The sequence below is a fragment of the Triturus cristatus genome, chromosome 2_1, assembly GCF_964204655.1.
Source record: "Triturus cristatus chromosome 2_1, aTriCri1.1, whole genome shotgun sequence".
In the NCBI taxonomy this organism is placed as follows: Eukaryota; Metazoa; Chordata; class Amphibia; order Caudata; family Salamandridae; genus Triturus; species Triturus cristatus.
Window position 1 is genome coordinate 1094387292 of NC_140581.1, and position 144179 is coordinate 1094531470.

The window sequence follows — 144179 nt, forward strand, 5'->3', positions numbered from 1 at the left end:
TGGATTTGGCACGAGGGCGAGTCATGGTTCAGTGTATTAAATTTTATTAACAAGAGATTTCACAAAAATGAAATGCACTGTCAATAATTAAATTCACAAAAAACCAAACCAATGACTCGCAGCTCGTGAGCTGTAAAGCCACGTCAAGGCACCAACCACTTTACAGGCCATTCACACACCTTTCATACATGATACAAACAAGACCATTCGCAACACCAGGCACAAAAGCAAAACACATTACAAAATTCACAAAAAGGGACAAAGTACACCCTGCTTCAGAAAGACAAATATTACTGCACAGCCATCTAATCCTCAAGCACACACACATACTGGTTGGATTTGGCACGAGGGTGAGTGATGGTTCAGTATATACAATTGTATTAGCAAGTGATTTCACAAAAATGAAAAACACTGTTAATAATTGAAAGGGCGAGAAACTGAACCATTGACTCACAGCTCATGAGCTGTAAAGCCACGACAAGGCACCAACCTCTTTACAGGCCATTCATACACCTTTCATACGTGTGAGACATACAAAACCATTCACACCACCAGCCGCGGGCCCATCACATAACAAAACTCACACCAGCACACAGCACCATTCAAGGGCCCATCACTTTCACATGCCAACATTCCTGACACAGCAACTACACAAGCTGATGGATTGCGTGGAGTGGCACTCAGCTAGCAGTGTGTTTAGTGACCAGCAGCACGTCACTACTCACACACAGCCAGCCGAGCGCCAGTCCACACACACCGCTAGCAGAGCGCCAGTCCACGCACACCGCTAGCCAAACACCAGTCCACGCACACCGCTAGCCAAGCGCCAGTCCAGGCACACCGCCAGCCAATCGCCAATCCACGCACACTGCCAGCCAAGCTCCAGTCCACGCACACCGCCAGCCAAGTACCAGTCCACGCACACCGCCAGCCAAGCACCATTCCACGCACACCACCAGCCAAGCTCCAGTCCACGCACACCACCAGCCAAGCACCAGTCCATGCACACCGCCAGTCCACGCACACTGCCAGCCAAGTACCAGTACACGCACACCACCAGCCAAGCACCAGTCCACGCACACCGCCAAGCAACTGCCAGTCCACACACACCAACAGCCAAGCGCCAGCCTACACACACTGCCATCACATTTAGGATTTTTAAAGACAAAAATAAAAACACAAACAAATCGCAAATAGATACAAATCTACAAACACAAAATCACCAACTAAATACATTGCACTAACGCCAACCTTGAAACATAATCAAATTTTCAAAGGAATACAGGCCAGACAGTTCACTTTACCACTCATGAATGCTCCCAAAAATTATTTTGCGTGTGGTACGCTCTAAAACAAGCCGGGACACACAGCCCAGGATTAGAAGGACAGTCGGGGCAGTACATACGAACCTCCTTCCGCATACCTCTTCGCCAACAGACTCTACATCTCCTACTGGGAAAATCTTTTTAGGGTGTGGGAGGAATGTGATCAGGAAAGTGGCGATCTCTCAATCTAGCAACATCCTACACCACTCCAACTCTAGGAACACTTGCCTGTTCCACTACAACAAGGCTGCCTATTACAGACTCCTGAAACTTAGCAAAAGTCATCTTTGACTCAGGGCAAGAATCCTGGAACACAACAAAAGCATTCAACATTGCCAAGTGGAAAAGATGGATAGCCAACTTCTTGTACCAAATGTAAGCCTTACAAAGAGCAGCGTAAGGTTCCAACCTCTGATCTACTCTGTCAACACCACCCATGTGCCTATTATAGTCTAAAATGCACACAGGTTTGCACGCTTCAGCGACCTGACCCCAAACAGTCACAGGTGCAGTGCTTTGATCATGGATGGTAGTCAGCATGTAGACATCTCTACTGTCTGAAAACTTCACAGCAAGAAGCTCCTCGCAACGCAACGCACTGCACTGTCCCCGCACAAGCTTTTGACAAACCAGTTCTTTTGGGAAACCTTTACGGTTAGAGCAGATTGTGCCACAAGCAACAGTGTCCACTTTGGCCAATTCCCTGAACAACCGCACACCAGTGTAGAAGTTATCTACATATAAATGGTGGCCTTTGTTAAAAATTCCTCTACCAAGTTCCCAAATAATTTTCTCAGTCACTCCAAAAGTGAACGGACAACCAGGGGGGTTAATCTTGGATTCCTTACCGGTGTACACCCTGAAATTAGAGACATATCCAGTCGTACTGTCACACAGCATATACAGCTTAATTCCATAGCGTGCCCTCTTACTAGGAATATATTGCCTAAAAACCAAGCGGCCCTTGAACAACACCAAAGACTCATCCACTGCAATTTCTTTCCCAGGAGCATAGATCTCAGGAAATCGATCAACAAAGTGATCAAGGACAGGCCTAATCTTAAAAAGACGGTCACAATCAGGGTGATCTCGTGGCAACGCTAAACCATTATCAACAAAATGCATCATCCGAAGCAGAAGCAAATACCTGTCACGGCTCATGACTGCCGGAAAAATAGCAGTTTCCATCAAGGGACTAGTAGACCAATATGAAGACATTGATGGCTTCCTTAGTAAGCCCATCAAAAAAGTTAAACCCAAGAACTTCTTCATCTCTTCAAGATTTGTGGGAGTCCACCGGGTAGCTCTAGAGTATGGCTTAAGACTGGCACTGTTGTCCCTCAAAAACTGTTCGGCATACAAGTTAGTCCGCTCAACAATCTCTGCTAAAAACACATCGTCCATAAACATCTGAAAAAAATGTATCGGCAAAATATTTTCAGTATTCACTCTACACCCTGGAACACCAGTAAAGTCTGGCAATACCGGCTGCACCATGCCAGGGGCAACCCAGAGGTCATCACTTTCAAAAGGAAACCTTGCAGCCCCAGCCTGCAGCCCAGATCCCTCTTGCCGCACTACACCAACGGGAAGCCTTGCAGCCGCAGGCTGCAGCCCAGAAGCCTCTTGCCGCACTACACCAACAGGAAGCCTTGCAGCCCCAGGCTGCAGCCCAGATGCCTCTTGCCGCATTATTGGCACATCAGTCTCCTCCTCTAACACAGGCACTTCATCCGCACTAAGAGTATCTTCATCATCCGATGACTCCATATGGAGAGAAAACTCACTGCCAGAATCGTCCCCTGCCATCTCTCCCTCAGATGCAGAGTCAGTCTCTGAACCATGGTCAGAGGAAGACTCAAAAAGCAAACCAACAACCTGCTGAGCAGTAATCCTGCGGCTAGCCATTATACTTACTAAGATAGAAAACTGCACAAACAAGTCAACAACAACCAACAATGTGCAAACCAAGTAAGTAAAGAAATGTGTACCTTTATCACAAAGATCAATGTGCTCAAAAACCATAGAATTCAATTACAAAAGACAGCTACACTCACCAGAACCTACTCTGCAGTGACACAGCAAAAACCAACGATATCCAACTAGAAAGAAGAAAAAAAAAAAAATTACTCACAAGACAACAAAATACACATCGAGCACAAATGCAAACAGTTTTTGACACTCAAAAACCAAACATACTGCTATTATTACACCATTTGCAAAAAAAAATCATGAAGAGAAATCAAACACATTTACATTGTACAAAAAAAAGTCTCTTACCAAACTACACAAACAGCAGAACCACCAGTAACGAAACGGCAAACTGGAAAGAGCAAAAGCCTTCACCTAGAACAAAAAAGTAAAAAAAAAACATTGCAATTGCAATTCACAAAAAATATAACAATAAACATTATAACATGCTATGTTACTACCCAAATGGTCAATCGGGTTGTGTGCCAGGTGGGGCAGAATACAGCAGGAAAAAAAAAAGGCTACTCTGTCCCGGGGCGGGTGGGCCAAATACATATTATAAAAAATTGCACCCTGGAAGCGACCCTTGCCCAAGGGGTCACTTCCTTACTTCTAAAAACACACATCCCTGGTGTCTAGTGGGCTTTCCTGCCACCCCTGGGAGCAGAAATGGACAGAAAGATGACTGATCTGCCCCCAGGGGGGGCAGAAAAGTCTTCCCATTATTTATGCCCCAAAGGAAGCGACCCTTGCCCAAGGGGTCGCTTCCTCATGCAGAAAAATACATCCCTGGTGTCTAGTGGGCTTTTCTGCCCCCCCTGGGAGCATAAACGGAGATAAAGACGACCGATGGGGCAGAAAAGTCTTCCCATTATTTATGCCGCCAAGGAAGCAACCCTTGCCCAAGGGGTCGCTTCCTAAATTCTAAAAACACACATCCCTGGTGTCTAGTGGGCTTGTCTGCCCCCCCTGGGAGCAGAAATGGACAGAAAGACGACCGATCTGCCCCTGGGGGGGGCAGAAAAGTCTTCCAATTATTTATGCCCCAAAGGAAGCGACCCTTGCCCAAGGGGTCGCTTCCTAAATAAAGAAAAAGACATCCCTGGTGTCTAGTGGGGCATCCCTGCTCCATGATCGCGACGCTGTGCGCGATCGTGGAGCAGGAATGCCCAGCATTGATACATCAGGGGAGAGGAAATACTCTTTCCTCTCCCCCGATGCCTCTAGGCCTCCCAATTCCCCCCACCACACCAGAGCCAAACACCTAACTGCTCCGTTGGACGCGCTGGAAGAAATGAATACCAGCGCGTCCAACGCTTCCTGATGACGTCGGCACGCGCTGTGTGCGCTGACGTCATCAGGAAGCGTGGTGGGGTTCGGGGGTGGCAGCGGAAACTCTTCCGCTGCCAACCCCCCAATTGGTGCAAAAATCGAGCCCCCAGGGGGGAGCGCCAGCGCTTCCCCCAGGGGCTGTGCTCATGACGGAGCGGTTCCGTCATGAGCACAGCCCAACCGATGCTCATGACGGAACCGCTCCGTCATGAGCATCGAAGGGGTTAGACCAAACCATTTGTAAATACTAGTTGTAAGTCAAATTCACTAGATTTGGCTAGCAGAACACCAAGAAAAAAACGCTCTGAATATCACCACTTATGAATGTTACTAAGTGCACAGACCAGGATCCTTTCGATGTACATATTTAGTTCCTCGGGGTACTATTCACCGAGGAAGAAATATGTTTTTATACCTAAACCTAGTTAGGTATCCCCTCTAGGGGAGCCGGCTGATTTCATACAAGTTCCAAAATGGTACCTTCCAAGAAAGCAACACGTTCTATGATGTGTGCTAAGAACAGGCATGCCAAGAATATTGCAGCATATACAATATTATACACAAAGTAACACTTAACTCAAAGTGTGCCGTTCAAGTTTACAAAAGATTCGCATTACCTGCCTACATAAATTGCAATTTATATATTTCTCACATTCCCATCACATATTGGCCAATTTCCATTTCCATATCACTATATATCACTTTATCTCTTTGTATCACGTTATCACTTTATCACTTTGTATCACTGTATCACGTTATACTGCCCTATATCACTTTTTAGGTCTCACTTTATATCTCATGTTATATCACTTTATATCTCACTGTTATATCATGTTATATCTCACGTTTATCTGTGCACTATCTCACAAATGACCTTACCTAGCATAGGTCTCCAGATTCTAACTGCCAAGTTCTGAGTGACCAAACGGTCGTTTTTAGAATACTCACGCCAAAAATGTTCTCAGTCAGGAGTGGTAATCAGTTGGAGGAGTCAAATCAGGAAGACCAGAAATATACTGGGCTGCAGAGGCAGAATCTCAGTTTAGGATACCTTCTTACTAGAGTCCTGTGCTGTCCTCCTCAGTAGATTCCTGTCTCCCATCAAGACTACTCCCCTGGATAACCACTTCTCTGATGAGCCTCACAGAGGGCACCAATTGAAGAAATCAAAACCTTCTCAGGGGTTTCACTGATACACCTGGTCCTTTTAAACCAACAAAGAAGAGATTGGCACAGAAGCTGTAATATAAAAGACATCTTTTTTATTAACCGCAGATGAGGGAGATTGCATCACACAGTAATCTCAAGTCACTGTAGGAGGCATTCTAAGGACTACAGAGAACAGGGGCCTTGTATACCCACACAGGGGCTCAAAAGAAGGCGGTACAAGTACACATGAGAAGAGTTACACACATAGATGGTCATACAGAAAATGCACAGTCAACAAGTAGGAGGAGTAATGAGTTGCTGACATCAGTTAGAACAGCCTGACAGTTCTATACTAGGAACAGGTGCATTCTACTAGCTAGGCCCTTCTGAGCATGTACAAGGCTCTGGAAGAGGGAGAAAGCAATGGCTAGCACATAGCTAACTAAAACGGCTGCCAAGTACAAAATGGCTTTTAGCTCATGCTAACAGATCCTTGTAATCTTTAACACCGCAATATGGCACACCTAACGTTTTGGTCTTATGATTGAGATGCCTTAGTAGTGCTTATATTTGTCCACAACACTCTCACTCTTGTTTCCGGTTAACGGGAGTGACGGTGTAAACCTATCTATATAGTTGACTTATAGGTTCATTAAAGCGTGACAATTAAAAAGGTTTCTTTTTAAATTACTGACCCTTTTTGTGCTACCGGTTAATATAGATTGTTTTTCTTGTCTGCGTCCTTATGGCTGAAGTTGATATTGCAGCGCATAGTCGCGCACCTCTCTGGGTAATTTGGGGTGCCAGACGATGGAATGTCTATTATCTTTGTAGTGAGTGCCGATGCATCGTTCCCCTATGAGCTGTTTTACTCTTGGGTTACTTTTCCGGAGGTGAATGCGGACGATAAGATGTTTCACGCATACACTCCTATGGCAGTTCCAGCTAATTACACGCCGTATAGGATGCAGGAAATTCCTATTTCTGCTTGGCAGCATCGTATTTGGTTCAATGGCACCCTCCCCACACCATTACACTGGTTCGGTTAGGTCCCTTGTCCATTCCTGGGGCCACTTGGCCAGTCTTGGCCACGTTCACACCACATCCACGTTATTTGCAAGCCCCGGTGGATGACTTATGTCAACTCCATACCGCCTTGATTGCAGTGCATAGGGCTTTGGTGCAATACGTCTCTCGCAATGTCCAGGTGGGGGCACCTGGGGTTGCGGCACAACCAGTTGGACCGGCTGGGATCACTATTAGTCCTGTCATGGTTGATTTGGTAATGGACAAGCGCCCCCAGAATAAGGATGATATGCCTTATTGGCTTGCTGAGAAATTTGACCAGCTGGAAGTGGTATTTCCAATTTCTACTCCTGTGGAAAAACACAGGAAACTTACCATTAGTACGCAGAAAGACAGTCCCAGAGATAACAGATTGTGAGAACTGGAGTAAAGTATTTGCAGCAGTCTATGTGAAGTGCTTCGGCACACCGTCTATGACTGCACTGCCCTCCGTGATCAAGTGTGTTCAGGATGAGCACGGTCCGGAGGCGGCGGTAGAGTTAGGAATGAGGCTTGTCGTCGTGTTCGACGCAATTGCTGATCTAATCCTTGCTAACATCAAGGGAGTTGCGGTCCACTTTCAGGTGTCGAATGAGCTGCGCCTCGTCGCCAACATCGATAAACCCCGGCAGTTAACAAGGATTACTGCGGAGGCTTATAAGACCATTGGCCGCAATAGTTTGAACGTTAAGCCTTTTGCTAAAACAGCAGCACAACCACAAACTCAGACGGTTTAGTCTATTAAAGATGACCGTCCAGCTTTTCCTAAACAAAATTGGAAAACTAAGAAACAGGGAAAGCAGCAACAGAAACAGGGGTCTCGTCCCGCGTCACCGGTGCAAGTGACTACTGAACGCACTTATGAATTGCGCAATCGCACTAGAATCTCCTGATAGATTTCAGGTTCCTGAACAAAGTTCTCCTTGTTCTTCACAGGAAACATCGGTCTCACAATCCGGTGGAGGAGAACGTGGCAAAGGTCGGGGTGCCCCACATGGACCGGAGCAGCCCAGCCCGGCTGATGGTAAAGGCAAGCAGGACGAATTTGCACGTCAACCACCTCCGTTTCAGAAAAAGAAAGTTGCTGCACCAACAGCGAGTTAAGCCACAGATAGTGAGAACACAGCTTCAGAACCTGACATGGGCACTAACGCTGCTAGATAGCGCAGCAGAGGTTACAATAGTGTGGCAAACACTGCGTCCATAACTGAAGGCGACAGCAACTGACACATTTATTACTGTAGAAACTGCTGACACTAGAGTGGCTCCCCCTGACAGACTATATGACATAGTCCTTTTAATTGAAGGTGACATACAATGTACCATAAAAGGGATTTTTTGGGAAAATCTGACCTCTACATATGACATTTTGCTAGCAGAGGCGGACTGGCCCCCAGCTTTTGTTTTGGCCGCTCCTAGGGGGGAGGAGGTAATCCTCCCATCTTTTGCACACACTGTGCCGAAGGAGCAAACTCAGAACTTTGCTGAATAGTTGGCACAGGTGCTTGCTCCGGCGTTGTACCATACTCAGGTCGGGTGGGAGAAATTATCACCGAGGCATGAGATTCCGTTACGGCCTATGCCACTGCCACAACTCCAATATCCCATGCGCCGTGAAACTAGATCTCATGTCGCAGAAATCCTTAAACAATTGGAATATCAAGGTGTAATTGAAACATGTGTGTCACCCATGAATAATCCCCTTTTCACTGTAACCAAACCTGATGGGTCGTACCATCTCTTTTTGGATTATCGATATTTGAACTCTCATTGTCGGACATGCGCGGTACAGAATACCCATAGTTCTGCCCTCGTCGATAGTCTTGCGAGAAAAAGGTTTAAGACCACACTTGACATCTCCAATGCCTTTTATAGCCATAACCTGTCCTCTATTAGCAGTCAAAGGAGAGCCTTTACTTCTGGCGGCAAACAGAACAAGATTGGCCTTGGGCTACAAAAACAATCCTGGTGTCTTTGCCGCACGTGTAGTCTCTCTGTTGGAGAGCATTGACCCTGATGCGTACTCGTATGTTGATGATATTTATCTCACAGATGACGAATTATGGCCGCATCTGTGTCACGTTGACCGCATCATTGTTATGTTTGCGGACTTCGGTTACAAATTTAACTTTGCAAAATCACACATTGCAGAGTATACAGTGTTGTTTTTGGGTTATGAACTCAACAACGAAGGTCGAGGTTTAGCACCTCACTTCCTGGAGAAATGCGCATATTTGCGCGCTCCAACAGCTCTGAAAAAACTACAGTCTTTGCTGGGTTTTTTAAATTTCGGGCGTACTTACATTCCCGATTATGCCCAGCGTATCAAGCTGCTATATGCCTTGGTAGAACCTACTTTTTCCAAATCGAGCTGGCTGCCAGAACATTCAGCTATCCTGCAATCTTTGCAGGCTGATCTTCTTGCTTCTAAATACTTACTGACGCCTGATAACCACATAAACCTGGTAATAAGAATTGTGCCTGGCGCAGTGGGTTTCACGTACTTAACGTTCAATGAGGGAGACAAAATCCCTATTGCTTAGAAGTCACACTTGTACACTTCGGCTGAAATGCACAGCCAAAAGGTAAATGAACTATCGATTAAAGTTCGAACATTTTCTTCCATGTTTCAACTGCTTATTTCAGAGGTAATCACAAGCAATCTGAAATTTCTTTCCTAAATTCCATGTAATAATCAGTTCAATGAGTGCCATCCGGCTTTACTCTCAAACACATAGAAGTACATGTTTTCCTCACAATTCAGCGTAGAGATGACATTCCCAATGCATTTTGGGCATTGTACTGCTCTTTCTCAGGGGAAGTATAAACGTATGAGAAAACTTGTATAAACCACATGTTTCCAGCAACAACAAGAAACAGCAACCAAATGAACTGAATCATAACCCTATGTGCTCCCCCGTTACTTACAAAATCAAAATGTGCCATATCATAACCTTGTGTGCTCGGCATTATATACAAAATAAACTGTGCGTTCAACATGTGCTCTATTCAATAACTCAATAACTCCATATGTAGTCCTCTTCCAAAGAAGTGCTCTAAACCCATATTAAACATGCCATGAACACTCGATTCCAATGTGAAAACATTGAAATATAAGAAACCTTTCCCAATTTCTCATACCTCCACTGCCAAAATAAACCGTGCATATCAATTTATGCATACATGCTCCATTCAAACCTCACCAAGTGTCACAAATATTTTATGAAAGCGGTCTCATGATATTAACCACATGATAAACTGCCTGAATAACCATGGAAATAGAAAAAAGAATAGTGAACGAAAAGAAAATTGTTCCGATTCTTCAAACACCAACCACCGTGCCATCACAAAACATAAGAATAACCCCCAACTGTACAAAAACAGTAATCAAGAACATTTTAAGAAAATAACATTTCATTTAAAAAAAACTAATTAAAACAGTACAATTGATCAATATTGGTCCTACTAAAGTATCTTATATCCATGTCACCGCCCTTTGACCACGACCACCCACGTTGAGTAATCTCACCAGGAGATTGATTTTCCTCACTCGTGTTCAACATCTGTACCTTGGGGAGCACGAGCAAGGAAAAGTCCCGCCGGGAGGTGGATTTTCCTTGCTCACACTTGCTAACTTGACATTGACGAGCACCAGCGGAGCACAGTTTTTGAGAACTGTGCGTGCTCCGCGGAGTGCAGAAAACTCCACAATTTGTGTGAAGGCAGCAGAGTTCACCGCCTAGGGTTAGACAGTACCCTGTTTATAAGAAACAAGTAATCTGTTCAAAGCGGAAGATAACAAAACAGAATATAGATGTTGAACAAAAGGGAGGACAGAAGGAATATCCCCAACAATCAAAAAAGAGGAGAGTACCAAATGATGGAGAAAGTATAGGTTATCAGTTCGACAGCACTTCAGGGGTTAACTGCTATGCAAATGTTGTTGTCAATGTACTATTCCATTTGTCAGTTGTTCTAACTGAAATTTAACAAAAAATAGGTAAGAGAATATGTTCTGCACTATATGGTTTGATGCAATGTTCACTTAGTGGCAGAAATACAGTACATTGCACTTCAGGAATACACGATTTTAAAAATATATCTACTGGATCAGTAGTATTTTCTCTGAATATTCAACAAGATGCACAAGAATTTGCTATGGTGATGCTAGGAGTATTAGAGGACGAAGAAGTAAAGATTAATGAGGTTTTTCAATTTAGTTGCAAATGTTAAGATTGTGATTTCAACTCAAGCACTGTAATCAATTCAGATTGATTCCTCTACTTGACATTACAGATTGTAAAACTGTAGAGAGAAGGAGGTGAGCGATGTCAGTGGAGGACCACCCTTGGAGTAAGTGTGACTATAGGGGCCCCCCCTTGCCCGCCGCCAGTTCTAACCCAAAATAGGGGTAAACTCGTACTCTTTTGATTTGCTAGAGGGATTTCCTCGACACGTGAGGAACTGGTTGTAAGTTACCCTCTCATCTCAATTGGAGGTGAGAGGGAAGACGCACTGGGACAGGTAGGGTCCTGAGGAAAGCTGGCGTGATCCCACATGAGGGGCATACACCTACGGCCGAAACATGTTGACTACCTGGCAGTAAAGGAGGGGTGCTAGGAGCACATAGTATCTCCCAATCACCACCATCCTTCACACGTTTTAACCCTGGCCGGAAGATCCGGGAATAAAGTTTTAGGCACAGAGACACTTCTGAGCTAGTTTTATATCACACTACACTGCACTTTCACTACCGTCGCTCCCAGTAGACCTGGGCGGTAAAGTTCGTTCCGTTTGTGGAATTTGAGATATTTCGACATTTTTGCGTTCCGCGGAGAGCGCGAAAATGTCAGAATTTTCGCAACCTGCCGCGAAACGGAAGCATTGTTCTTGTTCGCACTTTAAAAATGCATTCTCGCGCGCGTGGTCGCGGCTTACCGGGTCCCTGCGTTCGCCAATGAGTTTTCCTATCCGTTCGCACGTGCCACAAGATGTTCGATTGTTGGTAGCCGGTCGCGCTATCCCGCGAGAGTTTGCGATCGTGAACACGTCATTGCGATCGCGAGCAAGATGGCCGCACCCATTAGCGACAGCATGGGCAAGTTGGAGATATATTTCCCTGTGAGCACGCAAACACACTGTTATATCCTGGCTTTGTATTTATGCATGTGATCTCCCACTCAGCCAGTGGAATGTTCAGTTTATGAGGTATCACAGAATGTTGGGAGACAGCGAGTCAGTTGGGAAGGGCTGAGCAAGAGACAAGCTGCTCCTGGTGGGGTTTACCTTGGGCCTACTATTGGTCTTTGTACTGGTCTTGACTACTGGTTATGTATTGATCTGGATTACCTAGAACTAACTACCAATAAACATCCTAAGATCCTCCAAACGTCTGGACTCAGTCACTACAATTTTTGGCGACGATTTCCTAAAGAACCTGCAATTTCAACCTTGTCAAGCTTCATCAACCACTTCAACTGATTTCAACAGCATCTCAATCTGGCACCTGTCTCAACTCACTCATGACCCCACCAGTGACCCTCCATCGGTCGCCCTCAACACAACGTGCCAGTTCAAGATTGTAAACAGCTCCAGCTCTGTTCTTCTAACGCATGCAGCACCTCAAAAAGCTAATCTGTTTCAACTGCAAGCGTGTTCTTTCTTTGTCTGCTGTGTCTCTACAAGCAAGGTAATCAACTACTGCCTTTACTTGAAGCATCTCGAGCTCCTGCCTCCACTGGACTGTCTTCCAACGCAAGCTGCATCTCAAATGGTCTGTCTGTTTCAACTGCAGTCAAACAACGTCTCTACAAGTAACTGCAAGCGTGTGAAAAGCTCTGTTCTTTTAAAGCATCCAGCACAGAAGTGACTCTGTTCAACTGCTGCCCAACACTTCCTTCAAACAAGCGAACTGTAGTGTTTTTAAGCAAGCCTGCAAGCTTTCCCTACAGCGTTTCAACAGTAAAATGACCTTTATTCATGCTGTCCAACGTCTCAAGTGCCTCGTAAGTGTGCATCCAGACCTAACGTTCGTTTCAGACACTCTCTGAGAGCCTCTTCAGCTACAGTTCCCTCCAAGACGTAGTCGGCCTGATCACCCGGCTATTTGTCTCTGTGTTTTTTCGACTTCAAGGGGACGCTTTGCCTTTCACGTAACAATAGCGTTTGTTGAAGGGCAGTATGTTTGACACTGTCACGGTGTTTACTTTCAACAACCTTGGGGTTTTCGTTGAGGAGCTGACCGCAGTTGTTTGCGAGAGTGCCGGCACTTTGATGAGCATGTGCGCATGTGTGTGTAGGTAAGGACTGTGTTTTTGTTGCGAGTCTCCATTTTTTTTTTTAAATTTATTTATCGCTCTGAGATGGATCTCCTCTACAAATAACGGCAGCGCATTTTTCAAAATTTTAAAATACATGCGTGCGCTCCTCACCTTTCGAAGTCGCGTGCAAGCACTGTGTCTTCTTTTCCTCAGTTCTTTGTGACGCTCGTCCATGTCCTCATCTGCCGTCATATCACGCCTGAATGCTCCAGCGTGCCTTAAGCCACCCGGGATGACGTCTAATAACGTACCGCCATCTTGGAATTGGTGTGAGCCGGCATTCAAGCTGCCCTTTTATGCAACATTATCTATTTTCCTGCAGTAGTTTGCCAATCATCCTGTTCTTCAAGTAAAGTTTTTTTTTTAAAAAAAAGGTGATTCTAACCACGGTTGTTCCGATGTGGTGTCATCGAGTTATTCCTCTATGCATTTGAACATAAACCCGAGTGTCCCTGGCGGCTGCTGCAAACAGTCGAACCACGGAAATTCTAACAGTGAGTCAAACGCTCTGAGTGGCAGATCTTGCTTTTCTTCTAATGCTGTCATTCGTGCCAGACGTTCGCTGTGAGGTTTATGGTGAGGAGTTTCAGCGGGTCTGTGTTTTGTGGACAGTACATGAGGTGTAAGTAAGTGGGACTTGATTTATTATCGCACAATGGGGGTTTTGGATATTCTCAACAGCGAACGGCATCACCATTTTTAGCGCGCCAATTACTATATCAGCATAGAAACTCTCACAAGAACTGTGACTGTGTGAGCAGTACATGGATGGTGCAGTACAATATAGATAATTCCAGTAGTTTAGAAGGGTGGATAATTTTTACCAGTGACCTATCAATTGTGTGACAAGTCAAGTTCTTGATTTGACCTTTAGGGTTTTTTTAAAATATATATATATATATATTTAGTTCTAGTGAGCTGTGTTTCACAAGTGTTTTAATACGGTCACATTGTGCATTCATTTCAACATTTTGCACAGTGCACATTCGTGCACAATCTTTTTGTCTTAACATTAGGGTTTAGTCCTTTTTTGTTAGTGCACATTGTTTTTACCTTTGCTGGAGGTGTATTGCAAATGTTTTGTTCTTCTACTCGTGCACAGAGTGGACCGCTTCATAGGCTGTCTTATATGGGTTAGTCCTATTTCCTCTGGTGCACAACACTGACTTCTATTTGGTCTGTCTTATATGGGTCTCAGTCCCATCTGTACCGTGCACAACGTATTTGCCTCTACAGGAGGTGTTTTAAATGGGTTACATTCCTGTTTAGTGCACAACTAATGACCTCCACTCGAGGTGAGTAGTGTGGGTTACAGTCCCATCACTGCATTGTACGATATTTAACCTCTACATGAGGTATGTCGTTTTTCTCAACAGTGCACAACATTTTTAGTTTTACCTGTTAGTTCACAACAGTGCACAATATATTTTTAGGTGGTGTGTTTATTGGGTTTTATGCTCATCTGTTTAGTGCAGAGTCTGCACCTGTTCACCACCTGTTTATTTTGTTTTGTTACCTTCACAGGGTATCTGGTCTGAATACCATCTGTTGTTTTTCTCAAATTTAATGTGCTTTGTTTACAAATTTTCAATTGGTATTCAACATCAACATTCTTGTTTTTGAAATTGTTATTTAATGGGAAGTGTGAGTGATTCATTTGTTTATCTTCTCACTATTTCCTGTTATGTCCCAGTTTTCCTTGTGATATTTTTTTTTTACTGTTGTCACTTGTGGATTCTGGATTCTTTCGTTCTGTATTTTCTCTGCCTTTCTGTGTTTGTGTTCTTCTTATGTTCGTTGGAGGTTTTCTTCTCCTTCTATGAGGTAAATGTCCTTTTGAGATTGTCTCTTTGTATGCATGCCTGGCCAGCAAGTATATCTTGGGGTAGTCATTGATGTTTTCTCTTATTGTTTCTGTTATTGTGCTAGAAGGGAGGATGGTGTTCTTACTTTTGTCATTTTCATTTATGTTTTGCATCTTCTTGTGGTTCTTCTGTTTTTTACATTGGTGTACAGTATTTCTGACTTACTTTTTGTTTTTCTTCTTTACTTTATCTTTTCACCTGAAGCAATATATTTGTTTTATATGGAAGAAAAGGGGATATGTTATATCCTGGCTTTGTATTTATGCATGTGATCTCCCACTCAGCCAGTGGAATGTTCAGTTTATGAGGTATCACAGAATGTTGGGAGACAGCGAGTCAGTTGGGAAGGGCTGAGCAAGAGACAAGCTGCTCCTGGTGGGGTTTACCTTGGGCCTACTATTGGTCTTTGTACTGGTCTTGACTACTGGTTATGTATTGATCTGGATTACCTAGAACTAACTACCAATAAACATCCTAAGATCCTCCAAACGTCTGGACTCAGTCACTACACACACATCACGAACGGGCGGGAAAAGTAATCTACGCATCTTCGCGAAGGTTTTGCATGCTCGTGGGGATTTTGTGCAATTTTGCGATAATTTGCAAAAGTAAATTTCGCAAATTCCGCCCACCCTTAGTTCCCAGTCACTGTATAATTATTTTTGTGCCTCTTTGTGTTGTATTGTCATCCCCTACCCTATTGCTCAACCCATGCATGGCTACGCTGGGGTGTTTTTGTAAGAAGCCCTATGATGAAGCATGTCACACATCTGTGTGAGTGAGTGCAGTATTAGCACATACAGCACGTGCCATCACGTATTACAATTTCTATTTATTTAACATTATTTGGCCTTTTGGGTGTAATGTCTTTAAAAAAAAATGTTCCTAGGGCAAGAATACTTTTCCTTTCAACAAAGGCGCTTATATAACATTGAAACATCACATGGTTTAATAACAGTTAATAACTGAATTTATATACTCCAATTACAGCAGCCTTAACTTAGAACGAAATGACCCCCTTTATTTCTCTAACAATAATAATTTTTAGATATTACTGTGTGGTATTACTTAGTCTATATATTGGAGAGCGGACTTTATTTCACAACTAAACACAGTACTCTCATTAAACTCTGATACAGGATACACATACTCCAATTTGTCCAGCTTTAAGATAAAAACAAACAATGCCTTCAAAAGTCAAAACAAAATAGTAGCACTTTCAATCTCCAACCAAACTTCTACATCCGAATTCTAGGAATAAAGTCCCATGTGGGACTTTTTTAATTGATTATCACTAGTTTATACATTATTTGGCCTACCAAGGGTGATATTTTCAAAACTATCTCCAAAATTGAAGAGTACTTCAAAATTATTTTTGATATTGTAGCAGATATAATAATATGAGAAATATTTTTCACACATTTTGTCAGATTAGCGTAATAGAGAAAAAAGCCACTAATTGATAACTTGTAGTGAGTGAAATGCATAGTATCACTTATTTGTAATAATCTACTGTGCAGATTTTTGTTTTTACAATCCCTTGAATGTTTTCCCCACTGTTTGAGGATGATACTTCATACAAATCATAGTTTAGGGTGAAGAAGTATGAAAGCTGAGAGAGCAAAAAAAGATACTCTTACAGTATAAGTAATATGTATTATTATGTATGTGTAATTTTGAAGCATAAATACTAACATATTTATCTTCTTTTTCTTTTGCAAAAGACGCTGCAGTCAGATGTCTCAGACAAATTCTGCTGCTGAGGTTTGTTGGTAATATATAGTTAGTAAATCATCCTTCCACCACTCATGCACTCATTCTAACATCCATGCACCAATAATATATTTATTCAATCGTCCATATACCACTTATATATTCATTGAATCATTCATATAGCTCTCATGCACTCATTCAATCATCTATATACCAGTAACAAATGTATTCAATTATCCATACACCACTCACACCCTCATTCAATTATCCATAGACCACTCATGCCCTCATTCAATCATACATGCACCACTCATGTATTCATTCAATCAGGCATGCACCACTCATGCACTTATTCTAACGTCCATTCACCAATCAGCCACTGATTGTAACATACATGCTGCTCTCATGCACTAATTAAATCATGCATGCACCTCTCCAATACTCATTCAATCATCCATATATCACTTATACATTCATTGAATCATTCATACAGCACTCATTCAATAACCATACATCAGCAAACACTCTTATTCAATCAGCTATACACCACTTACACCTGCATTCAATCATACATGCACCACTCATGAACTTATTCAACCATGTATGCTCTACTCGTGCTCTCATTAATTCTTCCATACACCTCATATGAACTCATTCTCACAAGCATGCAACATTCATGCAGTCATTCAATTATCCATGCACCACTCATGCACTCATCCAATCATCCATGCAGCCCTTACACCCTCATTCAATCAATCATGCATCACTCATGCACTCATTCAATCATCTATGCACCACTCAAGCAGTCATTCAGTCCTGCATGCACCACTCCTGCACTCAGTCCTTTATCCATGCATTGGTAACACCCTAACTCAATCATCTAGGCACCAACCATGCCCTCATTCAATCATGCACATACACCTTATGCACTCATTCAATCATCCGTGTACCACTCATGCAGTCATTTAATCACCATGCACAACTCACATCCTTATTCAATCATCCATGCACCACTTATGCATTGATTTTGCCATCCATGTTTCACTCATTCAGCCATTCTAACAAGCATGTACAACTCATGCACTCCTTCAATCATCCACACACCACTCACACCCGCATTCAATCAAACATGCACCACTGATACAGTCATTCGATCACTCATGCACTACTCATACACTCATCCAATCATCCATGCAGCACTCACACTCTCATTCAATTAGGTATGAACCACTCAAACACTCAATCAGTCCTCCATGCGCCACTCCTCCCCCATTTAATCATGTATGCACCACTAATTCAATCATCCATGTTCCAGTAACACCCTCATGCAATTATCCATACACCACTCACACCCTCATTCAATCATGCATACACTACTTGTGTACCCATCCAATCATCAATGCACCACTCATCAACTCATTCAATCATCCATACACCACTCACACCCTCATTAAATCATCCATTCAGCACTCATGCACTCATTCAATCATCCATTCAGCACTCATCTACTCATTTTAACATCCATAAACCACTCATACCCTCATTCAATCATGCATGCAACACTCATGAACTCATTCAATCATTCATGTACCACTAATGCACGTATTCTAATATCTATGCACCAGTCATGCACTCATTCAATCATACTTGCACCACTCATTAAATCATACATGCACCACTCATACAGTCATTCAATCATGCCTACACCACTCATGCACCAGTAACACACGTATAAGATTTTCCATGCACCATGCACACCCTTATTCAATCATGTATACACTACTCATGCACTCATTCAATCATCCATGTACAACTCATGCACTCATTTCATCATCTATACACCACTCACATCCTCATTCAATCATCCATGTACCCATTCAATCATCCATGAAGCCCTCATGCACTCATATTATCATCTATGCACCAATCATTGACTCACTCATGAACCACTCATGTACTTGTTCAATCTTCCATATACCACTCATTCCCTCATTCAACCATGCATGCACAACTCATAAAATCATTCTATCCTCTATACACCCTCATTCAGTCATCAATGCTCTACTATTGCACTCATACAATCATCCATGCACCACTCATGCACTCATTCAAATATCTATATACCACTCACATCCGTATTCAATAATTGATGCACAAGTTCAATCATCCATCACCACTCATTCACTTATTCTAACATCTATGCACTGCTCATGCACTCATTGAATTACCCATGAACCACTCATGCACTCAATCAATCAATCAATCAAAATAGCTTTATTCGATTCTATATCATAAAATCATAAAAGCACAGTAGTAAAAGTACATTAGACACAAAAACAGTTCTCCAAGTTCAAATACACTCAACACGATGATAAAAATACAGTTAATATAAAAACAAGAATGCATAATATACTCCATATATATACATAAGAGGGTACAGAAACACCAGATATTCACAATTTCTTCACATGGTGTTCCGAGACCTTATAACAACTTTTAAAAAGGAAGAGATAGCTACGATAATAAATTCATTTTCTAGCATCTGTAATCTTAAGAAAGCTATTCTACATTGTTTTAACTTCCATCTTCTAAGTATGGGCAATAAAAATATATTCCTCGGTACAGCATAATATTTACAAAATAAAGTGCAATGCATTGTAGCCAATCTAGAAGTGTCATCACAGGGGCATATAGGATGGTGTTTAGTCCAATCATTAATATCAGGAAATGTAACCATCCTAAAAAAAGATCCACAGCGGAAACGGGCCAAAAGCCTACGAGAGAAGCTACTTTGTACCACTATTAGGTAGGGTTGTAGGCCTGTACAAGTGACATCAAATGATTAGCCATGACCGATTTCTTTTTTCTCTCAATAAGCCAGCGTTTGTTCTCTAGATATTTCAGGCAGTGTATCTTAAGGGATTTTCTGGACACGGATTCCAAGCTACTGGGATTATAAAAATATTCAGGGTGGCCTATGTCCTGTGTCATGCTCTTTATGTAACTAATCCACGATAAATTTGCCACCCCGTCCAGCTTCAGACAATCCATAATTACGTCCCTATTGAAACCCGTCTCGACCGATACCCATATCTTGTGCCATAAAAGGAGAGGGGTGATTTTTATAGTGTAAGAAATATATACTAGGCCAAGCGCAGAAAAGAGTTTTCACAGCGTTGTATATGGTCCACACATTCAGTACCCCATATGCCTGCCCCATATGTGCCTATTGAAATACATTTAGATTTGTAGATGGCCAACAGCTCTGGGAGAGGTCTTCCACCTAGTTTTTTTTTGCAAAATACTGACAGCTCCTATAGCTCTCATCATGGTCAGCTTTCTTTTGTTCGTGGCTGCTACCCAAGAGCCCCTCCTATCCACGGTTAGACCTAGGTATGAAAATGTATCCGTGCTTGCAATTTTTTTATCATCAATAAAAATATCACATGTCTTTCTCAATTTTGTCCCACAGCTCGTGGTGAATGTCTTGGCGATGTTAACTTTTAAATCCCGCTCGGACATATAAGCAACAAAGTTTGAGACCGACTTTTGCAAACCCAGCTGTGTCCGTGACATGATAACCGCATCTCTGCGTATAATAGGATGGGAACAGGAGTGCCCTTAATGGTTGGATAGTCATGCTGGAACTCGCTCAAATACTGCCCCAGATTATTTATGTAGAGGGAGAAGAGTAATGGGGCAAGAATACACCCCTGTCTTACCCCTCTTTTTATGGAGAACCTAGTTGAGCATTCTCCCTGTTTCCCAAACCGTACCCTTGCGCCTGTCCCCCTATATAGTTCCTTTATGAATAACAGCAAGGAAGGATCCAACTCTAGGTCTTTGAGAGTGTCCCACAGCATAATATGTTTAACAAAATCAAAAACGGAGGTTAAGTCCACAAAGCTGAGGAAAAGTTTACCCTTCTTCGCTTTTGTATATTTATCGATTATCAGGGACAAATTAAGTCCCTGTTCAATAGTCCCTAGACCTGGTCGAAAACCATATTGAAATGCTGATAACACACCTGTCTCTTGGACCCAGATCTCCAACTTGTTTAAAATGACCCTACCTGCTATTTTCATAAAGGCATCCAATAAAGATATCGGGCGGTAACACTTCGGCTCATTTCTATTCCCTTTCTTGAATATGGGTATCACAATGGCATCTGCCCAAGTAGGGATAAACCCATGACGGGTACAGCTAATTAATACATTCGTTAAAAGAGGAGCCCATAAACCTATATCAGATTTGTAGGCATCCACTGGAATGCCATCCGGTCCAGGTGCTTTCCTTGAGGCGCTATCAGTTATAGCCTTGATGACTTCCTCAAGGGTAATATTAATCTTTAGGGGGAATGGCCAACGATCAATATTTTCATCCACTCTCAGTGGGACTATATCTGTCATATTACCATCTGTGGACACGTCCCTATAAAGCCCTGAGAAAAAGTCTACCCACATATCGCCACTAATGGCCATATCTATAATGTCTGTCTCTCTGTTATTGAAGAAAGGGGCATTAACCGCTCTCCAGAAGCCGGTATTATCTTTGTTTATACAGGCCTCATGTAAGGCTGCCCATGCTTCCTTTTTTAATGTTGCCCTGCGATTTTTTTGTGCCGACTGGTACAAAGATCTTGCCTGCCTTATTTTATCCCTGCACCTCGGTACATTATGTAAGGCCTTTTTTAAATGGGTATAAGCCTTTGTACATTCTTTGTCAAACCAGCCCTGGGGAGTTTGCTGGACATATTGTTTTTTTCTTGTTAGCAGCTTCCTGGCCTCATCTGAGATGTTAAGGAAAGCATTAATTATATCTTTATCCTCCCTGTCCTGTGAAAGGCATGTCACTATATCCTCTCTACTATTATTGATCAGGCCTAGGTGGAATGCCCTTGGGATCCACTTTTGTCCAGTTTAGCGTATATCCGTTCGTGCTGGCAAGATAAATATCGCTGTTGTATTGTGAATTCCTATCATGTTTTTTCACCTGCCCATTTAGTCCAAGGTCTAAACAAATAGGATAATGATCACTCATAAGGAGATCAAGAGCCTTGCAGGAAAGTACATTACGGGAGTGCCTGTTGGATATTAGGACAAAGTCTATGATCGAGTTACATCCCCTTCCATTGTAGGTTGGTTGGAACAAGGTGGGAGACAAACATGATTCATTCGCAAAGCCAAGATCAAATTGGAAAGCGATATCATTCAGCAGGTTTCCCAAAAAAGTGAGAGAAAAATGTGAGGGTATATCTTTATTATCATTACCCAGCCCACAAATACCTTGTTCACTAAATTGGCACAATGAGCAATTAAAATCACCCATCCAAATGGTATACATGTCTCCCTTCAATTTTTCTTCAAGATTTTTTAGGGGTGTGGCTAAGTTTGATAAAACGTTCATTTGCTGCGCTTTAGGAATATTGTTATATAGATTTATTAAAACTGCATCCCTTTGGCCACATAACTTCAAAGACAAGATCTGATAATACACGCTGACCTCTCTAACTTTCATGTGGGAGGCACCGGCCGAGTTGGAAACATAGGTACATAGTCTTCCTTTGTTACAACCTTGTTTGCTAATGCACGCTGAGGTATTAAATGTTTGAAAGCCAATTATATGCATCTCCTCTATTGCCCATGTTTCCTGTAGGCAAACTATGGCATAGTCATTAATATAGGTTAGCCACTGAGGATCTTTTACTTTGTTCGCTAGGCCAGCGATATTCCAAGTTAATATTTTACAAGTTTTTCCACGTTTTCGAGTGCTCACTTCTCTTTCATTTGTCCTTTGGGTGACTGTTATGGTAAAATCGATTTGGCCATTTATGCTTGGGCATTTTGCAGGAGCTATGCCTCTATCCTCCACATTACTTGTATTTTTAGGCGGGAATTGATCCACTACATTCCTACAATTAGTTTTGAGTCCCTTATTAAATACACATCTCCCCCTTTTCACAGTCATATCCATTTTCCCGTGATTCTCTTCCCTCTCTAGCATGGCAAGGGGTCAGTCTAATTCTTCCATTCCTGTTAGGGGTTCAAAACGATTGTAGAGTGGGATACCCGCACCTCCCAGGTGTTCCTTGTAGGGGTCCCCTATGGGTCTTCTGACATCGGGGCCCGCATCAGAATGTTTACCGGTTAACCTATGTGGGCCTGGGAATGGTGGGTAAAAAGCTCCTAATGGGAACACCTTAATTGCATTGTTAATAAAGAAAGCATTTTCTAGCCTATTTAATATTGCGTGCACTAATCTCGGGTCACTAAACGTCAGGACGACACAGTCACCCTGTACCTCTTTTCTTTCTTTGCCCACCCACGCAATCCGTCTTGCCATTTTAAAATGCTTGAATAGCACGTCCGTGAGGCCGGTGTACCTTCCTAACCAATGGAGGGATTTATTGCGGAGTTCTAGCCATGTTTCTGTTTCCGGTGACCTTAATATTGGGACGTTGGCCAGGATAACCACATATGGTGTAGCTTCCGGTGGCAATTCAAGGCAAGTATGTGCTTGGAATTCCTGGAATGGCTTTGAGTCCCTGTCATTATGCCCTAGCCTACTTTTATATATTTTCTCCTCCCCCACCAATTTGTTTAACTCAGTGGTAGCATTTTGGACACCCATGTCAGCGTTATTTCCAGGGATGGGGGATCCAGAGATACTGCCCCTAGTCACTGTGTTAGGGATGACCATATTAATCATGCTTGTCAGCCCAGTTGAGGACATCTTTTCCTGGGCATGTATTAAATTCCCCAGGTTTTTTATAGAGGGCTTGCCCATTGAGATCCCCTCCAGGTGTGCCACTCTCTCAATTAATTTCCCCAGTGCGTTCTCTATATACCTATGCAGTTCATCTATGCTTTTTGATATTTTTTCTAGTGCCAAGGATTGGCTCGTTAGCTGGGCATGCGTAGTAGGTTTTCTTGAGCCCCCTGTATTATTACCTATAAATGGTGTTTGGGTTGCCCTTTTCTTACCTTGGGAGCTCTTTTTACACCTCCCTACACCCTTTTGATTTTTGTGTGACTATACTCTCTAGGCTGCCAGGATTTTTACAACATTTCAGTGGTGGTTGGATGTCCTCTACCAGGTCGCTCAGGTCACTCTGAATTGTGTGGGCCGAGGTATTCTGTATGGAGTCATTTTGGTGGCCCAGGACAAAATCGTTTTCACATTGTACTGAGGGGATATTAGGGTCGGGGCCTCCCTCCTCCCTTACTGAGCCCCTCATTCCCTTTGACAATGTTTCCTCCACCGTACTAATTTGCTCCTCAATAGCCCTCATAGCCCCTGTGAGATATCACAATAATGGTGTCTGACCCACTGTCTTGGCCTCTGCATTTGCAGTAGTTACTGCATGATTCATCTTCCTTTTTGGCATATTTAAATATTTGACGATGGCAGAACAGCGATACAGATACAAAAGAAGCACGTGCTTTCAACAGGCTTACTTCTACAGATAAGGGTCCTAGTCCATTGTCCAGTCAGCACATCGCCCACTAAGACGCTCGTGCTGCGCAGGTTAGAAGGCAGGCCCAGCCCGGCCCCTGTTGGACCCTGACGGCGCCCGTCTTGAATTTAAGTGCCTCCGGGCACGTTGAAATGGCGGCAGCGTCAGTGGCAGCTCAGGGCAGGGCAGTATGGGAGCGGTAGTCTCCCTCCAGGTGCAACACAACACCAACACTAACTGGTAGTGGTTCCCGCGATGCGGGAGCTACGCTTGAATTTAAGCACCTCCAGGCACGTTGAAATGGCAGCAGCGTTAGCGGCAGCTCAGGGCAGGGCAGTATGGGAGCGGTAGTCTCCCTCCAGGCGCAACACAACACCAACACCAACTGGTAGCGGTTCCCGCGAAGTGGGAGCCGCGCTTGAATTTAAGCGCCTCCGGGCGCATTGAAATGGCGGCAGTGGCAGCTCAGGGCAGGGCAGTATGGGAGCGGTAGTCTCCCTCCAGGCGCAACACAACACCAACACCAACTGGTAGCGGTTCCCCACTCATTCAATCTTCCATACACCACTTTTGCACTCATTCAATCATCCATATGCCACTCACACCCTAATACAACCATACATGCACAACTCACATAATCATTCCATCATCCATACACCGCTCACACCCTTATTTAGTCATGCATGCACTGCTCATGCACTCATTCAATCATCCATGCACCACTCATGTACTCATTCAATCATTCATATACCACTCATGCACTCATTCGATCATTCATATATCACTCACACCCTCATTTAATCATGCATGCACTGCTCATATACTCCTTCAATCATCCATATACCACTCACACCCTCATTCAATCATCCATGCACTCATTTAGTCATGCATGCACCACTCATACACTCATTCCAATATCCATGCACCACTGATACACTCATTCTAACATTCATGTACCTCTCATTTAATCATGCATGCACCACGTATGCACTCATTTAGTCATCCATACACCCTACATGTACTTATTCAATCACGCATGCACCACTCATACACTCATTCCAACATCCATGCACCACTGATGCACGCATTCTAACATTCATGTACCTCTCATTTAATCAAGCATGCACCACTTATGCACTCATTTAGTCATCCATACACCACTCATGTACTCGTGCAATCACCCATGCACCACTAATGCACTCATTCAATCAGCATAGACATACTCATGCACTGATTAATTCATTCAGCCTATCTTTTTTAACCGTAAAGACAGGTTTTTGTAAGTTTCTTTCAGATTTTTGAAGTTTTCATTTTTTTGTCTTTTTAATGGTAACAAAAATGACAAGGGGGAGTGCAAAAAACTTTTGTAATTCTTTGCAGCATTACAAAGAGCTGTTTTAAACTATATTCCAGCATTCAACACTACTCCACAGTCCATATAGTATGATGCCATTCGGTAACACTCTGGAGTGAAATCTTCAATTTGATTTAGCACCACTGTAGGGACTCTCTGCCATGGTGTTGTTGCTGCTGCCAATTAAGTTTAGGCTCCTTCATGCCTCTTGTTGTCTTCTTGCTGCTTTTAGATGATTGCCATGGTATGTTTTAAAGTGATATAGCATGGACTTAGTCTTTTATTTGTTCCCCTTGACTGTGTTTCCTCACATATTGTGGAGTCCACAAATTTGGCAATTGTCTTTGATTCACCTGAAGAAATCCTAAATCAGACAATGCTTTCCCAGGCACATGATTTTCGCAACAACCGGCATCATCACAAACACTGGAACTTGAAAAAAAAAGATTTAATTAAATTAAGTACAGAGCCATAAGTGTAAACCTCATCAAACTAAACCCCTAATGTTTATCATACAAAATATTATATATAAACATCTATTATACACTTTGTCAAAAATATGCAGTTATCCTTGTTAGTAATGTATTCACAATTAGCGCCATGGAAGCGCAAAGGGAATATGTATTTCAACATCATATTTTATTACACTGAAATGTTAAACAGAAGTGTACATGGTTTGGTAGTACATTTTAAAATATATTGCTATATGTGTTTTACGCTTTATAAAAAACACGCGAACGTCACAGATACCGATGTCACCGCAACATCGAACATCACAGCGAAGAATAGGATGTGAATTCAAAACTACTTATCAACAAAATTGAAATCAAGAACACAAGGTTAAATATTATTCTTTAAAAAAAACTAACGTCAATCCTATTTTAGAATATAAATACGTATGTGTTTTATACTCCCTAAAAAACAGAACACGCTTGTCGCGGTTACTGAACTTGTCACGGCTCCCACAGTCCCTACGAACAGTAAAAGTCAGATCATAAAGTGCTTTTATTAAAATAAACTCAAAATCACAAGTTTCAATGTTGGGCAACTAAACCCCTAATATCCAGTTAACACTGCAATATATCTAATTATTTCTTTGACACTTTTAAAAAAAGATGCAACATTCACGATTACCGACATACCAGCGATGACTGGCGACACAGCAAAAACCAAAATTACACTTTTAGTAAAGTTTTTATTGAAACTTTACTAAGAAACACAACATAAAAGATTTATCTAGTAAACCCCTAGTTTCCAATGTATGGGGAAAAAGTTTGTATATGTATGTTTTAGAGTTTTAAAAAATGGTATGTTTTGTGGCATTGTCGCAAAACTTGCGACTTTGGCATGCAAAAAAAAAAAACAAGATACAAAGTGGAATATATTAATAACCAAAAACAAATCAGAGGAACTCTCTCATAGAGATGAGAAAAAATTGTATGTCATAACACAGTTATAATCAAACGATAACATTTTTGAATGAAAAATAAAAAATGGAAGAAATACAGTAAAAAAACATACAGTAAAGAACTTTAGAAAATATAATTTTAGAACTTTACAAATTAACTATAAAAAACTAAATATTACAGCAAAGTAAAACTTAGAAAAATAGAATTAAAAAAAAACCTTACAAAGTCTCTGAAAAAAACCAGAGGTTTTAGGGACGTTATAGTTAGGAAACAGATATAAAAATCTTAGAAATTCACTTAAAAAGCCAAAGGTTACAGGGCCTTCTTGTTTCGAAATAGAATTAATTAAACCTTAGATAGTCACTGAAAAAACCCAGAGGTTACAAGAATGTTATAGTTCGGAAATAGAAACAGAAAAACCTTAGAAATTGACTGAGAAAACCAAATGTTACACGGATGTTATACTTATTCTCATATTTCTTTCATACCAAACCAGAGAAATTTAGCAGTTACAGTTACCTCAGTTAACTATAACTCCCACCCCTGCAATTCACTGCTTATGACCTCACATATTACATCACTCATGACATGGTCAGTAACATCACTGATGACATGATTGCTGACATCTCAAATGACATCATTGATGACATCAATGATGCTGTCTCAAATGACATTACTGATGACATCATCCGCAGAACCACTCACATACCCACTCATACCCCTATGCAACCTCTTGTACACCCAATCCCACTCAACCACTCATATGTGCATTGGCAGACCCATACAAACAATTAGCACACCTACAAGCGAATTCATAGACACTAACAGATGAACTCATCCATACAGTTATTTTTGCCGCCAATAACTCACATATGTAACCCATGATCTGTGTACTCACTAACCAATACAGCTACTCAGACATCCAGCCATGTACACATACAGATACTCACAGACCTAAGCATTCACCCACTCACATACTGATTCACTCATTCATGCAACTACTGACATATATACTCACTCACCCATACAGTCACTCACACAGCCTCTCACTCACCAGTTACTCACACACACACACTCAATAACTTATGTGTATACTAATGCATGTACTTATTCCCCTGTACAATCACTGACACAAGCACATACTGGATCATATAATCTCTCACACTCAATTACTAACCTTTAAAACCATTAACATAACCAGTCACTCACCATACAGGCACACATACAGCCACTCAGTCATATAAGCACACACATTCACATACCCATACAACCAATAATGTTCCCTCTCATACACTCATAGACAGAGTCACATTCATTATCACTGACCCATACAGTCACTTGTGCACCATCTTATTCCACATTTAGTCACTAACATACCTGCACAATAACACATAGAGTGACTCTTTTACCCACTCATTCACCATTATAACCACTTCCACAGATACTCGCTCACCCATTCATATATTCATACACCCACTCAATTATTCATACACCTACTAAGACACCACTCACTCATCCATTCAAAAACTCACAAACACATACTCACTCATGTTTACAGTCTCCAAAATACATACTTACTCTTCTATACTCCATATACACCAACCCACTGACTCACCCATAAAAGCACACTTTCAGCCTCTCACCTTGCTATCTATATGTAATACTCAGTAAATTATGGAAACACTTTCAATTACTGGATGAAGTAATCAATTATGTCATTTGAAATGTCACCAGTGATGTCATTTGAGGTATCATCAGAAATGTCACTGACCATGTCATGAGTGATGTAATATGTGAGGTCATAAGCAGTGCATTGCGGGTTGTGAGTTATGGTTAGCTGAGGTAACTATAACTGTTGAATTTCTCTGGTTTTGTACAAGTGTAATGTGAGCATAAATATAACATCCTTGTAACCATGTTTTTTCATTGAAATTCTATACTTCTTTTAAATTATATTTCCTAACTATAACATCCTTGTAACCTCTGTTATTTTAGTGAAGTTATATATATTTCCAGGACCGCCTCAGGAATGGGCCAATGCAAGTGGCCGCTGTCAATGGCAGCCTGTAACTTTACTGGGAGGCGGGATGATTCACTCCTGCTTCACGGCCCGGCTTTATTCCTTTTTCTTGGGGCTTTGGAGGTTGGGGACCCGAGGGAGCTCTAAACACTTGAACTATGGGGCCACCAGCCGCTACACGGCCCCCCCTTTGCGAGGCAAATTTCGGCGCTCATGCGAGCAACATTGGATCCAGCTGCCGGACGGATTGGAACTAGTGCATACTGGGAGCTGTAGTTGTTTACTATACTGCAGCATTCCCAGGCAGCAGGATCAGCTGACCTCCCACCAATGGGAGTGCCCTGGCAATTACAAAGGAGGGAGGAGGTGACACCCACGAAAGATTCAGCATCTGAGGAAGGCGTAATGGCCGAAATGCATCATGCTGTTTGGTTTGGTGATCAAAGGCTTCCAACAAGTACCCCGCTGTGTCCTTGGGTTTCCTTGTGAGAAGGTGATCGTGTGGCATATATATATATATATATATATATATATATATATATATATATATTCTGCTCCAAGGGTTGTCCACCAGGTGAGCAGCACTCGATCAGCAGCTTTGTTTATGATAGGCATGGACGAGGATCCGCTTGTAGAAGCCGCTCCGTAGTGGAATTGCCTGACACGTTTCGAAGCTCCATATGCTTCTCTTCAGAGGCTTTAACGGAGACGGTGTGTGCAAGAGCTGAACCTACTTCGCCATTTTCATATTGCACTCCCATCAATGGGAAGCTCGAATGAGACTGTGCATTGTGGGAAATATGGTCCGGATAGCACACAAATCTTGTCCTGTATGGACCCTGCAAGTGGACTCGTCCTCAATCCTGTTTGCCGCTGCTGGCCCACATTACCGACATGATGGTTACCATGTCAGGTGGCCCCCGTAACATTACGGGGTGGTGCAAGCTCCGCGGCAGGACGGCCGCGTGTTACATTCTGCTCCAAAGGTTGTCGACCAGGTGAGCAGCACTCGATCAGCAGCTTTGTTTATGATAGGCATGGACGAGGATCCGCTTGTAGAAGCCGCTCCGTAGTGGAATTGCCTGACGTGTTTCGAAGCTCCATATGCTTCTCTTCAGAGGCTTTAACGGAGACGGTGTGTGCAAGCGCTGAACCTACTTCGCCATTTTCATATTGCACTCCCACCAATGGGAAGCTCGAATGAGACTGCGCATTGTGGGAAATATGGTCCGGATAGCACACAAATCTTGTCCTGTATGGACCCTGCAAGTGGACTCGTCCTCAATCCTGTTTGTCGCTGCTGGCCCACATTACCGACATGATGGTTACCATGTCAGGTGGCCCCCGTAACATTACGGGGTGGTGCAAGCTCCGCGGCAGGACGGCCCCGTGTTACATTCAGCTCCAAAGGTTGTCCACCAGGTGAGCAGCACTCGATCAGCAGCTTTGTTTATGATAGGCATGGACGAGGATCCGCTTGTAGAATCCGCTCCGTAGTGGAATTGCCTGATGCGTTTCGAAGCTCCATATGCTTCTCTTCAGAGGCTTTAACGGAGACGGTGTGTGCAAGCGCTGAACCTACTTCGCCATTTTCATATTGCACTCCCACCAATGTGAAGCTCGAATGAGACTGTGCATTGTGGGAAATATGGTCCGGATAGCACACAAATCTTGTCCTGTATGGACCCTGCAAGTGGACTCGTCCTCAATCCTGTTTGCCGCTGCTGGCCCACATTACCGACATGAGTGATGTCACTGACCATGTCATGAGTGATGTAATATGTGACGTCATCAGCAGTGCATTGCGGGCGCGCGAGTTATAGTTAGCTGAACTAACTATAACGGGGGAATTTCAATGGATTTGTACGAGTGAAAAGTCCAGCTAACTATAACGCCCCTGAAACCTATGGTTTTTTCAGTGAATTTCAAAGGTTTTTTAAATGATAATTTCTAACTATGCCTACAGAGATAGGACATGTGAAGAAAGAAGAAAAAACGCACAGAAAGAAAAAAAAGAATTGCAGAAAGAAGCAACAGAAGTCCTCAAAGACGAAGAAAAGTGCAGGAAGAAGGATAACGTACAGAAAGAACAAACAGAAGAGCAGAAAGAAGCCTTGTTGCAAAATAATCCTGTACCCTCAACTTTTTCAGACGGATACTGGTGGTAACTGAGTCTGACTAACCAGTCCTAGAGCCAGTGCTATGTTAAAAGACACTCATCATCATCATCATAGTCTTTATTCGAATTTAAAATTCATACAAGACACAAACAAATACAAAATAAAACAGCTATTAACATTCCCTGTACAATACATGAAATCATTCAATAAATACTTAAAAATTAAGTTTAAGAAAGGCATTAAACATGTCAATAAACTGAAGATGAATTGGTATTATAAAAATTCAATACAAAAGGGAGGAATAATGTAACCATTAGGGCAAAGAATAAGTCAGCCGACATCCCATCATCGCATAGCCTCACGAAGATACTCCCGGAGTTTTCTTAGAAGCCTTATTCCTTAGAGACCAAGCCCAACCCAAGTATTTAGCTAAAGCGATTGAAACAATTGGTAAAGTGCTTGGGCCCGATTCACAGAACTAACTTAAGACAAAATCCTAAACTTACTACTTTTGGTATTCACAGAAGTTAGGATTTTGTCTTAAGTTTGTCTTAAGACAAACTTAAGACAGACTTAAGACAGACTTAAGACAGACTTAAGACAAACTTAAGACTGACTTAAGACAGACTTAAGACAAACTTAAGACGGACTTAAGACAGACTTAAGACAGACTTAAGTTAGGATTTTGTCTTAAGTTTGTCTTAAGTCTGTCTTAAGTCTGTCTTAAGTCTGTCTTAAGTTTGTCTTAAGTCTGTCTTAAGTCTGTCTTAAGTCTGTCTTAAGTCTGTCCTAAGTTTGTCTTAAGACAAACTTAAGTCAAAATCCTAACTTCTGTGAATACCAAAAGTAGTAAGTTTAGGATTTTGTCTTAAGTTAGTTCTGTGAATCGGGCCCCTTGTGCATAAAATTCTTAAAGCAACGGCACAACTCCTTTTGCCCAGAGTTTTGCACATAGGAGACAACCACACTCGTCTAGGGATAGCGTATACAGGACAAACAAACAAGAAGTGGGCAGTTGATTCGTCTTGGAAGCCGCAAGCAGGACATAATTCTACGCTTGCTCCAAACCACCCACTTGTAAGGGACCTGAGTGGAAGAGAACCTGCTCTAAGCTGAAAGTAGAGTTTCCTATCAATAGGTTTAGTGATCAAGTCCCAGTACGGTTCTAGGGCAGGTGTAACCTTAGCCTCCAGAAACCGTTTGATCATCCTAGGGCAGTTGGTATCGCTCCAGGCCCGATAGTCAACCTGTTCCCAGTAGATCGTTTTCAGGAATCTCTTGGGGGGAAACAAAGCACCCACTGGGTCACTCCACAGCCCCTCCAAACCCAAATCTATCAAAGACTCGCGGAGGCTCCTCAGCCACCCGATCTTGTGGAACGTGTCAGATTTTATTACGTCCATAAGACCCGTAGCATATGAAGAAAGCTCCGGGGTGGTCCAAAGCCTCCGCCAGTATAAGACCGGGCAAAGTTTGGCTAAGTCCTTGATAGCTTTCCTACCTAGATCATATCGCAATGGTACCAGGGGCGTGCTCTGTGGGAGGCCAGTTATGCTACAGAAAAATTTATTTTCGACTACTGATAAAGAAATTAACGCGTCGAAACCCCATAGCTCCGCCCCATACAACACAGAACTTAGGGCCGTGGCCTTGTAAACTTGGAGCACAGGTTTAATTGGCTTGGTAAAAGATTTTTTGTGCTCGCTGATCAAGGCTCCCGATATCTGTCTAAGTTTCATAGTGGACATCTCGATGTGCCTGCTCCACTTGCTGTCATTTGTCACATGCATACCTAGATAGACGAAGTTGTTAACCTCTTCAAGCGACTGCCCATTCATAAGGAACTTTCCCGCTTTATAGCTTGAGTGTGGATTAAAGACAATAAGTTTGGTCTTGGTCACGTTTACCTCCAGGCCGTTTTCATGGCAAAAGTCTTCAAACACTGACAAAGCCCTGTGCAGACCACTCGGAGTTTTAGATACAATAAGAGTATCGTCCGCAAACATCAATATTGGGGTAATAGCCCCAGCCAGCTTAGAGGCGTCAGTATTAACACTAAGCATGCGGTCTACTACTCCATTAATATACAGCGTAAAGAGCATGGTGGCCATAGTGCAACCTTGGCGCACTCCGCGCTCAACCGGAAACTCGGGGGTAACTTCGCCAGGTCCTCCCCACTGTATTTTAGCAAAATTAGACTCATGGAGCCGCATAACCAAAGTCAAAATTTCTAGAGGAAGCCCCAGCTTTTCGAGGACAAACCACAACTGCGAACGGGGCACAAGATCAAAGGCAGCTCTTAGGTCCACGAAGGCGACGTAGAGACTGCCTTTTCCCAGGGTTACATCCTTCCAGTATAGTTGGATGAAACGAAAAACCTGGTCCACTGTACTGGTAAATTTGCGGAAACCAGCTTGAAAAAGGGACAAAATCCTATTGTCTTCGATCCAGTCCAATATCAAGTTCAAGACCATCCTCCCGATGATCTTCTGGATTGTATCTATTAAGCTGATAGGTCTGTAGTTACCTGGGAGTGTCTTGTCTCCCTTTTTGAAGATCGGGATTATAACGGCACCCCCCCATGATTTAGGCACTGGGGCGCCTTCAGCCACGGCGTTAGCCACCAATGCAATATACTTACTCCAACAGGTTTTATTGTGGAGAAAGAGGTCGGATGGAACCCCATCTAATCCTGGGGCACGCCCTGCGGCTACAGATCCCAGAGCTGTTATAGCATCCTTGGGACTAAAAGGACCCTGCGAGTAAAAGACATGGGATATCACCCCCGGGGGATTATATGAAAGGTTACATGCATATTGAGGTTTAAAATACCTTAGCCACTCCTCTTGCGTGACATGGTTTGACGGTCCATCCGGCAAGCCACCTCTGTTCCACTTGATAACTTTCCAGAACAGTCTAGAATCCCTGGCGTAGCATGCTTCCTTCAAATCTTGCCAGTACAGATCATCCCATTTCTTTTTTGCCCGATCAAGACAATTCTTGTAGAGCTGTCTGGCCTTTTGGATACAAATCTTGTGACCACTAGAAAGGGCTTGAGCCAGATTACCTCTGGCACGTCTGCAATCGCCATCGTACCACCGTAGTCACTTGGGTGGGGGCTTATTACCCTTGCTCGTTGGCTTCAGGAAAAATCCACGTAATCCCTCAAAAAGGACTCATGTAGTCTAGTAATTTGAACTCTACCATCTTTGGTAACCGGCGCACCCTCTATTTCCAATGTAGCTTGGGCAAGCTCAAAATCAATATTAGCAATGACCTTGGCATTGGTCTTGACCTGGGTCCACTTAAGTCTACGCATATCATTAGTAGGGACGCTTTCAGGAGGCGCTAATTGCAATGCCTCAACTACTGTGTGGGTATCCCCCCACCACCAGTGTGTTACACAAATAGGGTTATGGTCGCTCTCGGCTCTAGGTTCGACCACCATGTCCTTGATGTAATGCCATAGCCTCATACAGCAGAGTACATAATCAATTCTACTTTTAGAGCGGCCATTGTCAAAAGTACTAGCACCCTTCTTATCCCCTTGGGTCCTGCCGTTCAAGGCCCTTAGTCCTTTCTCGTAACAAAGGGCATTTACCTTCACTACCACCTCGGACCATCTTTTAATTGGGGCAAGCGCCAAGCCAGGTATTCCCCACAGCCGGTCCTCCTCAGGGTCGAGACCCATTCCGAGTCTGAATCTAAGAGGGGTTCAAATGTGACGTTAAGGTCACCCGCAATAATCACATCCCTCTCATTCGAGATTGCTTCTATAAGGCTGACCAAAATGTCCAAAACCCGCGACCCTCTAAGATATAAATTGTAAATGTCAAGTTCGCCCATAAGTCCCAGGGTTAGCCTAACTAGTTGGATGTCAGGGGACCCCGTGGATAACTCGCTAGCCCATAGGGCGTCCTTTAGGACCCTTGATGGCTGGGACATGAAAATTCAAGTATCCCAGCAGAAACTGGGGCTCACTTGACCAAGTTTCCTGGAAAAGGAAAACGTCATAATTACTGGTGAATTCAACCCATTCAGGAGAGTCCATCTTTGCCTTCTGACCAGCTAGATTCCAGGAAATTAATGTACCTTGCCCTTGGCCTGACGGGGTACCTTGATGAGCAGCAATAAAACTTTCCTCATGTGGCCTCTCGTTCGTCCTATGCGATCCCGGTGTTGAGTCCCTATGTGGGGTGGACATCCCAGATGGAACCAGGGAAACAACATCAGGTCCACCAAAGAGCTCACTTCCAACTACCGTGACATCCTTAAGAATTAGTGATTTCAACTCTTTCTCCCCCGGGCAATACTGGGCGTCTAGGTTACTCAGACCCTTGCAGTGATCAACATAATTAGAGGGTGAGATAATAGGCCCGGGGTTCAATCCACCCGTCACCCAGTCCTGTCTAGTTATACCCTCATAGTTAGGGGACAGATTGTAAAAATTATGTAAATCATGCACCTCGATCCCCGATCGGGACCCAAGGAATGCGTGGTCACAAATAAACCTCGGTATCCGCCTGTCCACAAAATTTACAATAATGGAGTCACCCAAAACATCTTTAGGTCTAGAGCCCACCCAGTTTACCCTTCTAACAAATAGAATCCTCCCATTCATATTGTTGGGGATTAGTCTGTTCTTGTTTAACCAATGACTCACTTTGTTTTTAAGTTCTTCGAAGGATTCAGGTTTGCTACCTAGTAGTTCAGGAACACCAGTTAACACTACTACATAAGGAAGGGATTCAGGTGGAAGATGAATATGGGCCAGGGGGAGTTTGGGGGGATTTTTGTGAGTGTCTAGATTTACAACTTCTCTCTCTCCCATGCCTTCCTTAGTGGGATTACCCCTGGATAGGTTGCTTGTCCCCCCCTCCCGCCTGAAAGTTTGGTTAGTATTCACCTGAGTCTTTAGAGGACCAGAACCTAGACCTATGTTTGTTGTCACAGGAAGTTTAACGATAGGGACCGGTACAGAGGTCAAAGGCTTTTTGGAGGGTAGACAATTGGGTTTAACGATATCTTTTGTAGACAATTTAACAACATTTTTCAGTGAACAAAAATTGTCAAGAATCGTTTGTTCCAAACGTTCAATTTTATCGCTGACTAATTTTACCCTTTTGAAGAGAGGGAGTATTAGTGATCGGACCACCTGCTCAATCTGAGGGATCATATCACCACTGTAAGGCAGAACAGGGACACTTTTGCTGCCTTCATCCATGATCAGGCAGTCATCGGGAGATGGAGCGTCGGGCTTAGCCGCGCTTTTTGTTAGTTTTGACATTTTCGCCTGCCTAACGCCTTGAGCATCCCCCCCACGTTTCCTCTTAGGGTTAACAGGTCTTGATGTTTTGTTGCCAGCCCTTGTCTGGGGGAAGGTAGCTTTGGGGTTTAATGAACCCATGCCTGCCACGGCAGGTGCACCATTAGTAAAGCCATTGTCCTCCTTAGACCTCGTGCTATCTGGTGGCGTATTGGGATTTGTCTCAGTGTCTTCAAACTGGGGCGGATCACCGCAACCGTGCTCCCCTATCCTGTTTGGGGATTTAACCAGGGCCAGTGTGCCAATAGATGAACGTCTGGCATACATTGGTTCTGTTGAAAGGCGCCGCTCGGTAATAGCGATTTCGTGTTCTAATACCGAAACGGCTGTGGTAATGAATTGGTCCAGAGTACCAGACACTGTTGCTGACCCCACTATTCGCTTCCCTTTCCCTGTCATTTTGCCACAATACGCAGGTTTACACAATAATTAGCAGACTAGAATGTTAAACAAACCCAGGAGCAATAGTCAAAAAAAGCCACAACGTCTTACAGAATCACTGTTTGTTAAAGGGGTGGCCCAGCCCAGCCTTGTCCAGCCCCGGATGGCCACAGACGGCCCGCCCTTTGCCCGGGCTTCGCCCCGGTCTGCGCCCCGCTCACGTCCCGCTCTCGCGTAGGTAGGCGTGTCTCAAATAGTAATGGGGGAGGGATCGGGAAGAGGCCCCCAGCTGCAGGCAATGTTCGCTGCGCAAGGTCCACTGGTCCTCGCAGTCCCGATATCAGATTTGGCAGTAAAACAAACCCTCGTCCCTCAGTGACACCCGGTCTGCTCCTCCAAGCCAGGGAAAGTAACTGCAAGTACAAAGAAAAAGTCCAAGCTTACGAGCGGCTCCCGCGAAGCGGGGGCCGTGAGGCGTTATATTCCGTAGGTGGGAGGGAACGGGAAGAGGCCCCCAGCTGCAGGCAATGTTCGCTGTGCAAGGTCCGCTGGTCCTCGCAGTCCCGATATACAGAATACAGTGAAAATGCCTACATACACTATGGAACACTATGCATTAGGGTCCCCCTGTGATCAGCATGACCTCCTCTGTAAGCCCCTAGTATATAATAGGGCAGGGGATTAAAACTACCTCTCAAAACGCGCCACAGGACGTGTTTGCACACGTCACCTCAGGCCCCGTCCCCTCACTTCCTCACTGTGTAAGTTGGGAGATTAAGTCCCCTTGAATCCTGAGGGTCCCTAGGGTCCAACTAGACCACTAGGTACCTCCAGTAAGCGCCACAGAACTGCGTTGCAGAGAGATGTAAAAAGGGGCACGGCCTAGACCACCTCTCTGCAGGATTGAAGAGGAATTATTTCCCCAACTTAAAATGTGCCACAGGGCTTGTTTGCACACGTTAACTCAGGCCCCGTACCCTCCCTTCACCACTGGGTAAACACTTCCTGTGGCCGTTCTAAGTTGAGAGATTAAGTCCCCTTGAATCCTAAGGGTCCCTAGGGTCCAACTAGCCCACTAGGTACCTCCAGTAAGCGCCACAGAGCTGCGTTGCATAGAGGTGTAAAAAGGGGTGTGGCCTCAGAACACCTGTCTGCAACGCAGCTCCCTGGCGCATACTGGAGATACCTGTTGGGCTAGTTGGCCCTCAGGGACCCTCAGTATTGAAGGGGAATTAATTCCCCAACTTACAACTGGCCAGGGGGCGCGTTTGCAGAGTGCTGCAAGGAGGGGGCATGGCCTCCGGCGCGATGCCGGTCTTTTTTTTTTTTTTTTTTTAAAGAAGGAGGGCTGTGAGGCCCCCCTTCTTTTTCTAATTTACTGGCCCTGGGGACCTCATCCCCCAGGGCCTGCACCCTAATTTTTTTTGTCGAAAAAAATACATTTGGCCCCCCCAAGGCCTTAATCGGCCCCAGGGATCCCAACCCTCTGGTCATGGCCTTTTTTTGTTTTTTAATTCTTTAGGAGGGGGCTGCGTTGCCCCCCTCCTCAGGCCACTTATGGCCCCGGGGACCCATCCCCCGGGGCCGGCCTTTGTTTTTTATTATTTTTAAAAAATATATATTTAGAGAAACACCTAGGACATGCTGGACAAACCATATGTACCTATCACCATGACGATTTGCGTGATATTCATTAAAAGGCGACTATGCATAGAATGAATCCACATGGAATGTATTTACACCGCTAGTGAAGCTCTGACGTGTCTGACGCCCTACCGTGCCTAATCCCGCCACCCCCACCGGTGGGTACTCTCCAAGAAGACACCCTTGTCGTTTATTTATACAAACATGGGTAGCTATTGACGGGCACATTTAATATACACGCACACCAACCCATTCAAAGGGGACTCGACAAAAATTCGACCAAACTATGCAAGAAACCCCCCTCACAGTTAATAAAACACACATCCACCGCCGGATGGGTAATACTTTTTATTTTACTCTCTGGAAAGGAGACAAACCTCACTTGAGAGTCACAGCGTGCTCCTGGCTGAGCCCAATGCTGTGTTACACCCACCAGTGCCCGCCGAGTGCCTCACACCTCTGTGTTGTATTCCACCAGCTAGTACGTATGCTATGACACTCTCCAGCCCATGTGTACTGTAACACCACCCCGTGAATATGTCATGCCACACTGGCCTTCGCACGGGTTATATTGCCCCATCTAACGTGCCATCCTCGATGCCTATGTTATAATGCACAGCGCTATGCCATACATATTACAATCTGGGATCCATATCTTTGTCACAGTGCATATGCAACGTTACACTCCCCAGCACATATTTTATATTACAACTTTAGAGACTAGTTAGGTTACACAACACTGCCCTCTGCATATTACACTCCAAGGCGCATATCGCAAAGCACGCGCTAGTGCCTGTGCTATCTCGCGCTCTCCAATGAATCTGTCATTGCGCACAATGTATTGCATATTATATTTCACGCCCCGGTTCATCTTATATCACACTTTTTGGTGCATAGTTTATACCATATACCATATCTAATTTTCATTTTCAATCGTGCTCTCAGGACTATGTTCTATATAACACTGCATCCACCTACCCTTTTCACTGGCATTACATTTTGCGATGGGGGGTGGAGGGTCAGGGGGTGTTTCTGCCAAGTGAGCCTGGAGTCACAGTCACAAACGTCCTCTTCTTCCTGAATAAAAGTGAGATTATGCTGCATACTTGTTCATATTTTAAGTAGTTCGCACAGACACACATTTTAAAAACAATAAAGTTCCTAATACCCACCTTCTCTGAACAGTTAGCTTGCTGCCCCATCCACCTCCTCCCTATCCTCTGTTGTCTGAATCCATAGACTAGCCTCCTCCCTCCTGCCATGCATGGTTTGATGTGCTGCCACTGCCCTCCATTTAGCATGATGTACCAGTCCACTCTTCCTGCCCTCCATTGCCCAATTCTATGGCCCATCATTGACCTCCTGCTTAGCCTCTGTGCTTAGATTGCTGCCCCTATTCTCCTTCCCCCTGCTCTCCGATGTCTTTGTGCATGCCCCTGCTCCATCCTTTTTGCCCACCATGTTCCATGGACCTGCCACTCCTATCTACTCTGAGAGTTATGTTGAGCTGCCACTCCCCTCCCACCTGCCTAGCATTGTCAGATGACTGTAACCTGTCCCTGCCACCTCCACCCTGCCTGTCCACATGCCGTGCCCCTATCCCCTTCCTCCTGTCCTCCATGGTCCATTTTACTGCCACACCCTTCTGCCCTCCCTGGTCTGTTGTGCTGCAACTGCTCCTCCTGCCTGCCCCGCGCGGTCTGTTGTGAGGCCCCTTCCCCTGAACTCTCTTGTCTGTGCCCAGGTCATGACCCTCCCTTCTATCCTCCATGGTCCTTTGTGCATGCCCCTGCACCCTCCTTCTTGCCCATCATAGCCATTGTGCTGCCACTAACCCTCCCGCTTGCTATGCATGGTCTTCTGTGCTACCATGGCCCCTCCCACCTTCCATGTGTGGTCAGCTAGCTGCCCCTGACCCCCTCCCACCTTCCCTCCATTGTCTGTGTGTATGGCATCATAGTCTCACTGTTGCTCTCCATGGTGTGTCTTGTTTCTAGTGCCCATCCTGCCTGACCTCCATGGTCATCTTGCTGCTCCTACCCTGCCCCCTTGCCCCCAGCCCTCTGTTTCCATGTGCAGACCCCTATTCCCTCCCTCCTGGCTTGTCTGTTCCATTGTAATGCCCCTGATCCGTCCCTCCTGCCCTTTATGGTCTGTTATGCTGCAGCTTTCTCTCCTGTCTGTCCATTATGGTCAGCTAGCTACCATTGCCTCTTTCCCCTCTGTTCTCTGTTGTCCATGTGCATGGTCCTGTCCCCTCCCTATTGCTTTCTATGGATTGTTGTGCTGCACTCCTGTCCCGCATGCGCTGTGTGGTGTATTGTGCTGCTGCAAATACCTGACCAAACTGACCTGTAGGGTCAGTTTGGTGCACCTCTCCATGTCCCTCCTGTCCTCTGTTATTCCAGTCCATGTCCCTACCCCAATTCCTCCTGCCTACCATGATCCAATGTACCATACTTGCGAACATTTTGAACATGGTAAGAGGGAGATTTTGAAAAAAAACTGGGGTATTGATTTTCCCCTTTGAGTTACATTGAAAAAGAGGAGATTGTAGACAGGAGACAGATCAAATAAAGCCCCTTTGAGCTTAAAAACATTGGACGTTCCCTGGCTGAAACGGGTCTGTTGGCATGTATGGTTGCACTACCACTGCCTCTTCCTTCTGCCCACAATGGACTATTATATTGCCACAGCCTCTCTTGCCAGTCCTGTATTGTTGGTTTGTTGCCCCTGCCCCCATTTCCACTGCCCTACATAGTCTGTTGTGCTGCCACTGCCCTCCCTGCCTGCCCAGTGTGATTAAATTGTTGCATCTGCACTCTCCTACCTGCCTTCAATTTTCAGAGTCCGTGCCCCTGGCCTCTGCCTCTCAACAGTATCCCAATGAACAACTAGATTGCTAACATTCTATATTTATTACAAAAGTGTGGAACGTCTGACGTCATCTTGATGTAATCAAAACTGTAATACCTAGAGTATTTCCTTTCGAAATTACATATATGAGAGGGTCTTATTTGCATCAAAATTATGGTTAGTGCTCTAAAAAACTAAAATGAGGACATATTTTCTGAGTTTTCAAATAGCGACAAAGAACTTTCAAATTATTTGTAATCTTTATGTTTTTTTTACCCAGTTGACCACTTGATTAAATGTTGCACCTAGGGGAGAGGATGTGGTGTTACTTCCAGAGCTGCAGACTTTGCAACTGGGGAACCAGGTTGGAGTTTCTGCTTCAGCTCAACATTCTGTGATTCTGGTCAAATCACTTAATCTCCCCATGGCTACAACCAAAATGAATTTGATCTTGTGTGATGGAACCAATGCTCATGTAAAGCACTCCAATACCTGACTAGTCTGCACTATATAAAACTGCAAATACACAAAAAATAAGTGTTTTGCACACTTCTGTCATTGGGCTATACTTGGGCTACATCTGGGTGATAATTGGGCTACATTTGGGCTCTTTTGTCTCTGGTGGCCATCTTGGGAGATTTATTTGTTATGAAGTTTCCTAATTTCCTTATTTACTAGCAGTCTCCGCAGTAGGAAATACTTTCAGTTTTTTATTTTGGTTCCATCAAGAAGGCATTCAGATGTGTCACACATTTGCCATAAATTCTGAATGTTAGCACCCCAGTTGTTCGTTAGAACACTCTGGGACATTCTGTCATTGGGCTATACTTGGGCTATATCTGGGTAATATTTGGGCTACATTTGGGCTCTTTTGTCTCTAGTGGCCATCTTGGGAGATTTATTTGTAAATGTAAATGTAGGTGTACTTGTAAAGCGCGCTGCGACTCCATGGAGTATCCTGGCGCTGAAGACTGCTGGGGAACCCGTCCTGGTTTTCCCTGTGAGATGGTCCCTTTCTGGGTATCTCCAAGGTGAAACCAGGCATCCCCGGCGTCTGTGGGGGGGGCCGTTGTAGAGATGAGGCAAGCTTAATGCCCAGAGTTGCCGAGTGGGTTCCTGGTTAGAGTAGGCACTGAGGCGAGAATGATTTGTTATGAAGTTTCCTAATTTCCTCATTTACTGCAGTCTCCTCAGTAGGAAATACTTTCAGTTTTTTACTTTGGTTCCATCAAGAAGGCATTCAGATGTGTCACACATTTGCCATAAATTCTGAATGTTAGCACTCTAGTTGCTCATTAGATCACTGAAGTAAAGCTACTGCTCACCAGGGAAGTCTGCTGCTGGTATTCAAAGTGCATGTTTCAGTCTGCATGTCAGAATTTTTTTATGAAATAGAAGAGGATTTGAGAAGTCAAAATGTGCCCTAATTTTTCTTTCTGCAGCACTAATCATAATTTCTATGGCAAAATGAACCCCCTCATTTTGTTCTTTTGTAAAGTAAATGTTTTAAGTGTTACCACTTTATTCCAATCAAGATGGCTTCAGGTGTGCCATACTTTTGTAATAAGTAAGACTGTTAGCGCTCTAGTTGTTCATTAGAACACTCTGGGACATTCTGGCATTGGGCTATACTTGGGCTACATCTGGGTGATATTTGGGCTACATTTGGGCTCTTTTGTCTCTGGTGGCCATTTTGGGAGACTTATTTGTTATGATGTTTCCTAATTTCCTCATTTACTACAGTCTCCTCAATAGGAAATACTTTCAGTTTTTTACTTTGATTCCATCAAGAAGGCATTCAGATGTGTCACACATTTGCCATAAATTCAGAATGTTAGTACTGTAGTTGCTTATTAGATCACTGTAGTAAAGCTACTGCTCACCAGGGAAGTCTGCTGCTGGTATTGAAAGTGCATGTTTCAGTCTGCATGTCAGAATTTTTTAATGAAATAGAAGAGGACTTGAGAAGTCACTCAAAATGTGCCCTAATTTTTCTTTCTGCAGCACTGATCATACTTTCTATGGCAAAATGAACCCCCTCATTTTGTTCCTTTTTAAATGAAATGTTTTAAGAGTTACCACTTTATTCCAACCAAGATGGCTTCAGGTGTGCCATACGTTTGTCATAACTAGGACTGTTAGCGCTCTAGTTGTTCTTTAGAACACTCTGGGAAGCTGCAGTAGAACGCAAAGGAATCAACTGACAGTCTCTGTCCTTGTTGGAGGTACATGTTTTACTGAGAATGTCAGACTTCATTCTCACATGACTGAGAAAGATAATGTGAATTTACAGAAAATATGCTCTCAGTTTAGCTTATAGATCACCTTCCAAACCTCTGTGGGAAAAGCATGAGAAAATAGTTTTCTCTCAAACATGATTCATGATATCACAGCAGAAGGCTTTTTTACATGGTAAAATCACCTTAGAACACACCACAATTCCTAAAATGAGTATGGTACCATCAACAAATGATTTATAATGTAACTAAAGTCTTAAAACCTTCTATTAACTGCAATGCTTTTTAATGAGGTGCTATCATGTATATTGGTCCCAAGATGGCTGCCAACACTTCTTGGATGAAGTTCTGACAGCCAATCAGATCTCACGATGAGATGTGTGGTTAGGCTCCACCCAGATATGTCTATGATTTTACTTTTGATTTTCTCAGGAACTACTGAACGGATTTACACCATTTAAGCAAAAGGCACGAGTCTGAACTGAGGACTACCTCTTTGCCAAATTTGGTGTAATTTCGTTCAGCACTTCGGGCTGTACCTTCGACTAAAGGTCCTATGGGAAAATGCATGGGGAAAACGCGTTTTGGGACCCCCCTTTTTTCTCAGCCCCCGCTTGACGAATAACCCCGAGACTTTCAGGGTAGGAGCTGAGCGGAGCGTCCCATTAGTTTTGAAAATTTCACGAAGATAAGTCGCCAAAGTTATTCAAAATAGAATTTTCTGATTTCCTATGGAAACTAGGTTGTAACTATAACTATCTACTGGCGACCGCCAGTAGATTATATATATATATATATATATATATATATATATATATATATATATATATATATATATATATATATATATGTGTGTGTATATATATAATATATATATATATATATATATATATATATATATATATATATATTACCTACTGGCGGTCGCCAGTAGGTAGTTATAGTTAGGACCACGTTTCCATAGGAAATCCGCAACATTCTATTTTGAATAACTTTGGCGCCGGTCGACGAATCCTCGCGAATTTTTCAAAATAGGTGGGGCGCTACGCTCCGCTCCTACCCTAAAAGTCTCGGGGAGATTCGTCAAGCGGGGGCTGAGATAAAAGGGGGGTCCCAAAACGCGTTTTTCCCATGCATTTTTCCATAGGACCTTTAGACAGGGCTACAGCCCGAACTTATTTGCCCATGTCTTCTTCCATTAAATTTTAGCTTTACATATATTACAAATATTTTTTTTTCATAAAGACACATATGTCATCAGCAGAAGATTGCGGTCGCGTGAGTTATAGTTGCCTGCAGTAACTATTACGGGGGAATTTCATTGGTTTTTTATCAGTAAAATGTCCAGCTAACTATAACATGTGTGAAACCTATGGTTTTTTCAGTGAATTTGCAAGGTTTTTTAAATGCTAAGTTACTTTACGCCATTCGTGGCGTGCGCGCCCAGTTAACGCAGTTCGTTCCGTGCGCGCATGGTGCGCTTCGCGCACCGCACGCCCACTTTACGCAGTTAGTGGGCACGCACGCACGCAGTTAGTGGTGCACGCACAGTGGTCACGCGGTGCGCTGCGCGCACCGCGTTCCCACGTTAAGCGGGATGGGCCATGTACGCACGATGCGCTTCGCGCACCGTGCGCACATGGGGGACACATTTGCACACGGGGTGGGGAGAATGTGGATAATTATTTTTTTTTTTACAATTTTTTACCGTACGCGTACGGTAAGCGTAATCGGCAATTTTCCGAAAAAATTTATTTATTTTTTTTTGGGCTTGGGGGTGGTTTGGGGACCCCTGTATCAATGCTGGGTGGTTAGGATCTCATGAAACTGCCTCTTTACACATTTTTGGGGTTCGTTTTTGCTGCCCAACTCAGGAAGCGAGAGAGAAAATGGCGGCCGCCGCTTCCTGGTTTCGACCGATTCGAATGTTTACTAAGATCTAAGAGCCAATCAGAATCGCGCTCGCGCACCGTAAGCTTACGGTAAGCGCACCGTAAGCTGCCACAGATATATATATTGATTTGAAGGCTATTTTCTCAGAATCTACTCAACAGATTTACACCAAACCTACAAAAGGCACTTCCTTGACCTGGGGACTACCTCTCTGCCAAATTTCATTAAATTCTGTTCAGCCGTTCGGGCTGTAGCCCTGTCTAAAGGTCCTATGGAAAAATGCATGGGAAAAACGCGTTTTGGGACCCCCCTTTTATCTCAGCCCCCGCTTGACGAATCTCCCCGAGACTTTTAGGGTAGGAGCGGAGCGTAGCGCCCCACCTATTTTGAAAAATTCGCGAGGATTCGTCGACCGGCGCCAAAGTTATTCAAAATAGAATGTTGCGGATTTCCTATGGAAACGTGGTCCTAACTATAACTACCTACTGGCGACCGCCAGTAGGTAATATATATATATATATATATATATATATATATATATAACATGTGTGAAACCTATGGTTTTTTCAGTGAATATATATATATATATATATTCAGTGAAAAAACCATAGGTTTCACACATGTTATAGTTAGCTGGACATTTTACTCGTAAAAAACCAATGAAATTCCCCCGTTATAGTTAGTTCAGCTAACTATAAATCGCGCGCCCGCAATGCACTGCTGATGACGTCACATATTACATCACTCATGACATGGTCAGTGACATCACTCATGACATCACTGATGACATCTCAAATGACATCTCTGATGACATCATCCAGTGAATGTGTGTTTTTCTGAAAATTAAATATGTTTTATATATGTATATCTGAAGGTCGATGGAAGAATAAATGGGTATATTACTGTCTAAATGGATGATTTCTTTTTGAAAAATTGATTGTGTAACTGACTGATCAAGTGTATCATAGTGAATACATGGCTTAGTGAGTAATGTTTAAATATGTAAATATCTGTATCATTTTTTCACTTTGTGTATAAGTGGCTGCATGGGTTGGTGAGTAGCTACATGGGTGTCTATATAGGTTATTAGTTGGTTTTTTGAGTATTAGTCTGAGTGTCTGCATGGTTCGGTGGGGGGTATGACGTAGTGCATAGGTGCATGAATGAGTGACTCACTGTTTGTATGTGTTGAACAGAGCATGTGTGCAGGACTGCATGGGTGGATGAGTGTGTGTATGGGTGTGTTAGTGAGTGAATGACTGTCTCAATAATGTCTTTATGAGTAACTACATATGTTTTAAACTAGTATATGTGACTATTGGTGTATATAAGTGAGTATATGTGAGAGTGAGAGATTGAAAGAGTTCCTGTATGAATAAGTATGTATTTCTATAAGTGATTGTTTAAAAGACTAAGTATGTGTAAGTTTTCGTAGAAGTAAGTGTGGTGGTGTGTGTATAACTGTATATGCAAGTAAATGTATGTTTGATTCTTTATTAGCATGAGTGACTATGTGTGTGAGTAGCTCTATGGATGAGTGGCATTGTGTAACAGGATGTATAGGTGTATGAGTACATATGATAAGTGAGTACATGTATGAGTGACTGTAGAGGGCTGTTGGTGAATGAGTGGATGTGTATGTGGATCTTAGAATTACTGAAGAGGTTGTTGTAACTGTTATTGGTATGTCCATTGTTTTGAAAATTTTAGTGTCTATTTTTGAATGTGTGTATCAAAGGTTATATTAGGGGAAGAGGAGGTCTGCCACTCTATCACAAGGATGATGTCATCAGTGATGTCATCAGTGATGTCATTTGAGATGTCATCAGTGATGTCATGAGTGATGTCACTGACCATGTCATGAGTGATGTAATATGTGACGTCATCAGCAGTGCATTGCGGGCGCGCGAGTTATAGTTAGCTGAACTAACTATAACGGGGGAATTTCATTGGTTTTTTACGAGTAAAATGTCCAGCTAACTATAACATGTGTGAAACCTATGGTTTTTTCACTGAATTTCTAAGGTTTTTTAAATGCTAATTCCTAACTATAACGTGTGTGAAACCTATGGTTTTTTCACTGAATTTCTAAGGTTTTTTAAATGCTAATTCCTAACTATAACGTGTGTGAAACCCATGGTTTTTTCAGTGAATTTGCAAGGTTTTTTAAATGCTAATTTTTTTTTTTCTTCTATTTTTTTTAAACATATATTTTTTTAAATTTTCTTACCTTTTATAAAGACTATGGTTAAATTTTTAAAATTCTTTAATATGTTTTTTTTTAATATATTTTTTAAAATAAACATGTAAAATTTATTTGCAGTACATTTTTTATATTTTTTTTATTATTTTTTTTAGTACGCGTACCGTAAGCTTACGGTAAGCGTACGGTTTACGCAACGCCCGTAATTTTTCTACGCTGCTTGCGTATAGTTACGCAATTTGCGTAGCCGCGCGTACTCCGCGTGGGACGCGTGCGCGCGTACGCTACACGCGCACGTTACGCGGAAGTGTCGGGTAGTGACTGTTATGCGCATGCGCGCAAGCGCGTGTCTTTTTTACGCGCATGCGCACTTTTGCCGTAAGCGTACCGTAAGCGTACCGTAAGCGTACGGTAGGTCATGTGATCATGAAACACAACTTTTGATTGGTTGAAACTACTTTCAGTTCTAGAACTCTCCTACACCACACCCATTCCTCTCATTTCTGCTTGTGATCCCTTAGGAGAAGGAGCTGGGTTGTCTTTGTGATACGATGGCAGAACAGCAGAGCTCTTCTGAGAGTGAGGCTAGCACTAGCAGCACTACCTTGAGGCAGAGAGCGAGGAAACAAAAGCCCTCTTATGTATGGGATTATTTTACTTTTCCTGAAGGTCAGCAAAAGGTAAATGCACCTTTAGTAACTTGTAAGCTGTGTAAGCGTGTACTTTCAAGAGGTAATCCTGACAAGAAGTATTCCTTTGGGAATCATACCATGAAGAGACACCTCAAGGATGTACACAGAAGGACACATGCTCGACTTTTTGGAGGTAACTCTTCAGAAAGTCAACCAAGCACATCCACAGCAGCTCAGCCTGGACCATCATCTGCAGGGCTGACTCCTTCTTCTGCAGGTCAGGTGAGCCCTTCATCTGTGGGGGGAGCATCTCCTTTTGCTGGCCCTCTGGAAATTAACCCTCGGTTTGCGAGGGTTGATATTCGATGCGCCTCTTGTCATGATCTAATTTGTCATAGGGAGACCAGTGTTTCCCTAGTGAACAACAAAATAGATCAGCACACTTGTCGCTTTGACTAATTTTCCCAGTCTTTCTTTCCTCTGTCCCTGCATGAACACAACGGCTCTTTTAAGAGCCAACCTTATCTTTCATCTTTTTTTTACATATGTTTTTTAAAAACTTTTTTTTTTTTTTTTTTTTACCGTACGCGTACGGTACGCGTAATTTTTTTTTTTTTTTTTTAAAACACTAAAAATCAATTATCACATTACAAGGTCCTTGAGAGACTACAATTATTATTATTGACTTACCATACCCACTCAAAAAAATATTTATTCATTTGTTTTAAAAAAAAATTGCTTGAAAAATGGTTCTAGTTTTCGAAATTTTTCTATATCAATCTGAAAAAAAAGAAAAAAGTATTAATATTTTTAAAACATTTTATAATACAGTACACATATTTATATATTTTTCAAAAAATATTTTTGCCTTATTTTTGCTGTTTTCAGAATATATTGCATTTCACTATAAATTGTGAAAGCAATTGCATTCATCATTTTACAGCGGGCAAAAAAAAATAACAATCTCAAAGATTGTATTAAAAAAGCCCAGAATCTCTTTTTACTTAAACTTAACATTATAGAAATGCATAATATTCTAAAAAAATATCATCTAATACCAATACTTATTTCTTTAAAATACCGTCTGATATGTTTGTTTCAGAAGTATAATCACAATATTATATCTCAAATAACTTCACAATACATCTGATTCCATTTCCTTTAGGCCAAATAGTAATTTTAAAAAATTTTTGGGAATAAATTTCCAACCGTAATCCAATAAAATTCTAAAGTTTAATTTGTCCAGATCTCACCGATTCTCTGTAACATTTTGGTTCACGAAAAATTTTTGAATAATTTATTAAGTCCACAATAGAATTGGTTACTTTTCCGCATGGCCAAATAGTAATTTTTAAAATCATTTTTGAAAAAATTTCCAATGGCACTCCAATAACATTCCAAAATTTAAATTGTACAGATGTTACCGATTATCTCTAAATTATTGGTTTTTGAAAGTTTCATTAAAAATTAAAAAAAGTCCACATTACAATTGGTTATCTTTCCATTAGGCCAAATGATAATTTAAAAAATCTTTTTTTTACAAAATTCCAATGGTAATCCAGTAAAATGGTAAAATTATTTTGTCCAGATCTTGCCAAATCTCTCTAAAATTTAGGTTTCAGGAAGATTAGATAGAAATTTGCTAAATCAAAAGGCAAACGTTGTTTGAAAATCAATTGGGAATCATTACACAGTGTCCAGCCTTTTTCACATTTAAGATAAACTGTGTAATGTCCAGAAGTAACAGTAGGTCCATCATGGAAAATTATTGCAAAAGTTACAAAAGTTTTTCCTGAAATTGATAATTGCTGTCCTGTAAACTTCTTTATTAAAGTATCCAATTTTGAACCATCAGCTCTACATCGTTGCATCATTAAAATTACATACTGTCCGTATTCCTTTAAAATTAATGTTGAAAACATGTCAGATTTACACTCACCGCATTTCATGCTATGATTAGCATCTTTAACTAATTTTGCAAAAGTGACTGTTTTACTCTCTGGCAATGTCAAATAAATAAACCTTTCATTATCAACATTAGAGCCACATATATTATAACAGTTTTCACAACTATGTTCCCATTTATAAGAGAGACCAAACATATTTTCAATGGGAACCCCTTCTTCTTCCAGTACCTGAAGAAAATACATCAAAAATTCGTGTGCATCTTGCTGTTCATTTTGAGAAAACTGTGTTCGTCCTGAACATATATCTAAAAGTTTTCTAATTTCAGTAGCACTTTCTATTTGAGTTTTATCTTTACTCAGCTTTTGAAAAAGGAGACTCAGCTCAGAACAGAATCTTTTTCCCTGATTTACTATTATCTGCTCTTGCAAACTTTCCAGATAAAATGCAACATTCAGCACTACATTTGCGTAGCAGTTGACACCAGAGCTATTTTCAAAATGACATCCTACAACCTGTTCTTCATTTTCCTTTTTCTTTTTGCTTGCAATTACATCACTCCTCTTTTTTTTCCTCTTCTCTACATCTTCATTACAGATATTCTCATTTTTTCTTTTACGAGAAACTACACGTTTTTCCAACACAGGATACTGACCTAAATGAGGAGCATAGCTTCTTCTTAATCTATTATACTCCTTTACACAGTTTGTATCAGCACTAACTTTTGAATCATCAAAGTCTATCATGAATAAACCTGATAATGTTTTCACTCGTGACAAAGCAACATATGCCATACCTTCTTTGAACACAGTTGAACCAATGTTCACAAATGCACAATCTACAGTCAATCCTTGAGACTTGTGAATAGTTACAGCATATGCTAGAGAAAACGGAAACTGCTTCCTACGTACATATAAGTCTTTCACAAGCATGAAACGAACTGTACAACGACAAATATCTTTAACTTCTTCTATCTGATCAAATTTTATTTTTAAACATTCAATTCCATCTTTTTTCTGATAATTAATAAAACCCACAACTCTTCCCATAGCTCCATTAACTAAACCTTTTTCAACATCCAAATTTCTTCTTAAAAATACTCTACAGTTCATGCAAACATATAGATTTTTTTCTAATCCAGCTGTTTTGGAGATGTTCTTCTCTAGTGAGTCCAATTTATTTTTCAGTTTGCCTGTTACTGTGACAGTAATTCTTCCATCCTCAATTTTGTCCACTGCTTCCAATTTCCTGATCTCTTCCTTTTCCAATTTCAAAAGCTCCTCATTAAATATTGAGCATTCACGTAGAGTTGGCATTAAGCAGATGACACTTTTGTTTTCTGCAATATTCTTGTATATTTTCTCTGCAACTATTTCTTCCTTTGGAAATAAATTATGTAGCAGCCGACTCTGTAATGCTTTTTTGCCAACTTCTGTGAGTAGTCCAATTCTGATATCTTTCAGAATACTTCCATATTCTTCATCGCTTGCTTGCCTCATATTAGTAGTAAGTTCCTTGTACTCAAAGAAGGACCAAATATTTGTATTTCCGATGCTTCCTAATGACTTCTTCGTGTCTTCATGTGTGACAGTATTAAACACTGGTTGTCCTTTAACTGGAGTACGTTGCAAAAGATCTCCAAAAACTATGACGTGTTTTCCACCAAATAACATGTCATAGTCTGTCTTCAAAATTTGCTGCATTCTTAAATGCACAAAGGCAAGCATTAAGTTTGATACCATGCTCACCTCATCAATAATGAGAACTTGCATCTTCTTCAATATTCTTGAAACTTCCAAGGATGCTTCTCCAGTTAGCTTGTTGTATTGTATTTTGTTCTCATGCTCCACTGGTAACATTAGCAAACGATGTAAAGTGATTCCTTTTATGTTATATGCTGCTAACCCAGTTGGAGCAGTAACCACACAAGACAAAGTAGAATCTGTTTTTTGCTGTAGGTAGCTTCTGATGACTTTTATAAGGAAACTTTTTCCAGTTCCAGCTTGTCCGCTTACATACATCCTGATTGGATGAAATGATGTGCATGAGCACTCTTTTTTTTCATGTAGAAATCCGTGATCAATTTTGTTTTTGATCTCTTCATAAATTTGTTGCTGCTCTTGATTCAGTTGTCTTTCCAAATTTTCTAAGTCTATAAATTCTTCTTGAGCTTGATTCATAGCCGTTTCCACTTCATTCATGGCTATTGATGCTTCATTTTCAACGATTGGTTGTCCTAGGGGATCTTGACTGAGTGTTCCTGAACTTTGGCTGTCCTGAGAACTGTCTCTAGCTATTTCTGCTGCAATTGTAGTTTCCTGTTCAATTTCTTCATTTAACATTTGCAGATAAGTTGAGAATGTACTGCATTGTATGCTGTCTTTGCAAGCATTAAAAGAATCTTCATAGCTTTGAAATTCTCCCAGTAGTTCATCCTCTGTACGCCATGGTTTAAACAACTGTAAAAGAGCCAAGTAGTAAAATTCCTTCTTGTCAGTAGTGTCGCAACTCAGCTTCCTGTGATTTATCAAACTTCCTTTTGTTTGCTTCACCAAACATCCTTCTTCACCAACGACTTTATATTTTCCATTGTTGATGTCTTCTGCGGCTTTCCGTGAATAAATGTAGTTCTGCAGCACTTCATAGAGACACATGTTCTCCAGATGTTGACTTCTCTTGGGATAATACGTGTCCAACATGTTTGATTTCAAAATATCTGTACTTTCTGGGTCATTCTCGGCCAAATATTCAATTTCTCCTACAGATTTCAGTACCCGATTTCTCATTGCTGCAAGGCCTAAACTTGCCCAAATTATTCTTCTTGACTTCGAGTAGAGACTTGCAGAAGATAACCTATCTGAACATTCGTAGGATCCAATTTCTCGATGCGATAACATCTTCAAACTGAAACTGTACAGCTTCTTACTGACAGTCTTCTCGTGAGAAATCTCTTCCCACATTTCCTTCAATTCTGTTTTTTCTGATTTCGTAATGTAAGACGTTACATATCGAGCAACAGCAATGGAATTGTCAGCTACATACTGTATATCCATGTTAGCGTTCCACATGGATAAAATGACTGGGTTGTAGTCATTTATATTTTTTGATTCTTCTTTTCTTTTAAGGTTGTAGGTATTCTTAGGTGATTTTCTTGTGATAGTATGTCTCACAGCTGACATAAAACTGTTAACTCTTCCATTTGAAAGAACAGGTCTAGGAAATCCAAATCGACATTTAGTGTAGTATTTTTCTTTGCTCTTGTATTTCCGTCGACAGTATTTTCCACACCGATGACTTTGGAAACGTAAAACTTGCTCCTTTAACTTTTTCTCTTCTGTGCTTTTTGGTATAGCACATGTTGCATATTCTTCAATGTAAGATAACACTGCTTCATCAGTATCTGTTCCAAACTTTGGGGCATCCTTGATCCACAACAGCATATGAATATGAGGAGCACCTCTTGCCTGGTACTCTTTTCTCCAAAAGAAATCCACTACTTCTCCAAGAGGTGGATTTTTTTTATTGCAGATGAAGGACATCATAGCCTCAAATCTATGATTGAAATATCTGCAAACATTAACCGGATCCAATGAGCACAGTTCTCCTGCTGTCTTGTATTCGATGTTTTTAATGTTTGAATTTGCCTCTCGTAGAAAATCCAGTAAATCATCCCAAGCGTACTCGGCACAGCTTAGGGTAAGGAACCATGTTGGAGTTCCTAAATTCCGTAACATGCATTTTAATTCACCATGGCGTCGGTACCAATATTCATTTGTCCCACGCTGACAAGCCATCAGATTGATCAGTTGTGTTTCCAAATGATCATCTCGGTGCTGCACTTTCTCCATAAAATCCTTAGCATACACATTTTGTAAATGTACTCCACTTTTTAAAATGTGATTTACTGCATAAGACAGTGCAGACAAGTCGCTTTCAAATAAAAGATGGAACAAATAAGGAATACTTTGTCGAAATCTGGGATCTTCAGCATATAGTCTTGTAGTCCGATACTCAGAAGCTGGAATCTGTTCTGGACGTTAATCGTATCGTCCTCCTTTTCCTTTAGGAAACAGCTGGGGAAAACATCGAGCTTCCAAGCTCTCCTCCCATACACTCACGGGAGTCCCTTTTGCTTTCTTCATCTGAAAGAGATCAATATTGTCTCCCATAACTTCTTTTGAATGAAGAGGATGTATGCTAAAATGTTCATAAATTTCTTCTTCCTTTGACTTGTCCACTTTTTCAATTTGTCCAGTTGGTGTTTCTGTGTCTTCTTGTAAATCTTCTTCTTCTTCTTCTTCTATATAAATTGATTCATACCATTTGTTATTCCTTTTCAAATACAAATTTGCTCTTTGTACTTTCCGTACATCTACCAGCTCCTGCCAAATCTTCTTATTCTTTGTAGGTACACCATTAACCAGAATAACTAATGGTTCAGTTTCCAAAGTATCCGCATCAATAGTTTCCATATTTTTTTTCAAATCCAAGGGCAAATACACCACTCTACCTTTTAAACCTCTCAGTAAATCAGAAGGAGGTAATTTACCAGTTTTGGGCTCCATACGTACTATGGTCTGGAACGGATGAACACATTGAATAAGTATAGACTCATAAGTATTTAATTCAGAAAGTTCAGCAGGAATAGCATCCAATTCTAAATTATTATGTACAGCTCTGGTCGGCATTCTATTTTCTTCTAACTTGTTGTAACAGTATTTACAAATACGCTGAACTTCACCCAATTCAAAACAATTTTCAAGAAATATATATGTGGCAAAATCCTTCCACTTATAATTATCTTCATTTTCACTCTTTCTGTACAGATCAACATACCTGGTTTGTTTTCTATAATGAGTTCTGCGGCAACAAATACAAGTAATATTTGGTCTTTCATTAGAGATTTTTTCAAATTTTGTTATGTGATCATTAAATGTCTTACTTACAAATGGTTGTACATTCTCTTCCACTTCTTCCTCATTTAGTGTGTCCTTCTCTGCACTGTTTTGTTCAGGACCAAAGTAACAAAACTGAATTTCATCAACAACCTTCTCTACATCTGATACCGTTCCTCGGAACAGAGCCCTATTCAATTCATTTAACTTTATTGCTGGACTTTTAGCAAAATACAACCGTCTCACAAACTTTCTCATTTCAGTATGATGAACAGCCAGCATCCTAAAATGATGGAAAACACTATTGCACACTTTTCTAGATAGACAAGCCAGAGAATGACCCTGCAAACCAGTATTCTCTCTCACTCTGCATGGATCCAGACTTTGAAGCACCTTAATCTTCTGTTTTATACTTTTTTTACTATATTCTCTTAGAAACTCTCGAAATTTGTCAATAGATTCCTGACGCACAGTGCAAATACTACTACAATTCCAAGTGTACACTGGGGCTTTAGGACGTCTCCCCATTGCCTCATCTGCCATCACTTGTACCTCATCTCTTGGAACCATTATCTCCTTCTCCATTATGCAACCATTTTTTACTTCGTATGAACGACCTCTGGTGTCAACTGCATGCAGCAAACTATTACTTTGAAAATAGCTTTCTTCATTAAAAAAAGGTTCACTACTTGAACTATGCATCCACTTGCCTAAAAACACTTTACAAAAGTTTGTTCTGTTCACTACTCTTTTCCTTTTGCTATGTGATTTCAGTACATTAACCATTTTGTCTAATGTACGCATCCTATTCAAAATTAATATGAATAGTTTCCTTTTTAATTCTAATGCCTTTGCTGCAATGGCTTCTATTTCTTTTTTTCTTTTATAAAACTTTGTCTTTTTCTTATATTTCTTCACATCCTTCATCAAATTAGACATAACTCTTCTCTGAAACATTTTTCTACGTATCTCTTTAAACGCTGTTTTTCTATTTATATAAATCTTTTCAGTTGCTGAAGGTATATTTGCATTAACTAAATTGTCAATTTTTTCCTCTCCTTTTTTTTAAAAAACATCCTTTCGAGTACAGACATTTTGTACATTTTTCATTCTTTTGAATATATTTTTAAGAAATTGTTTTTTGTGCTTACCAGAAGATTTTTTCTTTTTCCCAACATCAGCATCTTCTACTAACTTTGGTCCTCTAGTTGTCTTCAAATATAGGTTTTTTTTAGCGTTTTTTGAACTCTGGATTTTGTAGGCATCTTAAATTTTGTTCACTGCTCTTCAGCAATACCTGAAAAAAACTAAAAAAAAAATTCCTTTATTTTATTTAAATATATTACTACATTTCTTTTCACAATAGTCACAAAACGAAATTTCTTTGCCAATTTGAATGCACACTTACTGCTCTTTTTTTTTGGCAAGTGAAAATCACTTTTACAGACTGGCACATTATGAAACCACTTTTCAGATTTTTTAAAAAGCCCATGTCCAGACTGCTACACTCCAGCAAGGGCAACCAGCCTTAGTGATGCTGAATGTATTTGCATTACAGACTGAAACCTCAAAACCCCACTCGCTTCTAAATACTGTGCATGATTATACATGGAAAGGAGCTGGGTGTGTGCTAAGAGTCTGCTTCTGCACCAAAAAAATCGCTCCCCCTTTTTCCTACTAATGCAACTGTGAAATCACCAGAGCAAAACGCAATAAATCTCTGCCTGTAATTCCTATTTGCACACAGAGTCATGTTTTCACATTAGTCCCAAAACGAAATTTCTTTGCCAATTTGAATGCACACTTACTACTCTTTTTTTTTGGCAAGTGAAAATCACTTTTACAGACTGACACATTATGAAACCACTTTTCAGTTTTTTTAAAAAGCCCATGTCCAGACTGCTTTTTCAGACCACCACCATGTGTATCCTCGGTGACTACCTACACTCCAGCAAGGGCAACCAGCCTTAGTGATGCTGAATGTATTTGCATTACAGACTGAAACCTGAAAACCCCACTCGCTTCTAAATACTGTGCATGATTATACATGGAAAGGAGCTGGGTGTGTGCTAAGAGTCTGCTTCTTCCCCCAAAAAATCGCTCCCCCTTTTTCCTACTAATGCAACTGTGAAATCACCAGAGCAAAACGCAATAAATCTCTGCCTGTAATTCCTATTTCCACACAGAGTCATGTTTTCACATTAGTCCCAAAACGAAATTTCTTTGCCAATTTGAATGCACACTTACTGCTCTTTTTTTTTCGCAAGTTAAAATCACTTTTACAGACTAACACATTGTGAAACCACTTTTCAGTTTTTTTAAAAAGCCCATGACCAGACTGCTTTTTCAGACCACCACCATGTGTATCCTCAGTGACTGCCTACACTCCTTCAAGGGCAACCAGCCTTAGTGATGCTGAATGTATTTGCATTACAGACTGAAACCTGAAAACCCCACTCGCTTGTAAATACTGTGCATGATTATACATGGCAAGCAGCTGGGTGTGTGCTAAGAGTCTGCTTCTTCCCCCAAAAAATCGCTCCCCCTTTTTCCTACTAATGCAACTGTGAAATCACCAGAGCAATACGCAATAAATCTCTGCCTGTAATTCCTATTTCCACACAGAGTCATGTTTTCACATTAGTCCCAAAACGAAATTTCTTTGCCAATTTGAAAGCACACTTACTGCTCTTTTTTTTTGGCAAGTAAAAATCACTTTTACAGACTGACACATTATGAAACCACTTTTCAGTTTTTTTAAAAAGCCCATGTCCAGACTGCTTTTTCAGACCACCACCATGTGTAACCTGGGTGGCTGCCTACATTCCAGCAAGGGCAACCAGCCTTAGTGATGCTGAATGTATTTGCATTACAGACTGAAACCTAAAAACCCCACTCGCTTGTAAATACTGTGCATGATTATACATGGCAAGCAGCTGGGTGTGTGCTAAGAGTCTGCTTCTGCACCAAAAAATCGCTCCCCCTTTTTCCTACTAATGCAACTGTGAAATCACCAGAGCAATACGCAATAAATCTCTGCCTGTAATTCCTATTTCCACACAGAGTCATGTTTTCACATTAGTCCCAAAACGAAATTTCTTTGCCAATTTGAAAGCACACTTACTGCTCTTTTTTTTTGGCAAGTAAAAATCACTTTTACAGACTGACACATTATGAATCCACTTTTCAGATTTTTTTAAATGCACATGTCCAAACTGCTTTTTCAGACCACCACCATGTGTAACCTGGGTGGCTGCCTACATTCCAGCAAGGGCAACCAGCCTTAGTGATGCTGAATGTATTTGCATTACAGACTGAAACCTGAAAACCCCACTCGCTTGTAAATACTGTGCATGATTATACATGGCAAGCAGCTGGGTGTGTGCTAAGAGTCTGCTTCTGCACCAAAAAATCGCTCCCCCTTTTTCCTACTAATGCAACTGTGAAATCACCAGAGCAAAACGCAATAAATCTCTGCCTGTAATTCCTATTTCCACACAGAGTCATGTTTTCACATTAGTCCCAAAACGAAATTTCTTTGCCAATTTGAATGCACACTTACTGCTCTTTTTTTTTGGCAAGTTAAAATCACTTTTACAGACTGACACATTATGAAACCACTTTTCAGTTTTTTTAAAAAGCCCATGTCCAAACTGCTTTTTCAGACCACCACCATGTGTAACCTGGGTGGCTGCCTACATTCCAGCAAGGGCAACCAGCCTTAGTGATGCTGAATGTATTTGCATTACAGACTGAAACCTGAAAACCCCACTCGCTTGTAAATACTGTGCATGATTATACATGGCAAGCAGCTGTGTGTGTGCTAAGAGTCTGCTTCTTCCCCCAAAAAATCGCTCCCCCTTTTTCCTACTAATGCAACTGTGAAATTACCAGAGAAAAACGCAATAAATCTCTGCCTGTAATTCCTATTTCCACACAGAGTCATGTTTTCACATTAGTCCCAAAACGAAATTTCTTTGCCAATTTGAAAGCACACTTACTGCTCTTTTTTTTTGGCAAGTGAAAATCACTTTTACAGACTGACACATTATGAATCCACTTTTTTGATTTTTTTAAATGCACATGTCCAAACTGCTTTTTCAGACCACCACCATGTGTAACCTGGGTGGCTGCCTACATTCCAGCAAGGGCAACCAGCCTTAGTGATGCTGAATGTATTTGCATTACAGACTGAAACCTGAAAACCCCACTCGCTTGTAAATACTGTGCATGATTATACATGGCAAGCATCTGGGTGTGTGCTAAGAGTCTGCTTCTGCACCAAAAAATCGCTCCCCCTTTTTCCTACTAATGCAACTGTGAAATCACCAGAGCAAAACGCAATAAATCTCTGCCTGTAATTCCTATTTCCACACAGAGTCATGTTTTCACATTAGTCCCAAAACGAAATTTCTTTGCCAATTTGAATGCACACTTACTGCTCTTTTTTTTTGGCAAGTTAAAATCACTTTTACAGACTGACACATTATGAAACCACTTTTCAGTTTTTTTAAAAAGCCCATGTCCAAACTGCTTTTTCAAACCACCACCATGTGTAACCTGGGTGGCTGCCTACATTCCAGCAAGGGCAACCAGCCTTAGTGATGCTGAATGTATTTGCATTACAGACTGAAACCTGAAAACCCCACTCGCTTGTAAATACTGTGCATGATTATACATGGCAAGCAGCTGGGTGTGTGCTAAGAGTCTGCTTCTTCCCCCAAAAAATCGCTCCCCCTTTTTCCTACTAATGCAACTGTGAAATCACCAGAGAAAAACGCAATAAATCTCTGCCTGTAATTCCTATTTCCACACAGAGTCATGTTTTCACATTAGTCCCAAAACGAAATTTCTTTGCCAATTTGAAAGCACACTTACTGCTCTTTTTTTTTGGCAAGTGAAAATCACTTTTACAGACTGACACATTATGAATCCACTTTTTTGATTTTTTTAAATGCACATGTCCAAACTGCTTTTTCAGACCACCACCATGTGTAACCTGGGTGGCTGCCTACATTCCAGCAAGGGCAACCAGCCTTAGTGATGCTGAATGTATTTGCATTACTGAGTCCAACCTCAAACCCTTAAACTATTCTTTTTTTTTCCAGTACACCTTAATTTATCGTGAAAACATAGTCCATATTATTTTACATGTTCCTCACATTTAAATTGAAAACAGAAAATGATAAACGCAACTTCAACAAAAGGATTTCCATTTCTATTATTCATTTCTTAATTTACCATATACATCTCCTCTCAAACTCTAACCTCACCTTTAAAATTAGTTAGTTGTGAAAGAAATGTGGCACTCAAACAGCAGATTAGCAGAGCCAGGATCTCAGAGCTGTACACCTCTCTCCTCTCAGCAGAACCAGATAATGGCAAACTTTCCCTCTATTTTTCCACACATATACATGTAAGTTTCAAATCTCAGTGCTTCCCCCTTTTTTTCAAATGTAATCACACATTTCTATTGGTTGAAAACCAACCCTTTTCCAAAAGTACCCTGCCCCCAACTTGACTTCTGCCTAGTACCCTTCCCCCAACTTGACTTCTGCCTGCTATCATAGCAACAGCTCATGGAACACTGCTGTGTGGAGTTAGGTCAGAAGTTCGCCACACAATGTTTCAATTCCACAGAGCAAGAGTGCTTGACTTTTCAAACCTAACAGCAAATCCATAGTACTGTTCTTTGGTAACACATTTTTTTGTACCAATACAAAACATGCTTCTATTAATTTACACATACAGCCTAGTTTTTATTCTAGAATGGTATGAAACAGCCAATCAGTTCTTTTTGTTTTGAAAAAAATATGTATGCCTCCATTTCCAAACTGTCTTTCTTTTCATATTGCCATTCTACTGAAAGACACCTCCTGAGTGCATCCAGTTCTCCTTTGAAGATGTTCACAGTGTGGATTGTAGGGCACAGCTATGTCTTCTGGAGTGAAAAGTTTGCAGAGAAAACAGGTATGGTGAGAGACCTTGCTTTGCCAAATGTAGACATTAAATGGATTGGTCAGAGAGGGTTAAAGTGGCACCAATTGATGCCATTGGTGAAATCCTTCATGCAAATCCAACACCCTGACCTCATAATAGTGCACTGTGGTGGCAATGACCTAGGCACTTTGACTGGGGTAGGTCTGGAAATGCTTATGAAGGACACCTTTGCACAACTGTTTTCACTTTTCCCTAAAACTGCCTTTGTGTTTTCCAACATATGCCAAAGGCAAAAATGGAACTGGTCCAATCATTTCTGTCCGCAGATTGACAAAGCAAGAAAGCACGTCAACAAATCTGTTTCTGCTTTCCTCCGTGACTATGGTATGGGTGCCATTTACCACAACAACTTGCGTTATGACATGCAAGACATTTATAGAGGAGATGGTGTGCACTTCAATGATGAAGGGAACAGAGTCTTCCTCTTGAACCTTAGACTCTGCATCGGTACTTACTTGTAGGTACCACTAAAAAAATGACTTCATAAACACAACGGCTCTTTTTAGAGCTCCCTAATATCTAAACTCTTAAATCTGCATTTCATTTCTTTTTTAATTTATTTTTTCTTCCGTACGCTTACCGTAAGCTTACCGTACGCGTACCCCGTGATTTTTTTAAAAATCAATAAATGTTTTCTTTGAACTTTACAGTCCTTCTTTGACCCCCTCACAAATGTAAGGGGGTCTGTAACTCTCCTCCTTGCCCCCTTTTCTTGTTTTCACTCTTTTTTTTTCTGAGTGAAACACACGAAATGGCGGCCGCCGCTTCCTGGTTTCGGCCGATTCGAATGTTTACTAAGATCTAACAGCCAATCAGAATCGCGCTCGCGCACGCCACCGTACGCGTACGGTAAGCTTACGGTACGTGTACCGTAAGCTGGCTCAGATATATATATTGATTTAAAGGCTATTTTCTCAGAATCTACTGAACAGATTTACACCAAACCTACAAAAGGCACTTCCTTGACCTAGGGACTACCTCTCTACCAAATTTCTATTAATTCTGTTCAGCCGTTCGGGCTGTAGCCCTGTCTAAAGGTCCTATGGAAAAATGCATGGGAAAAACGCGTTTTGGGACCCCCCTTTTATCTCAGCCCCCGCTTGACGAATCCACCCGAGACTTTCAGGGTAGGAGCGGAGCGTAGCGCCCCACCTATTTTGAGAAATTCGCGAGGATTCATCGACCGGCGCCAAAGTTATTCAAAATAGAATGTTGCGGATTTCCTATGGAAAAGGGGTCCTAACTATAACTACCTACTGGCGACCGCCAGTAGGTAATATATACATATATATATATATATATACATATACCTTGCCACCTCCTTGTTCTTATCAGCCGGGACACTGCGCAGCGGTGCACGCCAAGGTTCGAGGAAACCTTATACAAACTTCAAATCCACGCACACTCCTTCCCGGATGAATTATTTCACGGAATCACAGAATCCAGGTGCTTGGAAAAAGGTCTTTATTTTCGGTAACAAGCCGCAAAACCCAAAGCGTTTCGGCATAAACGCCTTGATCACGGGTAGTTTTTTGTTTTTTTCTTAATGCATATATACAAACATTCACAAATCACGTACAGCGTGCACTTAGTGGAAATAAAAAGTGGATTGCAAAGTGAGCACAATGACCTTCTATTTGTTGGCCATAATGTAATGGGTAATTCCTCACATCTTCTACCATTAAGAAACAGCTTTATAAAACCGTTCTTACAATTGTCCTATTTATTTGGACATCCATATGAGAATCTCTATTTGTTTTACAATTGTACGTTTTCAATAGCCATTTGTTAAAAATATAACACTGAACCCCTCTGATATAAAGAGGAGACGTGAGATGTTTTTCCACTGTTTCCTATATTGTGCCCTTACCACAATTCATATTCATGCTCCTACTCACAGATTTAGTTTGATTATGGCACAATTCCCATCAGGTGTACAATCTCAATTAGTATAACTTAATGAAAGTTCATTCTTGCGCAATACTATACGCTGAAAGGCGTAACGGTTGCTGCTGCGACAGACATTTAATAACATATCTATCTTTATCCAGAAAACATATTAGTTAGTTCATATGCACGATTCTAAATATGAATTTGATTGATATAATCCAAGTGGAAAAAAAAATTCTCTACACATTTATACATTAAAAACTTAGATGCATGAATACTTGATTTTATAGACAATTACTCCCCAGTGGGATAATTACCAAACGTATCCAGTCATATCTTCATCAGTCCTAATGCAATTGGAAGTAATTCACCACAGCAACCTTACACCAAACTATTCCACCATCTGGAAAAATGAGGAAACAAAAAACAAACTAAATCTAATCCCATAATTTCTAATTTTGTACTGCAATGGCTCATTATAGCAGTCAAAACAAAACAACAGTGTCTTCAAGACGTGAAAAGTGCAAATTAAAATTCATATGAAATTAAAAAATCAGATACAGAATGCCATATAGACATTTGTGTGCTAAAAACCAAATCAAACAATAATAATCGTTTCTCAAATTTTGAAATTATCAAATTTTTCAGAAGGATTTCATCAGAATTTTCCATAACATGAAGCTATCCAAGAACATCGATATCAACTAGATTTCACACTCTTATTAACATCTCCCTCTAAAAAAACATCAAGTTCTCCCTCTAAAAAAACATGTTAACTCTAAACATAATTCATCAAGATAATGCACTAGATATTCACCCAGATACCAGGACAATTCTTCTTCAGAATTGAGGTCCCCAGGAATTTTAGTGTCCAACTCTAAACTGTAGTTGGATTCCAACTGACGTGATCTACGTATCCTATCCCTACCTCTACTAGTAGGGAGGACCCGATCTATCACAAAAAAATGCAATATATTGCGATTACTCTTATGGAGTTCCTCAAAATGGCGTGCCACAGGAGGTAACTTGTCTTTATTTTGGATCGTCCTCATATGCTCAAAAATTCATTTTTTTGCAGGGAACATAGTACTGCCTACATATTTTTTCGCACATGGGCTGATTAGGACGTATACACAAAAATCAGAAATACAGGTTAAATGTTTTTCTATATTTCTTTCCAAATTTGTCACTGCATATAATACCTTCTTTACATTAGAACTGAATTTGCATGGTTTGCATGACTAACAAGTAAAGAAGCCTTGAATATCTGAATTATGAGGTTTCGTGAGGGATACTTCATTCTTGCACAGTCTATCTTTCAGGGAATTAGCCTTTCTAAATGTTATTGTTGGTGAGTCATTTAACACTCCCTCTAGGGTTACCTCACTTTTTAAAACGCCCCAATGTGTTTTTTAGAGACTTCCTCAGTACTTGTGAACTTGAATTATATATTGTCACATATTTGATAATGTTGTCTTCCTCTACACTCACTTTGGGAGCCAACAGTGTTTCTCTTTTCAAATCCGTAGCTTTGGCACATGCCAAACTAACAGATTTGCCATTGTAACCCCTATCCAAAAATCTGGCCTTCATGCATTCACACTCCTTTGTAAAATTAATATCAGAGCTACAGTTCCTTCGAGCCCGAAGGAACTCGCCATATGGGATGCTTTGAATCAACGCTCTAGGATGTCCACTTTCTGCATGTGATAGAGTGTTTCCAGCAGTTTTCTTCCGATAAAGTTTAGATGCTATTTGGCGTTTCACTACTTCTATTTGTAGGTCTAAATATTCAATGCTGGCGTCGCTCATACTGTCCTCAAATCTAAGATTCACATCATTCTCATTAAGAGTTGAAACAAAATCTAAAGCTTGTTCGCGACAAATGATGAATAGGTCATCAATATAGCGCAACCAGATTTTGACATGTTGGAATATTGTACAAAGGCTTTGGACACCTGCCACTCCCCCCACCCCATAAAGAGGTTGGCATAACTGGGAGCAAAGCAGGTACCCATCACAGTTCCTTGTTTCTGTCTAAAAAGCATCTCATTAAAAATAAAGAAATTGTTTTTCAGACAAAACTGGATCATCAGCAGTAACATTTAGTTGTGTTGCAGAAAGGAAATGGAGCGTGCTCTCAAAAAATGTCTACAAGCCTGAATACCATCCACATGTTTAAATTATGTATATAGGCTGCACATATCCAGCGTTATCAATAAAAAGCTATCTTGCCACACTACATCCTGTGATTCCGTGAAAGAATTCATCCTGGAAGGAGTGTGCGCGCGCTAAAAAGTGCAGTGGATTTGAAATATATATATATATATATATATAAATATATTCACTGAAAAAACCATAGGTTTCACACATGTTATAGTTAGCTGGACATTTCGTTCGTAAAAAACCAATGAAATTCCCCCGTTATAGTTAGTTCAGCTAACTATAACTCGCCAGTCCACTGCTGATGACGTCACATATTACATCACTCATGACATGGTTAGTGACATCACTCATGACATCACTGATGACATCTCTTAAATGCTAATTCCTAACTATAATGTGTTTGAAACCTATGGTTTTTTCAGTGAATTTGCAAGGTTTTTTAAATGCTAATTTTTGATTTTTTCTTTTTATATTTGTTTTTTTACAATATGCTACCTATGTATATAATTATTGATTTAATGTATCCTGCAATATGGGATGGCTCACCTTTTTAAAAAAAATGTTTACATCTAATTGAACAGCATAGTTAATACCTTCTACAAACCTCAAAACATTGTTTTTTTTTTTTTTAAAGGGATTTTTACCGTGCGCGCACCGTAAGCTTACGGTGCGCGCACGGTACGGTACAGTACGGTACAAGTACGGTGTGCGCACGTTGTTTCCATAGCTAGGTGCTACGTGTGCGTATGCGTACGTGATTTATGTACGCATGCGTACTTCTTCTTCGAGGCGTACGCGCGGACTCCGCACGCACATGCACGCGAGCGTCGTACGCGCGTTCGCCTTACGCGCATGCTCCTAATGCGCATGCGCGTGTGCGTCGTACGCGCATGCAGCATATGCGCATGCGCTCGTCTTACGTACGTGCATGCGTACTTGTACCGTGTGCGCACCGGAAGTGTACCTTGCGCGCACGGTAAGTCATGTGATCAAGAAACAACACTTCTCATTGGTTTAAAGTACTTTCAGTTCCAGAATCTTCCTACACCACACCCATTCCCCTCATTATTTCTTCTGATTCCCTGGGAGAAGGAGCTGAACTGTTTTTGGGATACAATGGCAGAACAGCAATCATCTTCTGGGAGTGAGCAGGAGAGCCTTATCAGACAGAGACAGAGGAAACAGAAAGATTCTTTTGTCTGGCAATATTTTACATTTCCAGAGGGGCAGAAGAAAGTCAATGCTCCATTAGTCACCTGCAAACTTTGTGGGCGTGTCTTATCTAGAGGAGATCCTAAGAAGAAGCCCTCTTTTAGTATCTTCACTATGTTCAAGCACATAGGGATGTACATCCTGCGACTTTTGCTCGAGCTACTAGACCAACCCCTCCAGCAGCTCAGCCGAGCACATCTGCAGAAGCTCAGCCGAGTACATCATCGGCAGCTCAGCCGAGCACTTCCTCTGCGGTGGGAGCGTCACCCTCTTCTGCTCCTCTGGACATTTACCCTCGGTTTCAGAGTGTACATATAAGGTGCAATACTTGCTACGCTCTTATTGCTTATGGGGAGTCCAGTATTCCCCTTATAGATAATAAGATACAGCAGCACAAGTGCGGCACCTTATAATATTGCCATTCTTTCCTCCGGCTCTTTTTAGAACCACCTTACCTCTTAAATTTTTTTATTTTTTTAAACATTTTTTTTTTTTTTTAAATTCCAGCCGTGCGCCTACGGTGCGCGCACCTCTTGTGTTTTTTTTAAAAATAAAATGGTGTTTTCACCCTTCATGGTCCTTGAGGGACCACAAGGGGAATGAGAAAAGCCGAGTGAGGAAAAGTGAAAAAAAGGGAGCATGAAAATAAAGGGCTAAAAAATACAGATATTTCAAACTTACCTGACCCACAAAATAAATTAATTATAAATAAATATTTTTTTTTAATTGCTAGAAAAAAGGATTAATTTTCCTAAATTTTCTTTCTCGATCTGAATTTTTTTTAAAAAGTATTAATATTTAACAATACATTTTAGAATACAGTAAACATATTTTCATATTTAACAAAGTAATTTTTTGCCCTTTTTTGCTGTTTTCAGAATATATTGAATTTCACTGCAAATTGTGAAACCAATTGCATTCATCACTTAACAGCGGGCAAAAAAATTAACAATCTGAAAGATTGTTTAAAAAAAGCCCAGAATCTCTTCTAAGTAAAACATACCTTTATAGAAATGTAACATATTTAATAAAAATATCATGTAAGAACAATAACTTTTTGCAATAAATATCGTCTGTAAATCTTGTTGCTTAAGCACATACACCAAAATAATATCTGTCAAGAAGTCCACCTTTCCATGAGGCCAAATGGTAATTTTTAAATTCTTTTTTGATGAAATATCCAATGGTAATCCAATAAAATCGCAATAATGGTTTGTTCAGATGGTGCAATTTGTATCTAAAATTTTGGTTTTAGAAAAATTAAGTAACAAGTTGGTAAATCATAAGGCAAACGTTGCTTGAAAATCATTTAAGAATCATTACACAGTGTCCATCCTTTTTCACATTTAAGATAAACTGTGTAATAACCAGAAGTTATAGAAGGTCCATCATGAAAAATTATTGCAACTGCAACAAAAGTTTTTCCAGATATTGATAATTGATGTCCTGTAAACTTCTTTATGAAAGTGTCCAATTTTGTACCATCAGCTCTACAACGTTGCATCATTAAAATTACATACTGCCCATATTTATGTAAAAATAACATTGAAAACATGTCTGATTTACATTGAGAACATTCCATGTTGTGATTGGCATCTTTAACTAATTTACTAAAAGTCACTGATTTACTCTCTGGTAATGTTAAATATATGAACCTTTCAGAATCAACATTAGAGCTGCATGTGTTCAAACAGTTTTCACAACTATGTTCCCATTTATAAGAGAGACCAAACATATTTTCTATTTCTACCCCTTCATCTTCCAGTACCATAAGCATATACATTAAGAATTCCTGTGCATCTTGCTGGACATTTTGAGTAAACTGTGTACATCCTGAACATACATCTAAAAGATTTCTAACATCAGAAGCACTTTCTATTTTAGTTTTATCATTACTCAGCTTCTCATAAAGGAGACTCAGCAGAGAACAGAATCTTTTTTCATGATTTACTATTATCTGCTCTTGCAAAATTTCAAGATAAAATATAACATTGAGCATTACATTTGCGTAGCAGTTGACACCAGAGCTATTTACAAAATGACAACCAACAACCTCTTCAACACCGTTCTTTTTCTTTTTGCTTGCAGTCACATCACTCTCTTTTTGTTTTCTCTTCTGTACATCCTCATTACAGATATTCTCAAATCTCCTTTTCTGACAAACAACATGTTTTTCAAACACAGGATACTGACCTAAATGAGGAGCATAGCTTCTTCTTAAAATATTATACTCCTTTACACAGTTTGCATCAGCACTTACTTTTGAGTCATCAAAGTCTATCATGAATAAACCAGATATTTTTTTCACGCGTGACAAAGCAACATATGCCATACCTTCTTTAAACACAGTATATCCAATGTTTACAAATGCACTATCTACAGTTAATCCTTGAGATTTGTGAATAGTTACTGCATATGCTAGAGAAAACGGAAACTGCTTCCTACGTACATATAAGTCTTTCAAAAGCAAGAAACTAACTGAACAACTACAAATGTCTTTAACCTCTTCAATCTGATCAAATTTTATTTTTAAAAATTCAATTCCAACTTTTTTCTGGTAATTAACAAAACCCACAACTTTACCCATAGCTCCGTTCACTAAACCTTTCTCTACATCCAAATTACATCTTAAAATTACTCGACAGTTCATACATACATAAAGATTCTTTTCTAAACCGTCTGTTTTCGAGATGTTTTTCTCTAGAGAATCCAATTTACTTGTCAATTTGTTTGTCAATATCATAGTTATTCCTTCATGTTGTATTTTATTCACAGCTTCCAGTTTGACAATCTCTTCATTTTCCAATTTCAAACGTTCTTGATTGAGTATAGAGCATTCATGTAGTGTTGGCATTAAGCAGATTACAGTATTTTTTCCAGCAATGTTCTTGTATATTTTTTCTGGAACTATTTGTTCTGTTGGAAAAACATTACATGGCAATCGACTCTGTAAAGCTTTTCTGCCATGTTCTGTGAGTAGTCCAATTCTGATATCTTTGAGAATACTTGCATAATCCTCATCATTGGCTTGCCGCATATTGGTAATGAGTTCTTTGTACTCAAAGTATGTCCAAATATTCACATTACCTATACTTCCTAATGACTTTTTCGTGTCTTCATGTGTAAGGGTTTGAAAAACTGGTTGTCCTTTAACTGGAGTAAGCTGCAGAAGATCTCCAAAAACTATAACATGTTTTCCTCCAAATAGCACTTCATAGTTTGTCTTTAGAATTTGCTGCATTCTTAAATGCACAAAGGCAAGCATTAAGTTTGATACCATGCTTACCTCATCAATGATGAGAACTTTCATTTTTTTCAATACTCTTGCAACTTCAAAACAGGCTTCTCCTGTTAGCTTATGGTATTGTATTTTGTTCTCGTGCTTTACTGGTAACATAAGTACACAATGGAGGGTAATTCCTTTTATGTTATATGCTGCTAACCCAGTTGGAGCAGTAACAACACAAGACAAAGTTGAATCTGTTTTTTGCTGTAGGTAGCTTCTAATTACTTTAATCAAGAAACTTTTTCCAGTTCCGGCTTGTCCACTCACATACATTCTGATTGGTTCAAACAATGTGCATGAGCACTCTTTATTTTCATGTAGTAATCCGTGATCAATTTTTTTTCTGACTTCCTCATAAATTTGTTGTTGTTCATCATTCAGTTGTTGTTCCATATTTGGTAAGTTTATGAAATCTTCCTGAGCTTGATTCATAGCTATTTCGACTTCAGTCATGGCTATTGCAGCTTCATTTTCTACGATTGGTTGTCCTAGAGGATCTTGACTGAACGTCCCAGAACTTTGACTGTCTTGAGAACTGTCTCTAGCTACTTCAGCTGCAATTGTTGCTTCTTGTTCAATTTCTTCATTTAACATTTGAACATAAGTTGAGAAAGTACTGCATTCTATGCTATCTTTGCAAGCATTAAAGGAATCTTCATAGCTCTGAAAATCTCCAAGTAGTTCGTCCTCTGAACGCCAAGGTTTAAACAGCTGTAAAAGTGCCAAGTAGTAAAATTCCTTTTTGTCAGTAGTGTCACAACTCAGCTTCCGGTGATTAATCAAACTTCCTTTTGTTTGTTTTACCAAACATCCTTCCTCACCAGTGACTTTATATTTTCCATTGTTGATGTCTTCTGTGGTATTCTGCTTATAAATGTAGTTCTGCAGCACTTCATATAGACACAAGTTCTCAAGATGATGACTTCTTTGTGGGTAATATGTGTCCAACATGTTTGTTCTTAAAATGTCTGTACTTTCAGGTTCGTTCTCTGCTAAATATTCAATTTCTCGAACAGATTTCAGTACCCGATTTCTCATTCCTGCAAGGCCTAACCTTACCCAAATTATTCTTCTGGATTTGGAGTACAGACTTGCAGATGATAATCTATCTGAGCATTCATAGGATCCAATTTCTCGATGCGATAACATCTTTAAACTGAAACTGTATAGCTTTTTACTGACAGTCTTCTCGTGAGAAATCTCTTCCCACATTTTTTTCAATTCCGTTTTCTCAGAATTAGTGATGTAAGATGTGACATACCGAGCAACAGCAATAGAATTGTCAGCTACATACTGTATATCCATGTTAGCATTCCACATGGATAAAATGACTGGGTTGTAGTCATTTATATTTTGACTCTTCTTTTCTTCTTAGGTTGTAGGTATTCTTCGGTGATTTTCTTGTAATAGTATGTCGCACAGCTGACATAAAACTGTTTACTCTTCTTTTTGAAAGAACAGGTCGTGGAAATCCAAATCGACATTTTGTGTAGAATTATCTTTACTCTTGTACTTTCGTCGACAGTATTTTCCACACCGATGTCTTTGGAAACGTAAAACTTGCTCCTTTAAGTTTTTTTCTTCTGTGCTTTTAGGTATAGCACATGTTGCATATTCTTCAATGAATGATAAAACTGCATCATCAAAATCTGTTCCAAATTTTGGGGCATCCTTGATCCACAACAGCATATGAATATGAGGAGCACCTCTTGCTTGGTACTCTTTTCTCCAAAAGAAATCCACAACTTCTCCAAGAGGTGGATTTTTTTTATTGCAGATGAAGGACATCATAGCCTCAAACCTATGATTGAAATATCTGCAAACATTAACCGGATCCAATGAGCACAATTCTCCTGCTGTCTTGTATTGGATGTTTTCAATATTTGAATTTGCCTCTCGAAGAAAATCCAGTAAATCATCCCAAGCGTACTCAGCACAGCTTAGGGTAAGGAACCATGTAGGAGTTCCTAAATTCCGTAACATACATTTCGATTCTCCATGGCGTCGGTACCAATATTCATTAGTTCATCGCTGACAAGCCATCAAATTTATCAATTGAGATTCCAAATGATCATCTCGCTGTTGCACTTTGTTCATAAAATCCTTTGCAGACACATTATGTAGATGTACTCCAGTTTTTAAAATGTGATTTACTGCATAAGATAGTGCAGACAAGTCACTTTAAAATAAACGATGGAGCAAATAAGGAATACTTTGACGAAATCTTGGATCTTCTGCATATAATCTTGTAGTCCGAAACTCAGAAGCAGGAATCTGTACTGGACGTTCATCATATCGTGCACCCTTTCCTGTAGGAAACAGCTGGGGAAAACAACAAGCTTCCAAGCTCTCCTCCCATACACTCACGGGACTTCCTTGTGCTTTTTTCATCTGAAACAGATCAATAGTGTTTCCCATAACTTCTTTAGAATGAAGAGGATGTATGCTGAAATGTTCATAAATTTCTTCTTCTTTTGACTTATCCACTTTTTCAATTTGCCCAGCTGGTATTACTGAGTCTGCTAGTAAAACTTCTTCATCTTCATCCATATAAATTGTTTCATACCATTTATTATTTCTTTTCAAATATAAATTTGCTCTTTGTACTTTTCGTACATCTACCAGCTCCTGCCAAATTTTCTTATTCTTTGTTGGTACTCCATTAACCAGAATAACTAATGGTTCAGTTTCCAATCCATCTGCATCAATTGTTTCCATATTTTTTTTCAAATCCAATGGCAAATAGACAACTCTTCCTTTTAAACCTCTTTGTAAATCCGAAGGAGGTAATTTACCTGTTTTGGGCTCCATACGACCTATAGTCTGAAAAGGATGGACACATTGAATGAGTATAGACTCATACGTATTTAAATCACTAAGTTCTGCAGGAATATCAACCAATTCTAAATTATTATGTACAGCTCTAGCTGGCATTCTATTTTCTTCTAACTTGTTATAACAGTAATAGCATACAATGCAGTGCTTTCGCAAATTATGTCAAAATGTTGAATGATGAAATTGATCAAGAAGCTACAATTGCAGCTGAGATTGCTAGAGACAGTTCTCAAGGCAGTCAAAGTTCTGTTGCACTGAGTCAAGATCCACTAGGACAACCAATTGTTGAAAATGAAGCAGCAATTGCCATGAATGAGGTGGAAACAGCAATGCATCAAGCTCAAGAAGATGTAATGCAGTTAGGAAACTTGGTAGAACAACTAAATGTTGAACAGAAACAAATATATCAGCAAGTGAAAGAACAGATTGACCATGGATTACATCATGAAAAGAAAGGGTGCTCATGTACATCATTTCAACCTATCCGAATGTATGTGAGTGGTCAATCTGGAACAGGAAAATGTTTCTTAATTAAATTAATTACAAGTTATCTGCAGAGAACAACTGAGTCGCATTTGCCTTGTGTTGTCACTGCTCCAACTGGGTTGGCAGCACATAACATTAAAGGAATTACTTTACATCGTTTACTAATGCTACCAGTAGACCATGAGAACAAATTGGAATACCAGTCCACAAGTTATCTGGAGAAGCTTGTTGTGAAGTTTCAAGAGTCCTGAAGAAAATGAAACTTCTCATTATTGATGAGGTAAGCATGGTCTCAAACTTGATGTTTGCCTTTGTGCATTTAAGAATGCAGCAAATTCTTAAAACAGAGTATGACGTGTTATTTGGAGGAAAACACATCATAGTTTTTGGAGATCTACTGCAACTGACTCCGGTAAAAGGACAACCGGTATTTAAAACACTTGCACATGAAGATACCAGAAAGTCTCTCAGTAGTGTTGGAAATGTGAACATTTGGACATATTTTGAATACAAAGAACTGACAAAAAATATGCGACAGGCAAATGATGCTGAATATGGAAGTATTCTTCAAGATATAAGAATTGGACTTCTGACAGAACATGGCAAACAAGCTTTGCAGAGTTGATTACTTTCCAATTTGTTTCCAAATGAAAATGTAGTTCCTGAGAAAGTGTACATGAAAATTGCAGAAAATAAATCAGTGATCTGCTTAATGCCAAAACTGCGCGAGTGTTCTATATTCAACGAAGAACTATTGAAACTGGAAAATGAAGAAATTATAAAAATGGAAGACATCGATAAAATAGAGCATGAAGGAATCACTATTATTTTGATGGGAAAATTGAAAACAAAACTGGATTCTTTAGGAAAAAAGATATCTGAAATGGCTGGTTTAGAAAAGACTTTATATGCATGTGTAAACTGTCGGGTAATTTTAAGGCGTAATTTGGATGTAGAAAAAGGTTTAGTTAATGGAGCAATGGGTAAAGTGGTGGATTAATTTTGTTAATTATCAGAAAAAAGAAGGAATTTAATTTTTAAAAATTAAATTTGATCAGATTGAAGAAGTCAAAGAAATTGGTCGTTGTTCAGTTCGTTTTTTGCTTGTTAAAGATTTATATGTCCTTAGGAAACAATTTCCATTTCCTCTGGCATATACAGTGACTATTCATAAATCTCAAGGATTAAGTGTAGACAGTGCATTGGTGAACATTGGATCTACCGTGTTTAAAGAGGGTATGGCATATGTTGCTTTGTCGCGAGTCAGAACATTATCTGGTTTGTTTTTGATTGATTTTGATGACACAAAGGTTATTGCAGATGCAAACTGTGTAAAAGAGTATAATAGGTTAAGAAGGGTGTGTGCTCCCAATTTAGGTCAATATCTTGTATTTGAAAAGCATGTGGTTGGTCGAAAAAGAAGGTTTGAGAATATCTATACTGAAGGTGTAGTGAAGGGAAAAGAACAAGATAATGTTGTGATTGCAAGTAAAAAGAAAAAGGACACTATTGAAGAGATTGTTGGTTATCACTTTGAAAATAGTTCAGGTGTCAACTGCTATGCTAATGTAGTGGTCAATGTTGTTTTTTATCTTGAAGGTTTGCAAGAACAAATTATGCAGAATCGGCAAAAAAGATTTTGTTCCTTATTGCATTCTGTTTATGAAAAATTGACAACAGATACAAGTAAAATACAAACTGTTTCAGATGTTCGTAATCTTTTGGATGTGTGTTCTGGTTCTACACAATTTACACAAAATATCCAACAAGATGCTAAGGAATTTTTAATGTATATGCTTACCATTTTTGAAAATGAAGGTGTAGAAATAGAAAATATTTTTGGCCTTTGTTCCAAATGGGAACATCATTGTGAAAATTGCATGTATACATCTAGCACTAATGTAGACACTGAAAGATTTCTATAGTTAACATTACCGGACTGTAAATCAGTGTCTTTCAATAAATTAGTTAAAGTTGCAAATCAAAACATGGAGTGTAGCCAATGTAAATCAGAAATGTTATCCACATTATTTTAAAAAAAATATGGACAATATATAATTTTAATGATGCAACGTTGTACAGCTGATGGAAGAAAATTGAATACTTTAATAAAGCAATTTTTAGCAACACAACTATCAATATCAGGAAGGACTTTTGTAGCAATTGCAATAATTTTCCATGATGGTCCTTCCACAACATCTGGACATTACACTGCCTATCTAAAATGTGACAAAGGCTGGACACCTTGTAATGATGCCCAGTTGGTTTTCAAACAACGTTTGCCTAGTGAATTACCAAATTCCTGCCTAATATTTTTAAAGCCAAAGTTTTAGGAAGATAATTCACTCGCTGAGGAATTTATTATTATAATTTATTAGGATTACCATTGGACAATTTACATAAAAAGGAGTGCAAAAATACCATTTGGCCTCAAGGAAAGGTATATGTTTCAATTATGGACTTTTTCGTGCTCATTGACTTGGTGAATATTTTAAAGCGACAACATTTACAGTTTTAATAAATTAAAGTTATAAAATTGTGTTAGCAATAAGCATTTGATATATGTGTGATTTGTATTTTCTGGTATTTTACTGAGAATAGCATGTTGTTGTTTTTTAAACAATCTTTTTGATTGTTTTTTTTTGCCCGCTGTTATGTGATGAGTACGATTGAAATCACTATTTCTAGTGAAGTTCAATATATTCTGAGAACAGCATAAAAGGCAAACAAATTATTTTGTTTAAATTATGTTGTGTTGTTAAAAATGTATTATTACATGTTATAACTATTTTTTCTTTTATTTCACAGATCCTAATTCTAAAATAAGCAATTTACTACAATTTACATTACAAAAAAACCCAGAAAAAAATTGTGTACCATTTTAATACTGTGAAGGTAAGTTTAATTAAGTATTAATATGGACAATGGGCACATCTGGGCAATTTGAGATGTCATCAGTGATGTCACTGACCATGTCATGAGTGATGCAATATGTGACGGCATCAGCAGTGCATTGCGGGGGCGGGAGTTATAGTTAGCTGAACTAACTATACAGGGGAATTTCTAGGGTTTTGTACGAGGGAAATGTCCAGCTAACTATAACGCCCCTGAAACCTATGTTTTTTTTAGTGAATTTCTAAGGTTTTTTAAATGCTAATTCCTAACTATAACGCCCCTGAAACCTTTGTTTTTTTCAGTGAATTTCAAAGGTTTTTTAAATGCCAATTCCTAACTATAACGTACATGAAACCTATGGTTTTTTTCAGTGAATTTTAAAGGTTTTTTAAATGCTAATTCCTATCTATAACTTAACTCTAAAGATATCATGTTTAATGATTTTCATTGGATTCCTATATTTTTCAATTTCAGTGTGTCAATTTCATTAATTATGTTTTTTTGAAATTCTTTTTTATCACCATTTTAAAATTTTATTTATTTAATTAATTCTTTTAAAAAATAAAAAATATTATTTGTTTTTATTGGGTTTTTCAAACATATTTTTTTATGTTTTAAAAAATATTTCTTTAACTATATGTTCAAAACTTTATTTTACATATTTTTTTTTAATGTTTTTGGATCCGCGCACCCTATGCGCACCGTTCTCGATCCCTACGCGGAAGCATCCACGCACGGTATGCGTTGGGTACGTGTTTAGTGCGCGATCGCAATGCGACAGGTACGCGACTCCCAGCCTATACGCGACACGTTCGATGTATGTAACGCGACGTTTACTCGCTTCCGCGATGCGTCATCTGCGTCTATGACGCGGTAGGTGCGCGGATCCCACGAAATATTTAACATTTAAAAAAACATATATATATGTATTTCATGTGAATATTAATTGAAGACAAGCTCTAAACTAGTCTTAAAACTAATATATTTTTACATATAATCCTATAATTTTTTTTAATTCAATTTCACGGATGCGCCCTGGGTGCGTGCTGCGTAAGCGCAGGGAGCGCGGATCCCATGTGACCTGCAAAAAAAGAGATTTGATTGGTTTATTACACTTCATGTTCTAACTATTGAAAGACCCCACCCAATTCAATCATTCTTCTTTGACCTTCTTTGGAGGAGCATCTCTTTGCAGAGAAGATTTTTTAGACTAAGTTTACACTTAGCTCTAACTTTTTTCAACTAAAAATGGCTTCAGGGCAGCAGGCATCACCTGCATCTCCTCATACATCTGAGGATGAATTTTTGGAGGAGGCACCACGCAAACAACGTTTTTCTTCAGTGGTGTGGACATTTTTTACTTTTCCCGAGGGGCAGAATAAGACCAATGCCACCTTGGTCACATTCAAGATTTGCAAAAGAGTGCTGTCGAGAGGGGATCCTAACAAGAAATACTCGTGCAGCACGGCTAGTATGATGAAGCACATAAGGACCCTTCATCCAAACAATCTTGCACGAGAAGGTGCAAACGGATGAGAAACACTCCTGCTCTTGCGCCTTCCACCTCATCGCAGCCGAGCACTTCAAGAGTGCATCCATCAGCCCAAAATTTGGACATCCATCCTCAATTTCAATATTTAAAAGTGCTCTGCACTAAGTGCAATGCGACTTTGTGCTACGGTGAGCAGTCGATCGATCTGATCTGCCGCCGGCAAGAAAGTCACATTTGCCCGTTTTTTTTTTTTTGTTTTTTTTATTGTTCCCTGAAGTTCATTGTTTGGTTCCTCCTGTTTTGTTTTTTGTTTTGTTTTTGCAGAAAAACCCCCAAAATTTAAAAATTGTTCAGAAAACCCCCCAAAAATATAAAAGAAGAAAGAAGAAAAAAAAAAGTTCTTGTAAGAACTAACTTTCCTCGTTTAAAAAAAGAGCTACATTTCTTTGTTAGTGTGTGAAAGTTTAGATGAATGTATGTGTAGTACGTAATTGACTGAATGAATGCATTAGTAGCGTATGGTGAATGTATAAGTGCAGAACTATGAGGAAGTGCTGCAGCATCACACAGTAACCTCTTTAACTGCAGTGTGCTGTAGTACTTCCGAAGCACAGGGATGCAACATATGTACATAAATATGTTGCAAATCTATGCTTCTCTCTGCATGGCTGCTTAAACTGCAGCCATGTGGTGACACAGGCACCCTTGCACCATAGTGCAAGGATATCTGTGTCTTGTGCTGTTTGTTTTTGTGTAGGAAGACACACCTTCCTGCACAAAAACAATCAGTAAAGGCATTTTTCTCCTTCAATGTATGCTGTGCATTGTAGCATGCATTGAAGATATAAAAATGTGGAGAAATGAAAACAATTCTCCTTGTTGTGCTTTCCTACACTAATTTTAGAATGGTGCAGCATTCACACACATATCGAAATTTATAATTTCTGACAAATCTAGACATTTGTCTTGGTCTATGAGTATTCAGTGCAATCATGCACAACAACACTTATAGAACACCCTTTCAACGCAAACTGGTGTGCATAATGAGGTTGTATTTACATGGAGTATAAAAAGTGCACAGAGTGCCTTTTCCTCTCTTTGTAAATATGAAAGAGTGTCTTGCGCAATAGCTATGTTTCAAAAAGTGACATATTTCCAGTTTTAAAATTCCTTGCGAATGATAGAAGGTAAGCACAGAGTTTTGTCTGCAAAGATATTCAAAGAAGAATGATTGAAATGATTGCGGTCCTTCAATAGCTACAATGGGAAATATTATGAACCCCTCAAATCTCTTTTTTTGCAGGTCACATGATATCTGATTATGGTCAGATTTCAAAACTACATAGGTATAAACAGAGTGTTTTTAGAAACATGTTTCAACTTTGTAGCTTCTTGCAGACCTCCTCATTCTGCATATTGAGACTTAGTTAAACTTACCTTCACAGTAATAGGAATAAAAAATGGTATACATTTTATTCAGATTTTCATTGCAATCTAAATTCATATAAATTGCTTATTTTTAAATTTGGATCTGTGAAAGAAAAGGAAAAAAAATTATAACATGTGATAACACATTTTTTACAACACAGCATAATTTCCACAAAGTAATTTGTTTGCCGTTTTTGCTGTTCTCAGAATATATTGAATTTCACTAAAAATAGTGATTTCAATCATACTCATCACTTAACAGCGGGCAAAAAAAAGAACAATCAGAAAGATTGTTTAAAAAAAAACAACATGCTATTCTCGGCAAAATACCACAAGATACAAATCACAGATATATAAAATGCTTACGGCTAACACAATTTTATAAGTTTAACTTACAAAAACTGTAAATGTTGTCGCTTTACAATATTCACCGAATCTAAGGATGAATTTTTGGAGGAGGCACCACGGCCACAACGTTTTTCTTCAGTGCTGTGGAAATTTTTTACTTTTCCCGAGGGGCAAACAAAGATCAATGCCACCTTGGTCACGTGCAAGATTTGCAAAAGAGTTCTGTTGCGAGGGGATCCTAACAAGAAATACTCGTATGGCACAGCAAGTATGATGAAACACCGAAGGACCCTTCATCCAAACAATCTTGCACGAGAAGAGTGCAAACGGATGAGAAACACTCCTATTCTGTATCTGTAAAAAAGAATCACAAATAAATGTTTTTTAATAACTTTCAAATTTATACTATTCCATTACTGTACAAACACATTTTATATAAAAACTAACTAAGAAACTATAACCCTGAACCACAAGTGTGACGATGGTTAAAACACTACATGCATAGTGCATACTACTTTGAAGCAGTTTATGCCCTAAAGCCTACCTCACTAAAAGACTACATGCTAACTGACTGAATAATTACTAAGCCTGGGCAAAGCACTACGCTACGCTCGCGTAGTTTGCGAAGTTCGCGCTACTTCGCACTACGCGAACTGCACGTAGCACAGTGCGAACACGCGTAGCGTAGTGTTGCGTAGTGCTGCGGTCATTTTTTGCTTGCTCGCGGTCCTCAACGTCAAGTTGGCGACCGCGAGCAAGCAAAATGACATCCCGGCGAGACTTTTTCCTTGTTCGCGATCAGCAACATCAAGTTGGCGATCGCAAGCATGGAAAATAAACCTCCCGGCGAGATTCCCAACGTGAGGAGGTCAGGTTTCTCATTACGAGTGGTCGCGTATGCTCGCGACCGCTCGCGATGAGAAACTACCAGTTCGCGTTGGGAAAGCTGCCGCTCGAGTAAAAATCTACTCGAGCAGCAGAAAACTACAGCTCGCACTGTGCAAGATGCCATTTTCAATGATTGCACAGTGCCGGTTGCTTGTCCGCACTGTGCAATCATTGAAAACGACATCTGGCACAGTGCGAACAAGGTACTACGCAGTTCGCGATGTGCTACGCGTAGCTCGCATAGTGCGAACTGCACTTTGCGTAGCTTCGCGAAGTGCTACTTCGCGAACAAGCCCAGGGTTAATAATTACACTACTATAAGGAGCCACACTGGGTGAGTAACAGGGTGTTTGGTAGAAGTGTATGAATACTGACTGGGGAATTGAAGGTGTGAAAGACAACTGTATAGGTGGTTAGAGGCCTGCATGCATAGTGAATAGGCATTTGAAGCAGTCTATGTGCTAAGGCCTGGCTCACTGCATGAGTACTTGGGAACTGACGGAATGATTAGAGTACAGCAAAGAGAGTGCCTGGGTGAATTTATAAGTGGTTGGCTTTTGACACAGTGAATGGATTAGTACTTGGTACTGAATGGGTCACTAGAGGAGTGCAAAGGGAGTGACAGAATGTTTGCTGGACTGTATGGATACTGACTATGGAATTGAAGATGTGAAAGACAAGTGTATAGTATGTTAGAAGACTGCATGCATACTGCATAGACATTTGAAGCAGTCTATGTGGTAATGTATGGTTCACAACATGAGTACTTGGAAACTGACTAAATCATCAGACTACTGCTAGGACAGTGCCTGGGTAAAACTTTTAAATTTTCAGTTCTGGCACAGTGAAGAGAATAGTGCATGGTACTGCACTTTAGTGTCAAACCCTGACTCATTTTATCAATGCATAAGCAAAGAATAGCTTCTAAAGTCCTAAAACTTGACAACATGACCGGTTTTAAAACAGTTATCTGTCAGCAAATACACGATGTTCCCAAATGCTTCTATCACAATCCTTACCCAAATGCACACAGACTCACAGTGTGATTTTAGACAAGCAACACTATCCTAGGAGTTTACCTAAACTCATTCACTAGTCTAGAAGAGGTAAGGGTACTGCACACAATCTGCATATTTAAGTACAGCACATTAGTGTCAAAGCATGACTCATTTAATCAACGCATAAGCAAAGACTGGCTTCTAATGCTACTAACACTTGACAACAAGACAGGTTTTAAAAGAGTTATCTACCATAAAATACACAATGTTACCAAATGCTTCTCTCACAGTGGTTCCCAAATGCACACAGACTCACAGTCTGATTCTAGACAACAACCACTATACCTAGGAGTTTACCAAAAATCATTCACTACTGTGGAAGTGATAAGGGAACTGCACACAATCTACATATTTCAGGACTGCACTTTTGTGTCAAAGCCTGACTCATTTAATCAAAGCAAAAGCAAAAACTGGCTTCTAATGCTACTACAACTTGACAACAAGACAGGTTTTAAAACAATTATCTGTCAGCAAATACACGATGTTACCAAATGCTTCTCTCACAGTGGTTCCCAAATGCACACAGACTCACAATGTGATTCTAGACAAGCAACACTATCCCTAGCAGCTTACCAAAACTCATTCACTACTGTGCAAGGGGTAAGGAGACTACACACAATCTACATATTAAAGTACAGCGCATTAGTGTCAAAGCATGAATCATTTTATCAATGCATAAGCAAAGACTGCCTTCTAATGCTATTAAAACTTGACAACATGACAGGTTTTAAAACTGTCATCTGTCACCAAATACACAATGTTACCAAATGCTTCTCTCACAGTGGTTCCCAAATGCACACAGACTCACAGTGTGATTCTAGACAACAACCACTATACCTAGGAGTTTACCAAAAATCATTCACTACTGTGGAAGTGGTAAGGGAACTGCACATAATCTACATATTTCAGGACTGCACTTTTGTGTCAAAGCCTTACTCATTTAATCAAAGCATAAGCAAAAACTGCCTTCTAATGCTACTAAAACTTGACAACAAGACAGGTTTTAAAACAGTTATCTGTCAGCAAATACACGATGTTACCAAATGCTTCTCTCACAGTGGTTCCCAAATGCACACAGACTCACCGTGTGATTCTAGACAAGCAACACTATCCCTAGCAGCTTACCAAAACACATTGCTTCATCTAGAAGGAGTACTACATTTTAGTATAGAAACATAACTCATTTCACAAATTCATAAACAATGACTGGTTTCTAATTCTACCAAAATATAAAAACAGCACAGTTATCTGTCTGCAAACACATGAAAAACACAAATGCTTATCACAGAATGGTTTCTACATGCACACACACTGTCAATAAGATTGTAGAGAAAAAAAAGTGCTCCCTACACTTTAGTAGGAGAAATACATTAGTCTGATTAAAATCAAAATAGTCTACATACATCCCCTCACAATTAAATAACTCACCTTTCAAGTTGTTTTGTAGATTAAGAAGTATATCAGTCACACACCAGATTTTCTTTTACAGAATCTCTGCACTGTGCACCTCTCAGCAAAAACAAAGAATGGAAAAGTTTCCCTTTCATTTTCCACACATATACATGTAAACACCAAATCACAATCCTTCACACATAAATTCAAAAGCAAACACACATTTCTATTGGTTAAACATTTCAACCCTTTCCAAATGAAATACATTTCAACCCTTCCCCCAATCTTCCTTCTGCCTGTTACCATAGAAACAGGTCATGGAACACTGCACTGAGCACACAGGTCACAAGTTCAGCACACAATGTTGCTCAACAAGACAGCAAGTGTGCTTGACTTTTCAACATATCAGCTTATCATATATAATGTTCCTTACAATCAGTTTTTGTTAACCAATAAGAATCATGCCTTTAAAAAACAGAAATATACACCCTACCTTTCAGTGTAGAAAGCTGTCATACAACCAATGATTTCTTGTCTTTTTTTAAAAAAAAAATCCTTGGATCCATACACCCAATGCGATAGGATGTGCACACCGTGCGCGCATTTCGCCGTTTAAAAAAAAAAGGGGCCCCAGGGGGTCCTTCTGGGACCCCCTAAGCACCTCTAGAGGGTCAGAGTATTTCCACTCTGCCCCCTTTATATGTTTTACACACTTATTCCCCTTGCTTCTTCAGCCTCGCTTCTTCCGAGGCAGAAAATGGCCGCCAACAGTTCCTGGTTTCGAATGTAGACAGACACTCGACAGCCAATTAGCGTGTTTTGAAGTCCTGCACTGGGGAGCAGTAGGCTCCTCTGTGCATACACCATTTCAAACCAGCTCAGGGGCTACCTGCCCCTGCTCTGACATGAAACTTGACAAAGGGAAGTGGGTGTTGCCACCCACTCCCCTGACCCTCCCATAGGTGAGGTCATAGAGCTAGTCCCTCCCTTCCTTTCAGTATAAGTTAGGGAACCCTTGCCATTGCAAACTAGATATCCCTGGACGACGCTCTGAAGAAGAATCCTGGACCTTTGATATTCCACTACCTCTGGAAGATGGAAGAATCTCCCTTGGAGTCAAGGAGTGACTCCCCTGCTTGGCAGGCACCAAATCTTGCAATCAACGGTCACAAAGTTTCCTGCTCCCGCCGGAGTCCAAAGTCCCTGCAGCCCAGGAAGAGGATTTCCTGACTTCTCCAAGGCCATCATGAGTCCCCAGTGACGCTGAGGCAAGTGGACCCCACGAGTGATGAGGAATCGCAATCCCTGGGTACCATGCACTATTTTCGAGTGCATCCCCGTCATTATGTTCTAGGAATCTGTGCATTGGACCACTCCACTTGTCTTGGAGGGCTGTAGGGCCACAGGCTCCAACACCCACACGTTCTGTCCTGGCTGGTACACAGTCAGCACAGCCTTTTGGTCATGCCAAGCTTTTTGTATTTCTTGGCTGGCCTCCAGGTTTTTTGTTGCCTTCTTCATGTATTCGGCCATCCTGGAGTGGAGACCAAGTACATAGTCCATCACAGCCTGTTTGGGGGGATTGAGAGGTAACTCCCAGCCCTCCTTCACCAAACATAATGGACCTCTTACAGGATGCCCAAACAGAAGTTCAAATGGGCTGTAACCAACCCCCTTCTGTGGTACCTCTCTGTAAGCAAACAAAAGGCAGTGAAGAAGAAGGTTCCATTCCCACCTAAGCTTCTCTGGGAGTCCTTTAATCATTCCCTTAAGGGTTTTGTTGAAACGTTCAACCAACCCATTGCATTGTGGGTGATAGGGGGTGGTGAATTTGTAAGTTACACCCCACTCCTTCCACATTGCTTTCAGATATCCTGACATGAAGTTGGTACCACTGTCAGAGAACGCTTCCTTTGGAAAAACCACTCTGGAGAAAACTCCAATGAGGGCTCTTGCCACCACAGGTGCTGTGGTGGTCCTCAGGGGAAATGCCTCTGGGTACCTGGTGGCATGATCCACTACCACCAGGATAATTCTGTCCCCAGATGCAGTTTAGGGTCAAGGGGACCAACAATGTCAATCCCTACCCTTTCAAAGGGTACCCCCACCACAGGTACTGGTATTGGGGGGCCTTTATTGTGCCACCTGACTTGCCACTGGCTTGACAGTTGACACAGGAGCGACAAAACTCCTTGGTGTCGTCTGACATATGTGGCCAATGAAAATGTGGAACAAGCCTGTACCAGGTCTTGTTTTGGCCCAAGTGACCTGCCAAATGGATATCATGTGCTAGGGTCAAGAGGAACCCCCTAAACTTCTGAGGTATTACCAACCTCCTGGTGGCTCCAGGGGTTGGATCTCTACCCTCAGAATATAGGAGTCCCTCATCCCAATAAACTTTATGGGACCCACTAGAACTCCCAGCAGCCTCAGTAGCAGCCTGCTGTCTGAGGGGTTCAAGAGAGGGGCATCGATGTTGCTCCTTACTCAGATCTTCCCTAGAAGGGCCCCCTGCCCCCAAGAACTCAACCTGATCAGGCTCAATTCCCTCTGGGGCAGTTCCTTCTTCAGGATCTGCTTCTCCTCCCTCAAGAGGTGAATCTGTGATCAGAGACAGAGGGGAAGGCTCTGCCTTTACCCTACTGCTCCTCTTCTTGGGAAGCATCTGGTCCATAGTTTCAGGATCCAGAGCTGGTTCAGTGTTATGCATTTTGGCCTGTGACCTGGTCACAGCAAATACCTCTGCAGGGATGCCCAACATCTCAGCATGAATCCATAACTCTACTTCAGACCAGGCTGAAGTCTCTAGATCATTGCCCAATAGACATTCTACGGGGAGGTCTGCACTGACTGCTACCTTCTTGAGGCCAGTTACCCCTCCCCAGGAGAAATCCACAACTGCCAGACTATGGTTGGTCCTGGCATTGCTTGCATTGGTCACCTGGTACATTTCGCCCAGGATGATCTGTGCAGGGTCCACAAGATCCTCTGCCACCATGGTGACACTAGCACCTGTGTCCCTGAATGCCAAAGCCTGTTTGGCATTTATGACAGGCTGCTGTTTGTATTTGCCCAGATTACTGGGGCTCACTAGGAAGTACATATCAATGTCTCCATCACAAATCAGCAATGCCTGAGTGGGTACTCTGACTAGGCCAGAGTCCACTTCAGAACCCAGGGTCAATCCTACTACACCCTTATTCTGAGTACCACCTCCACCAGTAGCTGAACTAGGGGGAACAGTTGCCTTGGGGGCAGGAGTTGTGGTAGTTTGGTCTTTGGACTTTTTACAATCAGAAGTCCAGTGCCCTTTCTGTTTACAGAATTTGCACCAGGGCTTCTTTTGGCCTTTTTCCATGTTGGATTGTGACTCCACACCAGATGCAGATTTTTGGGGCCCTTGTGAAGACTTCTAGTCTTTTGACTTATCCCCACCTTTCTCAGAGCCCTTAGAATCCTGCTTCTTGGTGTCACCCCCTTGGCTCTGGGTTTTCTGCCTCACCCTGGTTCTGACCCATTTGTCTGCCTTCTTTCCCAATTCTTGGGGAGTGGTCAGATCAGAGTCCACCAGGTATCGATGCAACAACTGGTTCTGGCAATTATTAAGGATCTGTTCTCTCATCATTAGATTATACAATCCCTTGAAATCAGTAACCCTACTGCCAACCAGCCAACCCTCCAGGGCCTTGGTTGCACAATCTACAAAGTCAGTCCAGTCCTGAGTCTGTGCCTTCTGGGTGTCTCTGAACTTCAACCTGGACTGCTCAGTGGTTAAGCCAAACCCATCTATCAGTGCACTCGTCAGGACTTCATAGTCATCAGCATCCTCTTCTCTAACAGTGAGGAGCTTGTCCCTACCTTTATCTGAAAAGTAGAGCCACAAGATTGCTGCCCACTGCTTTTGGGGGACCTGTTGTACTCTACATGCCCTTTCCATAGCAGTTATCCACTTGTGGATATCATCCCCACTCTGGTAGGGAGGAACAACCTTGCTCAGGTTCCTATGGTCTGAAACTGACTCTAGGGACACTGTTGCTGCCATCAGGGGGTTCTAACCCCTCTCTTCTAGAAGCTCTCTGGAGCTCAAAGGCTTCTCATTCTAATGCCAACTGCTTGGTTTTGAGGGCAAATCTTGCTTCCTCATACTGCAGCAGTTTGTACATTCTGTCACAGGAGGTCTCCCTTCTAGGGAAGTAGGAGTTCCTCGGCTGAACAGATTCTCTGCCAGAGTGATAGGAGTGGTCAGATTCCCTAGAAAGGGACCTAGGCCTTTCCTCCACTCTGTCAGTTCTCTTAGGGAGAATTCCTCTGTCCTTTTCAGACCCTTGTGGATCTGGCCCTTGAACCACAGAGTCCTGGTCATCTTGATTTTCATCATCTGACCCAGACACTGTAATTGACCCACCCCCTGATTCAGACCTATTAGTTCCTAGAGCTAATCTAAGGTCATCTGCTGTCAACAGATCTATCAGGTGTAGTGTGGAGGAACTCTGTCCTAGCTTCAGGGGCCTTGCAGAACACATGGCTTTCAAGTCAAATAAAGTCATGTCCTTATGCTGAGGTTGGGTGGACCCACTGGTTCCAACTCTTAAGGACATTCTAGTGTTGTGCAGTGTTGTACTACCTACACTAGTTTGTGGCATACTGATCCTAGCTTGAGCTGTAGAAAGGGTGTGCTATCCCTTAACACACAGCTCTAAGTTCAGTAGAACTTATTGATACTAAGCTTGACTTTATATATATCTTGTGTACCTATAGTGGTTTTCAGTTAGTAATTCAAATAGAGATTTTCTGGTAAAACATTGAAAAGCTGGAATCCCACACGCTGCCCAGCAATGTGAGAAGCTGGCCTGGTATATGCTGTCCACTAGTTAAAGTGGACACCTTGCACCAGTACAATTCGACTCTTATGGTAGTAGGTTTAAGACAACCTTTAAAGAAAGCTATCCTAGTGGTAGCTGTGGAGAGCAGCCTTCGGGCTAAGTATTTAGAGGAATGTAAAGCAGCTTGTTTTACCTTATAATCTCTTGAATTACTAAATGAAAGGACACCACACAGGTATATATATCAAATATATATGTATTTATTACTAGACACACTCTACTAATCGCTTTATGAGATTAGAAGTCGGGAACATATGCATAAATCAACGTTTCACAATAAATTATGCACAAATATGGCTGCGGCCCTAGGGGCGTACCAGACCATATACTAAAAAAGAGACTTAAGAATAATGACGTGCACAGGGACAAGGCCTAGGGCCTTGAGAAGCGCTGGGACCTCACAAAACCACCCAAGGCAGGTAAGTAAAGGACCCACGGGAGACGCATGCAGTGTGAGAACACAGCCGTGAATACCTATTGACTTCAAGTCGCGATTGGAAATTAAGAGTTTTAGGATACTTCGGGAGAGTCTCCAAGCAAGTCACTGACAGGGTAAGTAGTTCTAGAGCCAACAACCACAAGAGCGCCATAGTGCTGAAGTTACCTCACCCAGGGAAGCCGGGTGCATAGGTGTCTTTTGGTGTCGGGTTGCGGCGTCGTTTTCAATGGGAGCCAAAGAAGACTTGCTGCTTGTGAAGACAGGAGAGGTGGCCGGTGGAATCCAAGGCTGGATTCAGAAGAAGGAAGACCTGAAAGCAGAGGGGACAGTGTTAAAAGTCACTTGGCTGTGACCCGGGGCAAGGAAGATGGATGCCCACAGTCGTCAGGTGATTTCAGGTGATCACAGGTGTCTTGACTCTTCAGCCACGAGGTCCAGGAGGCATCGATGACAACCAGGAGCTGGATTCAGCGTGTACCACAAAGTCTGTAGCTTACTGCAGTGTCGGTGGCCAGATTGGAACTAACAAGCCTTGGTAACAGCAAGTCTCGTGGAAAGGATAAAAAGTCAGCGGTGCAGACCAGCAAGGTCTGAGGGACTCACCCAGTGAGGGTAAATCAGGATAGGCGTGGAGCAACCAGGGGTGCCCTTTGGAACTGTAGAAAAGTCTTCTGGGGACCCACAAGCCAACCGGCAAGGGATCGCAAAGATGCCTCGGGAGGATTCACTCAACAGGGGCCCACGGTCACTCGGAATGGGGTAGGCCTCTGATCTTCGGAGGGATTCCTGCTGGAGGCTTGGACCACACGTGATCCAATGCAGAGGTTCTCCAGGCCTGCTCTGACTTACCCTCTCTGGGTGAGTCCCTCAGACCTTGCTGGTCTGCACCGCTGACTTTTTATTCTTTCCACGAGACTTGCTGTTACCAAGGCTTGTTGGCTCCAATCTGGCCACCGACACCGCAGTAAGCTGCAGACTTTGTGGGACATGCAGAATCCAGCTCCTGGTTGTTGTCGACGCCTCCTGGACTTCATGGCTGAAGAGTCAAGTCACCCGTGATCACCTGAAATCACCAGACGACTGTGGGCATCCATCTTCCTTGCCCCAGGTCACTGCCAAGTGACTTTGAACACTGTCCCCTCTGCTTTCAGGTCTTCCTTCTTCTGAATCCAGCCTTGGCAAGTCTTCTTTGGCTCCCATTGAAAACGACGCCGCGACCCGACACCAAAAGAGCACCTATGCACCCGGCTTCCCTGGGTGAGGTAACTTCTGCACTACGGTGCTCCTGTGGGTGTTGGCTCTAGAACTACTTACCCTGAAAGTGACTTGCTTGTAGACTCTCTCGAAGTATCCTAAAACTCTTAATTTCCAATCGCGACTTTCTCCATTGAAGTCAATAGGGATTTGCGGCTGTGTTCTCTCACTGCATGTGTTTCCCGTGGGTCCTTTACTTACCTGCCTTGGGTGATTTCGTGAGGCCCCAGCACTTCTGAAGGCCCTAGGCCTTGTCCCTGTGCAAGTCGTTATTCTTAAGTCTCTTTTTTAGTATATGGTCTGGTACGCCCCTAGGGCCCCAGCCATATTTGTGCTTAATTTATTGTGAAGCATTGATTTATGCATATGTTCCTGACTTCTAATCTCATAAAGAGATTAGTAGAGTGTGTCTAGTAAAAAATACATATATATTTGATATATATACCTGTGTGGTGTCCTTTCATTTAGTAATTCAAGAGATTATAAGGTAAAACAAGATGCTTTACATTCCTCTAAAGACTTAGCCTGAAGTCTGCTCTCCACAGCTACCACTAGGATAGCTTTCTTTAAAGGTTGTCTTAAACCTACTGCCATAAGAGTCGAATTGTACTGGTGCAAGGTGTCCACTTTAACTAGTGAACAGCATATACCAGGCCAACTTCTCACAATATATATATATATATATATATATATATATATATATATATATATATATATATATATATATATATATATATATATATTTATATATATTACCTACTGGCGGTCGCCAGTAGGTAGTTATAGTTAGGACCACGTTTCCATAGGAAATCCGCAACATTCTATTTTGAATAACTTTGGCGCCGGTCGACGAATCCTCGCGAATTTTTCAAAATAGGTGGGGCGCTATGCTCCGCTCCTTCCCTGAAAGTCTCGGGGGGATTCGTCAAGCGGGGGCTGAGATAAAAGGGGGGTCCCAAAACGCGTTTTTCCCATGCATTTTTCCATGGGACCTTTAGACAGGGCTACAGCCCGAACGGCTGAACAGAATTACTAGAAATTTGGCAGAGAGGTAGTCCTCAGGTCAAGGAAGTGCCTTTTGTAGGTTTGGTGTAAATCTGTTCAGTAGATTCTGAGAAAATAGCCTTTAAATCAATATATATATCTGAGCCAGCTTACGGTGCGCTTACGGTACGCTTACCGTACGCGTACGGTGGCCTGCGCGAGCGCGATTCTGATTGGCTCTTAGATCTTAGTAAACATTCGAATCGGCCGAAACCAGGAAGCGGCGGCCGCCATTTTCTCTCTCGCACTGAGAGTGATGTTTAAAATATAAAGCACAAAAACATGTAAAGGGGCTGTTTAGACAGCTCCCACACACATAGCAATGTTGAGGGAGTCCCCAAAGATCCCCCAAGGCCAAAAACGTAATTTTTATTTTTTCGCTAATTTCGCCGATTACGCTTACCGTACGCGTACGGTAAAAAATTATAAAAAAAAAAAATTATCCACACTCTCCCCACCCCGTGTGCAATTGGTGCCCGAAGTGCACCAATTGTGCATGGCTTATTAAAGATGAGTTAAACTAAAATATTTAAAAAAAAAATAATAAAAATAAAAAATATCCACACTCTCTCCACCCCGTGTGCAAACGGTGCCCGAAGGGCACCATTTGTGCATAGCTTATAACATATACGAAAAATTAAAATATTACCTTTCAAAACGAAGTGCATCATATGTCCTCCATGTGCGCACGGTGCGCGAAGCGCATCGTGCGTACATGGCCCATCTAGCGTAACGTGGGCATGCGGTGCGCGTAGCGCACCGCGTGCCCACCGTGCGTGCACGGCACTAACTGCGTAAAGTGCGCGCGCGGTGCGCGAAGCGCACTGCGTGCTCACTGCGCGCGCACGGTGCGCGAAGCGCACCGTGCGCGCATGGAACGAACTGCGTTAAGTGGGCGCGCAACCCACGAATGGCGTAAAGTAACTTAGCATTTAAAAAACCGTACAAATTCACTGAAAAAACCATAGGTTTCACACACGTTATAGTTAGGAATTAGCATTTAAAAAACCTTGCAAATTCACTGAAAAAATCATAGGTTTCACACATGTTATAGTTAGCGGAAATTTTACTGATAAAAAACCAATGAAATTCCCCCGTTATAGTTAGTGCAGGCAACTATAACTCACGCGACCGCAATCTTCTGCTGATGACATATGTGTCTTTATGAAAAAAAAATATTTGTAATATATGTATAGCTAAAAATGTATGGAAGAAGACATGGGCAAATAAGTGTCTAAATACAGTATTAGCATCAGCAGAGGATTGCGGTCGCGTGAGTTATAGTTGCCTGCACTAACTATAACGGGGGAATTTCATTGGTTTTTTATCAGTAAAATTTCCGCTAACTATAACATGTGTGAAACCTATGGTTTTTTCAGTGAATATATATATATATATATATAAACCACCAGTTCCGGTAAAAGATCGGTCTGTCAGCGGGCGGTCCGAGCAAGGAAACCGGAATTCCTAATTAATACGCTCCACACAATCTCGTCGTGACGGGAAAGAAGCTCGGACTCCAAAGTTGTATGCAGTTACGTTTATTCGCACAAGTGCAAAACGACGCGTTTCGCCATTACGGCTTGGTCACGCTCGAATACACCGGAAATCATTATGGTACATATACAAATTCATTAAAAGACGGACTACCACAACTGAAGGAACTTGATTTAACAGTCGCGGCCATCTTGTAACGATGTAATGCGTGAAATACATTAGTCTAGAACCAGTGCAGATATCTACAGTACAGTAAGTCAGTAATAATGTAAGTGCAAAAAAATGACATCATGTTGGTACACGTTACTAATCATGAACAAATAAAATTCATGTAAATAAATCAGTCATTAAATACAACTTGTGTTTTTGGTGTTGTTCTGTTTTGAAAAAAGGAAACCGTATTGTGGGCTTGGAGTTATGGGGCCTGCGCTATTGATATCTCCTGATTTACCGATCTGCACCGCCAAGAGACTCTTACTGTAGGTATGTCATATGCTTCTGCCACTCTAGCGGCCGGCCGGATGGTTGTAGGCCCATACTTGTAACCTTTTTTAACATGTAATAAACGGTTTCAAAAAAAAAAAAAAAAAAAAAAAAGAAAAAATACAACTTGTGTGTCGCAGGTGAGATTGTCACTAGCCCAAGTGGGCCCTGCCACAGAGTGGAATTCACTGTGTTAATTCAATAAAGTTGCATCACACAATACCGCCCAAGTGGGCTTGCGAGCTAACTAGTAAACGTCTAAGGGTCAATAATGCAAATAAATGACATCATGTAGGTACACGTTAATAATCATGACCAGATAAAATTCATGTACTTAGATCAGTCATTAAATACAACAAGTGTATTGCAGGTGAAATTGTCACTAGCCCAAATGGGCCCTGCCACAGAATGGAAACCACCGTGTTTTTGTAAATTCAATAAAGTTGCATTCTACAATACCGCCCAAGTGGGCTTACGAGCTTACTGGTAGACGTCTGAGGGTCAACAACCCATTAGTGGTTCAAAACACAAATGACAGCCTCGATAAACAGATCCCGCTAAATACTTTGTTGAGTATAGAATTCCCTGTAATGAATACATCATCCTTCAAACAAAATATTCATGTTGAATAAAGTTGTGACACCGTCTGAAATACAAACAGATATAAAATTCATAAAAACCTTGAAATTAACTGACTGGACAATATTCTTACATTATTCTTGTAAATGAATAGCTAACTCCTCGCTCATGTTAAGCCCTTTTGGGGCGAGGCTTTCAAAATCCACAATCTAACGGGATTCTAATTTCCTTAATGACAATTCTCTGTTGCCCCCTCTTATCCCCAAATCCACAGAGTCTATTACCACCATGCGTACCTTTGTTTCATCTTGAAAGTGTTGTTCCGAAAAATGTCTCGCTATGGGATACAATTTGTTGTTATTGCGTATAGCCCGTAAGTGTTCTAACACACGTTTCTTGGCTGTGTGTTTGGTACTCCCAACATACCATTTTGTGCATGGGCAGATAAGAACATATACACAGTGTGTCGTGTTGCATGTCAGCTGTCTCCTGATGGTAAATTCCCTTCTTGAATTTGGTACCTGCAGCTTGTTGCAGTCCACACTGTTCCTACATGCCTTGCACCTACGGCAACATTTGAAACCCACTTTATCTGAATTGCTGTCACTAGCCATATCTGTGATGTAATTATGGCTTAATACATCTCCCAGAGAACGTCCCTTTCTAAACGTGATCTGGGGATTACTACCAAGATCTTTCTTGAGGTGTTCGTCAGTGAGTAGCACATGCCAGTGTTTGCGGAATATATTCCGTACCTCAGTTGCTTGTCCTGAGAAGGTGGTAATGAATTGTACTTTTTCTTCCTTGATTTCTTTGGGTTTAGGGTAAATGAGTTCATTGCGAGTTTTAGTTTCTACTCTGGAGATTGCATCTTTCACAGTTTTAACACTGTAACCCCTCTCAATAAATCTTTGGCACATAGTTATTTCTTCGCTCTTATATGCAGCAACAGTACTACAATTCCTTTTGGCCCGTAGCAGTTCTCCGTAAGGGATACTCCGCACCAAATTGTGAGGGTGACTGCTATTGGCATTGAGGATGCTATTGCCCGCAGTTTCCTTACGGAATAATTTCGACGTAAGTTGGTTGTCAATGACTTCCAAGCGGACATCTAAGAACTCCATTGAGTTCTTGCTGATATTCTCCGTGAACTGTAAGTTGCATATATTGATATTCAATTTATTGATAAAGATCCGTACTGAATCTTCATCCCCACACCAGATGAAAAAGATGTCGTCAATGTATCGCAGCCACAGGGCAACGTTGTTAAATTCTTGCATGGTAGCCACCACCTGCTCCTCCCACCAGCCCATGAACAAGTTCGCGTAGCTGGGGGCAAAGCAGGTTCCCATGGCTGTGCCCTGTGACTGCTTGTAAATGGTGTCATTGAAAATGAAAAAGTTATTTTTGAGACAAGTCTCAATCATTTCCAATATCATTTGGGAGTGGTGTAACAATGAGATGGATCTGGTCCTGAAATAGTGTTGAATAGCTTGTAGCCCCAAATCATGTTGTATACTAGTATACAAACTGCTGACGTCCAAAGAGACCAGAGTGTAATCGGTCTCCCAATGTATGCCATCGATAATAGTCAGAAAATGTGTGGTGTCCCTTAAATATGAGGGTAAAGCAACCACATATGGTCTGAGAAAATAATCAATGAACCTTGAGGTGTTCTCGTATAGTGACCCGATAGAGGACACTATTGGTCGTCCTGGCGGGTTCTGCATATCCTTATGTATCTTCGGCAGAAGATACAAAATGGGTACTCTAGGATGTGCACAATAAAGATAGCTAAATTCCTCTTGTTCTAACAGTCCTCTATCTTTCCACCCAACCAGCATCTCTCTGTACGTGGTTTTGGATTTCAATACCTCTGCCATATTGGTCTTACAATAGCATTTCTCATCCTGTAGTTGTCTCAACCCCTCTAATAGATACTTCTTCTTATCCAAGACAACCACATTCCCACCTTTATCCGATTGACGGATAACTATGCTGTGGTCTGCTTGGAGGTTATCTATGGATGTGATTTGTTTAGCTGTGAGATTTTTCATATTCCCTGATATTTTGTTGTATCTCATTCTTTGTAAATCACTTAATACACCTTTTTCAAATATATCGATTGCTTCACATTGTACATTAGGGAGAAACACAGATTTAGGTTTGAATTTGCTTACAGGATTTTCATCTAGGTTCTCACCCCATGCATCCCACTCAGGCATAGATTGACTCTCATTGACACTTCCTGTCATGTTATGCAAAGCATGCAATAATTCAATGTCCGACATATTAAGATTACTTTCTTTATGTTTTTCACTTACAGTTCCTTGTTGACGAGGTTTGGTATTAAACCACTTCTTAAGCTTGAGTTTTCTTGAAAACAGGAATAAGTCAATGCGGGTTTGGGCGTAGTTCATGTTGGATGATGGGCAAAAGGTCAGGCCAAGAGAGAGGGTCTTGATTTCTTCACTAGAAAGAGACCGTTGTGATAGATTAACAACTGTCATATTTGTTGAGGTTTCTTTCCCCTTGTTGTCATTCCCATTGGGGTTCTGTCTTCGTTGCCTCCTCCTCTTCTTGGCTTGTTTGTTCCTCTTATTCTTCCTTTGTTGCCTCTTCCTCGCCCCCTCTGAGTCCCACTGTCTTGTTGGAATTCTGTCCTGTTTTGATTCAGTAGCTGGAACTGTAATAAAAAATTGCTTGCTCTTGTTTGTGTGTCATTGTTGGTTTCTGGAATAGTGCCGGAAGTGGATGCATCCGATACATTCCCATCAGAGACGTCGCTTTCACTTATTTCCTCCATTGTGCCCACATTGATAGAAGGGATTGACGTTATGCCTGTTTTCTTGTCAAACATGTAATCATATTTTCTTTGAAAGGTTAATGTTCTTCCAGCTTGATAATCTTTATAATCACGAAGAAATTTCCTTTGTTTTTTCGCCGTTATTTCTTCCTCTAGTTTGTCCATCTTTTTATGTAGATTATTCAAATGATCTTCCAACGCCTCCTTTGTCATGATCTTACTGATTTCCATTATCAGTTTGTCTATCTCTTGTAGCAGTTTAGCACGGTCTTTCAATGCATATTTCACCAATATGCGCATCATCGTCAATGAACATTCCGCTGAGTTGTTGGACCATTCCTCCAGCATGTTTGGATCTGGATCCTCATAAGTCGGAATGGTGAAAATTCTCAGTCCCCTAGGGACGCGTCCAACATCAATATATCTTTGTAGGGACTCAGCTTCCCACCATTTCGCCAGTTCCTTCTTGTGTAACTTCTCCAAAGTGCCTAATAATGTTTGCAAATTAATTTCTTGTGAGATAGTTGTGGAAGGGTTAGATGCATTAACTCCTGGGTTCGTTTGTGTGAAGAATAACTTGTCCGCAGTTTGCTTTCTCCGAGCCTCCAAAGCACTTGCCATCTCGTTTTGTCGAAAATCTGCATGCAATCAATGCGTGTCTAAAGGCAGCGTAATTTGCAACCTAGACACGCTCCCTTGCCCTTCAGTAATGAGAGTCTTAGTGGGGGCACTCTTAAAACGAAGGAAGTCCCCTGTGTTGGGTATACGGCAACACTCCAATGCGCGCCCACCACCTTCACAGGAGCAGTTCGAATCAATCAAAAGAGCACAAAACCCACTTTACTTTGTCGGTGTAGCTGAAAACACCGTTCCGTATTGTTGTAACTTCCAATGTAGCAGCCTCGTCAGAATAGCCGCACAATGTCCGTAAACTCTGAAGGAGTCAGACCGTTCTCATCAAATTCAAATAAACCACCAGTTCCGGTAAAAGATCGGTCTGTCAGCGGGCGGTCCGAGCAAGGAAACCGGAATTCCTAATTAATACGCTCCACACAATCTCGTCGTGACGGGAAAGAAGCTCGGACTCCAAAGTTGTATGCAGTTACGTTTATTCGCACAAGTGCAAAACGACGCGTTTCGCCATTACGGCTTGGTCACGCTCGAATACACCGGAAATCATTATGGTACATATACAAATTCATTAAAAGACGGACTACCACAACTGAAGGAACTTGATTTAACAGTCGCGGCCATCTTGTAACGATGTAATGCGTGAAATACATTAGTCTAGAACCAGTGCAGATATCTACAGTACAGTAAGTCAGTAATAATGTAAGTGCAAAAAAATTACATCATGTTGGTACACGTTACTAATCATGAACAAATAAAATTCATGTAAATAAATCAGTCATTAAATACAACTTGTGTGTCGCAGGTGAGATTGTCACTAGCCCAAGTGGGCCCTGCCACAGAGTGGAATTCACCGTGTTAATTCAATAAAGTTGCATCACACAAAACCGCCCAAGTGGGCTTGCGAGCTAACTAGTAAACGTCTAAGGGTCAATAATGCAAATAAATGACATCATGTAGGTACACGTTAATAATCATGACCAGATAAAATTCATGTACTTAGATCAGTCATTAAATACAACAAGTGTATTGCAGGTGAAATTGTCACTAGCCCAAATGGGCCCTGCCACAGAATGGAAACCACCGTGTTTTTGTAAATTCAATAAAGTTGCATTCTACAAGGCTTAACATGAGCGAGGAGTTAGCTATTCATTTACAAGAATAATGTAAGAATATTGTCCAGTCAGTTAATTTCAAGGTTTTTATGAATTTTATATCTGTTTGTATTTCAGACGGTGTCACAACTTTATTCATCATGAATATTTTGTTTGAAGGATGATGTATTCATTACAGGGAATTCTATACTCAACAAAGTATTTAGCGGGATCTGTTTATCGAGGCTGTCATTTGTGTTTTGAACCACTAATGGGTTGTTGACCCTCAGACGTCTACCAGTAAGCTCGTAAGCCCACTTGGGCGGTATTGTAGAATGCAACTTTATTGAATTTACAAAAACACGGTGGTTTCCATTCTGTGGCAGGGCCCATTTGGGCTAGTGACAATTTCACCTGCAATACACTTGTTGTATTTAATGACTGATCTAAGTACATGAATTTTATCTGGTCATGATTATTAACGTGTACCTACATGATGTCATTTATTTGCATTATTGACCCTTAGACGTTTACTAGTTAGCTCGCAAGCCCACTTGGGCGGTATTGTGTGATGCAACTTTATTGAATTAACACGGTGAATTCCACTCTGTGGCAGGGCCCACTTGGGCTAGTGACAATCTCACCTGCGACACACAAGTTGTATTTAATGACTGATTTATTTACATGAATTTTATTTGTTCATGATTAGTAACGTGTACCAACATGATGTCATTTTTTTGCACTTACATTATTACTGACTTACTGTACTGTAGATATCTGCACTGGTTCTAGACTAATGTATTTCACGCATTACATCGTTACAAGATGGCCGCGACTGTTAAATCAAGTTCCTTCAGTTGTGGTAGTCCGTCTTTTAATGAATTTGTATATGTACCATAATGATTTCCGGTGTATTCGAGTGTGACCAAGCCGTAATGGCGAAACGCGTCGTTTTGCACTTGTGCGAATAAACGTAACTGCATACAACTTTGGAGTCCGAGCTTCTTTCCCGTCACGACGAGATTGTGTGGAGCGTATATATATATATATATATATATATATATATATATATATATATATATATATTCACTGAAAAAACCATAGGTTTCACACACGTTATAGTTAGGAATTAGCATTTAAAAAACCTTGCAAATTCACTTAAAAAACCATAGGTTTCACACAAGTTATAGTTAGCTGTACATTTCACTCGTAAAAAACCAATGAAATTCCACGTTATAGTTAGATCAGGTAACTATAACTTGCGCCCCCGCAATGCACTGCTGATGACGTCACATATTACATCACTTATGACATGGTCAGTGACATCACTCATGACATCAATGATGACATCTGAAATGACACATTGTGCATTGCGGTCGCGCAAGTTATAGTTACCTGATCTAACTATAACGTGGAATTTCATTGGTTTTTTACTAGTGAAATGTACAGCTAACTATAACTTGTGTGAAACCTATGGTTTTTTAAGTGAATTTGCAAGTTTTTTTAAATGCTAATTCCTAACTATAACGTGTGTGAAACCTATGGTTTTTTCAGTGAATTTGTACGGTTTTTTAAATGCTAAGTTATGTATTTATTTTTAATTTTTGCGCACACGGTGCGCTTCGCGCACCGTGCGCGCGCTGTGGGCACTCGGTGCGCTTCGCGCACAGAGCACCCACGTTGCGCATTTCGTACCGTGCACGCCTCGCCATTTTTTACAAAATATCAATTGTTTTTTTCTCCCTTTGGGGTCCTTAGATTTATATATTAAATGTGATTGTTAATTCTTTTTTTTTATTTTTTTTTTACCGTACGCGTACGGTAAGCTTACCGTACGCGCACTCCGCGATTTTTTTTTCAAATTATTAAATTTATTTTTCATACTTTTTGGTCCTTCGTGAACCCCCTGACGAATGCTAGGGGGTCTGCAACTCTCTTCGTTGCCCCCTTTTCATGTTATCAACCTTTGTTTTTCAGTGCGAGAGACAGAAAATGGCGGCCGATACTTCCTGGTTTCGACCGATTCGAATGTTTACTTTGATCTAACAACCAATCCGAATCGCGCTCGCGCACGGCACCGTACGCGTACGGTAAGCTTACCGTATGCGCTCGGAGCGCGCCCACAGATATATATATTGATTTAAATGCTATTTTCTCAGGAAATACTGAACAGATTTACACGAGACCTTCAAAAGGCACATCCCTGACCTGAGGGCTACCTCTCTGCCAAATTTCACATAATTCTGTTCAGCCGTTCGGGCTGTAGCTCGGACTAAAGGTCCTATGGGAAAATGCATGGGGAAAACGCGTTTTGGGACCCCCCTTTTTTCTCAGCCCCCGCTTGACGAATCCCCCCGAGACTTTCAGGGTAGGAGCGGAGCGTAGCGCCCCATTAGTTTTGAAAAATTCGCAAGGATTCGTCAACCGGCGCCAAAGTTATTCCAAATAGAATGTTGCGGATTTCCTATGGAAACACGGTCCTAACTATAACTATCTACTGGCGACCGCCAATAGATAATATATATATATATATATATATATATATATATATTAGCATAAAATTATCGCGTTGAGCAATGATTTTACAGCACTCCAAGAGGTAGAGGTCATTCGACTTCTTTATTTTCAGTGATGTTTACATCTACGCTTTTCGACAGCTTAACACCGCCTTGTTACACATACATATATATAAATGCGTATGCATATATATGCTTATATATATATATATGTGCATATGTGTGCGTGTAGAGAGAGGTAGAGAGAGATAGAGAGGTAGAGATGTAGAGGTAGAGAGGTAGAGGTCGAGAGGTAGAGGGACAGAGGTAGAGAGGAAGAGAGTAGTAGAGAGAGAGGTAGAGAGGTGGGTAGTAGAGAGTGAGTAATAGAGAGTAGATAGTGAGTAGTAGAGATTAGTAGAGAGTAGTAGAGAGTAATAGAGAGAGTAGCAGAGAGTGAGTAGTAGAGAGTAGTAGAGTGAGTAGTAGAGAGTGAGTAGTAGAGAGTAGTAGAGAGTGAGTAATAGAGAGTTTGTAGTAGAGAGTAGTAGAGTAGTAGAGAGTGAGTAGTAGAGTGAGTAGTAGAGAGTAGTAGAGAGTGAGTAGTAGAGAGTAGTAGAGAGAGTAGTAGATAGTGAGTAACAGAGAGAGATAGAGAGTAGTAGAGAGGGAGTAGTAGAGAGTAGTAGATAGAGAGTAGTAGAGAGTGAGCAGTAGAGAGAGAGTAGTAGAGTGAGTAGTAGAGTGAGTAGTAGAGAGTAGTAGAAAATGAGTAGTAGAGTGAGTAGTAGAGTGTAGTTGAGAGTGAGTAGTAGAGAGTGAGTAGTGGAGAGTGAGCAGTAGAGAGTAGTAGAGAGTGAGTAGTGAGTAGTAGAGAGTGAGTAGTAGTGAGTGAGTACTAGAGAGTAGTAGAGAGTAAGTAGTAGAGAGAGAGTAGTAGAGAGTGAGTGGTAGAGAGTAGTAAAGTAGTAGAGAGTGAGTAGTAGAGTGAGAGTAGTAGAGAGTGAGCAGTAGAGTAGTAGAGAGTGAGTGGTAGAGAGTAGTAGAGAGTAGTAGAGTGAGTAGTAGAGATTGAGTAGTAGAGAGAGTGCTAGAGAGTAGTAGAGAGGGACTAGTAGAGAGTGAGTAGTAGAGAGAGTAGTAGAGAGTAGTAGAGTAGTAGAGAGTGAGTAGTAGAGAGTGAGTAGTAGAGAGTAGTAGAGAGCGAATAGTAGAGAATGAGTACGGGAGAGTGAGTAGTAGAGAGTAGTAGAGCGTGAGTAGTAGAGAGTGAGTAGTAGAGAGTGAATAGTAGAGAGTGAGTAGTAGAGAGAGAGTAGTAGAGAGTGAGTAGTAGAGAGTATTAGAGTGAGTAGTAGAGAGTGGGTAGTAGAGAGAGAGAGTAGTAGAGAGTGAGTAGTAGAGTAGTAGAGAGTGAGTGGTAGAGAGTAGTAGAGAGTAGTAGAGGGAGTAGTAGAGAGTAGTAGAGAGTGAGTAGTAGAGAGTAGTAGAAAATAGTGGAGAGTGAGTAGTGGAGAGTGAGTAGTAGAGAGTAGTAGCGAGTGAGTAGTAGAGAGTAGTAAAGTAGTAGAGAGTGAGTAGTAGAGAGTAGTACAGAGTGAGTAGTGAGTGAGTAGTAGAGAGAGAGTAGTAGAGAGTGAGTAGTAGAGTAGTAGATAGTAGCCAGTCAGTGTCAGTCTGTGTCAGTCAGTTTCAGTCAGTGTCAGTCATTCAGTGTCAGTCAGTCAGTGTCAGTCAATCAGTCAGTGTCAGTCAGTATCAGTCAATCAGTGTCAGTCATTGTCAGTCAGTCAGTGTCAGTCAATCAGTGTCAGTCAGTGTAAGTGTCAGTCAGTGTCAGTCAATCAGTGTCGGTCAGTGTCAATCAGTCAGTGTCAGTAAGTCAGTGTCAGTCAGTCAGTGTCAGCTAGAGCAGCTCTGCTGAACTGGTTCTCTGGCTCTAAAGCAGCTTTGCTGACCTGGTTCTGTCCCTCTAAAGCAGCTCTGCTGACCTGGTATCTCTGGCTCTACAGCAGGTCTGCTTACCTGGTTCTCTGGCTCTAGAGCAGCTTTGCTGACCTAGTTCTTAGGCTACAGAGCAGCTCTGCTGATCTGGTTGTCTGGCTCTACAACAGCTCTGCTGACCTGGTTCTCTGGCTTTAAAGCAGCTCTGATGACCCGGTGCTATGGCTCTAAAGCAGTTCTGCTGAGATGGTTCTCTGGCTCTAGAGCAGCTATGCTGACCTGGTTCTCTCCCTCTAGAGCAGCTCTGCTGACCTGGTTCTCTCCCTCTAAAGCAGCTCTACTGACCTGGTTTCTCTGGCTCTACAACAGGTCTGCTTACCTGATTCTCTGGCTCTAGAGCAGCTCTGCTGACCTAGTTCTTAGGCTACAGAGCAGCTCTGCTGATCTGGTTGTCTGGCTCTACAACAGCTCTGCTGACCTGGTTCTCTGGCTTTAAAGCAGCTCTGCTGACCCGGTTCTATGGCTCTAAAGCAGTTCTGCTGACATGGTTCTCTGGCTCTAGAGCAGCTATGCTGACCTGGTTCTCTCCCTCTAGAGCAGCTCTGCTGACCTGGTTCTCTCCCTCTAAAGCAGCTCTACTGACCTGGTTTCTCTGGCTCTACAGCAGCTCTGCTGACCTGGTTCTCTGTCTCTAGAGCAGCTCTGCTGACCTGATTCTTAGGCTCTAGAGCAGCTCTGCTGACCTGGTTCTCTGGCTCTAAAGCAGCTCTGCTGACCTGGTTCTATGACTCTAAAGCAGCTCTGCTGACCTGGTTCTCTGGCTCTAGAGCAGCTCTGCTGACCTGGTTCTCTGGCTCTAAAGCAGCTCTGCTGACCTGGTTCTCTGCCTCTAAAGCAGCTCTGCTGACCTGGTTCTCTCCCTCTAAAGCAACTCTGCTGACCTGGTTTCTCTGGCTCTACAGCAGCTCTGCTGACCTGGTTCTCTGCCTCTAAAGCAGCTCTGCTGACCTAGTTCTTAGGCTCTAGAGCAGCTCTACTGACCTGGTTCTCTGGCTTTACAACAGCTCTGCTGACCTGGTTCTCTGGCTCAAAGCAGCTCTGCTGACCCGGTTCTATGGCTATAAAGCAGTTCTGCTGACCTGGTTCTCTGGCTCTAGAGCAGCTCTGCTTACCTGGTCCCTTGGCTCTAAAGCAGCTCTGCTGACCTGGTTCTCTCCCTCTAAAGCAGCTCTGCTGACCTGGTTCTCTCGCTCTAAAGCAGCTCTACTGACCTGGTTTCTCTGGCTCTACAGCAGCTCTACTGACCTGGTTCTCTGGCTCTAGAGCAGCTCTGCTGGCCTGGTTCCTAGGCTCTAGAGCAGCTCTGCTGACCTGGTTCTCTGGCTCTAAAGCAGCTCTGCTGACCTGGTTCTATGGCTCTAAAGCAGTTCTGCTGACCTGGTTCTCTGGCTCTAGAGCAGCTCTGCTGACCTGTTTCTCTGGCTCTAAAGCAGCTCTGCTGACCTGGTTCTCTCTGGCTCTAGAGCAGCTCTTCTGACCTGGTTCTATGGCTCTAAAGCAGCTCTGCTGACCTGGTTCTCTGACTCTAAAGCAGCTCTGCTGACCTGGTTCTCTCCCTCTAAAGCAGCTCTGCTGACCTGTTTTCTCTGGCTCTACAGCAGCTCTGCTGACCTGGTTCTCGGCCTCTAGAGCAGCTCTGCTGACCTGGGTCTCTGACTCTAGAGTAGCTCTGCTGACCTGGTTCTCTGGCTCTAGAGCAGCTCTGCTGACCTGGTTCTCTCCCTCTAAAGAGCTCTGCTGACCTGGTTCTCTGGCTCTAAAGCAGCTCTGCTGACCTGGTTCTCTCCCTCTAAAGCAGCTCTGCTGACCTGGTTTCCCTGGGTCTCCAGCAGCTCTGCTGACCTGGTTCTCGGCCTCTAGAGCAGCTCTGCTGACCTGGGTATCTGACTCTAGAGCAGCTCTGCTGACCTGGTGTTCTGGCTCTAGATCAGCTCTGCTGACCTGGTTCTCTGGCTCTAGAGCAGCTCTGCTGACCTGGTTCTCTCCCTCTAAAGAGCTCTGCTGACCTGGTTCTCTGGCTCTAAAGCAGTTCTGCTGACCTGGTTCTCTGCCTCTAGAGTAGCTCTGCTGACCTGGTTCTATGGCTCTAAAGCAGATCTGCTGACCTGGTTCTCTGGCTCTACAGCAGCTCTGCTGACCTGGTTCTCGGCCTCTAGAGCAGCTCTGCTGACCTGGGTCTCTAACTCTAGAGCAGCTCTGCAGACCTGGGTCTCTGGTACTAGAGCAGCTCTGCTGACCTGCTTCTTAGGCTCTAGAGCAGCTCTGCTGACCTGGTTCTCTGGCTCTACAACAGCTCTGCTGATCTGGTTTCTCTGGCTCTACAGCAGCTTTGCTGACCTGGTTCTCTGGCTCTAGAGCAGCTCTGCATGCACCCAACTTCGCGAAAATATATTTAAAAATAATATAAGTTTATTATAAGTACAAATATATTATTTTTATGAATATCTTCGATAATCTCTTGCCCTAATATGTATATTAAAGACACATACATATCATTTTGGAACATAATTTTTTTGTGGGAGTCGCGCACCCAGCGCGCCCCAGCACGTATATGACATCACGCGGGACCTGCCACCGCCCAAGCATCTCATACCATAATGCGCATGTGTCGCGAATGCGTGGGAGCAGGAGTCGCGGAGTGGTCGCATACCAATCGCGCACATCACGTAATATTAAATGTATATGATGAAACTGAAAAACACGCAGCCGTCGCACACGGTACGCGGATCCTTCACGACTTTTCTAAAATGGCGGCTAGAATCTGCGCACCTACCGTGATGTGTACGCTTTGAGTGCGCGACTCCTAAAAAAAAATTGGATTTTTTTTTTAGGAAAAAATGAAAATAATATAAATATATTAAAATAAAAAATGAAAACAAAAACATGAATCAATATTTCAGTTTGAATTTTTAATTTCTTTTTTTTTTTTTACAATTTTCAGAAAGATATAGAATGTTATTTAATGAATAAAATATTTATAAATAAACAGTTAAAAAACTGTAGAAAATCAGTACAAAAAATAGGTATAACTACTATCACACTTAGAAATTAGCATTTAAAAAACCTTTGAAATTCACTGAAAAAAAACATAGGTTTTAGAGACGTTATAGTTAGAAATTAGCATTTAAAAAAGCTTTGAAATTCACTGAAAAAAACCATAGGTTTCAGAGATGTTATAGTTAGAAATTAGCATTTAAAAAACCTTAGAAATTCACAGAAAAAACCATAGGTTTCAGGGGTGTTATAGTTAGCTGGCCATTTCACGCGTACAAAACCATAGATATTCCTCCGTTATAGTTAGTTCTGCTAACTATAACTTGTGCGCTCGCAATGCACTGCTGATGATGTCACATATTGCATCATTCATGACATGGTCAGTGACATCACTGATGACATCACCGATGACATCTCAAATGACATCACTGTTGACATCATCCATGTGACAATCTGATACACCTCACCATACACTAGTATAACCTTTCATCACTCACTGTAAAATACAGAGTACCATATTTGAAACCATTGACACACCAATGCCAGTTACTGCATACCCACTCACTGATTCCTAAGTTTACACAAAGAACTACCCATTCAACAACAGAATCATTTATACATGCAGTCACTATTTAATAGAACACTATCAAATGCACTTATACACATCTATAGACATTGACCCATCAGCAGTCATCTTAGTCGGTTATGCAGTCATCCTATTCATTCATGAAAATATTAATCACACTTACATTTACTCATTTACACAATTATCCAACACCTCATTTATTCAAAACACATAGTAACTCATAGTTAATATGTTAAGAAATCACTATTACAATTACACACTCATTCATATAGTTACTCTCACAATCACTGACTCTTACACATACTTATTTATATACACCAACTCTCACATACAATGCCTTTTATTGTTTTACTTTGTTGAAGATGTACAACTAAAACATATATTCGCTTACCAACACACAAATAAATACACTCAGTCACCCAAACAACTGTTTCCACATGCACTCTTAAACCTATACACCTAGTCAATCAACCATTCACACATCTATGCATGGAGTTACACACACCCCATCCAACCACTAGGGGTGGGCGGAATTTGCGTAATTGCGTTACGCAAATCTCCGCGAAACGATAAAAAATCTCCGCGAACACGCAGAAATTCCGCGAACACGCGGAATTGCTTGTTCGCGATGCTTTTTCCTGTTCGCAATTGCAATTGCTGTTTGCGTGCTCGAGGAGAAATTTCTCATGCATTTTGAGAACGCGAACAAGCAAAAATTTCGCGAAATCGCAGAAAGCAGACTTTTGAGCAATTTCGCGTTCTCCGCGGAACGCGAAATTACGCAAATTCCGCAAATTCCGCGAGCGGAACGGAATTTGCCGCCCAGGCCTACCAACCACACACAAACTCAGTGTCCCATACAAATACTCTCCCAACTAATCAATAACTAATATACACACTCATGTAGTTAGTGACCAACTGATGCAGCATGTTATACAACAACAGAGACAGTGATGCACACATTCGCATAGTTTAGTTACTAATCCATGTATTAAGTGAGACACTTTTAATTACTCACTTAAACAGACAGTCAGACAGCTACTAAAACCTCCATCCAAACAGTTATATATCCACTCAATCTTCAATACAGATTGGTATATATATATATAATACATATTTAAATTTCTAACTAAACCACATTCACTGGATGATGTTATCAGTGATGTCATCAGTGATGTCATTTGAGATGTCATCAGTGATGTCATCAGTGATGTCACTGACCATGTTATGAATGATGCAATATGTGACATCATCAGCAGTGCATTGTGGGCGTGCAAGTTATAGTTAGCAGAACTAACTATAACGGAGGAATTTCTATGGTTTTGTACGATTGAAGTGGCCAACCAACTATAACACGTTTTTTTCTGTGAATATATATATGTATATATTATCTACTGGCGGTCGCCAGTAGATAGTTATAGTTAGGACCACGTTTCCATAGGAAATCCGCAACATTCTATTTTGAATAACTTTGGCGCCGGTTGACGAATCCTCGCGAATTTTTCAAAATAGGTGGGGCGCTACGCTCCGCTCCTACCCTGAAAGTCTCGGGGGGATTCGTCAAGCGGGGGCTGAGATAAAAGGGGGGTCCCAAAACGCGTTTTTCCCATGCATTTTTCCATAGGACCTTTAGACACAGCTACAGCCCGAACGGCTGAACAGAATTACTTGACATTTGGCAGAGAGGTAGTCCTCAGGTCAAGGAAGTGCCTTTTGTAGGTTTGGTGTAAATCTGTTCAGTAGATTCTGAGAAAATAGCCTTTAAATCAATATATATATCTGTGGCAGCTTACGGTGCGCTTACCGTGCGCTTACCGTAAGCTTACCGTACGCGTACGGTGACGTGCGCGAGCGCGATTCTGAGTGGCCCTTAGATCTTAGTAAACATTCGAATCGGTGGAAACCAGGAAGCGGCGGCCGCCATTTTCTCTCTCGCACTCTGACAGGGGGTTGAAAAACAAAGTCCCAAAACATGTAAAGGGGCTGTTTAGACAGCTCCCAAGCACCTAGCCATGTCCAGGGAGTCCCCAACGATTCCCCAAGTGAAAAAAGGCAATTTTAATTTTTTCCAAAATTTCGCCGATTACGCTTACCGTACGCGTACGGTAAGAAATAAAAAAAATAAAAAAAAAAATATCCACATTCTCCCCACCCCGTCTGCAAAAGGTGCCCGAAGGGCAACTTTTGTGCATGGATTATTTTTGTTAAACCTAACATATATTTTACCTATCACAGCGATGCTCATCATATGTCCTCAATGTGCGCACGGTGCGCGAAGCGCATCGTGCGTTCATGGCCCATGTAGCGTAACGTGGTCACGCGGTGCGCGAAGCGCACCGCGTGCTCACTGTGCGCGCACGGAACGAAATGCGTTAAGTGGGCGCGCACGCCACAAATGGCGTAAAGTAACTTAGCATTTAAAAAACCGTACAAATTCACTGAAAAAACCATAGGTTTCACACACGTTATAGTTAGGAATTAGCATTTAAAAAACCTTGCAAATTCACTGAAAAAAACATAGGTTTCACACATGTTATAGTTAGCTGGACATTTTACTGATAAAAAACCAATGAAATTCCCCCGTTATAGTTACTGTAGGCAACTATAACTCACGCGACCGTAATCCTCTGCTGATGACATATGTGTCTTTATGAAAAAAAAATATTTGTAATATATGTATAGCTAAAATTTAATGGAAGAAGACATGGGCAAATAAGTGTCTAAATACAGTATTAGCATCAGCAGAGGATTACGGTCGCGTGAGTTATAGTTGCCTACAGTAACTATAACGGGGGAATTTCATTGGTTTTTTATCAGTAAAATGTCCAGCTAACTATAACATGTGTGAAACCTATGGTTTTTTCAGTGAATATATATATATTCACTGAAAAAAAAAAGTTTCAGGCACGTTATAGTTAGGAATTAGCACTTAAAAAACCTTAGAAATTCACTGAAAAAACCATAGGTTTCAGGGGGGTTATAGTTAGCTGGACTTTTCACTCTTACAAAACCATTGAAATTCCCCTGTTATAGTTAGTTCAGCTAACTATAACTCGCGCGCCCGCAATACACTGCTGATGACGTCACATATTACATCACTCATGACATGATCAGTGACATCACTCATGACATCACTGATGACATCGCTGATGACATCATCCAGTGAATGTGTGTTTTTCTGAAAATTACATATGTTTTATATATGTATATCTCAAGGTCGATGGAAGAATAAATGGGTATATAAGTGTCTAAATGGATGATTTGTTTTTGAAAAATTGATTGTATAACTGACTGATTAAGTGTATCTTAGTGAATACATGGCTTAGTGAGTAATGTTTAAATATGTAAATATCTGTTTCAGTCTCTCACTTTGTGTATAAGTGGCTGCATGGGTTGGTGAGTAGCTACATGAGTGTCTATATAGGTTATTAGTTGGTTTTTTGAGTATCAGTATGAGTGTCTGAGTGTCTGTATGGTTCGGTGGGGGGTATTACGTAGTGCATAGGTGAATGAATGAGTGACTCACTGTTTGTATGTGTTGAAGGCAGCATGTGTGCAGGACTGTATGGGTGGATGAGTGTGTGCATGGGTGTGTTAGTGAGTGAATGACTGTCTCAATAGTGTCTTTATGAGTAACTACATATGTTTTAAACTAGTATATGTGACTATTGGTGTACATAAGTGAGTATATGTGAGAGTGAGAGATTGAAAGAGTTCCTGTATGAATAAGTATGTGTTTCTATAAGTGATTGTTTAAAAGACTAAGTATGTGTAAGTTTCTGTAGAAGTAAGTGTGGTGGTGTGTGTATAACTGTATATGCAAGTAAATGGATGTTTGATTCTTTATTAGCATGGGTGACTATGTGTGTGAGTAACTCTATGGATGAGTGGCGTTGTGTAACAGGATGTATAGGTGTATGAGTACATATGATGAGTGAGTACATGTATGAGTGACTGTATGGGACAGTTGGTGAATGAGTGAATGTGTATGTGGATCTTAGAATTACTGAATAGGTTGTTGTAACTGGTATTGGTATGTCCATTGTTTTGAAAATTTTAGTTTCTATTTTTGAATGTGTGTATCAAAGGTTATATTGGGGGGGGAGGAGGTCTGCCACTCTATCACAAGGATGATGTCATCAGTGATGTCATTTGAGATGTCATCAGTGATGTCATGAGTGATGTCACTGACCATGTCATGAGTGATGTAATATGTGACGTCATCAGCAGTGCACTGCGGGCGCGCGAGTTATAGTTAGCTGAACTAACTATAACGGGGGAATTTCAATGGTTTTGTAAGAGTGAAAAGTCCAGCTAACTATAACGCCCCTGAAACCTATGGTTTTTTCAGTAAATTTCTAAGGTTTTTTAAGTGCTAATTCCTAACTATAACGTGCCTGAAACCTATGTTTTTTTCAGTGAATTTCAAAGGTTTTTTAAATGCTAATTTCTAACTATGCCTACAGAGATAGAACATGTGAAGAAAGAAGAAAAAACGCACAGAAAGAAAAAAAAGAAATGCAGAAAGAAGCAACAGAAGTCCTCAAAGACGAAGAAAAGTGCAGGAAGAAGGATAACGTGCTGAAAGAACAAACAGAAGCGCAGAAAGAAGCCTTGTTGCAAAATCATCCTGTACCCTCAACTTTTTCAGACGGATACTGGTGGTAACTGAGTCTGACTAACCAGTCCTAGAGCCAGTGCTATGTTAAAAGACACTCAGAATACAGTGAAAACATCTACATACACTAGGGAACACTATGCGTTGGGGTCCCCCTGTGATTAGCATGACCTCCTCTGTAAGCCCCTAGTATATCATAGGGCAGGGGATTAAACTACCTCTTAAAACGCACCACAGGGCGTGTTTGCACATGTCACCTCAGGCCCCGTCCCCTCCCTTCCCCACTGTGTAAACACGCCCTGTGGCTGTTTGAAGTTGGGAGATTAAGTCCCCTTGAATCCTGAGGGTCCCTAGGGTCCAACTAGACCACTAGGTACCTCCAGTAACCGCCACAGAGCTGCGTTGCAGAGAGGTGTAAAAAGTGGCACGGCCTGGACCACCTCTCTGCAACACTGCTTAGTGGCGGTTACTGGAAGCACCTGGTGGACTAGTTAACCCCCAGGGGCCCTCAGGATTGAAGGGGAATTATTTCCCCAACTTAAAACGCGGCGTAGGGTGAGTTTGCACACGTCATCTCAGGCCCCGTCCCCTCCCATCCCCACTGTGTAAATACGCCCTGTGGCTATTTTTTAAGTTGGGAGATTAAGTCCCCTTGAATCCTGAGGGTCCCTAGGGGCAAAATCGCCCACTAGGTACGTCCAGTAAGCGCCATTGCAGAGAGGTGTAAAAAGGGGCACGGCCTGCACGACTTCTCTGCAACGCAGAGCAGTGGCGCTTACTGGAAGCACCTGGTGGGCTAGTTGGCCCCAAGGGTCCCTCAGGATTGAAAGGGAATTATTTCCCCAACTTAAAACGCGCCACAGGGCGTGTTTGCACATGTCACCTCAGGCCTCGTCCCCTCCCTTCACCACTGTGTAAACGCGCCCTGTGGTCGTTCTAAGTAGAGAGATTAAGTCCCCTTGAATCCTAAGGGTCCCTAGGGTCAAACTAGCCCACTAGGTACCTCCAGTAAGCATCACAGAGCTGCGTTGCATAGAGGTGTAAAAAGGGGCATGGCCTCAGAACACCTGTCTGCAACGCAGCTCCCTGGCGCATACTGGAGATACCTGTTGGGCTAGTTGGCCCTCAGGGACCCTCAGTATTCAAGGGGAATTAATTCCCCAACTTACAACTGGCCAGGGGGCGCGTTTGCAGAGTGCTGCAAGGAGGGGGCATGGCCTCCGGCGCTATGCTGGTCTTTTATTTATTTTATTCTTTTAAGAAGGAGGGCTGTGTGGCCCCCTTTCTTTTTCTAATGTATTGGCCCTGGAGACCCCATCCCCCAGGGCCTGCACCCTAATTTTTTTTGTTGAAAAATTTAATTTGGCCCTCCCAAGGCCTTAATCGGCCCCGGGGACCACTACCCCCGGGTCATGGCCTTTTTTTTTTTTATTCTTTAGCAGGGGGGCTGCGTTGCCCCCTCCTCAGGCCACTTATGGCCCCGGGGACCCCATCCCCCGGGGCCAGCCTTTGTTTTTTATTGTTTTAAAAAAATATATATTTATAGAAACACCTAGGACATGCTGGACAAACCGTATGTACCTATCACCATGACGATTTGCGTGATATTCATTAAAAGGCGACTATGCATACAATGAATCCACGTGGAATGTATTTACACCGCTAGTGAAGCTCTGATGTGTCTGACGCCCTACCCTGCCTAATCCCGGCACCCCCGCCGGTGGGTACTCTCCACGTAGACACCCTTGTCGTTTATTTATTCAAAGATGGGTAGCTATTGACAGGCACATTTAATACACACGCACACCAAGCCATTCAAATGGGATTCGACAAAAATTTGACCAAACTATGCAAGAAACCCCCCTCACGGTTAATAAAACACACATCCACCGCCGGATGTGTAATACTTTTTATTTTACTCTCTGGAAAGGAGACAAACCTCACTTGAGAGTCACAGGGTGCTCCTGGCTGAGCCCAATGCTGTGTTACACCCACCAGTGCCCACCGAGTGCCACACACCTCTGTGTTGTATTCCACCAGCTAGTGCGTATGCTATGACACTCTCTAGCCCATGTGCACTGTAACACCACCCCGTGAATATGTCATGCCACACTTGCCTTCGCACAGATTATTTTGCCCCATCTAACGTGCCTTCCTCAATGCCTATGATATAACGGACAGCGCTATGCCATACATATTACAATCTGGGAACCATATCTTTGTCACTGTGCATATGCAATGTTACACTCCCCAGCACATATTTTATATTACAACTTTAGAGACTAATTAGGTTACACAACATTGCCCTGTGCATATTACACTGCAAGGCGCATAACGCATAGCACGCGCTAGTCCCTGTGCTATCTCGCGCTCTCCAATTCATCTGTCATTGCGCACAATGTATTGCATATTATATTTCACGCCCCGGTTCATCTTATATCACACTTTTTTGTGCATAGTTTATACCATATACTATATCTTGTTTTCATTTTCAATCGAGCTCTCAGGACTATGTTCTATATAACACTGCGTCCACCTACACTTTTCACGGGCAGTACATTTTGCGATGGGTGGTGGAGGGTCAGGGGGTGTTTCTCCCAAGGGAGACCAGAGTCACAGTCACAAACGCCCTCTTCTTCCTGAATAAAAGTGAGATTATGCTGCATACTTGTTCATATTTTAAAGTAGTTCGCACAGATACACATTTTAAAGACAATAAAGTTCCTAATACCCACCTTCTCTGAAAAGTTAGCTTGCTGCTCCATCCACCTCCTCCCTATCCTCTGTTGTCTGAATCCATGGACTAGCCTCCTCCCTCCTGCCATGCATGGTCTGATGTGCTGCCACTGCCCTCCATTTAGCATGATGTACCAGTCCACTCCTCCTGCCCTCCATTGCCCAATTCTGTGGAGAAGTGTGGCTCAATGATTAGAGCGGCAGACCCTGATGCAGAGGTCTAGCCCAGGACCAGAGTTCAATTCCCTGCCTCGGCGGGTCTTGGGCTCAAAAATTCCATGGACTTGATAATTCTCGCCTCGGTGCCTATTCCAATCATGGAGTCCCACTCTGCAACTCTGGGCAACAGCTTGCTTAATCTCCACAACGGCCCCCACAACGCTAAGGATGCCTGGCCTCCACCTTGGGGGTGCCCAGGAGTGGACGCCTCACAGGGAAAGCCAGGATGGGTTTCACAGCGGTATTCGTACAAGCGCCTTGAGACCCTTGCGGGTGAGTAGTGCGCTATACAAGTATCAATTTACATTAATTCTATGGCCCATCATTGACCTCCTGCTTAGCCTCTGTGCTTAGCTTGCTGCCCCTATTCTCCTTCCCCCTGCCCTCAGATGTCTTTGTGCATGCCCCTGCTCCATCCTTTTTGCCCACCATGTTCCATGGACCTGCCACTCCTATCTACTCTGAGTGTTCTGTTGAGCTGCCACTACCCTCCCACCTGCCTAGCATTGTCAGATGACTGCAACCTGTCCCTGCCACCTCCACTCTGCCTGTCCACATGCCATGCCCCTATCACCTTGCTCCTGTCCTCCACGGTCCATTTTACTGCCACACCCTTCTGCCCTCCCTGGTCTGTTGTGCTGCAACTGCACCTCATGCCTGCCCCACGCTGTCTGTTGTGAGGCCCCTTCCCCAAAACTCTCTTGTCTGTGCCCAGGTCCTGACCCTCCCTTCTATCCTCCATGGTCCTTTGTGCATGTCTCTGTACCCTCCTTCTTGCTCATCATAGCCATTGTGCTACCACTAACCCTACTGCTTGCCATGCATGAACTTCTGTGCTGCCATGGCCCCTCCCACCTTCCCTGTGTGGTCAGCTAGCTGCCCCTGACCCCCTCCCACCTTCCCTCCATGGTCTGTGTGTATGCCATCATAGTCTCATTGTTGCTCTCCATGGTGTGTCTTGTTTCTAGTGCCCATCCTGCCTGACCTCCATGGTCATCTTGCTGCTCCTGCCCTGCCCCCTTGCCCCTAGCCCTCTGTCTCCATGTGCAGACCCCTATTCCCTCCCTCCTGGCTTGTCTGTTCCATTGTAATGCCCCTGATGTGTCCCTCCTGCCCTTTATGGTCTGTTATGCTGCAGCTTTCTCCCCTGTCTGTCCATTATGGTCAGCTAGCTACCATTGCCTCTTTCCCCTCTGTTCTCTGTTGTCCATGTGCATGGTCCTGTCCCCTCCCATTGCTTTCTATGGATTGTTGTGCTGCACTCCCGTCCCGCATGCCCTGTGTGGTGTATTGTGCTGCTGCAAACCCTGATGCCTGCCCTGTAGGGTCAGTTTGGTGCACCTCTCCATGTCCCTCCTGCCCTCTTTTATCCGAGTCCATGTCCCTACCCCAATTCCTCCTGCCTATCATGATCCAATGTACCATACTTGCGAACATTTTGAACTTGGTAAGAGGGAGATTTTGAAAAAAAACTGGGGTATTGATTTTCCCCTTTGAGTTACATTGAAAAAGAGGAGATTGTAGACAGGAGACAGATCAAATAAAGCCCATTTGAGCTTAAACAAATTGACATTTCCTGGCTGGAACGGGTATGTTGGCATGTATGGTTGTACTACCACTGCCTCTTCCTTCTGCCCACAATGGTCTATTATATTGCCACAGCCTCTCTTGTCAGTCCTGTATTGTTGGTTTGTTGCCCCTGCCCCCTTTCCACTGCCCTCCATAGTCTGTTGTGCTGCCACTGCCCTTCCTGCCTGCCCAGTGTGGTCAAATTGTTGCCTCTGCACTCTCCTACCTGCCTTCAATTTTCAGAGTCCGTGCCCTTGCCCTCGGCCTCTCAACAGTATCCCAATGAACAACTAGATTGCTAACATTCTATATTTATTACAAAAGTGTGGAACGCCTGATGTCATCTTGATGTAATCAAAACTGTAATACCTAGAGCAGTTCCTTTAGAAATTACATATGAGAGGGTCTTATTTGCATCAAAATTATGGTTGGTGCTCTAAAAAACTAAAATGAGGATATATTTTCTGAGTTTTCAAATAGCGACAAAGAACTTTTAAATTATTTGTAATCTTTATATTTTTTTATCCAGTTGACCACTTGATTAAATGTTGCACCTAGGGAAGAGGATGTGGTGTTACTTCCAGAGTTGCAGACTTTGCAACTGGGGAACCAGGTTGGAGTTTCTGCTTCAGCTCAACATTCTGTGATTCTGGTCAAATCACTTAATCTCCCCTTGTCTACAACCAAAATGAATTTGATCTTGTGTGATGTAACCAATGCTCATGTAAAGCACTCCAATACCTGACAAGTCTGCACTATATAAAACTGCAAATATACAAAAAATGTGTTTTGCACACTTCTGTCATTGGGCTACATGTGGGCTACATCTGGGTGATATTTGTGCTGCATTTGGGCTCTTTTGTCTCTGGTGGCCATCTTGGGAGATTTATCTGTTATGAAGTTTCCTAATTTCCTCATTTACTGCAGTCTCCTCAGTAGGAAATGCTTTCAGTTTTTTACTTTGATTACATCAAGAAGGTATGCAGATATGTCACACATTTGCCATAAATTCTAAATGTTAGCACTCTAGTTGCTCATTAGATCACTGTAGTAAAGCTACTGCTCACCACTGAAGTCTGCTGCTGGTATTAAAAGTGCATGTTTCAGTCTGCATATCAGAAATGTTTAATGAAATAGAAGAGGATTTGAGAAGTCACTCAAAATGTGCCCTAATTTTTCTTTCTATAGCATTAATCATAATTTCTATGGCAAAATGAGCCCCCTCATTGTGTTCCTTTGTAAATTAAATGTTTCAAGTGTTACCAGTTTATTCCAATCAAGATGGCTTCAGGTGTGCCATACTTTTGTCATAAGCAAGACAGTAAGCGCTCTAGTTGTTCTTAAGAACACTCTGGGACATTCTGTCATTGGGCTATACTTGGGCTACATCTGGGTGATATTTGGGCTACATTTGGGCTCTTTTGTCTCTGGTGGCCATCTTGGGAGATTTATTTGTTATGAAGTTTCCTAATTTCCTCATTTACTGCAGTCTCCTCAGTAGGAAATACTTTCAGTTTTTTACTTGGTTCCATCAAGAAGGCATTCAGATGTGTCACACATTTGCCATAAATTCCGAATGTTAGCACTCTAGTTGCTCATTAGATCACTGTAGTAAAGCTACTGCTCACCAGGGAAGTCTGCTGCTGGTACTCAATGTGCATGTTTCAGTCTGCATGTCAGAATTGTTTTATGAAATGGAAGAGGATTTGAGAATTCAAAATGTTTCCTAATTTTTCTTTCTGTAGCACTAATCATAATTGTTATGGCCAAATGAACCCCCTCATTTTGTTCCTTTGTAAATTAAATGTTTTAAGTGTTACCACTTTATTCCAATCAAGATGGCTTCAGGTGTGCCATACTTTTGTCATAAGTAAGACTGTTAGCGCTCTAGTTGTTCGTTAGAACACTCTGGGACATTCTGTCATTGGGCTATACTTGAGCTACATCTGGGTGATATTTGGGCTACATTTGGGCTCTTTTGTCTCTGGTGGCCATTTTGGGAGACTTATTTGTTATGAAGTTTCCTAATTTCCTTGTTTACTACAGTCTCCTCAGTAGGAATTACTTTCAGCTTTTTACTTTGATTCCATCAAGAAGGCATTCAGATGTGTCACACATTTGCCATGAATTCAGAATGTTAGCACTCTAGTTGCCTATTAGATCACTATAGTAAAGCTACTGCTCACCAGGGAAGTCTGCTGCTAGTATTGAAAGTGCATGTTTCAGTCTGAATGTCAGAATTTTTTAATGAAATAGAAGAGGATTTGAGAAGTCACTCAAAATGTGCCCTAATTTTTCTTTCTGCAGCACTAATCATACTTTCTATGGCAAAATGAACCCCCTCATTGTGTTCCTTTTTAAATTAAATATTTTAAGAGTTACCACTTTATTCCATTCAAGATGGCTTCAGGTGTGCAATACGTTTGTCATAAGTAGGACTGTTAGCGCTCTAGTTGTTCTTTAGAACACTCTGGGAAGCTGCAGTAGAACACAAAGGAATCAACTGACAGTCTCTGGCCTTGTTGGATGTACATGTTTTACTGAGAATGTCAGACTTCATTCTCACATGACTGAGAAAGATAATGTGAATTTACAGAAAATATGCTCTCAGTTTAGCTTATAGATGACTTTCCAAACCTCTGTGGGAAAAGCATGAGAAAATGGTTTTCTCTCAAACATGATTCATGATATCACAGAAAAAGGCTTTTTCACATGGTAAAATCACCTTAGAACACACCACAATTCCTAAAATGAGTATGGTACCATCAACAAATGATTTATAATGTAACTAAAGTCTTAAAACCTTCTATTAACTGCAATGCTTTTTAATGAGGTGCTATCATGTATATTGGTCCCAAGATGGCTGCCAACACTTCTTGGATGAAGTGCTGACAGCCAATCAGATCTCACGATGAGATCTGAGGTTAGGCTCCGCCCAGATATATATGTGATTTTGATTTTGATTTTGATATTCTCAGGAACTACTGAACAGATTGACACCATATATGCAAAAGGCACATGCCTGACCTGAGGACTACCTCTTTGCCAAATTTCATGTAATTCTGTTCAGCCGTTCGGGCTGTACCTTCGACTAAAGGTCCTATGGGAAAATGCATGGGGAAAACGCGTTTTGGGACCCCCCTTTTTTCTCAGCCCCCGCTTGACGAATCACCCCGAGACTTTCAGGGTAGGAGCTGAGCGAAGCGCCCCATTAGTTTTGAAACTTTCACGAAGATAAGTCAACCGGCGCCACAGTTATTCAAAATAGAATTTTCAGATTTCCTATGGGAACTCGGTCCTAACTATCTACTGGCGACCGGCAGTAGATAATATATATATGTATAGTGGTAATTCTTAAAACATTTAATTTAAAAAGTAACAAAATAAGGGGGTTCATTTTGCCATAGAAAGTATGATTAGTGCTGCAGAAAGAAAAATTAGGGCACATTTTGAGTGACTTCTCAAATCCTCTTCTATTTCATTAAAAAATTCTGACATGCAGACTGAAACATGCACTTTCAATACCAGCAGCAGACTTCCCTGGTGAGCAGTAGCTTTACTACAGTGATCTAATAAGCAACTAGAGTGCTAACATTCTGAATTTATGGCAAATTTGTGACACATCTGAATGCCTTCTTGATGGAATCAAAGTAAAAAACTGAAAGTATTTCCTACTGAGGAGACTGTAGTAAATGAGGAAATTAGGAAACATCATAACAAATAAGTCTCCCAAAATGGCCACCAGAGACAAAAGTGCCCAAATGTAGCCCAAATATCACCCAGATGTAGCCCAAGTATAGCCCAATGACAGAATGTCCCAGAGTGTTCTAACGAACAACTAGAGCGCTAACAGTCTTACTTATGACAAAAGTATGGCACACCTGAAGCCATCTTGATTGGAATAAAGTGGTAACACTTAAAACATTTAATTTACAAAGGAACACAATGAGGGGATTCATTTTGCCATAGAAATTATGATTAGTGCTGCAGAAAGAAAAATTAGGGCACATTTTGACTTCTCAAATCCTCTTCTATGTCATAAAAAACATTCTGACATGCAGACTGAAACATGCACTTTGAATACCAGCAGCAGACTTCCCTGATGAGCAGTAGCTTTACCACAGTGATCTAATGAGCAACTAGAGTGCTAACATTCGGAATTTATGGCAAATGTGTGACACATCTGAATGCCTTCTTGATGGAACCAAGTAAAAAACTGAAAGTATTTCCTACTGAGGAGACTGCAGTAAATGAGGAAATTAGGAAACTTCATAACAAATAAATCTCCCAAGATGGCCACCAGAGACAAAAGAGCCCAAATGTAGCCCAAATATCACCCAGATGTAGCCCAAGTATAGCCCAATGACAGAATGTCCCAGAGTGTTCTAACGAACAACTAGAGCGCTAACAGTCTTACTTATGACAAAAGTATGGCACACCTGAAGCCATCTTGATTGGAATAAAGTGGTAACACTTAAAACATTTAATTTACAAAGGAACAAAATGAGGGGGTTCATTTTGCCATAGAAATTATGATTAGTTCTGCAGAAAGAAAAATTAGGGCACATTTTGAGTGACTTCTCAAATCCTCTTCTATTTCATTAAAAAATTCTGATATGCTGACTGAAACATGCACTTTTAATACCAGCAGCAGACTTCCGTGGTGAGCAGTAGCTTTACTACAGTGATCTAATGAGCAACTAGAGTGCTAACATTCAGAATTTATGGCAAATGTGTGACATATCTGAATACCTTCTTGATGGAATCAAAGTAAAAAACTGAAAGTATTTCCTACTGAGGAGACTGCAGTAAATGAGGAAATTAGGAAACTTCATAACAAATAAATCTCCCAAGATGGCCACCAGACACAAAAGAGCCTAAATGCAGCACAAATATCACCCAGATAAAGCCCAATGACAGAAGTGTGCAAAACACTTATTTTTTGTGTATTTGCAGTTTTATATAGTGCAGACTTGTCAGGTATTGGAATGCTTTACATGAGCATTGGTTACATCACACAAGATCAAATTCATTTTGGTTGTAGACATGGGGAGATTAAGTGATTTGACCACAATCACAGACTGTTGAGCTGAAGCAGAAACTCCAACCTGGTTCTCCAGTTGCAAAGTCTGCAGCTCTGGAATTAACACCACATCCTCTCGCCAAGGTGCAACATTTAATCAAGTGGTCACCTGGATAAAAAAACATAAAGATTACAAATAATTTAAAAGTTCTTTGTCGCTATTTGAAAACTCAGAAAATATGTCCTCATTTTGATGCAAAGAAGACCCTCTCATATATGTAATTTCTAAAGGAAATACTCTAGGTATTACAGTTTTGATTACATCAAGATGACATCAGGCGTTCCACACTTTTGTAATAAATATAGAATGTTAGCAATCTAGTTGTTCATTGGGATACTGTTGAGAGGCAGAGGCCAGGGGCACGGACTCTGAAAATTGAAGGCAGGTAGGAGAGAGCAGAGGCAACAATTTGACCACACTGGGCAGGCAGGAAGGGCGGTGGCAGCACAACAGACTATGGAGGGCAGTGGAAAGGGGGGCAGGGGCAACAAACCAACAATACAGGACTGGCAAGAGAGGCTGTGGCAATATAATAGACCATTGTGGGCAGAAGGAAGAGGCAGTGGTAGTACAACCATACATGCCAACAGACCCGTTTCAGCCAGGAAACGTCCAATGTTTTTAAGCTCAAATGGGCTTTATTTGATCTGTCTCCTGTCTACAATCTCCTCTTTTTCAATGTAACTCAAAGGGGAAAATCAAAACCCCAGTTTTTTTTCAAAGTCTCCCTCTTACCAAGTTCAAAATGTTCGCAAGTATGGTACATTGAATCATTGTAGGCAGGAGGAATTGGGGTAGGGACATGGACTCGGATAACAGAGGACAGGAGGGACATGGAGAGGTTCACCAAACTGACCCTACAGGGCAGGCATCAGAGTTTGCAGCAGCACAATACACCACACAGCGCATGCGGGACGGGAGTGCAGCACAACAATCCATAGAAAGCAATAGGGAGGGGACAGGACCATGCACATGGACAACAGAGAACAGATGGGAAAGAGGCAATGGTAGCTAGCTGACCATAATGGACAGACAGGAGAGAAAGCTGCAGCATAACAGACCATAAAGGGCAGGAGGGACGGATCAAGGGCATTACAATGGAACAGCCAAGCCAGGAGGGAGGGAATAGGGGGTCTGCACATGGAAACAGAGGGCTGGGGGCAAGGTGGCAGGGCAGGAGCAGCAAGATGACCATGGAGGTCAGGCAGGATGGGCACTAGAAACAAGACACACCATGGAGAGCAACAATGAGACTATGGTGGCATACACACAGACCATGGAGTGAAGGTGGGAGGGGGTCAGGGGCAGCTAGCTGACCACACAGGGAATGTGGGAGGGGCCATGGCAGCACAGAAGACCATGCATGGCAAGTGGGAGGGTTAGTGGCAGCACAATGGCTATGATGGGCAAGAAGGAGAGTGCAGGGGCATGCACAAAGGACCATGGAGGATAGAAGGGAGGGTCAGGACCTGGGCACAGACAAGAGAGTTCAGGGGAAGGGGCCTCACAACAGACCGCGCGGGGCAGGCAGGAGGAGCAGTTGCAGCACAACAGATCAGGGAGGGCAGAAGGGTGTGGCAGTAAAATGGACCATGGAGGACAGGAGGAAGGGGATAGGGGCATGGCATGTGGACAGGCAGGGTGGAGGTGGCAGGGACAGGTTACAGTCATCTGACAATGCTAGGCAGGTGGGAGGGGAGTGGCAGCTCAACAGAACACTCAGAGTAGATAAGAGTGGCAGGTCCATGGAACATAGTGAGCAAAAAGGATGGAGCAGGGGCATGCACAAAGACATCAGAGGGCAAGGGGAAGGAGAATAGGAGCAGCAAGCTAAGCACAGAGGCTAAGCAGGAGGTCAATGATGGGCCATAGAATTGGGCAATGGAGGGCAGGAGGAGTGGACTGGTACATCATGCTAAATGGAGGGCAGTGGCAGCACATCAGACCATGCATGGCAGGAGGGAGGAGGCTAGTCCATAGATTCAGACAACAGAGGATAGGGAGGAGGTGGATGGGGCAGCAAGCTAACTGTTCATAGAAGGTGGGTATTAGGAACTTTATTGTTTTTAAAATGTGTGTCTGTGCGAACTACTTAAAATATGAACAAGTATGCAGCATAATCTCACTTTTATTCAGGAAGAAGAGGACGTTTGTGACTGTGACTCCGGGCTCACTTGGCAGAAACACCCCCTGACCCACCACCCCCATTGCAAAACGTAATGCCCGTGAAAAGGGTAGGTGGACGCAGTGTTATATAGAACATAGTCCTGAGAGCACGATTGAAAATGAAAACTAGATGTAGTATATGATATAAACTATGCACCAAAAAGTGTGATATAAGATGAACCGGGGCATGAAATATAATATGCAATACATTATGCGCAGTGACAGATTCATTGGAGAGCGCGAGATAGCACAGGCACTAGCGCGTGCTATGCGATATGCGCCTTGGAGTATAATATGCACAGGGCAGTGTTGTGTAACATAACTAGTCTCTAAAGTTGTAATATAAAATATGTGCTGGGAAGTGTAACGTTGCATATGCACTGTGACAAAGATATGGATCCCAGATTGTAATATGTATGGCATAGCGCTGTGCATTATAACATACACATCGAGGAAGGCACGTTAGATGGGGCAATATAACCTGTGCGAAGGCAAGTGTGGCATGACATATTCACGGGGTGGTGTTACAATGCACATGGGCTAGAGAGTGTCATAGCATACGCACTAGCTGGTGGAATAAAACACAGAGGTGTGAGGCAATCGGCGGGCACTGGTGAGTGTAACACAGCATTGGGCTCAGCCAGGAGCACGCTGTGACTCTCAAGTGAGGTTCGTCTCCTTTCCAGAGAGTAAAATAAAAAGTATTACACATCCGGCGGTGGATGTGTTTTTTATTAACCGTGAGGGGGGTTTCTTGCATAGTTTGGTCGAATTTTTGTCGAATCCCCTTTGAATGGCTTGGTGTGCGTGTATATTAAATGTGCCCGTCAATAGCTACACATGTTTGTATAAATAAACGAAAAGGGTGTCTACTTGGAGAGTACCCACCGGCGGGGGCGCCGGGATTAGGCACGGTAGGGCGTCAGACAAGTCAGAGCTTCACTAGTGGTGTAAATACATTCCATGTGGATTCATTCTATGCATAGTCGCCTTTTAATGAATATTACGCAAATCGTCATGGTGATAGGTACATACGGTTTGTCCAGCATGTCCTAGGTGTTTCTATAAATTTATATATTTTTAAAATATTAAAAAACAAATGCCGGCCCCGGGGGATGGGGTCCCCGGAGCCATAAGTGGCCTGAGGAGGGGGGCCAACGCAGCCCCCTCCTAAAGAATTTAAATTAAAAAAAGGCCATGACCTGGGGGTTGGGGTGCCCGGGGCCGATTAAGGCCTTGGGAGGGCCAAATTTAGTTTTTTCAACAAAACAAATTAGGGTGCAGGCCCTGGGGGATGGGGTCCCCAGGGCCACTAAATTAGAAAAAGAAGGGGGGCCACACAGCCCTCCTTCTTAAAAAAATAAAATAAATAAAAGACCGGCATCGCGCTGGAGGCCACGCCCCCTCCTTGCAGCACTCTGCAAACGCGCCCCCGGCCAGTTGTAAGTTGGGGAATTAATTCCCCTTCAATACTGAGGGTTCCTGAGGGCCAACTAGCCCAACAGGTATCTCCAGTGTGCACCAGGGAGCTGCGTTGCAGACAGGTGTTCTGAGGCCACGCCCCTTTTTACACCTCTATGCAATGCAGCTCTGTGGTGCTTACTGGAGGTACCTAGTGGGCTAGTTTGACCCTAGGGACCCTTAGGATACATGGGGACTTAATCTCTCAACTTAGAACGGCCACAGGGCGCGTTTACACAGTGGTGAAGGGCGGGGACGGGGCCTGAGGTGACGTGTGCAAACACGCCCTATGGCACGTTTTAAGTTGGGGAAATAATTCCCCTTCAATCCTGAGGACCCCTGGGGGCTAACTAGCCCACCAGGTGCTTCCAGTAAGCGCCACTGAGCTGTGTTGCAGAGAGGTGGTCCAGGCCGTGCCACTTTTTACACCTCTCTGCAACGCAGCTCTGTGGCGCATACTGGAGGTACCTAGTGGGCTAGTTGGACCCTAGGGACCCTCAGGATTCAAATGAACTTAATCTCCCAACTAAAAACGGCCACAGGGCGTGTTTACACAGTGGTGAAGGGAGGGGACGGGGCCTGAGTTAACGTGTGCAAACAAGCCCTGTGGCGCGTTTTAAGTTGGGGAAATAATTCCCCTTCAATCCTGAGGGCCCCTGGGGGCTAACTAGCCCACCAGGTGCTTCCAGTAAGCACCACTGAGCTGCGTTGCAGAGAGGTGGCCCAGGCCGTGCCACTTTTTACACCTCTCTGCAACGCAGCTCTGTGGCGCATACTGGAGGTACCTAGTGGGCTAGTTGGACCCTAGGGACCCTCAGGATTCAAATGAACTTAATCTCCCAACTAAAAACGGCCACAGGGCGTGTTTACACAGTTGTGAAGGGAGGGGACGGGGCCTGAGTTAACGTGTGCAAACAAGCCCTGTGGCGCATTTTAAGTTGGGGTAATAATTACCCTTCAATCCTGAGGAACCCTGGGGGCCAACTAGCCCACCAGGTGCTTCCAGTAAGCACCACTCCGCTGCGTTGCAGAGAGGCGGTCTGGGCCGTGCCCCTTTTTACATCTCTCTGTAACGCAGCTCTTTGGCGCTTACTGGAGGTAGCTAGTGGTCTAATTGGACCCTAGGGACCCTCAGGATTCAAGGGGACTTAATCTCCCAACTTAAAACGCCCACAGGGTGTGTTTACACAGTGGGGAAGTGAGGGGACGGGGCCTGAGGTGACGTGTGCAAACACGCCCTGTGGCACATTTTAAGAGGTAGTTTTAATCCTCTGCCCTATTATATACTAGGGGCTTACAGAGGAGATCATGCTGATCACAGGGGGACCCCAATGCATAGTGTTCCCTAGTGTATGTAGGTGTTTTCACTGTATTCTGAGTGTCTTTTAACATAGCACTGGCTCTAGGACTGGTTAATCAGACTCAGTTACCACCAGTATCCGTCTGAAAAAGTTGAGGGTACAGGATGATTTTGCAACAAGGCTTCTTTCTGCTCTTCTGTTTGTTCTCTCTGCACGTTATCCTTCTTCCTGCACTTTTCTTCGTCTTTGAGGACTTCTGTTGCTTCTTTCTGCATTTCTTTTTTTTCTTTCTGTGTGTTTTTTCTTCTTTCTCCACATGTCCTATCTCTGTAGGCATAGTTAGAAATTAGCATTTTAAAAACCTTTGAAATTCACTGAAAAAACCATAGGTTTCAGGCACGTTATAGTTAGGAATTAACATTTAAAAAACCTTAGAAATTCACTGAAAAAACCATAGGTTTCAGGGGCGTTATAGTTAGCTGGACTTTTCACTCATACAAAACCATTGAAATTCCCCCGTTATAGTTAGTTCAGCTAACTATAACTCGCGCGCCCCTCAATGCACTGCTGATGACGTCACATATTACATCACTCATGACATGGTCAGTGACATCACTCATCACATCACTGATGACATCTCAAATGACATCACTAATGACATCACTGATGACATCATCCTTGTGATAGAGTTGCAGACCTCCTCTTCCCCAATATAACCTTTGATACACACATTAAAAAATAGAAACTACAATGTTCAAAACAATGGACATACCAATACCAGTTACAACAACCTATTCAGTAATTCTAAGATCCACATACACATCCACTCATTCACCAACAGTCCTATACAGTCACTCATACATGTACTCACTCATCATATGTACTCACTCACCTATACATCCTGTTACACAACGCCACTCATCCATAGAGTTACTCACACACATAGTCACTCATGCTAATAAAGAATCAAACATCCATTTACTTGCATATACAGTTATACACACACCACCACACTTACTTCTACAGAAACTTACACATACTTAGTATTTTAAACAATCACTTATAGAAACACATACTTATTCATACAGGAACTCTTTCAATCTCTCACTCTCACATATACTCACTTATATACACCAATAGTCACATATACTAGTTTAAAACATATGTAGTTACTCATAAAGACACTATTGAGACAGACTATCACTCACTAACACATCCATGCACACACACATCCACCCATACAGTCCTGCACACATGCTGTCTTCAACACATACAAACAGTGAGTCACTCATTCATGCACCTATGCACTACGTAATACCCCCCACCGAACCATACAGACACTCAGACACTCATACTGATACTCAAAAAAACAACTAATAACCTATATAGACACTCATGTAGCTACTCACCAACCCATGCAGCCACTTATACACAAAGTGAGAGACTGATACAGATATTTACACATTTAAACATTACTCACTAAGCCATGTATTCACTAAGATACACTTAATCAGTCAGTTATACAATCAATTTTTCAAAAACAAATCATCCATTTAGACACTTATATACCCATTTATTCTTCCATCGACCTTGAGATATACATATATAAAACATATGTAATTTTCAGAAAAACACACATTCACTGGATGATGTCATCAGTGATGTCATTCGAGATGTCATCAGTGATGTCATGAGTGATGTCACTGACCATGTCATGAGTGATGTAATATGTGACATCATCAGCAGTGCATTGCGGGCGCGCGAGTTATAGTTAGCTGAACTAACTATAACGAGGGAATTTCAATGGTTTTGTACGAGTGAAAAGTCCAGCTAACTATAACGCCCCTGAAACCTATGGTTTTTTTCAGTGAATTTCTAAGGTTTTTTAAATGCTAATTCCTAACTATAACGTGCCTGAAACCTATGGTTTTTTCAGTGAATATATATATATATATAGAAATCTCGCTCTTCAACGCTCTCATCCACGGGAGACAAAATGAGAGTAGACCTAAAGTAAGTGCTATTTTTGCTTATTGCTTAGAAAATAGCTCCGCCATGACGTGTTTCGGCAGCTCTCTGCCTTGATCACATGACAGCGTTACCTATTGTGTTTCACCTTTTTAAAGTGCAAGTGTCCCATCACATGATTGATAGACATAGAAAACATTGCTATTCAAACTATAAAAAGTTAAAACTTGTACAATGATTGCATAAATGCATGAAAAAATTGAGTTTAAAAATAGAGTTTAAAAATACAAATACAAATAAAACTCTATATACTCTTACCTCAGATGAAACGCATAAATGCATAATATAAATCAGGTTAATTTTATTATTCAGAAATAACTTTGTTTCATCTTGAACAAGTAAACACCAAATGTCGGTTCCTCACATATTCAGATAATCCTGAAAATTCCTTGCTTAAATGCAACAAAAACGGCATTTGCCTAATGTCTATTCCGTCAAGTGGACACTGTCTAAAAGTGCCCTAAACTGAAACATTAAATAAAATATTATATTAATTAAATTAATAAAACCCCTAAAGTGCTAATATAAAGTGCTTGTGCAAAAAATAATATATGAAATAATATCATGCTTTGCTTGCCCAACATGCTATATTTCTGACTAATGTCATATTCAATACGGTCTTAGAAGCAAGAAGAGTTGTTGTACAAGTGCAGTGGTAAAGGTCAAGGAAAATCTAAAAACAAGATTCTTTTCATATCTAATAGGTTACATTTCATAGGTAACTGATTCCCACTATTGTACTTAAAATCAATATAAATATGTATATAAATATTAAATATTAAATACACAAAATATCAATAAATACAATTCAATTCCTAAAATTCACTCTAAAAACAATCTAAAAATATATATTTACTTTGATTTTCATGAGGCAATACTTAATACATATTGAGTTTATCGATAATCTCTACTAGTATAAAAAAAGAAAGTGATATTGCTTAGAGTTTCAGTTTCATCGAAAAGAATCATGCAGGATGCAGTAAGACTAACTGGTCTGACACACAATTAATCCAGATAAGTATACAAATCTTCCCTGGTGTTGAGACCCCCAGGAAATTTAGTGTCAAGCTCAAGAATATATCTTGTCTCAAGGCACCTCAATTTTAATTCACGATCCCCACCCCTTCTTTGAGGTGGGATGGGATCAATGACAAAGTATTTCAAATGTTGCAAGCTACTGTCGTGATGCGTCTTGAAGTGCCTTGCTACGGGATAACTAGGGTCATTGTTGCTAATAGCCCTTATATGTTGTATTATGCGCTTGTGGACAGATAACTTAGTGCTACCTATGTATAACAAGTTGCAGCAACACTGCAAAACATGCATAGCATAATCTGTATGGCATGTCAAGTGTTGTTTTATATCTAGAACCTTGTCACTGAAAGCAGTATGATATGTAGTTCTGTTAGAGCCATAATGACATGCTTTGCAGCTGGAGCATTTAAAGAAGCCCTTTCTAGCTACCAGCCATCCTGCCTGATCCTGCTCTTCCGTGTTTTTCTTGACTAATGCATTGGCCATTGATGCTGCTTTCTTAAAGGTTATAGCTGGATATTTGGGGAGCAAAGCCCCAATTACTGGATTACCACAAACTATTGGCCAATTGCGTCTAATAATGGCTCTCAACTGTTGTTCTTGTCTTGAATATGTTAATATTAGTCTAGTGGGCTCCTTAGATTCAGCCCCTCTAACAGTACATGCTTTCTGTGACTTTTTGTTATCCTGCAAAAGATCTTCCCTGTTACGTTTCCTGGATTTAGTTATGGCAGTATCAATAGTTGAGCTATTATATCCTCTGTCTAGAAACCACCCTTTACTTTCCAGCTGTTTCTTTTTCAAATCCCATTCCTTACTACATATCCTACGAATACGTAACATCTCCCCATACGGGATGCTTTGTATCAAATACAGAGGATGTGCGCTTGACGCATGTAACATAGTGTTGCCTGCCGTGTTTTTGCGATATAATGATGTAGTCAGATTGTCATTGACTATGTTGATCTGTACATCTAAAAAAGTTATAATTATATCACTGACATTAGAAGCAAAATGCAGATTAACATCATTGTTATTCAAAAGTGCAACAAAATCATGGGCCTCATTTTCCATTCCGTGCCATATAATGAACAAAACATCAATAAATCTAAGCCAACATATATATATATATATATATATTTCTTAAGAACGACCATCCTGTCATGCCAGTACTCTATTTCATACCTAAGATTCACAAGAATGCCCTAATGCCACCAGGGAGGCCCATCATATCTGCCCGTAATAGTATCTTAGAGAATGCGAGTAAATATGTTGACTTTTTTCTCCAAGAATTTGTGAGAACCTTACCCTCTTTCATTCTTGATACAGGGGACCTTCTACGTAAATTGGGCGATGTAGTGTGGAATGATGACTATTTACTCATCTCTCTTGATGTCTCGTCACTTTATACAAGTATCCATCACAGAGACGGACTTAAGGCTGTTGATTACTATTTGAGTAAACGTTCTATTTGTTTCTTTGAACACAACAAAATGCTAATGTCAATTATTTCTATGTGCCTAGAGAATAATTTCTTTTTATTTCAAAGACAAGTCTATCAGCAGATCAGGGGCGTGGCTATGGGGGCCTGTTTCTCCCCAAGTTACGCCTGTCTGCATATGGGACTTTGGGAGGAACAGGTCCTTAGGTCATCATTTGAAGAAATTATGTCTTACCATATAGTACGCTGGTACAGGTACATTGATGACCTTCTTATTATTTGGAAGGGCCCGGAGATTGAGCCTCTCCAATTCATTGACAACATCAACGAGAACAATTTAAATTTGAAGTTCTCAGGTCAAGTTAGCTGTGAAAGCATTTGTTTTTTGGATGTTGAACTTTTCATCCTTAACAACCATTTACACTCGAGAATCCATAGGAAGGCAACTGCTGGTAACTCATTATTACACGCTTCTAGTCACCACCCTGCACACTTGATCCACAGCATTCCCTTTGGGGAGATGTTGCGCATCAGAAGAGTGTGTACCATTGATTCTGACTGTTTCAGGGCATAGTCTGAATGCCGGGCCAGATCCCTTAGACGGGATACACCGCCAGAATGATAGATACAGCCATGTCTAAAGCTAACAAGCAGGGTAGAACACAGGCATTGGCCATTAAACCGTCTATCGTTCCTACTATTGAACCAGGGACTTCACAACCACCCAGATTAATTCTAACCTATAGTAATCAACAACACACTATAAGAAAGATTATCAATAGAAACTGGGCGTTGGTTAAAAGTGATCTGGTGTTGGGCAATACCCTTTCTCGGTCACCTAATTTGACTTTTAGAAAGGCACGCTCAATGAGTGATTCCCTTGTCAAGAGTAGCCCGGAGTTGGTTGAGAATACAATGTGGTTATCGACCAGCAAAGGTTTTATTAAATGTGCTAGTTGTAAAGCTTGTAAACATGGAGTGAATAAAACAGAATATACTACTCCATTGAGCAACAGGATCACCAAAATTGATAAAAAACTCACCTGTAAAACGGAGTTTGTTATCTATGTGCTTGAGTGTCCTTGTGGGTTACGCTATGTGGGCAGTACAAGACTCCAGGCCCATAAAAGGATACTACAGCACATTCGAGCTATTAACCATGGTGATCCAGCATATCCAGTAGCTCGCCATTTTGATGAAGTACATGCAAGGAGATCTAGTGAGTTGCGATATTTCTTGATAGACTCAGTTCCTCCCCTGAGAAGAGGTGGGAACCGCGATTCTCTACTAAGGAAATTGGAAACCAAATATATATTGGAGTTGGATAGCAAAATTCCATATGGATTGAATTTTAGTGAAGACTTTTTTACCCATCTATGAATTGTTAGTTTCTCGACATTTAATCCTGCTATCCCCAAACATGTGAGCTGCTAGTTTTTAACCTAATTTTGATATTGTAAAAATATTCCATTTAATCACAATTTTGCACAGTAGGTTAGGGACACAGCTTTGTGTGACATCAGGCAGACAACAAACTATAGGTGCTTCAAGTATTCGTTAGTGCAATAGCCCACTGGGGCAGTATTGGTCATTTGCCTGTTATGCCTCTAGCACTTCTAACAGGGTGACAATAGGGTACAAGCGTAATCAGTACAACATGATATTGAATATATTGGGTTTTGATATTGTTACAATTTGATGATATCAAGATATGAACTAGGTATTTTACCTGTATGTTTTCTTCTAGTATTTATTCTTTGTCACTCCGTATCAATGGTTCACATATAGATGTTTTTAACATGTTTTACAATGGGTCCTATTTTTGTCTGAACATAATTTTGGTATTTAGACCAAAACTTTGCGATATTTTGCACATATCAAAGTTAGAATGCACATTAGAGGAATTTAAAGCATTATATGTAGCACTCTGCTAAAATTTCTTCCGTTTCCATGATGATGAAACGGAAGTGTTTGTTTGTCTTTCCTGAGCACTGTCACTTTAAATTGTGTGAAATGAACCATGTGATGTATCATGTGACCAAGGCCCCTAGAGGGCTGAAACGCGTAATGGCGGCGGTGCAGGGTACGGAATAAACTCTAAAAGCACTTTACTTGAGTTCGCTTCGTCCTTTCCAACATTCGGGATTGTAGGACGAGTACTGGAAATATATATATATAATATAATATAAGAATATATATAGATATGTTCACTAAAAAAAATCAAAGTTTACAGGGAATTTATAGTTAGGCTCAGGTTTCAATAGTACAAAACCATTTAAATTCAGCAGTTATAGTTACCTGATCTAACATGCTCCCCCACAATGCACTCCTTATGACCTCACATATTACATCACTCATGACATAGTCAGTGACATCACTGATGACATCATTGATGGTCAGTGACATCACTCATGACATCACTGTTGTCATTACTGTTTAATTATTATTAACTAATATACTTCCCACCCTACCCCCTATAAACCCAACAACCTGATACAACACTATTAATGACTATAAAAAGTGAAATAAACAAAATCTAAATCACTTAAAACTACAAGCTATATTTCAAAGAAATAACCTTTAAATAAACAATTCTAACACAAAAATTACTTTATCCACTAAAAAACATTCAAATAATTAAAAAATATATATATTAAACACTATATTATTGAAAACGTTATTAAAAACATCAATATCTTTTAAAACCATATTACTTACCTAAACAAATTATATTTTTGTCAAAGACATTTTTGCATTACGATATTTGTGTATCACGATTTTCATTTTCCGATATTTCTGCCTCCCAATATTTTAAATCTACATTTTGTCCAAACACTATTGCAGATGGCAGAGTCTGGGCCCACATAACTGGCCCAAAGCACACATTCTGGCACATGACCCCAGCATAGCTGGGAAGTAAGGAAAGCAGCCCCGGCTGGAGCCAAGCCATTCCAGCTCCAGCTTCAGACGATGTCATCAATTACACTGCCTAGGTGCAACTCATAAAGAGAGGTGATTAACACCAAGCACATGACTCAGGTAATCATATGGGGCAGAAGACAATAGAGGAGAAAACACCACACCTACCATGATCAAAGGGCAGAAGGCACTTGTAAAAAACTGGGGTCCAGTGATGTAAACCCTGCACAAAGTGTTGAGGTTGGATTTACTATCCTTCGCAAACCAGGATTTGATTTGGAAAGTTTCCCAAAATAATGCAAAGTTGCGCTAGGAGCCACCCGGGAGTTCCAATGCAACCATTCTTGGGTTTTGACACAAATTTGGAAACAACTATTTGCACCAAAACCTTACACTTCTGTAATGATGCACCCCCACATGAGGGGCACTAGGACCTGCCCGAGGGAGGACGAGGGCGGGCGGAAAGGGAGGAGCCAGGGGCCAGGATCGAGAGTTAGCCGATACCCAGGAGATAGCGAGGTAGACAAATAAAGAGCCTCCAAAGAACCATGAGTGTCCGTGTTCCTTTTCTCCACGCAGGACACTACATCTGGCGACGAGGGTTGGCAGACCCAACACGCGATGGAAGGCTAACTCGGTGTGGCCCCTGGGAAAGGGAAGCACCTAGCTGCGTGGGGCCGGAAACCGCGTGGCAAGTGAGTAACGGCGCGACCGTCCTCGCGTGCTGGGAGCCCACCCCAGCCATCCAGGAGTGTGCCAAACTGCCCGGAGCTCGCCCCGCCACACCGAGTGTGTATGTGGCATGTACTGAGGGCTAGAGCCTGCCGCCTGCCTACTCGCCGGGAGCCCACCCCGGCGGTGAGTCGGTGACTTCATTAATAAAAAAAAAAAAAAAGGGGAACCGAAGAAGGAGCTGCCTCACCTGGTGCCTGGCCGGAGAAAGTGCTGACTGAAACTGACAAGCGGTGAGTGAGAGAGAGCGTGAATAAATAATCTAGTCCCCGGTGAAGAGAAGGCCAAATCTCATTGCACACGAGACTCTCGCGGCGGCCATTTTGAAGTCAGGCAGTGTTATCCAATCCCCTGTCAGGGATAATCGGCGGCCATTTTGAAGTCAGGCAGAGAACCTGAAATAGCAAACAAGCACTGGCGAGTGCAACGAACATAGCAAACAAGCACTGGCGAGTGCAACGAACATTGTTAACAAGCACAGACAAGCGCAACAAACATTGTAAACAAGCACTGGTGAGTGCAACAAACATAGCAAACAAGCACTGGCGAGTGCAACGAACATAGCAAACAAGCATTGGCGAGTGCAACGAACATTATAAACAAGCACAGACAAGCGCAACGAACATTGTAAACAAGCACTGGCGAGTGCAACGAACATAGCAAACAAGCACTGGCGAGTGCAACAAACATAGCAAACAAGCACTGGCGAGGTCAACGAACATTATAAACAAGCACAGACAAGCACAACAAACAACGAGATGCCGGAGTCCGCTCCGGCTCCCATGGGTGTGCTGGGAGTCTCGTTCCTTCACCCTCCAGAGCCCCTCACTCTTGAATCAGGCAGGGGCATGGGCCTGCGGTGGTAAGAATGGCTAGAAGATTTCACGGACTTCATGAAAGGGACTCAGGTAACGGACCTGGAACAGAAACTGATTGCCCTCAAGAATCTGGTCGGCAAAGAAGTTGGACAGATCATAAAAGAGCTGCCTATTGAGTCCGCTGGCTCATATGATAAAGTCTGTGAAGCACTAAACTGCAAGTTTCTGCACAAAAAGAATGTCGACTATGAGCGATACACTTCCCCACGGGCAGTGGTCACCACGTCAGAGCAGTTCAGGATAGACGAGACTCATCCACAGGGTCGTCACAATCCAGCTGTCACTCCTGCCGGACCTGTCAATCTCGACGGTCGTCATCGAGAGAATCCAGCTCCCTCTCACCCATCCCACAAGACCGAAATGAATATATCCACTTCGTGGCTGATCCTGACCGGCTAATAGTATACCCACGGCTAGACATCAGAGTTGGCTCTCATCACACCAAGTTCGTACTGGACAGTGGGGCGTCACTAAACTACATACCTGTAGCGGAATATCAAAGAATGAGGCCGCCTCCCAAACTGGTCGACGCCCATGTGCAAGTATACACGTGGATGTCAAAGAAACCACTGCCGTGTCTTGGGAAGTTCGCAACCGATCTATCGTATCGCGATCGCACGATACAAGCCTACATTCACGTGATTGAAGGGCCTGAGGCAGACAGTTTGTTAAGCCTGCCCTCTGCAGAAATACTAAAACTGATAGACATACTATACAAAGTGGATGACAGACGAGATGTCATTCAAAAGTTCCCCAATCTTTTACAAGGTCTCGGAAAAATGAAAAACTGCCAAGTCAGACTGCACATCAACGAACAAATCACACCGGTGGCCCAACACAACCAAAAAATCCCATTTCACCTGCAAGAAGCAGTAGAGAAGGAGTTACAAGACCTACTAGAGGCTGACATTATAGAGAGAACCGATGGTCCCACACCATGGGTCTCCCCGGTCGTAGTAGTCCCAAAGAAAGGAAAGACAAGCTAAGTCCGCCTGTGTGTGAACATGAGAGCACCTAACACAGCGATAGAGAGAGAGAGACACCCGGGCCTCCACATCAGCGACATGATCACGTCACTCAACGGAGCAAAAATATTTTCAAAACTAGACCTCAACAAAGGATATCACCAATTAGAGCTGCATGAGCGGTCCAGATACATCACAACGTTCTCAACGCACCTAGGGTTATTCCGGTACAAACGACTCAGTTTTGGGGTGTTCTCAGCAGCAGAAATATTTCAAGAAGCAATTAGAAGAACAATTCATCATGTGCCTCACGTACTAAAATTATAGCGATGACATCCTGGTATATGGAGCAACCACTCAAGAACATGACAGAGCGCTAGATCGGGTTTGTCATGCACTGACAGAAGCAAACCTCACACTAAACAAGGACAAATGTGAATTCCACAAGCCAACGCTGAAGTTTTTGGGACACAAATTCTCCGGAAATGGCATGAAGCCAGATCCTGAAAAGGTAGCAGCGCTAAATGACACACCGAGCCCAGAGGATGTTGGCGATGTACGTTCGTTCCTAGGCATGTCCAGCTACTGCTCCAGATATATACCAGACTACGCTACAATAAGTCACCCTCTGAGAACGCTCACCAAACAAGGGCAGCCGTTCCTGTGGTCCACTCATTGTGAAGGGGCGTTCAGAGAGATCAAGAAAGCGGAAGAGTCGGCTAACAACTTAGCCTACTTCAATCCAAAAATGAAGACAGAAATCACAGTGGATGCCAGCCCAGTGGGGCTAGGATCCATCTTAGCGCAATATGACAGAGAGGAAGACCGACGGCACATTGTAGCATATGCCAGCAGGAGTCTAACAGACACAGAGAGAGCATACTCCCAGCCAGAAAAGGAAAGTTTGGCTGTCGTATGGGCGTGTGAACATTTCCACATATTCATCTTCGGAAAACACTTCACCCTGGTCACTGACCATCAGGCTCTGATCACAATCTTTGGAAACCCTCGAGCAAAAATGCCGCCACGGATAGAGAGATGGGGCCTCAGGCTACAAGAATACACGTACACCATCATACACAAGCCCAGAAAAGCTGAAAACCCTGCCGACTATATGTCCAGACATCTGACCAAGACCAGCCGATGCGAGCAATCGATTGCGGACGAATACATTCACTTCATGGTAGATCAGGCTAGACCCCCTGCAGTTCCGCTCGAAGCCATCTGCGAAGCGACACAATCTGACGTCACCCTACAAGAAGTAAAGAGCAGGATACAAACGAACAACTGGCGACAGGCGCAAACAAAGGGACAAAATGACCAAGAGATGGCAGCGTTCAAGCACGTCCACGAAGAACTGTCCATAGCGACCAATGGTCTCATCCTAAGGGACACGCGAATTGTGATCTCACGACAACTAAGACAAGGGGTCATAGACCTAGCACATGAAGGACACCGGGGCATAGTAGCAACGAAAAGAGCACCCCGTGAAAGAGTCTGATTTCCAACACTGGACAAAATGGTGGAAACAACACTGAAGGACTGCCCACAATGTCAACTGGTGAGCCGTCCAGATCCCCCTGCACCGCTACAAATATCTCCACTACCGGAGGCTGTCTGGCAACACGTTGCCATTGATTTCTTTGGGCCGTTCAAGTCAGGCCAATATGTGTTGGTCATCATGGACGAATATTCCAGATTCCCCATTGCACAACTATGCACAGCCACGAAAGCATCCAGCGCCATATCAATACTAGAGGAAGTCTTTGCTGCATGGGGCATTCTTCAAGTGGTGAAATCCGACAATGGGCCCCCATTCAACAGCCACGACTTCGCCGACTTTGCCCAACACCTCAACTTTAAACACTGGAAGATCACACCACTATGGCCCCAAGCGAACTGAATGATTGAACGTTTCATGTCCACGATCAAGAAAGCAATACAACAGGCGGAACTCACTCGAAAGAGCATCCAGACAGCACTGAACGAGGTACTAAGAGCCTATCGAAACACACCCCACTCCACCACGGGCAAGTGTCCGTCCACCCTCATGCTAGGACGGCCCACGCGCATGAGACTACCAATGATAGGTGTCCCCGCGAGTGAACAATATCCCGACTCTGACCATGAGGAGATTGCAGCCACAGACAGGCTGAAGAAATGAAGGACTACGCGGATGAACGGCGACATGCCTCTCCCACTGAGATCCGAGAAGGAGATTGGGTGTTCGCGCGACAAGAGCAACACCGAAAGACTGACTGCAGATATCATGAAACTCCACTGAAAGTGGTGCAACAGAAAGGAACTATGATCACTGCGGAAACTGACGGAAGACGAGTTACCAGGAATGTGACATACTTCAAGATGTGCAGCCCGAATGTCAAGGAACAAATGACTGAACTCCGAGTTGAGAAAAGAGAACCAGAGACACCGCCCCGCTGCAGTCAGGCACTGATGGAAATCACTGGCGAACATGAGCGACGCAGTACTGATCATCAATCACGCCCCAAGCGGACCATTAAGAAACCATCTCGCCTGATTGAAGAACTGTAAGGTTGAAACTGTCTTTTCTTTTGTTGTTTCTATTTTTTTTTGTTTACAAGGGGGGGAGATGTAATGATGCACCCCCACATGAGGGGCACTAGGACCTGCCTGAGGGAGGACGAGGGCGGACGGAAAGGGAGGAGCCGGGGGCCAGGATCGAGAGTTAGCCGATACCCAGGAGATAGCGAGGTCGACAAATAAAGAGCCTCCAAAGAACCACGAGTGTCCGTGTTCCTTTTGTCCACGCAGGACACCACAACTTCTTCGAGGCGGGCATAACAAAGAAAAACCTTTTCATGTATCCTTATTTTTCTCACTTTATTTGTGTGCTGCATTGTCCAGGACAAAGATAGCGTTGGAGAAGATGTAGAGGATGTTTTTTCTCCTGGAAGTGTAGTCTTCCAGAACAACACATTAGCTTTAGATCCTGACAAAAAGACAAAAAGGCACTATAGGCTATAAAATGATCGCACTAGTATGAATCTACATATAAGTTCCAAAATCTGAACGCTCATCTGTTTGTGATCCTGCTGTCTGGGAATCAACATACAAATAGATCACTTTCAAGAACGAAAGCAGGAGCGCTTTTTATCTTATTACTACATGATTCTTATTCGTTAAGAATATGGCACCAAGCAATATACTCAGACTAACTTGGTACTAAAATATTCTTATTATTCGGATTACATCAAAAACATTCCCCCGAACATTATACATTCAGTCAATACCCTACTCCAAGGGATGAATATTTCTAATACACGGAGTCACGCTTTCTTTGTAGACAAAAAATTAATCAGCCCAGCCAAAACGTTCCGTCCATGCGGACTTCATCAGGGTTTTAATTCTTGTCAAATATTCAATGTATATCCTCTCTGGTAGAAACACCTGCACTGTATTATCTGTTAGTTCAACACTGATCCCAAAATGTAACCGAATTCTTCTCCACCCCTCTTTAGCTAGAAAAACTGATTCTTACCTGGTGTGCAACTTCCTCAGAAGTAAATCTCTCCAGTCATCATTCACAAAAAGGGCTAAAACATTTCTCACTGGGATTAGTCTCTCCAAAGCACATACCAAGTAACAACTACCGTCTTCGGGGTCCAGAATTCTGGTGAATGATGACTGGAGTGATTCACTTCCGAGGAAGCTGCAAACTAAGAAATAATCCATTTATGGAGATACTGAGGCGTGGAAAAGAATTTGGTCACATTTTGGGATCAGTGTTGAACTAAGAGATAATACAGTGCAGGTGTTTCTACTTTTTGTCTACAAAGAATATAAATAAATGAAGGCTTTGATGATGTAATCCTGATAATAATAATCTTTTATTACGCAATTGGTCTAAGTATATTATTTGATGTGATATTCTTAACTAATAAAAATAATATAGTAATAAGATCAAAAGAGCTCCTGCTTTAGTGCTTGAACATAAGCTTTAGAGAACACTCACACTCCTGCAGTATGGCACAATCATGTGTGCATTGTAGTTGGGCAACCATAAGTTCTGGGGGAGAGAAAAAATATGCCTTATCTTGGTAGATATGTATGGCACATTGTTTCTCACTCACTTTGATGCAAGGCAGCAAAAACAACTTTGATTGCTTTGTCACATTGCATCACAAATTAGTATACCTGATCCCAGGCTATTAGTTTTGAAGGATGTGAGTCATTTACAAGTAACAAGTCAGCAGGTTTCTTAGTACCCCATTGCAGCACTTTACTCTTTCTGAGTAGCGAAACAAAGCAGTCAAAGGCGCACCCAAGAGTGAGGGTGTTGTCTAGTAACCCCAGTTTCCAGGTATGCAACAACACACTCAATAAATCATTTTCAACTCAGTGCCTTTTTTTACAATTAAAAAGTACTGTTTTACACACACACACTACTAAATAGTGGGCATTGAATTACAAATATATACATTTCAAGACACAGAAATACATTTGATGACACACTTATATCGCATTACACCCCTAAAGAATCATGAACACTATAACCATGATACCCCCACCTATAATGGAAGCAACATCACAATGTAAGGTGGTGTCATTATCAATAAAGCAGGCCTCCTGGCTTTGTCAGCTTGTCATTGGTAAAAACAGTGTTATGTGTTATAATTCACCAATGTAACACTATTGAAGTCAATGGGACAGCACTAATATTCGACAGCATTCAATTGAGTGTAGAATCTTACATTGTGCATATCTATAAAGTACTCTGCTGAAAACAGGTGATTGAGTCTCTTTTGCTTTTGTTCTCTGGTAGTGCAGCTTTGAAACAACCACTAGAGGTTACACTGCACTTCCAAATGTATGAACAGAAGTACATGCTCTAAGTGAGCTTTAAACTGACCATCGGCCTCCTCAGGTCAAGTAACCTATGATCAGCATGAATTAAGATGGCAGTTTTTTAAAACATTTCTAGGAGTATGCTGTCCTTTCTGCAGCCCCCCTAAACATACTTCATAAATGTTGGTGGTGCCACTGACTCACTGGGACACCTCAAAGAGCACATATGCAAATCTTTGACTCGCTCACAAAGGATTATAGGGTTCTCCTTCGGCTGGAGCTTAGATATTTTATTAGCTGCTGCATTTCATGGTGGCATTAGGCTGCACATGTCTTTTCCTGGTGTGCCTTAGTTTCACCCCCAGGACACCCACACACTTTTTGGGGGTCCTTGGTAGTTGTGGGTGGGGGGCCCAAATCCAGCTCGGCCCGGCTAGTTCTCCAAATGCAGTACATTGAGTGAGGTGCGTGTGGGAGCCACCACCATTTTTCATGATATTGCCACAGCGGGAGCCAGCACTCTTCTTGTCTCTCACCCTCAGGTGAGAGCAGTGCAGTACCCCTGCCCACACTGACAGGAAGGTAGGCAGAAAGCTGGTTTGCCTGCCATCCCAGCCTTGGACACTCAGGTGTACAAAGCACCCGGCAAGTTCGTTGTTGTCCTGTGGGATGGGGTCCCTGGGACCAGGAATGGTTTTGGAAGGGAATCTCATGCATGCCCTCCACCCCAGCGGCAATTTAATAAATCAAGATGAGCCTTTCCAGGGAAATAATGTAAAGATACAATGAAGCACCACACTATTTGTTCTCCACTCGGTACCCCTTGGGGACCAAGATGATCAGGTGGTTTTCTGCAGCAAATAGGATTGATTTTAAACATCTTGGGCCCATTTTGCTCCTGGTAGTCAGCAGTCAGGGGCATTTGTTTAATCTTCAGGCCTCTTGGGTGTAAAAGTGTTTTTTGGTGGGGTGATGGATTTTTACTGCTTCTTAAACTTGACTTGTCCTCTGCCTGGGCTCCAGGTGCTCTCACCTGCCTGGGGGTGTCCTCCACAGCCGACTATCAGAACCACTTCCCTGCCCTAGTTCCCAGGTCCCAGAGCCTCCTGGCTTCTTGAAAGGCACATGTGTGTTAGCGGAGTCAAGGGTAAGTTCACAGAATTCCCAGAAAAAACATCCAGAGTCCCCAAGCTGGTCCAGTCCCCAAATATATCTCATAGGGCATAAAAGGACCAGGCCCACTTGGCCTGGAGACACCCATTCTAGTATTGGGTGTCAGCTGAAATTAAAGTCCCAAAGTCCATCCTTCCGAAGCGTCAGGTAACATTTCGTTCTATCTGGGCATTCCTTTGTCATCATTGCTCCCAGTTCCAATGTCTTCTCCTCTGTCCCTCCCTTGTGCTGGGAATTTTTAAGTCAATTGGAAATTCCTACAAGCCTGGTACCCCTGGACAATCCTAAGGTGCCACATCTTCACTGTCCCAACTCTCCTTCACAGTGTTCTGGGACACCCTATATAGCAACTTCAAGTTGTCTAGTGAAAGAGGTACCTGGAAACCTTCAGCTCAGTCCCTAGTTGACACAACTACCTTATCCCTTCCCTCAAAATTCGAGCCCCTCCTGGGTTGGCATACTGTGTTGCCATGTTGACTCTAGATGTCTGGTGGTAGAAATTGGGTTTATGGTTGTCTAGGGTATGCAACTAAGCCAGGCAGAACCCACCACTCTTGTCAGGACAAGTCAGTTACACACTAAAGATAACCAGTGCTCACTCTCTGGTACCTTGGCGCAGAGCAAGTATGCTTATCATCAGAGGCAATGTGTAGACATTTGCGCACCACGCTCACACAGAAACACAGTGAATCCACCACAAGAGACTGCATACAGGATTATATAAAAATATATTGTATATTGCACGTAAAGCAAGGCCAAAATGACATGAATCATTAAGACTGTGCATACTATGCAATTTCTCAGATAGTACTCTTTATCCTGTATAAGGCAAGAATAAAAATGACATACATCAGATCCTTAGTGCAATTAAGGCAAGTTAATTTAGTAAAAAGCACATAAATCACCATAAACACCGAAAGTGCAGAGCACCAGTGCTCCTACTGAGGTTTATATGGGAATCAGGTCGGCACAGGAGTATCTGCACACCTACTACCTCCAATATGTTAATCCAGGCAAGTTACTTTTTGTGGCAAGTTTCTAGCAGTAATGGGGGGTCTCCGTCGAAGTTTCACCCCATCCTGTCACAACTCATGAAGTGCCCCCAAGGTAAGGCTCAAAGGGCGGGGCACACACTTCAGGACCACGCGGAAGACCTAGTTGGGCCACTTGCTATAATCTCACAACCGCAGCTGCCAAAGCATAATACTTTCCAGGTGGCACAGAGGTCTTTCCTGACTTAGGTGATGGCATCCTCCTTGAAAGGGGGCTCCTCAGCGGCTTCCTTGCAGGGAATTCTTCTGGGATTTGGAAGAGGTCGACGGGCCTTGGAAGCGGAGTTTGCATTGCCGGTGAGCTACACGCACTAAACTCAGGGGAGGGGCTGTCATCACGAGCCTCATCTGCTTGGTCCACCCTTTGTTGCTGGGCAACGTGTCACTGAAGGGGGGGCACGCTGAGAAGCGCTGCATCGGCTCCTTTGTATAATAAAATAATAATGTAAATTACATCCACGCCAGTAAGTAGGATTTATCACCACTATTTTAAACATACCAAACATGTCAACGCCATTCCTTTCTGATCAGGAATTACCACTTACAGGTTTATAAGGGAATTTCCAATGCTAGCCTATGACAGGAGTAGGCATCACAGTAGTGAAAAACAAAATAGGCTGTTTGTCACTCCCAGGATATGCCACACATAAGGGCATCCGTCCCACCTTTTACTTGCACAGCATCCTGCACATAGGGCTACCTAGGGCCTACCTTGGGGGTGATCTATGTGTAATAAAAGGGAAGTTTAAGACTTGGCAAGTAGTTTTAAATGCCAAGTTGAAGTAGCAGTAAACTGTGCACAAAGGCCCTTCGTAGCAGGCCCGAGACAGGTTTGAATGGCTACTTCTGTGGTTGGCACAAGCAGTGCTGCAGGCCCACTTGTAGCATTTAATTTACAGGCCCTGTGCGTATGGTACGCAATGTACAATGGACTTACAAGTAAATCAAATATGCCAAACAGATGTGAACCAATCATATCATGTTTAGGGGGAGAGCATACGCACTTTAGCACTGGTTATCAATGGTAAAGTGCCCCAAGTTCTAATACCAACAAAAAGAAGGTCAGAGAATAAGACTGGGGAAGGCAAAAAGTTTAGGGATACCCCTGCTGAGAGGGCCAGGTGCAACATCTGGCTCTCCTCCTTTGTTTCTGAGGGACCTGGGCTGTCTCAGACCTAGTGCAGTGTGACAGTCAATTAACTAGAAGCAGCTTTCCTGGAACTAGTCCAAAGATTGTTAAAAGCTCTGATGTATGGGGAGTCCTTTGATCATCCTGCTTGAGAACAGAGTAATTAACTTCACCAAGTAGGAGGGACAGCAGTCTGAAATCAGATTATGAGCTGAGTCAGGGAAATAATCAATTCTTAATGTGCCATAAGGAGTGTAGGTATGATCTCAAGGACTGTGAACCTACACTCTGAATGCATCTTTACTCGTAGTTTGATACTTCGCTGGACCCTGTAAACCTAAGTGGGGCATAACTGTCCTTTAGTACAGAGTTAGCCAACTAAGAGCACCAAGGAGCTTCAGTAAGCACTAAGACCTACAAGTTAAATGTCCACTCATATTATGAGGCCTTCCCCTGATCAGTACCAATCCTTCAAGAGTCCCTTCTGCAACAGGCTAACTGGCACGAATATTGCGCCACACAAGACAGTATTGCTCTCATGCAGCTTGTACACATGCGCACACGAGTATGCTCATATGTTCATGTGTTACCAGCCAACAGCCTAGCTAGCAGAGCCTCTTCCTGCAGCAGTGGCCTTCTCTTCAAAGGCAAACACTTGTGGTTAGCACTCCCAATCCTTTACCGTGATGATACTGTGAGTGAGACTCAGGTAATGAGGCTCACTCACAGTAAAGGGCCAAAAGTCGGGTATTCAAAAGCAAGAAATCCAGAGGGATTATGTGGGTGGAATTCACTTTGAAACAGTATGTTTTTAAAGCCATCAGGTGCACCTCTGGGATCCACACCAGCCACATGCTGACTATATCGGTGATTGAGCCATTCACTGTATATTTGCCACACTCTGCCAAAGCCCCAAAATGAAGGGTATGTGTGGAAAAACTAGATATATTTTTCGCAGCTACAGGGGTGGATGAAAATCAGAATCAGTCCATTCTTCCACATCTGGTAGGAGAAGAAATAGAGAAATTGTAGCATACGCTGTTTGGAGCAGGACCCTCCTATACCTATACCACCGTTATCACAGCGCTGAACAACCATTTTGACCCCATGGCCAATTCTGATCATTAACTGTTTCTACCATGTCAGAGACAACAGCGGCCTGATGAATCCATTTATTCATTCTATGCCCACTTCAAAGAAAGGGGGAGATATGGGCTCAGATCATTCAAGAGTGCACATGTGTAAAATAAAGCCATTCCAGGAACCCATAAAACTCCTGCAAGATATCCTAATGCTAGTCTGGTCAAAGGAACTCTCAAAAGCCCTAGCATCACACATGGATTCAGCGCAGCAAAAACCCATCAAGAGTGATCAAGTCAAATATAACTCAAGCAGATAACTACCAAGGGAGAGAAACCAACAAGCCCTGAGAAGATCATGTGGGTACTACGAAGGTCTGCTGTCCCTTCTGGGGAAGCACCCAAAAGTTGGCAAGAAATGTGTTGCATGTGGGAAAGTAAATACTTTTGCCAAGTATGTAATTCCTCCAGTCATTTCAAGAACTCCACAAAGAAATTAGTGAACATGGTTGTCCAAAGCACTGGGGAACCA